Raw genomic sequence first — 144,179 nt, 5'->3', positions numbered from 1 at the left:
GAGAGTGGCTAGGAGTTCTTGTTTAGGCATTGGATAAGTCCTAAATTGGATTGGGTTTGTACAAATGAGTTTGTATAAATCAAAGTCTTCTAGTGGATCCTTCCGAGGTGGAAGAAGGGTGACGTAGGAGATTGAGCTCCGAACATCCATAAACAAATTCGTGTCTATTTGTTTATTGCATTTACTTTATTATTGCCACTGTTTTAAGATAAATTGTTGAAGCATTTTATGTGTTCTTCATTCACCAAAATATAGCATGCAAAGTGTTTGATAAAATGCTTCAACCAAACTATTTTATTATTTCAACTTGCATGATTTCAAATGATTTATAAAATGTTTATTCGGTTTCTACGAAGGATTATTTCGAGTGTATTTTGCTTGGTTTGAAAACCAAACTCGATATAATTCATCGGTGCTCGGTTTATTTTTGAAAATTTCAAGAACGAGCTATTGTAGCTCTTAAATATTTTTAAGTGTGTTTTCACCCCCCCTCTACACACCTATTTTGATCCTAACAATATTTATAAACTTACATGAGTTATTGATAATGTCTTATTCTAAACTGTTAATGTAGATATAAAATAATGATGACCATAAATGATAAAAATATTGAAACTCGGGGGTTATATTGTTCGAAAATATTGCAAATTTTTTTATTAGTTGCAATGTTAAATATTATATTGATTTCATAACTAAACATGTAATAGTTTTTTTTTCAAATAGTATATATATTATCAATTATTATAAAATATATTTTATTTAAAGAACGACAACACTTCAATAAAAGGATGATAATGGACCAGGTCTAAACTTAGCCTTGTATCAAACCTGCCCCAGAGAGACGAATTTAGACTCGCCCAAACGTGTTCACAAATAGGTCCGGCTGGGTCTTCGCGTTTGGCCAGACCCACTATATAAATTGCTATTAATAAAAATGATAAGACTATTGACTTTTTTCATAGAGAAAAAATAATGCATGATAAATAGAAAAAAAAATCGTCAAAGAGATAAATATTCAACATATAGTGTAAAAATTATTTATTAATAATTTAAACTAAGGTTTAGAATGCATTATATATGTTGTTATTATTATTATTGTTGTTATTATTATTATTATTATTATTATTACATAAATCAATACTTGTAAAAAAACAAGTAATATACACATTAAATTAGAACATTACAAAATAAATATTTTATTTAATTTGATTAACATATCTCACTTATTATCAAATACATAATAAATCATATCGTTTCAGAGCATACATACAAAAGAAAGAAAATAAAACAAATGCATGGTACCAAACATGTCATACTTGCTCAATATTAATCAATCAAATGATGGAAACTCGAGTTAATAATTGCATAAGAATCAATATCAATATTGTGCCAAAATAAAACTATATTAAATATTATATCTATAGGCTAACATGAGTTATTGATAATGTATTATTTTAAAATGTTAATATATATAGCTATAGAATAGCGATGACTGTAAGTGATGAACATTGAAACTGTAAAATTTTGGTAAAGTGGAAAGCAATCGGTCCTACAATTGATATCAGAGCTAAGGTCATAAGTTTGATTCACATTGATTACAAGGAGTGCAAAGAAGATTGTTGAATGCAATAATTGTACTTGCTGGGTAAAACAATCGAACCATGACGCTTGGCTGCTATGTGGTTTAAAAGATTTGAGTTGCACTATTACCGCTAGTTATAGCTTTTGATAAAGAAGCAAGCGATCGGTCATATATATTGTTACAAATTATTAATAAAATCTTCTTTATTTATAGGACAACATCACTTCAATATACTACAAGATTTTAGAGACACAAAATAAAAAATATATACATTTATTTTTAAAATGGATAAGACGGTTGAAATACAAGACAAAATGTTAACATTTTTAATCAAAATCATTCAAAATTCGAGCAAAAATTTAGCAATAAAAATTATTACAATAGTAGATTTCGAACAACTTAGCATGAAATTAAAAATAAAAAAAACGTCCAATAACACATTGATTATTAATGATATTGAATTACAAGTAATAGAAGATAATAACACGAGAATGGATATTGGAGACAATGAAATTATTTATACTCTTGCAAAGAATTATTTCAACATGATCCAACAAAAGAATAAAGATATAAAAATAAAAATAATTGATAGAGAAAAAATCACAATAATTACTATCGAATATGATGAGAAAATTAATTTTTTTAAGAATAAATAATTGATGGCAAACGAAAAAATCGTGAAAGAAGAAAAATTGTTATGTAAAGAAAGAAAAGACGCTGTAATTTAATTTAGAGTTTAGAATGCATTATCTTTATTATTATAATTTTCTCAAAATCAGTAGTGGTAAAATAATTTTTCAACACTATGTATTATTTATTATATATTTTTTTAAATTTTATTTATTAAATATTTCATGACATCAAATTATATATTTTCCTCAATGTCTAATTTATACAAAATTATAGTATTTGTTACAACCATTATTTGCAATAACGTCTATAAATTCAATTAGACTTGTAACATATAAAATATTTAAACAAATATTATTCGTACTCATTTTATAAAAAATGTTGTAAAGATCATATTACATTGAATTTAATATTTACTAAAATATCATGAAGATTATTAACTAATTGCATGTTTATCTCTTCTCATCTCAACTCATTTATTTAACAACATTTATCGATAATAAAAAGTTGTTTCCACGTGCAACGCACGTGAATTTTACTATTTTTAAAAAAATGTAAAAATAAAAGTTATGTCGGCCTCTATTTTGTATATAAAATTTAAATGTTTTGAGAATTGACAAGAGGATGATTGGTGGTGGAAGATGGAAAGGGAGAGAGCTTAAATAATTGAGCAGGTATCTTTGTGAGACGATCTTATGAATGTATATATGTACGTGATACCGATCGTTTTAATTTTTGTTTATAATGAAACTTTTTTAATAAAAAAAAAATTGTTCATAAACCAAGTCAAATTGAAGATTTTTCTCATAAAATAACTCATAAGATATCTTATAAGAATTTTTGTGAAAATGATTAAAGAAATGGAAATAGCGGGGAAGACTGTGAAAATTATTGAGAGAGAGAATTAATTAATTAATAAGATGTCTCATGTAAAACAAGATAAGGAGTACCCTCTAAAAATCCATGCTCATCAATACTTCTCACTTCGTTCATTTGATCAATATTTTCGAAGAAGATATTTTTTATTATTAATTAAAAACTTTGTGATTTGCTTTCCCCAAGTTGTTTTCATATACAAAAGACCCCATCTCAAACTTCTATTTTCACAAATTTTCATAATATCTTATATGATTCCAAGTTTCTTATAAGATTTATACATTTAAAATTTTACCATACATATGATTTTATGATATATATATTTCGAAAAGAATATATTTTCACAATATTATCGAGATTGTTGTCTCTTAAACTGGGAGAAGTCCACTTTAATTTGCATATCGGCTACCACCTTTAATTTGTGTGTGATCCTTCTTATTAATTATTAGGGGTGCATGTCAAAAACAAAAACCCGACACGCCAATCCGACACGAAAAATACCAGGTTTGGGTTTGTGATTTTTGGGTTCGGGTTGAAACGGGTCAGACCCGAATTCCAACCCGCGAAATTTTGTACACATTTGAAAAAAATCAGGAGTCAAGCATGAATTCTCAGCAGTCAGTGTGGATGTTGTAACACCCGGTATTTTTAAATACGTAAATCCGCCTGCATAATTAGGATATTTAATTATTTAAATTTATGATTTATGGGTTAAATAATTATGTGAATTATTTATGCATGATTTAAGTTATTTTTAAGCATTTAACCCATAATTAGTGATTTTTATGATTTTTAGTATTTTTATTATTTAATCGCGTAGACGGGACCGTGGACGGACGAGATGACAACTTTCTAGCCAAATTATTTTATGAGTCTTTTTAGAGCCTTAAAATATTATTTTGAGTTTTATTATCTCAAAATTTTAAGTATTTAATTTTATTTAATTTTAGGGGTCATTTTTATCCAAAATTAGTCAAAATATTGACTTTTTAGTATTTTTAAAATTCCCCTAAATTATTATTTCGAGATTTTATTTAGGTGATCAGATTTTTAAATGTTTATTTAAGAGTTAAGTTGTATTTTAATTATTTTAAAACCTTTTTATTTAATTATTTAACCTATATTCTAATTAACCTAAAATTTAAACCTATTCTACCCAAACCCCTTAGCCGATCTTCCCACCCCCATCAGCCGCCACTCTCACAGAAAGTCTTCATCATCTTCGACCTAGCAACCTTCAAGACTCCATAGCCTTTTTTTCGAAGGTTTCAAGCAAGCCAAGGCATCCCGTCGTCGCCCCGTCGTCCCGGAAACGTCCTACGCGTGTGCTAATCGTCTTCTACGGTATTAAGGCATGATTTTCTTCACTTTTCAAACCTATATCAGTGTATGTATGTGTGTGGGTGTGTATCATCAGAATCGATATTTTTGACAACAAGCTTTTCGATTTTTCCTCCAAAATTGCTCTCGGTTTTGACATTGGTGTTTGCATGCTCACGTTTTCATGTCCATGGCTAGGTGGGCTGCTGGTCCACGGTTAGAGGGGTACCTTGGGGTCCCTAGGATCAAAGGGTGGGGTCGGACATGGACTGGAAGGGGCTAGGTTCGGCCTGGTTCAGACTGAACCATGACTGCCCATGTTTCTGCACAGTTTAGGGTTTCGGAAGAGTTGCTTCGGCTTCCTTTGCTAGGCAGCATGGGGTTCGGGCTAGGGGGTGGTTCGAACCGGCAGGACCCTGGGAAGGTCCTGCCGGCGGGGCTCCGGCCACGGCGGCCGGAGCTGGGCTGCAGCAGGCCGGGAAGGCCTGCTGCTCAAGCTTCGGCGGCCGAGAGGAATAGGAAAGATAGGGTTTCGGGTTCTAGGGTTATGGTGGGTCCGGGTCGGGTCTAAAATAATATGGGTTAAGTTAAGTGGGTCCGGGTCCGGGTTATTTTAATTGGGCTCGGGTATTTTTTATTTTTAAGTTTTTAAGTTAATTAGGGATTAAATGGACTAATTAAATTCCCAAAAATTTAATTAGTACTATTTAATTTATTTGGGCTCCATTAAATTATTTTGGGTTAATTTAATTATTTTTGGGCTTTTATAAATTTTTATTTAGATTTTTAAGTTGGCCAGAAATTTTTATGGGCTTGGGAGCCCATAAAAGTTAATGGGCCAGTCTTTGGGTTTTTGGGCCCAATGGGCCAGTTTAAGTGTTATTGGGCTTAGTGTAATTTTAATGGGCTTAATTAATTTAATTGGGCTTAAGTATGTTAATGAGCCAGAATTAAGTTAATGGGCTTGAGTGTAAGGCCAGCAGTCCAGAACCATCCATGAGAAAATTGCATGTGTCCTGATTATATATTTAATTATTTTTATGCATTTAAGTTATTTTAATATTTATATGTTAGTAAGAAAATTAAATTAAATATATATGAAGGACACACAATTTATTTAAGTACATGCATTCATGAAATCAATTTTTATGCTATGATTTAATTTCTATGGTTGAGCAAATAAAATATTTTAGGTGGAAATTGAAGTATTGTGGTCATTTATGTATGGGCAGTTTCTGCCATTTATGTATGGGCAGTTTTCTGCCATTTATGTATGGGTGGTTCGCCACCAGCCTCGTACGATGGTTTCTTAGACTGATCAGTCGCACTATGGGTCACACTTACGGATAGGACCACTCGATGTTCAGAAAATAAATGCTCAACAACTTATGTATGTATGATATTATGTATGTTATGTATGTTTAATTATGTAATTTATGTTAAGTAATTTTTAAGCATGCTCATTCATGTATATGTACGTATTAGTATTAAATTGATTTAAATTATTTTAAACCCTTGTTAGTATGCATGTTGGGCCTCTAGGCTCACTACACTGATATGGTGCAGGTGAGTACGTAGAGGAACAGGTTACTCCTACCGGTGGTGAGGATGTATGAGCCGTGCTGCAGTAGCCCCGTGACCGTGACAGCTCCTGAGTCACCGTGCATGATGTTATGATACATTTTTAATATTTTTATGGGTTGAGATGTTTGAATATTTTATTAAGTATTTTTAGTGCATCACACAATTTTTATTTATTTTATTTATGCAGTATATTTTAAATTATAGGGTTGACTCAGATATTTATTTAATTTAAAGAATGCCTTTTATTTTAAGTATTTTATTTAGTGCATATATGTATGGGCATATATGTACATATATTTACTTAGTAGTATAAAAAAAAAAAATTTCCGCATATTTATTTATTAGAGAGTTAGGGTCGTTTCAGTTGGTATCAGAGCGCGGTTCTTGGAGGGGTCACTACTGCTTCGCGAGCTTAGAAATCCACGCTACCGGTCTGTAAGTTTTAAATGTTTATAGTATGATTTAAATTTCTAGAATTTAAGTTAGCCTTAATTTTAAACACTTAGTTATGCATGGCGATTTATGTAAATAAATATGTGGTGGTGCAGAATGCCTCCCAGACAGGTGAATCGACGTGGGAGACCTCCACATCCACCTCCACCGCCACCTCAGCAGCACCCCATGACAGCACTGGAGCAGGCCAGTGCCACGATGATGGCGGGAATCACTGCTTTGCTGGAGCAGCAAGCAGCCCGTCCCAGACTGTCCCACGAGGAGGACGTCGCAGAGAGGTTCCAGAAGAAGGGGCCTAAGGAGTTTTTGGGGACCACCGATCCGTTGGTGGCTGAGGGATGGATTCGCTCACTTGAGTCCATCTTCGACTATATGGGGATCACAGACGCCGACAGGGTGAGCTGTGCTACATACATGATGCGAGGCGATGCAGCCCTATGGTGGGAGGGTGCAGTTCGAGGAGTCCATTTACCTACCCTGACGTGGGTTGAGTTCAGGCGTATCTTCTACGCCAAATATTTCACTGAGGATGTGCGCAGTCGCATGATCCGAGAGTTCATGAGTCTCCGTCAGGGGGACAGGTCTGTGGTGGAGTATGTGAGCCAGTATGAGAGGGGCTGTCATTTTGTGCCCATGATTGCTGATAGTCCGCAGGAGAAGCTGCGACAGTTTGTTGAGGGCCTGAGGGCTGAGATTAGACATGACGTACGTATGGCAGACGTCTTTACCTATGAGTCTGCAGTCAGCAGGGCCTTGCGTTCCAAGGAGGGACGGAGGGAGATACAGAGAGAGCAGCAGGGTAAGAGGCAGTTTGTGCAGACAGGGTATCAGCGACCATCTTCGCAGCCACCTGCGAAGAAGCAGTCTACAGGGCCATCTAAGGGCCCGAATCAGCAGAGGCCTCAGGGGAAGCCACAGCAGCAGACTAGGGGCGGGGCCCTTACTCCAGGGAGATATCCAGTGTGTCCGAAGTGCCAGAAGATGCATTCCGGGCAGTGTCTATTGGGAGCAGGAGTCTGCTATCGCTGCAAGGAGCCAGGGCATCAGATTGCCAACTGCCCGCAGAGGCAGAATGTCAGTGGGCGTGTATATGTGATGCAGGCAGAGGAGGCAGACCCAGATACCTCCTTGATCACCGGTATACCTAACCCCTAGAACTTTTTCAATACTTTGCTTTTGTTTATGATGATTATATCTGAATGCCTGTTGCATGAGTTTAATTATCAGCATGCTAGAATAGGAATTTTGTTTCCTTGTGATTAGAATTAAGGAATTGTAGTGTTTTAACCTTGGGAGAATAGTGGTATGAATTGTTGGGAATCTTCTGCGTGCAGGGAGAATTCTAGTTGGAGGCAACTCCACGTTTGCGTTGCTAGATTCAGGAGCCACGCATTCGTTTATCTCCCGGGATTTTATCAGACGGATAGGCATTACACCAGAGGTTGTAGACAGTGGTTACGATGTTACCATGCCATCCGGACAGATTATCACTACCACTAGTGTCATCAGGGATCTGGAATTGGAATTGCAGGGACACTCCATTCGAGCAGATCTAGTGGTTCTTCCATTGACTGGGTTTGACTTGATTTTGGGTATGGACTGGCTATCAGTTAATGGAGCTTCGATTGATTTCCGACGTAGGACAGTATCAGTGAAGCCAGCAGGAGGTGAGATGTTTACTTTCTTTGCATCTCAGTCTAGCAGTATTCCTCAGATGATATCACTTGTCCGTGCGAGGAAACTGTTGCGCAGTGGATGTCAGGGTTTTCTGGCTAGTGTGGTCACTACCTCAGATGTTTCTAGCAGATCGTTATCAGATATAGAGGTGGTACGTGACTATCCAGATGTTTTTCCTGACGATGTTGCAGGAGTTCCACCAGTGAGGGAGGTGGAGTTCAGTATTGAGTTGTTGCCGGATACTGTGCCTATCTCTAAGGCACCGTATCGACTTGCTCCTACAGAGATGAGAGAGTTGAAGGAGCAGATTCAGGAGTTGTTGGAGAAGGGCTTTGTTCGTCCTAGCTTTTCTCCATGGGGAGCTCCAGTGTTGTTTGTGAAGAAGAAGAAGGACGGCAGCATGAGGTTGTGCATTGACTACCGAGAGCTCAACAGAGTCACAGTGAAGAATAAGTATCCACTACCGAGGATAGAGGATTTATTCGATCAGTTGCAGGGAGCTTCGGTATTCTCCAAGATCAATCTGCGATCTGGTTACCATCAGCTGAGAGTCAGAGATTCAGACGTGTCTAAGACTGCCTTTAGGACACGATATGGGCATTACGAGTTCTTAGTGATGCCCTTTGGTTTTACCAATGCTCCAGCAGTTTTTATGGATCTCATGCATCGTGTCTTCCAGCCGTATCTAGATCAGTTTGTCATTGTATTTATTGATGACATATTGATCTACTCGAGGAGCATTGAGGAGCATACACAGCATTTGCATACAGCCTTGCAGACTTTGAGGGAGCATCGACTGTTTGCAAAGTTCAGTAAGTGTGAGTTTTGGTTGGAGCAGGTGGCGTTTCTAGGCCACATTATTTCTAGGGATGGGATTGCAGTGGATCAGTCCAAGGTGCAGGCAGTGAGGGATTGGGGGATTCCAAAGAATGCTTCGGAGATTCGTAGCTTCTTGGGTTTAGCAGGATACTATAGGAAGTTCATCAAGGGTTTTTCCTCTATTGCAGTACCCTTGACTTCCTTGACCAAGAAGAACGCGAAGTATAGTTGGAGTCCAGATTGTCAGAGGAGTTTTGATCAGCTGAAGGATGCACTTACTTCAGCACCTGTGTTAGCTATGACAGTGCCACATGAGGAGTTAGTGGTGTACATCGACGCGTCCAAGCTTGGTTTGGGCGCAGTACTTATGCAGAGTGGCAGAGTTATCGCATATGCGTCGCGACAGTTGAAGATTCATGAGCAGAACTATTCGACGCATGATTTGGAGCTTGCAGCAGTGGTATTTGCGTTGAAAATCTGGAGGCACTATCTTTACGGCGAGAAGTGCAAGATTTTCACCGACCACAAGAGCCTCAAGTACTTCTTCACCCAGAAGGAGTTGAACATGAGGCAGCGCAGATGGCTTGAGCTTGTTAAGGACTATGACTGTGACATTAGCTACCATCCGGGTAAGGCTAATGTAGTGGCAGATGCTTTGAGTCGGAAGTCGTCAGTGGTATCATGTTTGACTGTACAGTTACCACTACAGACCGAGATTCAGAGATTTGGTTTGGAGTGCTATCCGAGTGGCCATGCACCGAGCTTGTCAGTGTTGACGGTGCAGCCAGTTCTGCGAGATCGGATTAGAGAGGGACAGTCCACTGATGAGGAGCTACAGCGATGGAGACAGAGAGATGAGGCCAGAGGTAGTCTCTTGTATTCAGTGGAGGATGGCATCGTTCAGTACCGTGGGAGGATGTGGGTACCGAACGTTGATCAGTTGAGAGCCGAGATTCTAGCAGAGGCTCATGCATCTCCGTACTCCATTCACCCTGGAAGTACGAAGATGTACCGAGACTTACAGTTATTGTATTGGTGGCCCGGGATGAAGAGTGACATCGGGAGAGTGGTGTCAGAGTGCTTGACTTGTCAGCAAGTCAAAGCAGAGCATCAGCATCCAGCAGGACTTCTTAGACCTCTCCCTATTCCGGAATGGAAGTGGGAGAATATTACGATGGACTTTGTGGTTGGCTTACCGAGGAGTACCAGAGGGTGTACAGCGATTTGGGTGATTGTGGATAGACTCACCAAGTCAGCTCATTTCTTGCCGGTAAGAACTACTTACACTTTGACACAGTATGCAGAGCTTTACGTCAGAGAGATTGTTAGACTGCATGGCATACCAGTGTCTATCGTGTCAGACAGAGATCCGAGGTTCACCACAGCGTTTTGGAAGAGTCTGCACACAGCTTTGGGGACTAGACTTTTGTTCAGTACAGCATTTCATCCCCAGACAGATGGGCAGTCCGAGAGAGTGATCCAGGTTCTCGAGGATCTTCTGAGAGCTTGTGTCATCGATTTTCGAGGATCTTGGGAGACTAGACTGCCATTAGTGGAGTTTACCTATAACAACAGCTTTCAGTCGTCTATAGGTATGGCTCCTTATGCAGCACTTTATGGGAGGAGATGCAGATCTCCGGTGCATTGGGATGAGGTTGGTGAGAGGATTTTTTTGGGTCCAGAGATTGTGCAGCAGACAGCTGATATAGTGACGCAGATTCGAGACAGGATGAGGACAGCGCAGAGTCGGCAGAAAAGTTATGCAGATGCCAGACGACGCGATTTGGAGTTCGCGGTAGGTGATCACGTATTCTTGAAGGTGTCACCTATGAAGGGAGTAGCGCGTTTTGGGCGGAGAGGCAAGCTTAATCCGAGATATATAGGGCCATTCGAGATCTTGGAGCGAGTTGGCACGTTGGCCTATCGTTTAGCTCTACCTCCAGGGCTAGCGGCAGTGCACAACGTTTTCCATGTATCCATGCTTCGGAGATATGTCTCCAATCCGTCGCATGTATTGGATTTCGAGCCCTTACAGTTGCCACCAGATCTAGTGTATGAGGAGAGACCAGTGCGGATCTTGGCTAGAGAGGAGCGGAGGCTTAGGACGCGGATCATACCGATGGTCAGAGTCCAGTGGCTGAATCACTCGGAGGAGGAAGCTACTTGGGAGACCGAGGAGGATATGAGGACTCGCTACCCGGAGATGTTCGGGTAAGTACTTTAATTTCGAGGACGAAATTCAATTTAAGGGGGGGAGAATTGTAACACCCGGTATTTTTAAATACGTAAATCCGCCTGCATAATTAGGATATTTAATTATTTAAATTTATGATTTATGGGTTAAATAATTATGTGAATTATTTATGCATGATTTAAGTTATTTTTAAGCATTTAACCCATAATTAGTGATTTTTATGATTTTTAGTATTTTTATTATTTAATCGCGTAGACGGGACCGTGGACGGACGAGATGACAACTTTCTAGCCAAATTATTTTATGAGTCTTTTTAGAGCCTTAAAATATTATTTTGAGTTTTATTATCTCAAAATTTTAAGTATTTAATTTTATTTAATTTTAGGGGTCATTTTTATCCAAAATTAGTCAAAATATTGACTTTTTAGTATTTTTAAAATTCCCCTAAATTATTATTTCGAGATTTTATTTAGGTGATCAGATTTTTAAATGTTTATTTAAGAGTTAAGTTGTATTTTAATTATTTTAAAACCTTTTTATTTAATTATTTAACCTATATTCTAATTAACCTAAAATTTAAACCTATTCTACCCAAACCCCTTAGCCGATCTTCCCACCCCCATCAGCCGCCACTCTCAAAGAAAGTCTTCATCATCTTCGACCTAGCAACCTTCAAGACTCCATAGCCTTTTTTTCGAAGGTTTCAAGCAAGCCAAGGCATCCCGTCGTCGCCCCGTCGTCCCGGAAACGTCCTACGCGTGTGCTAATCGTCTTCTACGGTATTAAGGCATGATTTTCTTCACTTTTCAAACCTATATCAGTGTATGTATGTGTGTGGGTGTGTATCATCAGAATCGATATTTTTGACAACAAGCTTTTCGATTTTTCCTCCAAAATTGCTCTCGGTTTTGACATTGGTGTTTGCATGCTCACGTTTTCATGTCCATGGCTAGGTGGGCTGCTGGTCCACGGTTAGAGGGGTACCTTGGGGTCCCTAGGATCGAAGGGTGGGGTCGGACATGGACTGGAAGGGGCTAGGTTCGGCCTGGTTCAGACTGAACCATGACTGCCCATGTTTCTGCACAGTTTAGGGTTTCGGAAGAGTTGCTTCGGCTTCCTTTGCTAGGCAGCATGGGGTTCGGGCTAGGGGGTGGTTCGAACCGGCAGGACCCTGGGAAGGTCCTGCCGGCGGGGCTCCGGCCACGGCGGCCGGAGCTGGGCTGCAGCAGGCCGGGAAGGCCTGCTGCTCAAGCTTCGGCGGCCGAGAGGAATAGGAAAGATAGGGTTTCGGGTTCTAGGGTTATGGTGGGTCCGGGTCGGGTCTAAAATAATATGGGTTAAGTTAAGTGGGTCCGGGTCCGGGTTATTTTAATTGGGCTCGGGTATTTTTTATTTTTAAGTTTTTAAGTTAATTAGGGATTAAATGGACTAATTAAATTCCCAAAAATTTAATTAGTACTATTTAATTTATTTGGGCTCCATTAAATTATTTTGGGTTAATTTAATTATTTTTGGGCTTTTATAAATTTTTATTTAGATTTTTAAGTTGGCCAGAAATTTTTATGGGCTTGGGAGCCCATAAAAGTTAATGGGCCAGTCTTTGGGTTTTTGGGCCCAATGGGCCAGTTTAAGTGTTATTGGGCTTAGTATAATTTTAATGGGCTTAATTAATTTAATTGGGCTTAAGTATGTTAATGAGCCAGAATTAAGTTAATGGGCTTGAGTGTAAGGCCAGCAGTCCAGAACCATCCATGAGAAAATTGCATGTGTCCTGATTATATATTTAATTATTTTTATGCATTTAAGTTATTTTAATATTTATATGTTAGTAAGAAAATTAAATTAAATATATATGAAGGACACACAATTTATTTAAGTACATGCATTCATGAAATCAATTTTTATGCTATGATTTAATTTCTATGGTTGAGCAAATAAAATATTTTAGGTGGAAATTGAAGTATTGTGGCCATTTATGTATGGGCAGTTTCTGCCATTTATGTATGGGCAGTTTTCTGCCATTTATGTATGGGTGGTTCGCCACCAGCCTCGTACGATGGTTTTTTAGACTGATCAGTCGCACTATGGGTCACACTTACGGATAGGACCACTCGATGTTCAGAAAATAAATGCTCAACAACTTATGTATGTATGATATTATGTATGTTATGTATGTTTAATTATGTAATTTATGTTAAGTAATTTTTAAGCATGCTCATTCATGTATATGTACGTATTAGTATTAAATTGATTTAAATTATTTTAAACCCTTGTTAGTATGCATGTTGGGCCTCTAGGCTCACTACACTGATATGGTGCAGGTGAGTACGTAGAGGAACAGGTTACTCCTACCGGTGGTGAGGATGCAGTCACCGTGCATGATGTTATGATACATTTTTAATATTTTTATGGGTTGAGATGTTTGAATATTTTATTAAGTATTTTTAGTGCATGCACACAATTTTTATTTATTTTATTTATGCAGTATATTTTAAATTATAGGGTTGACTCAGATATTTATTTAATTTAAAGAATGCCTTTTATTTTAAGTATTTTATTTAGTGCATATATGTATGGGCATATATGTACATATATTTATTTAGTAGTATAAAAAAAAAATTCCGCATATTTATTTATTAGAGAGTTAGGGTCGTTTCAGATGTAGCCTTAAATTTATTAATCATTTTGCATCAGAATGTTCCTTGCTTATGCATCTTTCAAGAACTTCAAAGTTTATCAGATGGATGTCAAAAGCGTTTTCTTAAATGGCAACCTTCAAGAGGAAGTCTTTGTTGAACAACCACATGGATTTGTCAACATCTATTCCCAGATCATGTTTACCATTTAAATAAAGCTTTATATGGACTGAAACAGCCTCCTAGAGCTTGGTATGACACATTAATCCAATTTTTTCTTGAACACGAATTAACCATATGCACAATTGATAAGACTCTATTTAATTTCACAAAAAGAGAGATCACACTCTACTTGTACAAATATATGTTGATGATATTATTTTTGGGTCAACTAACCCCAAACTGTGCACAAGATTTTCTAAGTTAATGCAGGAAAAATTCAAGATGAGCATGATGGGTGAATTAAATTTCTTTCTTGGATTGCAAGTTCGGCAAATGGAGAATGGGACATTTATCAGCCAAACTAAATACACCAAGGAACAAATCAAGAAATTTGGCATGGAAAATTGCACAGTTGCAACTACTCCCGTGGGTGCATCAATTAAGCTTGACAAAGACGAAGGGGTAAAAAATGATTGATATCGCCCGACTGTTTAATTCATCTCATCTTCCATGGCTAACTTTCACTTGATTGAATCATCATTTTGCATCGCCTCTTCATAGGTCTCTGGTTCACCTTTATCGGTCAGCAAAATATAGTGAAGTGTAGAGTATTTCTGAGGTGGTGTGATTGTTCTAAAAGATCTCCTGAGTTCAATTTGTGGAGATTACTAATTTACGAAAATTTTGATACACTTTTATAATGTGGAGATTACTAGTTTACATTATATATATATACAATGCATCACTTATTCAAATCTTGAACCAAATTCATCATCATTAATTTCTCTATCAATGGGATTTAAATGATATATAATTTATTAACCTCGGATTCCACGTACATTAATTTCTTCATTATCCAATTCATAATTCACAATCCGAAACACATGATATCAGCCCACTCTAGATCTATAAATTGATCCTTTTAATTAATTTTAAGATTGCAAACAAATCAAGAAACACTAATGTTTCATCCCCCAAAGATGATGAGATCAATCTCACCAATAGCACTACTCGTCGTCCTCCTCTCGACCAGCACATTTCTTCTGGCACGATCCTTGGAAAGCAAAAAAAGATGTATCTTCACGAACAAGTACGAGGTTTTCGTCATCAGCAGTCTCCCTCCCAACACTCCGTTGCTGTCCGCGAAATGCTGGTCCAAAGACGACGATCTTGGGACCCACACGATCGCTCCGGGTCAAAACTTCAACTTCCATTTCTGCGAGAGCGTCTGGGGCAGCTTATTCACATGTTTCCTGTCTTGGAAAGACAAGGGCAAAACATTCGACGTGTTCGATTCGCATTGGATGGGTTCGCCATGCGACAAGAGTGGCCAGTGTTTCTGGTTCGCACAGGAAGATGGTATCTATTTCTCGGACCAAAACCCTCCAAAGAAACTGGTGAAATGTTATGAATGGTGGTATCCTAAATGAGTACTTGGACGTTGGCGCGTTTCAGACAAAATTAATCTGTGAAATCGTTTGATATTAATCGAAACTTGTCTATTACTCTTATGTTTAATAGATTGTTTGTTTTTTTTAAGATTAATAGATTGTGTTTTTGAAAAAGAAAAAAAGAATTTGTTACGTAAGTTGGAAACATTGTGATAAATTTATAAAAATTTTACAATAATCTGACAAGCTCAATAGTTAGGGTCTTCATATTTAAATTAAATTTCACTTAAATGCATCATTTAAACGTATCAAGTTGTCGCTGACTATTTTTATAATGTGAAGTATTATATTATATTTCTTGTTAGTGAATAATATTAATTGGCATAATTATATATATCTCCCTTTGATATTTTTCATAATTAAAAAAATCCAATTAGAATTTTAAGCATTCCCTCAAATTTGTATTTTCCTAAATAATTTTTCAATTATTAAAAAAAAGGGTCACAATATGTAGGATGCTGCAGCTATATATATAGAGTATAGACTCATATATTGTTTTTTTTTTTTTTTTTGAAAGCAACCAATATATTAAATACTGTAATCCTTGGTTACAATTGTGGATATTTTTGTATATAAATTTGTATAAATGTCGAAACTTTATGATAAATTTATGTAATATTATATCAGAAGTAATTTGGCGGACGACGTTAAACATATTAATTTTTAATATATGAAAATTATACTTTATTTTTTCTAGCTGTTTATATATATATATATTACATTTTATGTTAATATGATGCAAACACGTTTAATTCATGGAAATTATATGCTTTAATTCGTTTTTCTAGTCAGCGTATCAATTAGCATTACTAATTCATCTAAACAAAATCTCTTCACAAAAAACACAAAATCTTATAATTAATTCAGTATTAAATTTGCATTTAAGGCACAAGATCCTTAAATTAATTCGGTTTGTTTCATACGTATCCGGTCAAGTTTAACACATAATTCAGTATCATCTTATGGTTAATAAGACATTATATATCCACTTTTTTTAGGGGATATATGTATTTCAATTGTGTATCCAAAAATAATACATATCTCAGCACATGAGTAATATCACTGTTAATAGTGTATGCTAACGTGAGAAAACATGAGCTATTAGATCGACCCTAGCTTCTTACGAAATCAACAATAATTAAATGAAATGAATTAATATACACATACAATATTTGACCAATATATATTCACCAAAGAGATTGATTCCCTATTGACAGCTAGAGTACTATATGTCACACAAATTTTTTGAATCATATGTACACCGGAACAATCTGGTTGATTTATTGCATTCCATAAAATTCATCAAATCTTGGCATCAAATAATCATTATATGGGATTTTCACTGATTTTTTTTTAGAAGTAACATTAATACTATAGGATCCCCACGTATATATAAATTTCATCATACAAACATAATAAAGTACTTACTATAATTTAAAATATATTTGAGTCACTATAAATTGAACTTTAGATAGAATCACACCAACGTCCCAAAAATTGAAAGATGAGAATTGTGCTTGTGATCAATATCCTCTCCCTCTGGGGCGTATTTCGTGTAGCACGATCGTGTACTTTAACGTCCCAGTACGACGTATCCATCATCAGCAACCTCCCTCCCAATACACCGGAGTTGTCCATGACATGCTGGTCTAAAGACGACAATCTGGGGAAGCATACGCTTGCTCCGGGACAGAATTACAGCTTCAGCTTCTGCGAGAGCGCGTGGGGAACGTCCAAGTTCACTTGCCATGTGTGGTGGATCAATGGAAAGGACAAGACATTCGATGTGTATGATTCCGACTGGGATAATGAGCCGTGCGATAAATCTGATCATTGTTATTGGTTCGTGCAAGCCGATGGTATCTATTTCGCCAACAGGAACCCTCCCAGGAGACTTGAGATAGTATATCCTTGGTGATAAATTATAATTACAAATTAAACATATATATAATTAGGTTATCAGCTTATGCATGTGAAATCATGTGTGTTTTTTTTTTTAATCGTGGCTATGATCAAATGATATTATATGTCAGTTTGCAATTTCGGCCTTTATATATATTGTCGAATTTTAGTTTAAATTTGTTATCTTTGTTTTTTTTTTTTTTTTTTTTTTGCAATTTTAATCATTTTTTTTTAAGTGTTGCTTATAGTGCCACACAAGCATTGTCTATAAAAAAAATTACTAAAATTGTTCAAAATCGAAACATACAGGACTAAAATTGAAATCTTAAAACATAGGAGGACCAAAATCACAAAATGATCAAATTATCGGACCAAAATTATAATTATTTTAAAAACTATATACATATACCGTTAAGGCATATATCTTAATACTTAACTAATTTTCGGTGATGTTTTTTTTAATAAAAAAAAAATTCCAATACTCCAACTCACATATGGATCTAATGCATGTAATTTTCTTCTTGAATTTGACTGTAAAAAAAGAGAAGTTTGAATTCGTTTTATTTATTCATATTTTTATTTTAGAGTGTAACGAGGTGTACTTAAATTTTGAGTGATGCTACAAGTACAACGAAATTTGTATACCAAAAAATCTTACAAAACAAAATATTCAATACAAGAATTTAATTTATCAAAATCTCGCGATTTATTAAATATAAAATCTCACTATAAAATAGCAAAATCTCACTATATTAGTGTTGTAAATATTGCCGTACACAATTTTCGTGTTACCTTTAGCATTATTATTGAATTTAATATTTCATGACTAAAGAAAATTTATCTTGCCGGATCATGTGTCATACATATTTGATTACGTAAATAAATATCATAACGAAATCAAAATTTGATCAACCAAATATAATATAATATAATATAATATACTATTTTATTTTATTTACGATATCATATATTATATTACCCAAGATAAATGGTCAGAGGTCAATAATGATGATTTAACCGCTCAAAGCCCACTCCCGAAATAATGAAACCCAAAACAGTAGAGCCCGTAAAATAGTGAAGCACATCCCATTATTATATTGTAACAATAATTTTTTAACAAATTTATGCCGTTTTCTTTTCTTTTCTTTTTTTTTTGAAGCGATTTATGCCGTTTTTTATTTTCCAATAGATTAGTATTATTATATAATTCATAAAAAAATTCATATTTAAACACACACACACACACACCACCCATATATTATACCTTAATTATAGAAGAGCTTGCTCAAAAAAAAAATTGTAGAAGATCCAATACTTTACTTGGATTGTCAGATAAAATCATATATAAATATTAAGACATATATAGCAAATAAAGTACCATTTTCTCATAGCTGAAGCAATCATTCAAAGCAAAAACAATATTACATACTAAATATATGATTTACTATATAAAAAAAAAAAATCATCTTATATATAACAATTTCTCTAAGGCCGGTGTGCTATCCAACTATACTTTTTTTCTAACTTTGCAGGAGGCTCCTTCGCCACATAGATACCATCTTCTTTCGCGACCCAATAGCACAAGTGACCTTCACATATAAGATCTTTATCTTTGGAGTCAAAAGCATTGAAAGATACATCTTTTTTACCATAGAAGAGATGACAGAAGAATAACGTGCCGGTGCCCCATCTTTCGCAGAAGTCGAAACTATAACTTCTGTTGTATGGAATGGTATGATTTCCCATATCATTGTTTCCAGATTGGCAACGAACATGCAAGGTTGGAGCGTTTACGTCTAGATTATTCGCGATGTAAACCGCGATTTTAGAGGTAAGAAAGCATGCAATGTTGTTGTCTAGGTTAAGAAGAAGAAGGAATATTGGTAAGATGTGTTTGATTTTTGGTGAATTCATGATGTTTTCTTGATTTATGTTAATGCTAGATTTCAGAGACTCTGAAGTTTATATATATATAAATTGATGTGATTTTTTGGAAATAATTTGCAAGGTTAGATTTATTTGTTTTATTTTGCATGAATATTTATATTCCACAAAATATTGATGTGATTTTGGAAATAATTAAAGAGGTTAAGTTGTAGTAATTAAAATGCAATTTATGTAAATCGATCGTGATAATTATAACATTAACATAAATGTTTGAACAGCTAATGGATTTCCATATAAAAGAAAATAATATATTAGATGAGATTTAAAATTGATTTTATATAAATTTGAATATTAAATTCATATTGACTAGATTATAATATATAGTATATATATGAGTTATGAGTAACAACATTTGTGTAATTTAGTGATTTTATCATTGAATAATTGAGTATTGATAATGATACCCCTCGAACGTTAAACATAAATCAAAATTATCATAATATAACCGGAATCTATATATATTGACAAAAATAATATTTAATAATCGAACCGGTTACTTCATATATCATTAAATGTCATGAAATCATGGTGAACATTTTTATTAAATGATAACCCTCGAACGTCAAACAGAAATCAAAATTATAATGGTAAGTTAGATCCTACTTGTACATAGACTGTCTTCACATACATTTAACGGTTGATATTTATCAATAAATTTGGGATCATTATTTTTTAATGTACCCCGCATGTATTGATAAATGATCATCCTTAGATCTATCATGAGTTTAGTGTCTGTAAAAGTAGGTTAAAATGATCTAATTATCATAATGTAACCGGAATCTATAAATTAATTAATAAACACTTAATTGTTGCCAAAATATGTGTGATGCTGCTATATAAAGTTATATATTAATTTTAAGTACTGGTTGTATTGCATGTGGATATTTTTGTATATAAATTTGTATAAATGATCGAATTTTATGAGTAATTTATGTAATTAATATTCTTTTTTTAAAGGAATGTATGTAATATTATATCATAACTTTATTGTCGGATCCAAGAAAATCATATATATTTTTGACAATTTATCTTCTTTGTTTTTTTTTTTTAGCAATTTTTGAAAATTTATGTTAATATGATGCGAACACGTTTTCAAGAAAATAATATGTTTTAATTCGTTTTTTTTCTAGTCAGCGCATCAATTAGCATCACTGATTCATCTAAACATATATCTCTCCCCAAAACAACAAAATCATTTAATTAATTCAGATTTCCATTTAAGGCACAAAATCCTTAAACTCGATTTGTTTAACACTTGATTAATTTAGCGAGTATCATCTTATGTTGATGAGATGTTATCCTTGAGATAGTACTTCAATTATGTATTCAAAAATCAAAAGTACTACTAAATATCTCAACAAATGAGTAATATCAGTGTTAATAGTACTGATAACGTGAGAAAACATGAGTTATTAGATCTACTCTTAATAAAGACGACTGTCAATAAAAAGGGGTCAAGCTAGCTAGCTAGAATCACTACACATATTAGCCAAATAAAGATGAGAATCATGTTATTAATTAGCATCATTAATACTTGTGATGATCCTGATCAGCTCCCTCTCGATCGGGCGTTTATCGTCTGGCGCGATCAGGTACGACGACGTTTTCATCGTGACCAACCTCCATCCCAATACTCCGATATTGGCGATGGAATATTGCTGGTCTAAAGACGACGATGTATATATGGAACCCTGTGGGGAAGCCAATGGAAATTAATTAGGACAAAACATTCCCTGCGTATGATTCCAGTTGGGATATAATTAATCTTTGCGATCAAACCAAGCAATGTTATTGGTTCGTCATGCCCCGTGGAATTTATTTCTCCGACAGGAGGCTCCCTTGACATTGCACAAATTGTATTCTTGTTAATTCGTGAAATAATAATAACTAATAAATGAAACACACACTAAAAAGAAATTGATTATCATGTTTGCATATGCATAATAATTATATTTGTAATCAAGAAGTAAGTTTTGAATCTTTGGAGAAAATAAAAAAAAAAAATGTATTAGACATGGAAATGTTGAAATAAATTAAGAAATATCACAATTTTATCTTCTTTTTTTTACAAAAAAATCAGCAATAAAATAGGAGATAAAAGTTGTGAATGAAAAATATGATTGCATTTAATTACTAGAAACTCTTAGTTTGCACATTTCATCGAGCAGTAAAGAACAGTTCGTTTGATCAATGATGAGACGAAAAAATATGTGACTGAAAAATAAAAAAATTATGTATTCAACTGATCTATATAAATCTGTAAGATAATCAAATGAATGCAAATTTTGGTGAAAAAACAAAATGATCAAGAAGCAACATTAACCCAAAAATTTGAAGATCTAATTTATCAAACTAAGACGTGAAGTAATGGAGAAGCCAAAGTGAGATTTATCTTCGTGGTTAGTAGTTGGAGATGAGGAGAGTAATATAAAAAACTTTTAAATATATAGACGTAAAAAGAGCATGAAGGGTGCTTAAGGAAGGATATTTGTTTTTGACATATCATAGAAGTTTTTATGATGTCTTCAACTATTATAAAATAGAATAGATCATAGAATAAGAATAGGTAGTAATGATAACAATATTGTCAATAATAATATATATATTGTTATAAGGGCCTTTCATATATATATATATATATATATATAAATATATATATAGGAGAGTGTTATTTATATTTCAAAAGGTGTTGATCACACTTCACCTTCTATAGGCAATTTATAATTAGACAAATTTGTCCTTAAACAAACTTTCCTTATATTTTAAATTTTTTATTTACATTTAAAAAAACTCAAATACAATTATGTATATCGACAACTAAAATTATATATTTTAAAAAAACTATCAAAATATTTTATCGTACCTAAATAAAATATATCAAAATATCAAAAAAAATATTTTAATCTAAAAATGCGATATTATACATAGTTTAGATCAAATTTTAATATGACACAAAATATTGGTATACCTTAAACTCATTAAAAAATATATATAAGATATAGGGATATAAAGCATTTTGATTTATCAAAAGCGTATTAAAATTTAAAACTTAGAAAAATACAAATTATGTTATAAATTGTAATTAAAAATAATATTATTGTATGTATATTATTTTTATAATATTTAATAAATTTATCAATTGACTATCAACGTTATATTTACAACATAATTAATTTATTATTTTAACTCTATCAATTTTATGTAAATAAATAATAAATATTATATTGTATTTTATATATACATATATTAATTTTTTTTAATGAAGAGTGTTATTCGAAAAATATTTCAACTATAAATTTTATCAAATTATAGTATTTTAAATTTTTATTAGCAATATATCATTTATAAGATATTACGATTGAATAACATTTTTTTTTTATTGTCGATTGAATAACATATTAAAAAATCAAAATCTAAGCAACATTACTTGTTTCAAACAATTGTAAATAAATAAAATAATACGTTCATTAAAATAAAAAAAATCCAATAAGTAGTTAAGTGAATCATACTTCTAACTTCTGTCTTGAGTTTTTATTTCGTTAAGGATAAAAATTACACGATAATTTTGAGTGGTTAATATTTTAGGCAACTTAGATTAGTGACTATTGATTAATTTACTAAAAATAAGAGCAATTAAATAAAGGGTAAATTGTCAACTAATGTACAAAAATAAAAATAAAAAATAGAGTCTATTTAACAAAAAAATGGAGTGTGAATAACATGTTCCGTCAATATATATAATATATAGGTTATCGTATGTTACAGTACTATATTATTATATATAGTAGAGATCCATTTATTAACTAATTTTTAATTAATTTGTGAAACTTAAGATAAAAATATGATTATATTCTAATTTAATTCACAACAAAACCAAAATCATAATGCAGATTAGTCATTTTATATGACATTACCATTTCTTAGTATTTATATTATTATTTTTTTTATTTACCAAAATGATATTAATTTTGTGACTTTTATTTAGTGTATTTTTATTTACGAAAATGTCACTCATCTGCAAAATTAATTTATTTGTTACGTTTTAGCGACTATTTATTTACAAAAAAAATAATATTTTTGTAATTTTTTAAATTTACGATTTTTATTTTTTTATTTTTTTTGTTTTTATAAAAAAAAACACTCACTTTACAAATACGAAACACATAGTTGCACGAAAATGTTACTATGTTAGTATTATATTACACAAGATAAATGGTCACAGGTCAATAATGAATCAATGATGCTCTAACCTCTGAAAAGCCCACTCCTTAAAATAATAAAACCCAAAAGTGTAGAGACCATAAAAGAGTGAAGCCCGTCCCATTATTATACTGTAATAACAAAAATAAAAAAAAAAATTGAAGGAACTGTAATAACAATTTTAAATATATATATATATATATATATATATATATATATATATGACGTTTTAAATTTTTAATAGATTAATAATCATCATATTATTATTATTATTATTATTATTATTATTATTATTATTATTATTATTATTATTATTATATAATTCATAAAAAATATATATTTAAACACACCCATATATTATACCTTAATTATAGAGGAGCCAATACTTTACTTGGATTGTCAGATAAAATCATACATAAATATTATATCATATATGATGCCACGAAATTAATAATTCGAAAGCAGCAAAAATTGTACATTAGTTCACACATGAAATCCTTTGCAAACAAAACATTATTTGGCCCACAAGTAAATATATTAATCCCTTTCCAATATTTTAAACATATAATTCAATTCTTCTCTTGTCCTATTCAAATTGGTATATAAAAATGTATTCTAAACTATATATATATACTTTATCCTTAAACACCAACTAGAAGTAGGGTCACCCATAAAAATTTTATATACATGTAAATCTTTATTTCAAATTTGAATTTCACTTGTTACATCGTCGTTGGAATATATTAAGCGATCGCTCTCGACATACGATTTTCGTAACGAAATAATATGTTATGCGCAATTAATCGAGCAATTTTTATGAAATGTTAAATTTATTTATATGAAATAAAAATGGTTTTAGAATATGAATGGGGCCGGGGCCGGGCCGCCGGGTTACAATATACTTATCCGTTATTTGATACCAAGCCTTTGGTATCTTTGTTTGTGAGCCCCAACATCGATACTTTCTTTCTTTGGGGGTTAAAGTAAAAGATTTACTTTTCCAAATTTCCCCCTTTTTCAAAACCTTTTTTTCATGGGTTTTTTTTTCATGGGTCTCGAGACAATGCAAACATATACACTGATACACACAGTATACATAGGGGAAAAAAATTGGTTCTCTATGTTTGTCTTCTTATAATTTTAGTCATCTATGTTTTCAAATTTCAGTTTTATTACGTTATCTTTGTCTTTTTGACAGTTTGAATAATTTTTTGATTTGGCACGAACATGAAACCTATGCAGTATTGATGTGGGGTTGATGTGATAGCGGATCATCAGCACTCTTAATAAAAAAAATGCTAAAATTATCAAAAATAAAAAATTATAAAACTAAAATTAAAATTTGATAATTATATAGATTATCAAAATCGCAAAATGAGATAATTACATGACCAAAAAATGCAGTTTTTCTTATATATATATACATACACGTACACATATATATATATATAATGATATATAACACGCACACACATAAAGAATTGCTTTTGAAATAAAATACACGTAGATATGCCACTTGAAGCTAAGGCCTAAATTCCTAAGCAACAATTTCGTTCTCTTTTTCGTGCAACTTGCTAAGGTTGGCTAAGGATAATATATACTAGTGTTATTCTTAGCACATGATGTGTATATATATAATTTTTACAACTTGGTTTATAGACTATTGCGTCAACTTGAATGTTGTCTGAAGTCCTCAAATTTACGTACTGTTCAGCTCACTTATTCGCAGTCATGACGTTAAGTCATGATGCAGGTTCTCTCGTTATATACTTGGAAGCAGAAGTCCACTGCAAACATCAAAGCACAATTCGAAGGGAACGGATCTATTTTATGAATACTTTAACTTATTATATGTTTCGAATCGCCGCAGATTATTCTCCCAGCAGAATAAGTGTTTCTGTCTTACTCTTGCATGCATTCTCGATTCATCCATAATACAAACTAGATTCTAATTTAATTTTTCACTCTGTTTGCTTTACTCTTGTTATCTGCCTTACCATTGTATATCGATTTTCTTTTGGCTAACATTGGTCATACATTGACAAGGGATATTTGGAAAGCACTTCTTTCGGCAAATTAATCCAGTATTCGTAAACAAATTTTGATTTGTATACATGTGATACATTCCTTGATAGCTAAAATTGTTGCAAAAGTTAAAATGTTTTTAAAAATATTGTCATTTTCTCGTTAATAACATTGTTCATGAATTACATGTTGTTTTTTAAATGTGTATGTGTTTCAGTGTTTGTATTTCTTTTTATATAGTTATGATTTTATATTTTGTTAAAAAAAATAGTTGCGAATTTTAGTAAATGAAGTTACTTTAAGAAAATTTCATGAATAGTCGTTTTCTCAGTCGATGCGACCTACTCTGGTATGGAACATGTGAGATTCTCCATCTCACAAGTCACAATAATATAATAATTATGTAAGAAAATATTTACAAAAGATATATTAATTTTTCTTTCCTTTCCTGAATTTCATAATTATATTTGCTGAACTTGGTTACAGTAGTCACAATATTCCTTAATAAAGTTTACTTATCGTCAAGTAGCATAATGTTTTGAGTTTGAAATTTTAATTTAACATCATTATGCTTATATATGGATATATATATATATAATTGAACACTAATATATTGTAGTTATACACTTTCTATTTTCTAGTAACCGTTTTGGTGTGTCAAATCATTAAAATTTGCTACATATATTACCCAAAATTTAATTCACACCTTATTAAGTTAATGAAATAAGAGAAATAATATTATTAGTATGTCTCATGTGAAACGAATCGACCAAATTCATATTTATAATAAAAAAATAATATTTTTAACACGAAAAATAATATTTTTCATGAGTCAGATCAAATAAAAAATGTGTTTTACAAAATTGGTTTATGAGACTATCTCACTAAAATTTTTGTATAATATTATCAATTCACTTGTATAAATTATCATCATTATTTTACACATCTTGTATATACCATGAATCATTAATGATAAGAAGATTAAACTCACTTTCATGCACTGATCATTATTAATTATTATTAATTAATTTATCAAGTCTAAATGGGACCCCCAACTTTATTAATAGCTTCTAATCATTAATCAACTACCGAACTATCAAAATTTCATCAATGAATTTGTATGTTATGGAGTATGTAAATAGCTAGGACTGTATATTAGTTAGCTAGTTGTCTGAATTCCACTGTTTTTTGGTATTAGTTATTTGTCCAATTTATATAAATAAATTCAGTAGGTATTTTTATTTTTATTTTTTGGCAAGAGCTGGGCAAAGAAGTCAGCAATCTACTCTAGCTTTTGAAAGCTATGGTTATCCGCACGATGTTTTTTCTTCATATTATTTTTTGCATGGATAAAAAACATGGCATGATAATTTTTCATATAAAAATGTGTGGCTGAAAAATATATGAGTTTTTTTTACTTCAAAAAACATATATGAGAATTTATTTGTTGAATTATTATATGGGTAAATTACTCAAAAATCACTAAATCTAAACTTAAAATTGTGTCCAGTACCCATGTCAGGAAACATTTGTTTCCACTCCCTCACCGAGACCATTTGCTTTTTTCAACTCCATGATCTAGTCAAAAGACACAAAAGCCCTTAACCACCATTGTGAATTGCACTTGAACTCCTCGTTTTTGTCTTCTTCTTACTTCTAATTTCTCACTCTTTCTTCTATAATTTTAAAGATTGATTCCACTTTCTTTTCCTTTTTTTTTTAACAAATTGATTCCTCTTTATTGAATCCAAAATAAGTAACAAAAAATAATCAAACTCATCGAACATACCATCGCAATTTATAATCCAATAGATGTTATGTACATAATTTAAAACGAATAATCGTGATTCGCATTTATGCTATACTTAAATTAAATTATTTTGTGTCTATAATGCTTTTGTTAGTGTCATTTACTCAAATCCAAGTTATGTATCGAATTTAAAATGAATAATAATAAATTTGTGTTAGTGTCGTTTAATTGATAGTTTAAAATTATGGTACACAGTTTTATGAATTTGGATAAAACGACAATGTTTATCAAAATTTAAACTTATATTTCGAGGTTATGTACCCAATATTAAATGAATAATACTGAATACACGTTAAATTGTTTTAAAATTAGCATATTTTATATCAATAATAATGTTGTTAGTATCGTTTAATTGGCAAGAGAGTTTGAAAAATAATCTTGGTCAACCAAATTTTTTGATTTATGACATTCTTTTAAAAAAAATTTGTAAAATAACCTTCGAATACAAAGAAAATGCAAAAAAAAATTAAGGAAAAAAATTGAGAATGTTATATTTTCAAATCATGGTCAAACGGATGTTATTTAGTGAAATAAATCCTTTTTTTTAATATCTTACTCATCAAATATACATATGAGTTTGGATCAAGATAAATACAGTATCCCTCAAAATATATATATATATATATATATATATATATATATATATATATATATTACCTATATAAAATGAATAATACTGAATCTATTTAATTCCAAAAGTAGCATATTTTCTATAAATAATTATGTTTTTGGTTTCTTTTAATTGGAATCATGATAAGAAATTAATTTTTTTTTTACCTCTTACTCATTAAATATACATGAGTTTGGATCAAGATAAATATTTTTTTTCTCCAAAACAGGGATTTTTAGAATTTGAAAATGATGAAGATGATAAAGATAAAGGTATTGTCCCTCAAAATTTATATACAAATTCCAAGTATATGTACCCTATTTAAAATAAACAATACTGAATTCGAATTAGATTATCCCAAACTTAACATATTTTGTATCAATATTAATGATGTTAGTTTCGTTTAATTGATAGATCAAAATTTTGATAAGAAATTAATTTTTTTTTTACCTATACCCATTAAATAATGTATGTATGTATGTATGTATAATCAAGCAATAGTAGATTTTATTAATAGGTAAAGATCATTACTATGTGCGAACATCTTAATAATAATTAAATAATTGGTGGTTTCTATTTCATGAAGTCATAATGTAAACATTTCATAGAGATTTTGTACTTGAAATAAGCTATTTTGTGCCAAAATTAAGTTGATATTGTTTTGTTTATAAAATATACAAATAATGGTAAAAAGTTATTTTTATAAATCTTAGAAATTAATTAGATAAAAAAGTTCGAAAAAAGAGCGTGTTGGTGATCTCTAGATGAAGTCATGTTATGCAAGTGTTCCATAGTCATTCATCGACTAATTACAAATAAGTATATCTCGTGTTTGATAATTACTCGTTGACTTCGATATGTACCCTATTTAAATTTTAATGTACCGAAACTACTAAATTATGTACCTTATTTTAACTTTAATGTACTTGATTTACTAATGTATGACCTTATGTTGGTACTAATTTACCAGATGATGTGCTCAATTGACTCCTATACGTACCCGGTTGCAAATTTAATGTGCCAGATTTAGTTGAATTTGTACCCTCAATTAACAAGTAGTGGAATATTATATTATACTTGTGAATTAGCATGAACAAAGCTTGTTAGACTAACTATGTTATTATTTGTCTATATCGTACATATATCCATAAACACCCCTATGGTTTTGATATTGGTGTTATCTAGATGAAGTCATGTTATGAAAACATTCCATAATCATTCATCCACTACTTAGAAAGAAGTTTATCTCATGTTTGATAATTTTAATCCGAGTGCTTGTGTGAACGTTCCATAAATAATTAAATAATATATGTTTTTGTGTGAAAATCTCGTTAATAAATTCAATATTTAAAATAACTAATCACATTCCGTTCGTTGAATACAACAATCTTCCCATCGAATACTCAAATTGGATCACAATGTGCTCTATTAACTTTTATATGTACCATATTTTGTACTCGGATGTACTTGGTTTTCTTACATATGTACCTTGTTTAACTATTCTATTATTTACTTATCAATTGACATTAGTGTAGTTTTTTGTGTAAATACTCAAATTGGATAAATAAGTGATATATTCACCTCGTTATGTACCTTATTTTAATATTATTATACTTTATTTACTTGGAAATGTACTATCTTGAAGTGAGTAATTAAATCTTTAGATTATACTACTTGACAATTGATATAAGTGAAACTTTTTTGAGTACTTATTATATGGTTTTAATATCTCAAAAATATGTCCATACGCACCACTAATGGTTAAGAATTGAAATATTGGTGATCTCTAGTTGAAGTAATTGCATATACACATTTCATAGACATTCATGAACCACTTACCAAGACGTTGATCACATGTTTGGTGATCTTAATATATGTTTTGTTTGAACATCTCATTAAAATAACTAATCATATTCACATTCGGTGGTTACAACAATCTACCCACCGAATGGTTGGAAATTGGGATATTGGTGATCTCTAGTTGAAGTCATAACAAATAAACATTTCATAGACATTCATGAACCACTTACCAAAAAGTTGATCACATGTTTGCTAATCTTGATATATGTTTTTATGTGAAAATCTCATTAATAATTCAATATTTAAAATAATTAATCACATTCACGTTCGGTGGATACAACAATCTTGCCACCATATACTCAAATTGGATAATAATGTGCTCTATTAACTCTTATATGTACCATATTTGTGCTTGGATGTACCTAGTTTACTTATATACATACCTTATTTAACTATTTTATTATTTACTTATCAATTGACATTAGTGTTGTTTTTTTGTGTAAATACTCAAATTGGAGAAATATATGTTATATTCACCTCGTTATGTACCTTATTTTAATACTATTGTACCTTATTTACTTGAAAATGTACCATCTTGAAGTGAATAATTAAATCTTTAGATTATACTTGACAATTGATATAAGTAAAACTTTTTTGAGTCATTATTATATGGTTTTAATATCTCAAACATATATCTATACGTATCACTAATGGTTGGGAATTGAGATATTGGTGTTCTCTAGTTGAAGTCATAACATATAAACATTTCATAAACATTCACGAACCACTTACCAAGAAGTTGATCACTTGTTTTCTAATTTTAATATATGTTCTTGTGTGAAAATCTCATTAATAATTTAATATTTAAAATAATTAATCATATTCACGTTTGGTGGATACAACAATATTGTCACCAATACTCAAATTGGATAACAATGTGCTCTATTAACTCCTATATGTACCATATTCGTACTTTGATGTACCTAGTTTACTTACATATGTACCTTGTTTAACTATTTTATTATTTACTTATCAATTGACATTAATATAGTTTTTTTGTGTAAATACTCAAATTGAAAAAATATGTGCTACATTCACCTCGTTATGTACCTTATTTTAATAATATTGTACCTTATTTACTTGGAAATGTACTTGATAGAATGGATATATTGATAGATTCTGTACAGTAAGAAAATCACAAAAAATATCAATTCCACCATGAAATTTACACATGATTTACTAAAGTATGTACCTTATGTTGGAACAAATTTACCGGATGATGTTCACGATTGACTTCTATACATATTTTATTTCAATTTTAGTATACCTAAAATACTCACTTATGTACTATATTTTAACTGTACAAATATATCTTATTTAGCTTTTTTATTATTTATTTATCAATTGACATTACTGTATCTTTTTGTGTAAATATTCAAATGTGTTAAAAAATATGCGGTAATTTATGATTCAGTCCCCAAACCTAAATCTAATTTGGTGATCAGTCCCTGTCAGAAAAAACTTTGTTTAAACTCCCTGGGCCCACATGTTTTGTTTTGGATGAAATTCGGTACGTAACATGAAAAATATGGTACAAGTACATGATAATTGAGTATCAACTGTTTCAAATATTGGTACTAATTTATGATTTTTGAGTACTCAAATATGTAAGCAAATATTGATATAATGACACTTTTTTTTTTAGATGACCATCGGTACAAAATATTAGAAATACGGTACTAATATATGAGATTTTGAGTATCAAATGTGTTAGATCTGGTATAAATATATGATTTTCGAGTACTAAAAAATATTAATATTAATAACACATTTATCTTATTTGGATGGAAATCGGTACAAAACATTTAAAATATAGTACTCATATGTGATATTTGAGTACCCAATGTGTTAGATCTGGTATAAATATATAATTTTTGAGTACTCAAACATATGTTGCAAGTTCACATTAATAAAGATGTTTAGATTTTATACTCAAAATCTTATTTTTTGTACTCGATCTTGAACAATCAGTGCTCAAATATCATGTATTTATACCATATTTTCAATGTTTTGTTTTATTAATTTTTATTTTTTTATTTTAAATGTATTATCATTAATTAATTATTTTCTAAAAAATATTATTACTTTATCATGTTATCATTATTTTATTAAATTCACTTCGTATTTCCAAATTTTTCATTAAACACGCATTCATAAACAAGTATTTAAATAATTTCAAGTACCAAAATATTGAACTAAAATGATAAGTTCAAACATGTTGTTTTTCGATTTATGACTATATATTATTGAACCAAAATTTAAATTTTTCGAGAATATTAATTGCACAATTTTTAATAAATAATAAAAAAATAACATGCTTATATAATTTTAAATCGAAAAAGTTAGCACAATCGCCCCTTCAGATGAGTGGTTGTTGCTCAAGCGCCCCTCATGCGACTGAACAAAGATTTTGATATTTTTTTTTGCACCAAATACCCATGTGAAATATTAAAAATTCATATTTGACTCATGTGAAAATAATTTTTAAATCTATTCAACCCATAATACAAAATTTTTAATAAAATCCAATTATAAATATTTAGAAAATATTTTTTGTTTCATTATTTTTTATTTTAAATGTATTATTATTAATTAATTATTTTCTAAAAAATATTATTATTTTATCATGTTATCATTATTTTATTAAATTCACTTCGTATTTTTAATGTTTTCATTAAACATGCATTCATAAACAAGTATTTAAATAAGTTCAAATACCAAAATATTAAACTAAACTGAGAAGTTCAAACATATTATTTTTTCGATTTAGGACTATATATTATTGAACCAAAATTTAAAATTTTCGAGAATATGCATTGCACAATTTGTAATAAATAATAAAAAATAACATTCTTATATAATTCTAAATCGAAAAAGTAACATTCATAAACTTATCATTTGGTTCAATATTTTGGTATTTTTAGATATTTAAATCCTTATTTATGAATCATATTAAATGGAGAAGTTGAAAATACGAATTGATTTGATAAAATAATGATAACGAGATAAAGTAATAATTTTTTTAAAAATATAAATTAATTAAAAATTAAAAATTAAAATAAATAAAATTAAAATTTTTTGATACTTATCATTCACTTATAATTTTGATTTAATATTTTGGTACTTTTAGGTATTTAAATCTCGTTTATGAATGCATTTTTAATGGATAAGTTGGAAACAAGAAGAAAGTTTAATAAAATAATGATAACAAGATAAATAATAATATTTTTTAGAAAACAATTATATAATCATAATAAATTTAAAATTAAAAATATAATTAATTAAACGAAAAATGTTTGCTAAATATTTTATAATTAGATTTTAATAAAATTTGTGTATTATGGGTTGAATAGATTTAAAAATTATTTCCACGGGGTCAAATATGCATTTTTAATATTTTACAGGGGTATTTGGTGCAAAAAAAAATATCAAAATATTTGTCCAGTCGCATGAGAGGCGTGTGCGCAACAATCACTGGGGCGAGTGTGCTAATTTTTTAAAAGGTTGGGTTGAAGATGCCTATTAAAATTACATAGGAAAGAAACGTGCATTTTCAATATTTTACAAGGGTGGTTGATGCAAATAACTCCATTTTTTATCATCAATTTTTCTTGCACATTTTGGATTCTCGGGGGAAAAAAAATATTTATGGGGAGAGGATGAGAGGGAAATATGCAGTAGTGTCGTTAGAAATGTGGAAGATTGACAATTATTATTTAATATATATTAAAGGTTATTTTAGGGTTTAAATAAAAAATAAGGATATTTTGGTAATTTTAAAACGAAAAAGGAGTTAAAACATATAAATGAGTTTGGTCAGGGGCTGCAGAATTAAATGGGCTGACATGGGGACTGATCCCAAACCCAAGATTGGGTTTGGGGATTTACTCTCAATTTACCGTTATTATATTTGAATGGATATTTATATATGTATATATATATATATATATATATATATATATATATATATAACCATCATTATTTGAAATATGATATATGTAAATGATATAAAGCTTTTTTGATAAAAGAGGTTCAAAAGAAGGTGAAATATAAATTTTACAAGTTGCACAAATTGTATATACAAGTACAATATAGGAAGGGAGGTGTTTTAATATGGATTTTGAATGCAATATCTTTTTCTTAAATCTTACTTGAGAGAGATTCATGTGACTATATTTTATGAAGTGTTGGGCTGAATTTATCTTACTCAATGCTCATAAATAATGTTCACTTTTTTCAATAGTACTTTTTAAAATCACTACTAGGTTGGCTGGAAATTGGAATTGTTTAAAAAAACATATAATATAATATATTTTAAATATATATATATATATCATGATCTACACTATATATGTATATTATAAAATATGTTGTGAAAAGTAAAAATTTATGGTAAAAACTAAAAACTCTAAAACTCAAAATATATATCAAACCAAACACTTATAAAATCTTCTCTCTAAACTTGTGTTGTTTCTTCACAAATGTTGAGGTCTATTTATAGATCCTCAATTGAGAAATGTCCAAAAATAAATATGTCATCCATTACATAATCAAAAATTAAAATATCATCACATCACCATCACAATAATTTTCAATCTAATTTTAATATATAATTTCCAATATTCCCCCTTGTGATGATGATCGTGATATTACGTGTTTGTATACTGCTTCGTTAAAAACCTTATTAGAAAAAACCCAGTGGGATAAAAACCATAGCAAGAAAAAATGAGTGCAGCCACGTAAACTCCCCCTCATGTTAATACGATTGATTCTTCACATACGCTGTAGATTTCGCATCCCAATATTATATATATGCTTTCTGAATATTGCAGTAGGAAGCGCCTTTGTGAAGAGATCTGATGAGTTCTCACTTGATTGAATGTAACAGATATCAATATCTTTATTCTTCTCAAGCTCTTGAGTGTAGGCAAAAAACTTTGGGGGGATATGTTTGGTTCTGTCACTTTTGATGTATCCTTCTTTCATTTGAGCAATACATGCAACATTATCTTCATACAGCGTCACGGGATTCTTGTTTACTGATAATCCACAAGAATTTTGGATATGTTGTGTCATTGATTTTAGTCAAACACATTCACGAATTGCTTCATGTAGCGCAATAATCTCGGCGTGATTTGATGAAGTTGTTACTAGTGTTTGTTTCTGTGAACGCCAAGAAATTGTTGTGCCTCCACGAGTAAATACATATCCGGTTTGGGAACGTGCCTTATGTGGATCAGATAAATATTCAGCATCAGCATAACCAATGATACTTTGATTGGTGTCTTTTGAGTACAAAAGTCCCAAATCTGTCGTTCCTCGTAGATAACGGAATATATGTTTAATTCCATTCCAGTGCCTCTTTGTTGGATATGAACTGAATCTTGCTAATAAATTTACAGCAAAAGATATATCAGGTCTAGTGCAATTTGCAAGATACATAAGGGCACCAATGACACTTAGATATGGTACTTCTGGACCAAGAATAACTTCATCATCTTCACATGGACGAAATAGATCCTTTTCTATGTTTAATGATCTTACAACCATTGGAGTACTTAATGGATTTGATTTATCCATATTAAAACGTTTAAGGATCTTTTCTGTATAATTTGCCTGGTGAACAAAAATTTCACATTCTTTTTGTTCAATTTGCAAACCCAAGCAATACTTGGTTTTTCCAAGATCCTTCATTTCGAATTCTTCTTTCAAGTACATCATAACTTTTTGAATTTCTTTATTCATTTCAATGATATTTAAATCATCAACATATACAACAATAATTACACATCCGGATGTTGTTTTCTTGATGAAAACACAAGGGCATATTGGATCATTTACATATCTATTTTTCATCAAGTGCTCACTTAGCCGATTATACCACATTCGACCGGATTGCTTCAAACCATATAATGATCTTTGCAATTTTACAGAATAAAATTCTCTGGATTTTGAAATTTGTGCTTCAGACATCTTAAATCCTTCAGGGATTTTCATGTATATATCTATCAAGTGATCCGTATAAGTAAGCTGTAACAACATCCATAAGACACATTTTTAAATGATTCTCGTCAGTTTGTGGTTCTGACAGAATATTTTCATCATCAGTTGTTTCTTATAGAACACCATTTTCTATTTTATGATCATCGTGTTTCTCTATGTCTTTTCTTTTTCGAGGATTTTTATCCTTGGAACCGACTGGCCTTCCACGCTTCAAGCGTTTTATGACATCATGAGTGTCTTCAATTTGTTTCTTTGGAATTTCAATTCGAGCAGGGGCATTTACAGCATGTATATATGATTTTGTTACCCCTTTTGTGTCTGCAAATGCATCTGAAATTTGATTTGCAATTCTTTGCAAGTGCACAATTTGTTGTACATCTTTCTCACATTGTTTGGTCCTTGGATCCAAATGTAACAATGATGGTACATACCATGTGATTTCCTTTTCGATGTGTTTTTTTTCTCCCCCTAACATTGGAAAGATTTCTTCATTAAAATGTTAATCAGCAAAGCATGCTGTAAACACATCGCCTGTCTGAGGCTCAAGATATCGAATGATTGATGGGCTATCATAACCGATATAAATACCGATTTTTCTTTGAGGACCCATTTTTGATCGTTGAGGTGGTGCAATAGGCACATACAAGGCACATACACCATACATCCAAAAATTCTCAGATGAGAAATATTTGGTTCTTTACCAAATGCAAGTTGCAATGGGGAGAATTTATGATATGCACTTGATCTTATGCGAATTAATGTCGCAGCATGTAAAATTGCATGTCCCCATATAGAAATAGGGAGTTTTGTTCTCATAATCATTGGTCTAGCAATCAGTTGTAGACGTTTAATCAATGATTCAGCTAATCCATTTTGTGTATGAACATGAGCAACAGGATGTTCAACAGTAATTCCCATTGACATACAATATTCATTGAAAGTTTGGGAAGTAAATTCTCCAGCATTATCAAGTCTTATTTTCTTGATTGTATAATCGAGAAATTGATTCCGCAATTTTATTATTTGAGCCATTAATCTTGCAAATGCCACATTTCGAGTTGACAATAAGCATACATGTGACCATCTGCTAGAGGCATCGATCAATACCATAAAATATCGAAATGGTCCACATGGTGGATGAATAGGCCCACAAATATCACCCTGAATACGTTCAAGAAATATGAGTGATTCTATTTGGATTTTAGCTGATGATGGTCTTATAATAAGTTTTCCAAGAGAACATGTTTTACATTGAAACTTATTATTCTGAAAGATTTTCTGGTCTTTCAATGGATGACCATGTGTATTTTCAATAATTTTTCGCATCATTATTGAACCAGAATGTCTCAATTGATCATGCCAATTGGTTAATATTGAAGAATTATTAACCACCATATTTGATTCGATTGACCTTATATGTGTATAATGCAATCCAGTAGGGAGCATTGATAATTTTTCAACCACATATTTCTTTCCTGATTTATATGTGGCAAGACACATATATTTATGATTTCCATCAGTTATCGTCTCAGTATCATATCCATGAGAATATATGTCATTAAAACTCAACAAATTTCTTTTCGGTTGTGGTGAATATAAAACATCATTTATCCGAAATTTTGTACCATTTGGTAACAAAAATTGTGCTTTACCACAACCTTCAATCAAGTCTACAGGACCTGATATGGTATTCACCATTGTTTTTGTTGGTTTTATTTCCATAAAATATTTTTCATCTCGCAGAATAGTGTGCATTGTACCACTATCCGGTATGCAAATTTCCATGATATTATTTTCATGTTTGCTCATAGAATTTTCCATATCAAACTTCACAAAAATGCAATAAAGAAAAAATTAAGTACAATACAAATGCAAAATATAACATGCTTTATAATACAAGAATTCATGAAAAATACAAATCTAGTCCCACCAATCTTTTAATCAATGTCTTCGAAATCATTCAAAAAATCTGCAGCATTGAAACTAGTTGAACCAATTAAATGGTCACTATTTTCAATAAAATTGGTCTCTTTTCATTTCCCCTTTGTCGATTCTTTATAGAGCTTACATAGGTACTCAGGGGTTCGACAAATATGTGACCAATGTCCTGGAGTGTCACATCTATAACAAACACTCTCAGATCTTTTTGAGTGATTTTCATTTTCACTCGTATTTTCATGCTGCCTTTTTGGTGGGTGGTTCGTGACGTTCTTTTGAGATGAGTTATTGAAATAACTATCTCGATTATTTTCATATCCACGGCCACGACCACGACCGCGATAATTTTTACGTCCACGCCCACTTCCTCGACCTCGTCAACGACCAAAATATTGTCTATGCCTTTGATTTTGATTTTCATTTTTAATTACGACATTTGCTTCTGGAAATGCAGTTGAACCAGTGGGTCGGGATTGATGATTTCTTACTAACAATTCGTTATTTTTTTCCGCCACAAGAAGACATGCGATGAGTTCAAAATATCTCGAAAATCGACGCACTCTATACTGTTGTTGTAGAGTTATATTTGATGCGTGAAATGTGGAAAATGTTTTTTCAAGCATTTCTATCTCAGTAACAACATGCCCACAAAATTTCAATTGCGAGACTATTCGATACATCGCAGAATTGTAATCACTGATTTTTTAAAGTCTTGGAATCTCAACGTATTTCATTCATCACGGGCGGTCGGGAGTATAACTTCCCTTATATGCTCAAATCTTTCTTTCAGCCCTTTCCATAAAATCATTGGGTCTTTTTCTGTGAGATACTCACATTTCAATCCTTCATCAAGATGTCTACGTAAGAAAATCATAGACTTTGCCTTTTCTTGTGAGGATGATATATTATTTTCTTTGATGGTATCACTTAGACCCAATGACTCAAGATGCATCTCTACATCGAGAGTCCATGGCATATAATTCTTTCCAGTGATATCGAGCGCAACAAATTCAATCTTTGCCAAATTTGACATGGTGGTACTAGAAAAATAACAATGCATTTTATTAGTTAATTTCTAATAGTACGACAATACAAAATAATGGAATAACGAAGATTACAAGTGCGTGTACAAATAGAAAAAAAGTATGTGGTGGAAAATCGCTGGTGAGTACAAGACTCGTGAGCATGATGATCATAGTCGTTATGAAAAATAGCCTTATAAATGCCATCATCTTCATCTTCGAAAAATCGAGGAGAAATTATTTTGAGAGAAAAAGTGAATTTGGTGTGATTGAAAATGAGTTTTAGTGAACATATTTATAGGGCAAAAACTAGTCGTTTGTTACCGTTGGGGGTAAGAAAAAAATCGAGTATGCGTTGAATAAAAATTTGTGATAATCATGTGATGCATATAATGATAATCATAATTAAATATACGCAATAAAATATATATCATATCACGTTATTATAAGGTCAGTGTCCTAGACAACCTCTTATATAATAACATGAAATTATATATTGATATAGTTAGTATATATACATAATACATATATCATATCACGTTATTATAAGGTCAGTGTCATAGACAACCTCTTATATAATAACATGAAATTATACAAATATAATTAGACAATAAAATTATATAAGCAGTAATGTATAATCATATCACGTTATTATAAGGTCGGTGTCATAGACAGCCTCTTATATAATAACATGAAATTATACAAATATAATTAGACAATAAAATTATATAAGCAGTAATGTATAATCATATCACGTTATTATAAGGTCGGTGTCATAGACAGCCTCTTATATAATAACATGAAATTATACAAATATAATTACACAATAAAATTATATAAGCAGTAATGTATAATCATATCACGTTATTATTTAAAAACCTTAGAAGCTTTTATACTTGTCGTATCCCTTACTGGGAGTGTGGGATGTCGTCTTAACATCCTCCCAGGATTTATAACATGTTTTTTTTTAAAAAAAACTTATTTTTTTTTATCATGTCTGATAATAACATGATATTATATATTAAATATATACACAATAAATAAATAAACAATAGAATAAATATACTTACTTGTTAAATATTTTTATCTTCTCTTTGTGTTTTGGAGCGTCGAAAATTATAGAGAACCTTCGAGCGATCGTGCTGATAACGTGTTGTGAAAAGTAAAAATTTATGGTAAAAACTAAAAACTCTAAAACTCAAAAAGCAAACACTTGTATGAGACTGTTCTACGGGTCATGTTTGTGCAACGGATCCGGGTCGGATTAACCCATGTTTTAAACCCGTGAGATTCAAGTCTTATTATTTACTCTATTTTCTCCCAATTTTTCGTGTCGGCTTTCTTGATTTTGAGATTCCGCATTCGCCTACTTTCAATCGACAAGATCGCTGCTATTTTCCCATCTCAGCTTCTCAATCGCATGTTTTTGATACGATGTCACTGCAATCTCTACTCTGAATTCGCAGTCGCACCGAGGAAATTTTGATCGATCACTTGGCAGCCGAAAGGAGATCGAATCTATTTTGCTTTCGTGTTGGGGATTTTGATCCGACCATCCTTCATCAAGCCATGAGTTAGTTGTCGTCTGTCGAGTGGTGATAGTTTCTGCTACTTTTTCCGTGCAATCATATGGATTTTTACTAATTTGCCTTTAAATTGTTTCCCACTAGGATGATCTTGAAGACTTGAACTGCATTATGATTTTCATATGAATAGTCAAGTTTAACAATTAACATTACTGTAGCCAATCGTATGCCCTTTCTCTTGACAACTAATGAGTTTCTTTTGGGTTTTCTTTTGCTTTGTTAGTCTTTGATTGTTTGATTCATTCAAAGAAGTGTGCGAGAATGGGCTATGCATTTGTTCTTCTTGATGAAACATCTAAGAAAATATTGGTTTGCTAACCTTTAGCTTACGACCTGTTTTGATACTCCTTAGAGATTCTTCTCCTATTCTGTTTGTGGCCTTCACTTCTATATGCTACATTTAGTGGCTGGATTTTACTTATTGTTTTAAAATATTTCATGAGACTGCACATGTTTTTATTTTCCTTTTGTTTCTGTTGTATGCTTCTATTATTTGTATTTCTCGGATTGTGTTTGTGTGGTTATGTAGATTCTCATTTGTTTTGGTGCCACATCACAGCGTGTGTTTTTCTATTTTACTTTTTTGCACCAGATCCTCCTATTTTGATTGAAAATCCAAGCAGTTAACTGCAGGTACCACCAGTCCTTGCTTTTCAGAAATTCTGCCGTTTATGTTCAAAATGAAAGTGATTTTTATCCTTCTTGTTTCCTTTCCTGGTTGATTTGGTTGGAAATGATCTTTTTTCAGATTGATTGCACAAAGAAAATTTTGGTTGATTTGTTTTTATGTCATTAGAAAGGGCTAGATCATCTCAGCGGCTGTCATACTTTTTCTAGTTTTCTTGTTGGATAATTAAATTCGGATATGGAGAATGAAGCTGAAACTCATAATCAAGAAGGTAATTTTTTTTCATTTTAACAAACTATTTAACTTTTTTAAATACAAATGTTTTTGTTTATATTGAAAATGTGTTACTTTCATTTGTTGCAAAGAATTGAATTATGTTTCCAGAGCATCATTTTATTTTAGTTTACACAAACATTGCACAAAAAACATTACCTTTTAAATTATATTTTAATGCTATTTTTTTAATTATTTTGTCATTGTAGGTCAAAATTTAAATTCTATTGTCGTTGTTTCTAGCGATGAAAATGAGACAGATATAAATAAAGGTAAGGTTGACATAACTTATGTGAGACCTCGATTCTAATCGGCTAATAACGAATAATTAAACGTCATTAATCTAGAGCCAAAAGAAAAAGAAGGAAGAATTTTTTTTTTAAAACGGATGAATAGGCTTTATTTGAGATAATCAGAGATTTTTGAAAATTGCAAAATAGTCCCTGATAAAAAACGAATCGGCCCTCAACTTCTAAAATCTCTTATTATCTCAAATAAAGTCCATTAAGAAAATTTTGGGGCGTTACAACTTACGAAGTGTATTATGTTTATCAAAAAAAATAAAATAGATTTTCATTTTAGTTGTTTCTTGTAATAATATTTGACACTTGTTTGAATTTAATGTAAATGAAGATGTTGATCCGGCAGCTAGTAGTGAACAAAATATGATTCCAGCCAGTGAAGGTAACATTTCTCAAATTAATGAGAAATATTTGGTTTTGGTTAAAACGTATTAGTTTTTATTAATGCTAGATATATGTTTTGAAATTATTACAGATGACAATACATATTCTGTTGATATAACTGGTTCTCTGATTGGTTTGACGAGAAAAACAATTGATGAAATGTATCAATTGTATTCTAACCATGCAAGGGCCATTGGTTTTAGTGTTCGTAAATCAACCACGAGGTACTGTAACAATCAAAAAGTTGTAATAGAGAAATATTTTCTCTGCTCTTGTTCTGGAACGAAGAAAATAGAAGATTCAAATCCAGATAACTTAAGTGGTGGATCAGTGGGAAAGATAGGAAAAAGATCTTGTCTGACACGAACAGGATGTAAAGCTTTATTGAGAGTTAAATTGAATGACGAATGCCTTTATGAAGTTGTGTCCCATGTGATGATACATAATCATGCATTCACTAGGATAGAATGGAGTCATCATCATCGATCAGAAAGGAGAATTTCAAATATGAAGGGTAAAGCTATTGAAGAAATGATATCTTCTGGGATGAGAGCTACTGATTCTTATCGTTATATGGTACATGAAGCTGGTGGAGAGGAAAACGTTGGTAATACTTTGATGGATCACATGAATTTTGTGAACCGTTGGAAAATGAATGCAATAGAAGGAGGGGATGCACAGAAAGTAATTGAAATATTACAACAAGAAGATGCTAAAGATAATGACTTTTTTTTCAGAGTCAAATTAGATGATGATGGGAGATTGTGTAATGTATTTTGGAGGGACTCGATGATGAAAGAGGATTATGACATATTTGGTGATGTAATGGTTTTTGACACAACTTATCGCACTAATAAGTACAATTTGATTTGTGCTCCTTTCGTGGGTATCAATCATCATTGGAAAAATGTGATGTTTGGTTGTGCATTTTTATCTGACGAGAAGGTCGAATCATTTCAATGGCTCTTTGAAGTTTTTAAGAAATCGATGGGAGGGAAATGTCCTGTCAGTTTGTTCACCGACCAAGATCAAGAAATTTCAAATGCAATAGAAAAGGTCAATAAATTTTGAAATATATTTGTTGAATTTTTATTTTGATGTAGGTTTTTTATGTGAATTACTCATGTGAATATAACAAGTATTTCTTATTTTGATGTAGGTTTTTCCGGAAACAAGACATAGGCTATGTCTTTGGCACCTTCATCAAAATGCTGTAAGTAGGTTTGCAAAGTTGAGAAGTCAAAATTATTTTAAAGATGCATTTAAGAAATGCTTGTCAGGTTGTGTTGATGAAAATGAATTTGAAAGCTGTTGGAGTTCTATGATTTCAGACTACAAACTAGAGAATCATCCTTGGTTTAATCGTTTGTATGGATTAAAGGAAAAATGGTGCACTGCATTGAGCAAGGATTTATTCTCTGCTGGAATTCTGTCTTCCCAAAGAAGTGAAAGCACTAACCATGCCATTGGATTCAGTGCAAAGAAAAACACAAGCTTGACTGAATTTTTTGGAATTTTCAAGGAAATGTTAAAGAATTGGAGGAACAAAGAACAAAAAGATGAATTCCAATGTTCAAGATCAATACCTGAATCTGCCTTACCATTGACTGGGATGTTGAAGCATGCTTCTGAGGTATACACATTGACACTTTTTAGAGATTTTGAGGCTGAATTTTTAAAATCAATCTCTAGTTCTTCTACTCTTATTCTAGTTGAAGACAGAATGATGGTTTATAATGTTTCATCACACGATAATGACGGGCTATCTCATCGTGTCATATTTGATTGTTTGAGTAATCTAATCACGTGCTCTTGCAAGAAATTTAAAGAGTGTGGCTTCTTGTGCTATCATTGCTTAAGGGTCCATCATATAAATTCGATAGTTTCCATACCAGAGTCTAATATTAAGAAAAGATGGACAAAGTTTGCTAAATCAGAAATTTGGGACAAGTTCAATAGTACAGTTGGGAGGTCAGAGAAGTTTAGGGATTGCATCCCTTGGCGTCATGAAATGGCACGCAAGTATTATAATTTGGTGTTGCAATGTCAAGAAAATAAGGAGGCTCGGATGATTGTTGAAGAAGGATACAACAGAGATTCTGTAGCTATTAATGCTCTGATGAGTTCATTGACTATTACAGAGCAGTCAGATACTTCCATTCATTCAAATTCTTCTCATATTGTTCAAGATCCTACTCATTCTGTTACAAAAGGAAGAAGTCAAAGGATAAAAGGACACTTTCAGAAAAGCAAGAAGAAGAAAATTGATGCATCAAATTCAATTCAAGCAAAGGAATTTGGTTCCAAGACTCCAAATATTCATTTATTATAGTGAGATTTTTTTTGGTCACATACTTTCATAGATACTATTAAAGTTTACATGAATGAAGTTTACGAAGTTTAATTTTTACTAACATTTTTTTTTGTCACGTACTTTAGAAAAACAATTGTGTCTAGCTAAAAAGGGTTTTATTTATAAATGTTGATCTAAAAAAAATTATTTATAACTATTTCCTGAACCATATTGATTTATTTTTTGAAAAGTGAATTGTTTTTAGGTAGTGTTTGCAAACCTCTAAAAATTAGTGATTATGAATTTTTTTTTAAAATTATTTATAACTATTTCCTGAACCATATTGATTTATTTTTTGAAAAGTGAATTTTTTTTATTAACAATTTGTCAAAAAAAATCCATAATTTTGAATAAAGTCTATACAATAGTGTGTATTGATTTTACCTTAATAAATCATAATTAAGAGCACTTAACAATTTAAGAACCGGGACCAAATTATAATGCAACATATAATATTTAATAAAATCAATACATGAATGTGTAAAATCCCCCTTTGTGGATGGGAAGATGCACCATATAATTTTAAATAAAAGCAATACAATAATGTGAAAAATCCCCCCTTTGTGGATGGGAAGATGTCACTGCAAAAGCAAGAGACATTGCTGCAAATTAACATAATATATTTAACACCACACCATTTATTATCTAACTAAGCCATGAAAGAAAAACACTTGATGAAACTTTATTTGAATTAAAATAAAAGTAATTGAGTACTAAAATTCTTCAAACCCAAACAACTAAGCTAACTAACTTGCGAATGGATATTAAATTCGACATAAATCTAAACTGCTGCAAATGAAATATGTTCCACAATGAAGGAGCTTAATCAAAATAGTTATAAAAACAAACTAGTTCATTTCTTTTGTTTCTTTCTCCTCATATTTTCTGCTCCATCTCTCTTCAAATCTGAAACCTTGGCTTGAAGTTCAGGCTTTTTTAGTAGAAATCAAACAACAAATTTCCAAGCCACCATTTTTTGCCGATTCTTTTCTTGTCTTTAACTGAATAAACAACAAGAAGTAACATTAGTTCCTGTTAGCTCACATGCAGTGTATCTGCTATGATTAAAAGCATCATAGCATATTTTTTAAAATTAAAAACAAAAGGTTTTCCACCATAATCAATATTCACTAAAGCAAGAAATCTACTCATCACACAAAATTATAACTACATCAAACAAATACTTGGTCGTGTCGTGTATCCCAAATCGGTTTCACAACAAAAACTAGAGTGACTAATAAGCTTAAAACACTCTCCCAACTAAAAAGGCAGGATTTTTTGTACTTGAATCAGAAGAGAACACCATCGCTCCATGAGTCATATGTCTCATGTTAACATTACATGCTGAACAGAGTGCATATGCTGAACACTGAGCTGAGTAAAAAACCATCTAGAACGGCTAATGGGCGTGAGGATTCAACCAGAAGTCTACTCTGTGGGTTTAATACAGACTCTAGTCCTTACAGTTCTATTCCACTTCCCTACATATACGGTGGCATAAAAAGATTTCATTAAAACATTACACCGAACAGTTTATCGTCCCCACATACATTCTCCAAGTTCGGCTTCTAAACCATGCAAGAAATTGTAAAAAAAAAAAAAAAAAAAAAACCCATGTCAAATGGGCACGCAGGAGCGAATCCTTGTACATTAATCTACCGACACTTGGCAGAACAAGTGCGTACTTTTAAAATAATAACTAATATTTATCACATAAAATCTAATACCTATTACATAAAAACTAATACTTATCACATAAACTCTAATCCTTTTCACATAAAAACACATTCCACAAATAATTTTTTCAAAAAAAGATTTTATTTATTACAAATTAGCAAACAAAGGAACTAATACTTTTAATATGATAACTAATACGTATCACATAAAAACTATTACTTATCATATAAAAACTAATACGGTTAACAGAAAAAACCATTCCACAAATAACTTTTTTCAAAAAAATATTTTACTTAACAGAAAGACTTTTTAACAGAAAAAACTAATACTTTTTATCGAAAGAGTAACACTTTTTACAGAAAAAGTAATACAAACACTTTTTAACAGTTTGATCAAATCCAACTGGTATGTCCCGATAGGTGTGATATTCAATCAATTCTAGTCTTTGAACTACACACACATAAGAAATTTGTAGAACCACGAGAGAAGGTTAAAAAAAATATAAAAATTTATAGGGGTTCACAAACTTTTCTCCACAACCCACAAAGTAGTATGCCACCAACATATTTGGGCACTAGCAATAGCAAATTATCTTAATCTTAAACAATAAATTCATGGTGAACAATAGATAGGCAGGAGAAACAAAAATATGACAACAAAGCCATCAGGATTTGTCAATCACTAGAAAAAGTACAGTTGCATCCAAGAAGCACTAAAAATTATGGGGAAAGGAGAAAGAACATAGGGCTTACGATCATGGCCACCGCGAACTAGTTCATTTCTTTTGTTTCTTCATCCTCCTATTTTCTGCTCCATCTCTCTTCAAATCTGAAATCTTGGCTTGTAGTTCAGGCTTTTTTTTGTAGAAATCAAACACTTTGCTCAGCACCTCCAGCCTCAAATTATTGACCTTGCTAAGCACAATGGTTGCACAGATTTCAGCTCTAATTACTCGTCTTACAACAGCCTAGAGTCAATAAAACAAAAAAAAAATTAATTATAACTCAGGATTTATAAAGAGAAATTTATTTTACAATCTCATTCAAAATTTCATACCTTTGACAAATCTGGAGATGAGTATACTATACCCTCAAAATACTTCATATGATGCATCAAGTACACACCCCCATCAACATCTCTCTTTCTTGTTTGCCAACTTAAAGCAACATTTTCAAACTCATACATCAAAACCTCATCAGCTTTCACATGCTTTTTTTCTTTCAAAAACTTGGACATTTGATTATGCTACAAATTGAAAACATACAAGACAATGAAAACGTAAAAGAGATATTTTAGATTTATTAAAATTATATTAGATACTTTACCACTATTTGGGCAGCATGAAAGAAAGAATTTTCACCATCCTTATACTTCCTGTTATTCAAATATTGAATTTTTCCTTGGTCCAAGTTTATAACAACAGCAGCAAAGTGATCATCTAAATGGAGTGGCACAAAAATCTATGTTTCCAAAAAATAAGATAACTTCCAATTAGTGAAACATTATTATTTAATTACAATAAATTTCAAATAAAATTTAATTTTTTTTACCATGTCCACAAAGCTCAAATCACCACCATGTTCACTCAACCATGAACTCCAAATATTTCTCATAGCAGCTTCATTGGTTTGCAAATCAGAATCATCATGAAGCAGCTTATGTAAATAATTCTATTGGAAAGCAAAAAATATACTATAAGATTAACAATAACATATTAAAATCAAGAATCAAATTACAAATATTAAAAACTTACAGAATGTGCGAGGTTGAAACAAAAACGCATATGCTGCGTGTTTTTTGTTTTTTCTTCTTGATTGATTAAGAGACACCATGCATCAATGATAGAAACATATATGTTTGAAAAACTCAATGAAATGATGTCCTTCCTTTGAATAGGACACATAAGATGATGGTGAAACAAAATCTCCCTAATTGTAGCAGAAAGAAGAAAATCAAATCATCAAAAGAGAGACAAACTAAATTCAGATATAAAAATATAATATGAATTATGGTTCATAAACACTTACTCTTGATTCAAAGCTTCATCAACAAAGAAACAGTAATCGATGATCTCTTTGTGTTTTTGATCCATATCAAAGACAATGTCCTTGTTTGCCTTCATGAAGTCCGACACATATCTCATTTCTTCATCAAGCCGCCAATATTCATTTGATAAAATAGCTTCACTTACTTCTTGGTCAGACAAGACATCATTAGACCTCTCTTCATTATTTTCTGCAAGGACATTTCTTTGTTCCGGTGTCAAAAGATCAAAAGAAGGAAACTCTTCAGCCAACTTTTTCATAGCCAAAAAATTATCAACCACATCATCTATATACTTCTGAATTTTTGGCTCACAAAAGAATTTCTGACTCTCCGATAAATCAGGAGAAGCTGCAGCACGTTTCTCTTCCATTTTTTTCTTCATTTTCAACAACCTCTTCATGTGATGATTGGACACTACAGAGATATCCCTCTTAAACAACAAGAGTGTTTCATGTACATCCTAAAAATTATGAGATAAATTAAAGAAATATAATGATTAGTGACTTTACACATCGTAAAAATAAATACTATTGAAGAATATGGACAAAGTAACTTACATCTTCTGTCATCTTCTGTATATCTGAATCAGTAGGTTCTCTATCAGGCAACTTATATCTGATATACCTTGAAGTTTCATGCACTGCATCAAAACTTAATTCATTCTTCTCTACACTTTGATTTTCTTCTTCTTCATATTTTTCTCCCACCATTGTCCTATCATTCAAACCAGTTGGATAGATCCCGACAACCCATTCCCCTTGTCCATAATCCCCAGCTTCTCTCTCTTCTCTAATTCTTGTTCGGATCCTCTCACTTGTCCAATGTTGAATCAAAGGTGGCATACATGGTTCAGCAATGCCATGCCACTTCAGCCTATGGAAGTATATAATTTGCAACAACAAGACACACCCACTAACATTCTTCACCTTTAAATTCGAATTATATTTTTTCACAGCTTTACAAAGCTTGTTTAGGACATAACTACACCAATCATACTTTGATATCTTATCAACTTCAACTAACGATTTTAAGGTACTAAGATCAATCAAACGATTTGAAGTTGGAGTTAAAAATGATGACAAACTATAAATAACAAATAGTATTTTGAAATCATTTCCTCCATCTATCAACTTTGTGAGAAAAAGGTCCTTCAAAGAACTCAATGTTGAATTGTAGTCAATATCATAATCATTTTTCAGTTTTTCCAGCAAACAAAGAGTAGTTTCATCACATACCAACTTTAACTCATTCCCATCATTTCTTGGCAGTAGAAACACATCCCTAACATCGTCTGAAGTTATGAAAAAGCTTTTGTTGTTGTTAACTGTAAACATTTGACTTGCTCCATTGAAGTTTTTCACCAACCATCTCAACATCGTATTTGGTAAAGATGTAACACGCAGATGGAGCAAGCCACCAAAACCAATGCTTCTAACTGCCTGCTTTTGTTGTTCATTCAATTGTTCCACAAGTCTACACAGACCTTGTGGTCTACATTGGGTAACGAACCCTCTAACTTCACTACAAAAAATAAAATATATATTTATATATGAAATAACGCCAAAATTAAATTTAATTGCATGTTACATTAACATCAAAAAAAAAAAATTAAGACATTGACAAGATAATACAAAAGATAATACCATTGACAAGAAAAGCAATACTTTTTTTTTGTCAAATTAGCACACTTTAGAAAAAAAGAATTTTTAATAGAAAAAACTAATACAAAAGATCACAAAAGTAACACTTTTCACAGAAAAAATAATACGAAATTATATAAGAAAAGACTAAGCACGTAATACATTTTGTCACATTAGCATACATTAGAACTAATACTTTCCCCTACACAACTAATACTTTTCATTGAAAATGTAATACTTTTCATGGGAAAAGTAATACCTTTTAAAACAATAACAAAGGAACTAATACTTTTAAAATAACAAAAGAACTGATACTTTTAAAATAATAACTAATACTTATCACATAAACTCTAATCCTTTTCACATAAAAACACATTCCACAAATACTTTTTCAAAAAAAGATTTTATTTATTACAAATTAGCAAACAAAGGAACTAATACTTTTAATATGATAACTAATACGTATCACATAAAATCTAATAGTTATCACATAAAAACTAATATTGTTAACAGAAAAACCCATTCCACTAATAGCAAATAAAGGAACAAATACTTTTAAAATGATAACTAATACTTATCACAAAAAAATTAATACTTATCACATAAAAACTAATATATTTTTACATAAAAACTCATTCCACAAATAACTTTTTTCAAAAAAATATTTTACTTAACAGAAAGACTTTTTAACAGTAAAAACTAATACTTTTTATCGAAAGAGTAACACTTTTTACAGAAAAAGTAATACAAACATATATAAAAAAATAAATGCACATATTATCATCAGCATAATTCTATTCATTGAATCAAAGTTCAACAAACTAACCATATTTCCTTGTTAGTTTGTTTTTCTGCTTCAACATTTTTAATAATATTAGCAAGTTGTTTTCCTTTATCTTTATCTTTCTCCTTTTCCTTCATCTTTATTTTTCCTCCCTTATTTTTCTTTTCAGGAGGCTTCCCAGAAGTTCCCTCATTCTCCTCCAGGGAAATAGTCCTCTTTTTTCGAACCGTCTCTTTCTCCTTCATACTTGTATCCGCCTATAAATTTTCAATCATTTTTAACACTAAACAACCATATATTTCATTTTTAACAGTAAAACAACCATGTTATTAAAATCTGTAATTAAGATGGAAACTTGTAGAATTGGCCCACATTATTATCTAAACCATATTAGTTTGTAGTTAATGATTCTCACATTCTTGAAAGGGTTAAAACTTAAATGAGATAGATGCTAAAGTAGATTTTTGAAACAATAAGACAGATAGATTTTTTTAACCAAAATCTATAGGACCCCATGAAATTGACAAAACAGAAGCTTCGTGTTTCTAAGCTTTATTTACAAACTGTGTCCCCAAATACGTAAGAATAAACAAATTCAGAAGATAAACTTGTTCACCTGTCAAATGATAAAAACCAGAACACAAAAGTTTATAAATGTATTCCAGATTCCAGAAAGCAAATTACTCAATGAAAGATTAAAGAACAGAAAACCAACGAAACTAAGAACATGGTGGATTGGTATTTCGTTCATGACTTCCTTCGAAATTAATCAATTTTTTTACGATTCGAATACAAAGAACACAAACCAGCGAAACCGAAATCAAGAGAACTCTGAACTTTCACCTTATTTTGCATGAAAAATTTGTGGAAACGTAGTAACAGCTACGATATATAACTCAAAACTCTGAAATCGAATTTGAAACTAACCGGAGAAGAAGCTACCAATATCAGTCGCGACAACACTTCGATCGCACGGAAATGCCTCAAATCAGTAGATCTTTGGCTCAAAACGAAGACTCTTTTGTGTGGAACAAAACCTATAAACAGATTTGTTGGATTCGTCGGATAATGGAATATCGAAGAACCCTAGTAAACCAAACTTTGTTGAGTTTAAGCCCAATTAAAGAATCCGCCCAATAACAAGGATCCGATTGTTAGCTTGGGTATTTGAATTTAAAAATTGGGTTGACCCGTCTCCTGTGAGACAGTCTCGCAGGAGAGTTACTCAACTCAAAATATATATCAAACCAAACACTTATAAAATCTTCTCTCTAAACTTGTGTTATTTCTTCACAAATGTTGAGGTCTATTTATAGATCCTCAATTGAGAAATGTTCAAAAATAAATATGTCATCCATTACATAATCAAAAATTAAAATATCATCACATCACCATCACAATAATTTTCAATCTAATTTTAATATATACTTTCCAATAAAATTATCATTTTTATAGATTTTTTTATTAAAAAATACGTATATATCTTTTTTAAGAAGTGGGAACCCGCAATCGCTAATCTAATAAAGTGCTGATTTAAAGAAGAATCGAACTTCTACTCACTACTCTATCAACCAAGAGATTGTATATCTTGACCTAGCAAGGTAGGAATCTGTTACAAAAGAAAAGGTGCAGCCAGAAACAGAACAAATTCACACCAAATACCCACAAAACACACACACACCGCTCCCCCCATGTCCCCACAAAAGCCATCCCTCCAAATCTGAACAGAGTCCCTCCCTTTTTTCCATCTTGCCAAAAACCCACAACTTTTAAGAAAAACAAAACCACACGCACAATCCCAAATTAACGCGATGATTATTCTATATAATAGACAATTTTCTTGTAATGGTTAGGTATCGAAAATCCCCCCATTCAATAGCCAAGAAAGAAATCTCTTCCTTTCTTTAGTGTATCATTTACAGAAACAGAAAATAACAATTTCAAACAATAGCACATCTTATACTCTTCTCCCCCCATTGTCTTTCTTTCTTTCCCTTCTTTTCTTCAAAGAATGCTTCCCCAATTTTGCATTCTTTTGCTCTGCCTCTTCATTTGCATTTCTTCTTCTTCTGCTGCTGCTGCTGTTGCTTCTGGTTTCTTGAATCTCACAATCCCACATCAACACCCAAACCCTGAGGCTGTGGTTCAGCAAGTGCAGAGGTAAAAAAAAAGATTTTGTGTTCCTATATTTATACACACACTGGGGGTGTTGTTTTATATTGCATTTTGCAACAAGAGCGATCACCAAGATTCTGTCTTGTTTTTTTCTGACCATTTTGGGGATTTTGTTGTGTTGGGTATCTCTATGTTTGGGTAGAAAAGTTGGGATATCTCAAGAAAATTGTGTAGGGGTTACAATTTTCAAGACAATGCTGGCATATATGTATGTGTTTGTTTGGTTATTTGGGAAGTTTATGATATGGGGCATCCAATTTCTTTGTTTTTTGGAGTGGGGTGGGGTGGGATTGGGTATTTTTTGAGCTTTTAATGCGGGTTTTAATGTATCGTTCGTTTATGTCACTTCATCTAAGCGATGGTAGATGACAAGTCTCATGTTGAATAGCTGTTCTTTGGTTAAAAACTTCCCCTACAATGGGTTTTTTTTTCATTAGTGTACACTGAGTTTTGAACATTGTTTCTTGATTTCTTGGTATTCAATAGCATTTCAAGAAATTGAATAGAACTATAGCAGTGAACTGACAAATTTTTTGCTTTTAAAATGTGTGAAAAAAATGCACTGGATTCCATTTCTGTGTGTTTTCTTTTTTCCTTTTTTTGCATTATTCTGTTTCCATTGTCATTTTATGATTTTATCCACTTCTTGTAGAAAATATATGAAAATTTCATGTAGGGTCCATTTTGTGATGCCTCTAATTTAATTTCCCTCACATGACATTTGTTAGCGATTATTGGATGAAAGTTGGAGAGCTGCATACTAAATCAAAATAATTGAATTTCATTTTCTTATTATATACTCAATTTTCTTCAATGGGACCCAACCCCCATCAAATAATAAAGAATCCTCCTTTTTTCGGATTTTCTGAAGTTTCTTTCTTGTGTCTTCATTTTTTCAAGTCTATGTTTTTTGCCATGTGATTGATTGGTGGGAAAAAAGCAAGGCCTGGCCAATACAACAAGTCGCAAAATTTTGTGCTAAAACTTATGAAGCACAAAGGTGTACGTGGATGTAAGAATTTATCCATGAGAGTGATCAATGTAATGAATTTGGAATATATATATATAATTTTTTTAAAATTAGTGTATAAATGAATCATGGGACATGCAGTTGATTTTTTACTGAATTCTTGTGACGTTTGTATAGGAAACTCAATGACTCGATATCAAGAAGGCAAATGTTGCTAACAAACCAACCCCAATGCCTGACCGGAAACCCTATCGACGACTGTTGGCGGTGCGACTCCGAGTGGGAAGCCGACCGCCAACGGTTAGCCGACTGCGCCATCGGATTCGGGCAAGCGGCACGAGGAGGGAAAGGCGGCCGCTATTATGTGGTAACCGACTCCTCCGACCATGACACGGTGAACCCCGTCCCCGGGACCCTCCGTCACGCTGTCATCCAAGACGAGCCCCTATGGATCATCTTCCAATCCAGCATGCTCATCAAGCTCAAGCACGAGCTCATTGTCAATAGCTACAAAACCATCGACGGCCGCGGCGCCAACGTCCACGTGACCGGCAACGGATGCATCACGTTGCAATACATAAGCAACGTGATCATCCACAACATACACGTCTACAACTGCCAACCCTCGGGAAACACCGACATACGGTCCAGCCCGACGCATGTAGGTCACCGTGGTCGGTCCGATGGAGATGGGATATCCATTTTCTCGTCAAGAAACATATGGATAGACCACTGTGCCCTGTCACATTGCACCGACGGGCTGATCGACGTTATCATGGCGTCCACCGCCATCACCATCTCTAACAACTACTTCTCACACCACGACGAGGTTATGTTGTTGGGACACGACGATAGGTACTTGCTGGACTCTGGAATGCAGGCACGACGAATTAATGTGTTTTTCTTATTGTTTGTGTCGCGCTGTTTTAGCGATATGCTTCGAGTAACAAAGTTTATATTCTGATCGCGATCGCCTTGACCATGGTTAATTAGGTGACGATCGCGTTCAACCATTTCGGAGAGGGGCTGGTGCAAAGGATGCCAAGGTGTAGGAGAGGGTACATACATGTTGTCAACAATGATTTTACACAATGGCAAATGTATGCAATTGGCGGCAGCGCTAATCCAACTATTAATAGTCAAGGCAATAGGTATACTGCTCCGCCTGACCCTAATGCCAAGGAGGTCAGTTTTGCTCTTTTATTTATTTTTGTAACAAGAAGTTTATAATTATGATACATATAGAAAATCAGTCGAAATTTGATACACTTGACGACCATTTATTAGTGTTAGTCTATGAGAAGTTGGCTTAGGTTCTTTGGTGTCAAATTATCTTTTTTTCTTGGAATTTATTGCCAAGTTTCCCCATAAAGCAGCAGCTTTCTTGACTTTTGCGCCCCTCCCCCAAAGCCTACTCTTTCATGGTAACCATGAAATTAATAAATTATTACTTTTTTGGGTTGATAATATTTTCAAAGTTAGTGTTGTATATGCCGTACTGACTCGGGAAGTAACATGTTTAGCCAAATTGAATTCTTGGGATTGGGATGTCCTTGTATTTTATATCAGCATATAAATTAAATGGATCTTTTTCATTTCTTTTGTGAAAAAGGTATTTCTCGGTAGCCACCACATGTGTTGCATATGTCAAACATTCACAAATTAGACCGAAATAATAAAATAATTACTTGATTGATTGATTGATTAACATATTATACATAGGTGACGAAACGTGTGGAAACGGATGAGAATGTATGGAGTGAATGGAATTGGAGAACAGAAGGGGACATATTGGTGAATGGGGCATTTTTCGTGCCCTCCGGTGCCGGCCGGAGCGTCCAGTACGCGAAGGCATCTAGCGTCGAGCCTCGGTCCGCCTACTTCGTCAACCAACTCACTGTTGATGCAGGTGTTCTTGGCGGCCCCAGGTACATATAAAATCATTTCAACTCCAATTTGCACACAACACACACACACACTAGATTGCAATAGCATTTTAGATAGTAAAAATATTTTTGTTGGGTCACGATAAATGTGGTCCCTTTACTTGTAAAGTCGGTTATATGGGCCCACTATACGATCATGCTTATCTGTTGGGCCCATCGGACTTAATACCCAAATTTGAAAAGAAGCTTTACCCCCCACATCTATATGATACGATGGCCAAGGTTGAGGCCCGGACCAGTTTGCGGATAGTTTTTCTAACTTATATCTTTGTAATCTAGATCAAGATTATACTTAGTACTCTAAAAAAAACTCATGATGACTTCTTTTAGGTTGCAAACATTCCCTATATAGCTTTGCTTATTTGATGTATATATATATAGAGAGAGATCAACTACAAAATATTTTTAGAATGACTGTTCAAATATAAGCAGGCTAACATGGGTTTACACATGAAATATGTGACTTTCTACCCATTTGTCGTGTGCGTGGACGTTTTGAAAGCGGTGGAAGATGTTTTCTAGTGGTTTCAGCATGTGGGGGAGGGTTTACCCCTTAATTTGCATTCGCAAAAAAACAAAGACATTCGCATCATTCAAATTTTGAGCCAAGAAATTGAAATTTAACACCATCATGAGTCCTAGGGCTGGCATACCGTATCGAAATAGCGAAATTTTGGCATACCGTAACGAAATTTTTTTGATATACAGACATTTTTTTGGTATACCGGATTTTTTTTGGTATCTATACGGTATCAATATGAATTTTTTTCGTATCAAAGTTTCGAAATTTTACTATTGATATCGGTATGAATTTTTTTCATACCAATATTTGTAGTAAGATATATCGAAAAACCACCCTAATTATGACAATGCAGGGACAACAGCGTTAGCATGTCATACGGCGGAGGGGCCACAACCGGTGTAGGCGGTGACGATAGCGGATCCGCCGGAGACGGTGACTTCTTGGGAATGATATTCGGGAGTGGCACAACACCAACACATTCTTCTCCAACCACCACGACGTTTTTGTCACTTCTAATTATTTTGATTACTATATGCATAGCCACCCACCCTCATTATTACTCTATCTTGTCGCTATTATTATAGGTATTTAAGAACAATCGACAAGATTTAAAGATAGACAGGGAATGATAATTTTTCTTTCAAGATTTAATCAATGGGCAAAGGCCCCACTTATCTTCTATTCCAATCACAAGTATGTGGTTTTTCAACGTATTCGCGTGCGCTTGTGATAGTTGTTTATATGCTTCATGTTCGTTCCCTAAAATTTCCAGTCGATAACTCATCGCCATCGGACAATAAGATGACTATGAGCACCAAATGTCAACAAAATTTGTCCAAGTTGAAGTCCACCCATTGTCTAAAACTCTTAAATTCCGTGTTAACGATGATTTTACTGAATGACTTTAAATATGACTCAGGTTGTACAATAAACCGATGAATTCTAAGATTCATTTGCCAGAACAATAATTAAAGCATAGAACACAAAACTTACGATAAGAAGTACATTAGAACAGTCATCAGCTGAAGCCTATGCAGAATAGCATTATGTCATAACCAGCAAACATAAGGATAAGGTGATCTACCATCAATAGAGTTATGATAGGCAAGCATTTCAAGTTCAACAAGAATTCAACATCCATGAAAATTTATGGGCCTATCAAATTTTCAAAATACCAAAATAAACAGTTTGTAAAGTAAGCAGAAGTTAGCTTACTAACGGTGGATGCAATACATCCACAATCTCCAGAGCTCGACCGTCTTTATCTGCAGCAAATAGAATTATTTCAAACATTGGAAGTATAATACTATGGATCTAGATATAGGTAACAGCAAATTATATATCCACTCACACACGCATATCTTCAGGTCATAGCATTGCAAGGGCATGGCATATTTAAAATTTTCAAGGATAAGGAGTTTGTAAGTATTCAAACTAGGTGTCAGAAGCCCCACAACATTGTGAAGAGGGTGAGAATGGTACTGCACAAGTTCAAAACATCATGCAACCTTTAAGGTGAGAGCTAGTTTTGGAAAATGTCATTAACAATTCAAACAATATTGACCATTTTCCTCAAATAAGCTCGAATCGATTTTGAGATACGCTCAAGTTGCCAGCCCGCCAAAATGTTTGAGAGCAGGAGGCTTAGAGTTATTTAGTAATCCGTAATATTAAGAAACTGCCCAGTGTACTAAGGTGCACTAATTCCAGTTGGGCTGGGCTGCATGATCTTTCATCTCTTAACATGCCAGTATGTTTTGTATGTATTTTTTCTCACACACGAATACCACCATGCTAAATATATCAATGATCACAAAAGAAACCTCATTGGTCATGATATTCAAACGTACGGAAGATGACACGTTACAGCCTAGGTCCTTGAAAAGTAAAAAAGAAAGAAACATGGGATCTGTGGTTACCTCAGGGCATTATGCCCACCCTCCTTTGCTACTTCCTTCGCCCCAAGAGCTAGCTGCAGCTTTGCCCCAAGTATCAGATGGCCCTAACTCCATAGCAGGTTCTTTAGTCTGCCCTCCGTCACCAGCTTCTTGCCGATTCCAGTTACCAAATGAGCTAGCAGTCTCTGGGGCTGTTTCCCTGGAGCCAGCTACTGCTTTACCCCATGAATCTGATGGTTCTTTGTCCTTGGTAGATTCTTTGGTCTTATTTTCATTACTAGGTTCTGTTTTGCTCCATCTCGAGTGCTCATTTTGCGAGGCAGTTTCCCAAGAAGTTGATACAGGTTTGCCCGATGAGCCAGATTGTCCTTCACCTTTATTAGATTCCTTCGATTGCCAAGTATCCATTTCAGAGTTACCAGATGGTTTATTCCATTCGGTTGATGGATTCCAATTAGTTCCCTCATTGTTTTCCTTACCACCCCGGTTCCAACTGCCTCCGCCGCCGCTACTTTTCCATCCCTCGGAATCATTGTTTGAACCTTTATTCCAGCTGTAGGGCTTTTCCTCACCCAAATCATCTCCAGAGTTTTTCCAATCACCCCGTCCTCTGCCTCTAAAACCACCACGACCACGAAATCCTCCATCTCCGTCAGATCTCCCTCTACTTCCAAAGCCTCCCCTGTCAGAACCCCATCTGCTTTCAAACCCACCACGATCTGAATCACCTCTGCCTCCAAAACCACCACGATCTGAATCACCTCTGCCTCCAAAACCACCACGATCTGAATCACCTCTGCCTCCAAAACCACCACGATATGAACCACCTCTGCCTCCAAAACCACCACGATCCGAATCACCTCTGCCTCCAAAACCACCACGATCTGAATCACCTCTACCTCCAAAACCACCACGACCTGGTCCAGCTCTACCACGGAAGCCACCACGATCACCTCTTCCTCCCCGACCTCTCCAATTTCCACCTCTTCCCCTGTCGCCTGTCTCATCTAGATTATTGCTCCCATCAGTACCATTTCCCGAGTTCCAATTGCTTTTGCCACTCCAAGACGAGCCCTGGTTACCACCAGTATCATGTGTCTCGCCTTTCAGCCAATTACTTTGGCCCCATCCAGTAGATGAACCTCCATCAACATTCTTCTCACTCTTCCATGAACCAACTTGCCCATCTTTTGCTTTGTCTTGAGAGACCGAACTCCAATCAGATGACTGACCCTCAAAGCAAGTGTTTCCAGTGGTCCACGAAGACCTATTATTTTCATTTGGTTTCTTTTCTTTGTTCCAACTATCTACATTTCCAGTCGATGCTTTTCTCCAATCAGATGAGCCAGAATTGTTGGAAACATTTGGCATGTTCCAACCACTGGGCTCATCATCCTCATTACGTTTTGAGCTACCCCATTCATTTCCTCCACCAGCATCTTTATTACCGTCTGATCCTTGTTTCCACCCTGATTCCTTGTCCTTGCCATCATTTGATTTACCCCAACAATCATCTTTCTTACCCCACGAAGATGTACTATCCTGCTTCCATGATGTCCCAACATCAACACCAACAGGCTTGTCTTTGCTACAACCGTCAGCGTTCCCTTTTTCAGTAGTAATTCCACCCACCACTTTAGTATCCCAGTTTTTAGTTTGACTGTCACTTAATTTTGCACTACCCTGATTACCCCATCCCCCAGAAGAACTACCAATATTCGCATTGTTTCCAGTAGCAGACTTATCATTCCATTTTTCTGAAGAATTCATCTGAGATTGCTCCTGGTTTTTTGTAGAAGGACCTTCCAGTTCTGACTCTCTGCCTTTACCCCAAGTGGTCCCACTCTTTCCCCAGCTTTCCACACCATCTTTTTTAGTATCACCCTGGTTTCCCCATTTACTTTCAGCCACAACCGCAGAGTCCGGCAATGCAAAATTATCTTTCTTCCAGGCACTTACTTCTGGTTTATTAAGTTCTCGACTTGTATGACCCCAACCCCCACTCTGTTTATCTGATGAAACATCAGACGGTCCCCAAGCTACCTTACCTCCACCGTCATCACCAGCAGTGCTCCACTTCTCAGCAGCTTTGCCCCAAGATTCATTTTTCTCTGCATTGTGAGAGTTATCATGATGTGGTTCTGCTGGTTCAACAGACTTGCCCCAGCTATCAGAAGTACCACCTCCAACAGTAGTAGATGAAGTAGCTTGCTTCCATCCACTGCCGGTTCCCCAACCATCAACCGAACCAGTATCAGGATCTGTTTTCTCACCAACTTCGACTGCACCCCATGATGAATTTTGATTTGAAGTTGCTTTGATTTGCCAACCAGAATCTTCTGCAAGACATTTAGTGCAAGAGAAGTCAAAGGAAACGATAATCAGAGGCTCTTACAAGAAGCATGGATGCATTTTCCACCAGGATTGTAACCAGATTACCCTCAGTTAAAACCAACTCTTGAAGAAGGAAAGTCAAAACAGCTACTTAAAGAAAGTTCAACCAAATAAATTAAGGCTGAAATTAACTATCCAGTGCAGCCTCTCAAGACTAATAAAAGTGTCAAGTAGCCACCAGTCTCGGCAATCGAAGTTGATGGAACAAGTTATTCCAGATTAAATGTTGTTTTTCGTTTTTGTTTTTTTTATTGCAGTTTTTGTCATCTATTGCAATTTAATAAAGCAGGAGGATGGCATAGTAACTATCTTTGGTAAATGTAATTAAACTTAACCCCAACTGAATAAAGAAAAAATCAGATGAAATGTGCAATTTAGTAATTCTATTTATTCTAATATTATTTTCCACAGGTTTTGCCACGTCGGTGCTTCAAATTTTGAAAATAACGCCCATCTTCATGTTTATTTAACTGTTTGAGGGTTAATTTTTTTCTTTTTTAAAATCAATTAACAATTTTAACACATATGTCACACATTGCATGTCCAAGATGCTGGTTTTTATAAAATTAGAATTGAATTATCCTTTTGAAAAAGGAAATTACTGTAAGAGCTCCAGAACCACAGGGATGGTATGAGATTACCAAATGAAAATAAAACTGGTGTATCTACTACACAAAATTTTCTGTAAAAGGAACGGATGGCGTGTTCTAGCATAAACTACCTCTACTCAGAAGTATAAATTGATCTGAATTTTAGGATATGAAGATGCACCACACATACCTTTCATGGCATCACCAGCTAAAGGAACAACAGAACCAGATTCATTTGAAACCTGCAAATAATTCTAAGTTCATCAAAATTACTCGTGCAAGAGAACAATCATATGCACTGCCATAACAAGACAGAAAACCATAAAGTCAAACTAACCGAGAAGTTTGATGTTGGCAAAGACGACCAAGAAGACCTGCAAATGTAAGCACAACCATTTTGTATGTCAGCAAGGGAACCAGTTACCAACAATAACCAAAAATGCAAATGTGGAGCCAGTTATTCTCTTGGTCATTTTCAACAAACATAACAAGTCCCTGTAGGTATTACATCTTCCATTTCATTAGCTAAACGGGGAACTTCTAACAATTCAATAAATGTTGACAAAAGCATACATCCACAATTAATCAATCTGCAGTTTCGATCATTTAAGAAAGGACCACTCACTAATTAGTCTCAAGTCTAAAGACCACTTATCCAAAACACATTTGAGAGAGACAGGTGCAAATTCTCAACGCCGTGATGATACGAAAATTCCAGAAAACTAATGTTCAACACAAAATGACCATCAGTTAAGAGTTCAACCTTTCAGTTGATCCACCTGCATTCCAATTGTTACCTTCTGTTGGTAATGTTGCCCCATCCATCCAGGCTTCAAACATCATACATTTTGTCCATGGAACAAGTATGAATGATTAGACATGAAGGTAGATGTAAATAAAGTGATTTAAACCATAAAAAGCCCATTACCACTTGCGCCATCTTGTGTTTCAAGGAAATCAAAAGGTTTTACGGCCCCTGAGTCCTCCCTGTAGAGCACAAAAGTTCTTCAAAGACCATGGAAAACTAAACCAAAATTGAGAATAACATCAACTATGTTCAATTCGGTAGCAGAATGCTGCCATACCCCTGGGAGATGGCTGGATTTCTTCCGCGAACCTCAGATAAATGCTCACATTTCACTGCAACATTACAAGAGGTGTTTTAATAAATAGAAAGACTAAAGGATCGATGTTTTTCATCATACCCGTTAAAATCTTTTTTTGCGAATCCAGCTTCACGGTGACATCGGAACGACGGACAGCCATTACTCGACAAAGATAACCCTTTAAAGGGCCAACGCGGATTCTTAATGATTGACCAACAGAGAACATTCCATTTTCCTGCCGTTTAACTGCATTGAAAAAACAAATTTGACAGCTTAAAAGAAGCTGTAGCTTTAAATGAGTCCAACGAGAGATTTTGAAATCTAAACATACAGTTGGATTTATCATCCTTCTCTTGCCAAGATTTGTTAGGAGATAAAGGAGATTTTGGTGATGATGGTAAATCCATAAAACTAGACGACCCAGGCTCACTACCCTGAAACCAAGTTAAACTTTGACTGTGAGGGAGAACAGTATTCCGTCAAAACAAGAAAAGCAGTTAAAATTTTTGGTTTTGTCCATTCAATACAGACGAACCTTTGCATTTGATGCAATGCCAGAAGAATTGACTTTCTCACATAGCTGCCCTTTAATGCAGATATAACCATCATTCTCCTGTTGACATTCATCACACAAAAACAGTATCCCTTTGTATATCTTTTTAACAATCCCTTGCTTATCCTGCAAAGTCAATTTAATAAGCACTTGCGCATATTAGCCTTTCAAAACTCAAAGAAAATATAAAACATTGAACTTTCTAATTAGAAATTTAATGCCAGACCTTTAATGGACCATCTAAAACCCGAACACAGTCGTTAATTGATACGGTATTTGAGTGGTGATCTAACACAGTGAATAATTTCTTATCAAACGATGCACTTTTCAGATCACTTTGTTTAACATTGACCACCGATGGTCCATCTGAGCCTTCTTTAAGGACCTGAAGTAAAAGAAAAGGTATAAAAGCAGGGTGGATTGAGATATATAAACAGTTCAATCAGCTATAGTTTATGGAGTGTAAAATGTTTATACCTTGACAATATCACCCTTCTCTGAGCCAATAACAACACCAAAATCCCTCCGCCTGGCACAAAGGTCAGGATCGCATCATAAAAAAAAATTGACAAAAAGGTAATGATATAAATAAGTCCCAAAACACGATAACAACAAGAGACGCACCCAAAAAACACCAGATCGTGCATAAAACTTGTTCCGACATCAAAGCTAGACGAACCCTTTGGTTTTCCTCCCCCTTTGTCTAGCTTAACATCTTCGACTTGCTGCTTCTTTTTTTCACCAAAAAGTTGAGAAAGCCACAGTACATCGGTAGATTCATCCTTCTTTGAACTCTCAAATTTCAAGAGCTCGTCTTTAGTAGGAACTACACCCCAATAGTTTAATGAGTCGATAGGTATTTTTTTGTATAAATACCCATCTTTCAGCATCATCCCATCAAGAAAATCAAACATCTCATTAGTATCACGGTCCCGGCGAGATTGGATAAGAGGGCGGAACTCCCTGCATTAGTAGCATGTTAAAGACTAAAAAACACGGTGCAATACAATAGTGAACACAAAATTACTCTAGTTCGCTGGAGCTGATCAGTCTTTGTGCCGGAATGGCAGTCCTCTTAGCAGCAATGCCTCCACCCTACACATGAACAGACGACGTATAATGAAAAATATCTTTATTAGCATCATAAAAAAATTGATTCATAATTTCATAAGTGAACAACTTTGTGTGCTTGTACTCGATCTCTTGGTCTAGTATTACTATTACAGAGGAAAATGAATACTAGGAAATGAGTGAATTCAATTACTAGTCACCACCAACCAGAGACAGAAAAAGTGGTCAATACATTATCAGCACATGAAATTGTAATGGAGCAGCCAGTTGAAACGGAGGTGCAATGTCATATCTAACGGGTAAAAAATTCGTATCCATTCCCCACGTTTGACTCAAATATACCTTTGATTTATTTATATAAAATTAATTAAAATCATTATTTTAACAAAATTAAATCTTATTCTTGCAATCTCAAGTTTTTGTCAGTTTATATGGGCACAAAACTGCATTATTATTATTATAATTAAATTAAAAGTATATGGATCATCAAAGGTACAAAAAAAAGAATAATAGAGAAATTTTGAAAAGAATTAAGCTGTGTTGCATGGATACGGGTACGGGTATCGTATCGGATACGATACGGTGACACGGAAAATTTTGAAAATATAAGACACGATACCGCTAGGATACGGCGATTATTATTTATTAAAAACTATAAAAATAATTTATACATATATATATATATATATATATCTATAACTTCAGTATTAAAATTTAAAAATCCTAGAGTAGAAAACCATATTTATCGATGATGAAAGAACTGAGAGCAGGAAAGAAAGAAAGAATGATAAGTTAGGGCTTTTTTAGGCCCAATTCATTTAATTTATTTATCAATTAGTCCTCAGAAATTTATTGTTTTTCAATTTAACCCTTGAAACTTTTAATTTTTTTGCAATTGAGCCCAAACGTATCCTGAAACGTGTCCCAGCCGTGTCCTAGCCATAGTTGTTAAGGACGCAAGGCACACTAAGGCGCAAAGGGTCCTGGAGCCTGAGGGATGACGTCGAAGCAGTTTGTAAGGATGGGATGAATGCGATATTGCTTTCAAACAAGGGGAATGAATAACAATTTTACCCCATATCTGACATAGCATAACCAAGGTAGATAGATCATGTAACAGAGTAGGGGCATACAAAAATCAAGTAATGGCTCACTTATTTCAACCAAATAAAAGTAAGGGCACAAAATATAGCTTTAGTCCAGCCATCAAAACCAACTCCTGGAGGAAAGGTTGAAAAGGAGAAAAGAAAATTGGCTACAAATTTGGAAAAGTTTAATCTTCACAAAAATCTTGGAAACAGTTGAGAGGGGCTAATTTAGTTTTTAATGTAGGCTAATCTGAAGAACTAACAATTTTCAAATTGAAAATTATGTAAGATTCATCATCTTAAAAGTGTTAATTTCTTCCAAAAAAAATAAAACAAAAACTGTGAAGTCGTGTACACATTAAAAAAATGTAGAACAAATCAACTTACAAATTTTCCAGCCATTGCTTTCAAATCTATCCTTGGGATCAGCTTTGCCGTCACCTTTTTCCGAGAATTATTCACAGCTACGACCTAGATTAGTCATTTAAACATTACACAAGGTTTTCCAACAAATGAAAACAAGGATTACCAATAGCATGTCGAAAAGATATACGCCAAGATAAGGAACCAAGAGCATTTATCCATTTCAGTACAGGGACAAATACGTACCATAGCAAGATCGCCTTTGTATTTCCCACTCTTTACACGGGCCCACATGCCCTTGGAAATTCCACAAGACTTGCTCCTCACAGACAACAGCTGAGACATCTCATTGTTCGGAAGAGGTGCTGATTTAGTTGAATATACGGTGCAAAGCCCTTTGCATGCCTATACTTTCATAAACAAATGGATCAGCATTTATTCAATCCCAACCGTGAGCCAACAAAAATAAGTTTGAGCAAAAAGAGTAGGAAGAGCACCTCATAGATATCAGATTGCTTATCGGCTTCTATAAATATGAAGCCCTTTATATGATCAGGTGCAAATGCAGAAATTATCTGCAGCTGAGTTCCCAAACATTTCAAATCCACATATTTCTGCATAAGACAGAATGCAGAATACCTCTCGCGGCCAACCTATCAGAAATTTGTTTGCAATAATTTTAAAGGAAAAGAAAAAAGTGGCACGTAATAATTTTCAAATGTTGAATTAGCATGTCCCACAAGTTTACAAACTCTACCATGCATTTGACTTTCCAGATTGTTGGATCCTTGGCAGATGCCATATGCATGTTTCCCTCAAACAATCTCTTGCGATCATAAGTGTCTTCTGCGTAAGTAACAAAACCAGCTCCTGGTTTATATCGCCCCTCCATCATTCTTTCGAACTCTTCCTCGCTCATCACCTCCTCTTTGGGAATGAAAGAACTGGGAGTAGCTTTCCCGGATTCATTCTTGTCATTAAGCTCCCAAGGAAATTCATCTTCAAGAAAATCTGTTCCAGATTGAAACAAAACATTAAGTATTTGAATAGGAAAAAAAACGTCAGATATTGCAATTTTATTTCAGATATATGCATCCAAGCCTTTAAATTATGACCATACAGGGAACCAACCCAGCCATTAGCTTCCTCAGAAATGCGAGTGAGTTTACAAAATATGGTTTAGTTTATAGATTTGGACTTCCAGACATGATATTTTGGAAAAGAAACTCAAAGGACAAAAGTTGGAGGCAGCAAAATGCAAGCATGCCTGGTAAATTGGTGAGGACTACTCAAGCAGTATATTGAAAGCCACCAAAGATTCATGCGTACTTCCTAAAAATTAAATAAATGCAAAGCTAAAACTAATTGAAAAAAGAGATCTCTCGGAAGATAGTCAAACAAACGCATGTACAAAAAATTTTCGTCACAACTTCAAGGATGGACAATTGAAAAATGCAAACACAAACCTGATTCGTCGAAAACAAAAATCCCACAGCACTGGGAAAAGAGTAAAGCGCGTTCAAGCACATAGGCATGTACCCAAAAGGAAGGCCGTGGTCCGCGTGGGAGAATAACGCGAAAATGCAAAAACCACACTTCACTCATCAAAAATCTTAATCCCCACAGCAATTTCAAGTACAGGAAAAAAAATATCGGATAGAATTATGAATACCGTGAAACCCTCATGCGCAATTTCGCACACCAAGAAAAAAATAATCCAATTAATCACACAAGAAAACGATTCTAAACTCAGAAACAATACAAACAAAAACCCCCCCAAAAAAACCCTAAACTAACTGCTTATTCTGAAGGCTAAAATAAAACCCACGGAAAAAAAAAAAGGAGACCGCAGGCATAAGCCATAACCACAGGAAACAGGATTGTACAAATCTTAGTTTTTTCAGCAAAGAATTACACGAACCAAACATGTCGTCATCGTCGTCATCGCTGAAATCACTATCCTTGTCGACCTCGTATGCCGCATCTTCGAAGAACTGCAACGCTCCGCTTCGGTTCTTCCTTTTCCGTCCAGTTTTATCATCGTCTGCTCCATCGCTCCATTTCCTCTTCCCCTTCCCACCACTGTCGCTCACTTTCTCCTTGCCTTTGGCTGACACCATTGCAATTTCTCAAAATTTCTTCGATTTTCTGGGGATTCTCCGCTACCAACAGATGCAATGCAGCAGCATTTCGCACAATCGTTGGAGAAAAATGGCGTGGAGAGTGAGAATCGTACTCTTTACGAGGTCTGTTGTCAAGTAACCATACAGCATACGGCTACAGGGTAGGGTGAAATTTATCTCCCAAAAAAAATTAAATAAATAAAATTGGTTTATGATCAAATTAACTAATTAATTATTTCGATCCATGGATTTACAAATACTTTCACGGAAAACTATATTTTTGGTTTTCGTAATTTTGTCGTTTCACAATTTTAGTTTATAATATTGTTCAAATTGTATTTTTTATTTTTCAATTTTGTTGTTTTACCATTTTGATTTTTTCATGGTCAAATTTCAATTTCAGTTTTAACTCTCTATTTTTTAGCATTTTTACTCATTTTTTATTGGAACGGTTTACGTAACAATATACAGATTAACGACACATCATCAATATATTGGTTCTATGTCAGCGTCAAGCCAAAAAAAAATATATGTTCAAAATTATCCAAAAAACAAAGACAACAAACTAAATTTTGAATTTGATAATGTAAAATACCAAAATCACAAGTACGCATATATACTTGACCAAAAAAATAATGTTTTCATATTTTTATTTTTTTGGTTAAATCCACTTAACATTGTATTTCAAATCTCGTTTTTAGCCATTTCAGATCATTTCGTCTAATATCTTACTATTTAATAAAGTAAAAGTGGTTTATAGTAACTACATTTGGTATTTTAATGTAAAGATCCTAAAATACCCCTAATTATACTAATCTTACTATCTAATAAAGGAAAAGTGGTTCATAGTAACTACATTTGGTATTTTAACGTGAAGATCCTAAAATACCGCTAATTATACTAATTAAAATTTTAAAAAAAATAATACAAGAATAGTAAGAAAATAATATTTTATTCCCACTTTTTCAACTCTCACTTTCTGAACCTATCTCTCACGTTCATCTCTATTATTTTAAAAACATAAAACATTTCGTGTCCTTTTATCTTTTTTTCACTCAATTTTTCTTTTAATTATTGTATATTATGTAGTTTTCACACACAATGTGTGTGTGTTTTTGCTAGCATCAATAAAATCCAAACATAAATGTTAATTTTCGGGATATATGTTGTAAAGGTATCGTTTGGTATCTTATATTATTAATCTACGTATAACTTATCTTATCCAATATCGTGTTATTCTCGTTATATTATTTATCCATCTACTAATTATTTATTTAAATCAATCAAATCATTCATTATTTATCTTACATCAATCAAATCATTGAATTTAAATTACTATATTACCTCTTATAAATAATATTATTCATATTTTATTTATTGTTAAAATACAAAATGATAATTTATCATGTTTATATAAAATTTAATCAATCTAATCAAATAAACTATAATATATCAATCAAATCAAATATTATATTAACTATCATTATTTATTTATTTATTTATTAAATTATATTATTTATATGTATATTATTTATGTCACCCTTTATATTTATTTTTATGGGGTTGTAGAATTTGTGAGTTTGCGCCGCGCCCTGTAGAAACCTAGCTTAGTATATTTATCGCTCTTAATTAGTAAAGGATCCCAACAAATTGATTAAACAAAGACCAGTTATCCCAATTTAGTGGGTTAGTAGTTTGGGTATAACCTTTTCAATAATATTTAATATAATTAATTATCAAATTGCAATAAATTTATATATCAATTCAACATGATTCATAAACAGATATTTGATCCGAGAAATTTATCATCATAACTAAAATTGCAAAATATATCTAAAAATATTATTTTCTATAGTAAAGTTTAAAAATGTAAGTTTCGACAGATGTATAACGTTTTCACCAAAATCAATGTTATTATAGAATTACTGGATCATTAATGGGATGCATTTCGTTAACAAACTAGGCTTGACCTTGTCACAAAAAACTCATATGTAATTGAGTTCAAACTTACATCACATGAGAAACTCTCTCATCCAACAAAAAGAAAAAGAACATGGAGAAGAGAAAAAAAATGTTCATTTTTTTTCAGCATAATAATTTATTCAATAACGTCTCTTATGAAAGTATGAGACACTCTTATATATATATATATATACTAGTAAAAAATGCACACATTTTGTGTGTGTAGAAGATAAATGTTTTTTTAAAGCAAATCATGGAGTTAGTGGGAAGTTTTTAGTGAAATATTGGATAGAAAAGGGTAATTTTGGAATAAATAAATTTGGTATCCTTAAGATAGTTACTATAATAGACACATCTTTTATATAATAGTATATATATATATATATATATATATATATATATATCCATGAGATGGACGCTCTTAGGGGTGGGCAATCGGTTCGGGTAGTTCGGGTCCCGACCCGACCCGAAACCGATCGGGTGCAAAATTCGGGTAGATCGGGTTTTTAATCGGGTTCGGGTATTAACCAAACCCGATTAAAACTTAATCGGTTCGGTTTCGGGTAATAAAATACTATCCGAAATACCCGATCGGGTACCCGACTATCCAATTACTATTTTTTTAAAAAAAATATATATATATATATAAGTTATATGGGCTTTGGAATAGGAATAAGCTCATTAATTTCAATAAATTTGATTGATATTAACCTTCAATTGGAGAACCCGGTCATATTGTAAATTTGGATCAAATGATATTTAAATTTTTTTTTTGAAATTGATTTTTTTAAATCTTAATCAAATTATTTTTCATAATTTTTGTTTTTATTTATTATTCATTCTTCCATGGGAAAATCTTGTCGTAATTGGAAACCTATGATTCAAATGATTTTTTCATGCTCATTTTTTTTGTTTTTGAAATTGACACTAATAAAAAAAGAGCAAGAAAATTAAAATTATTTTTCTTCATTAGGCACAAGGCTAAAACCGAACCCGACCCGAACCCGATTTAATCGGGTATCCGGCTAGTCGAGTACCCGAGGTTGTCGGTTCGGTTTCGGGTAGTGCAAAACACAACCCGACTAATCGGGTACCCGATCCGAACTACCCGAAACCCGAATTACCCGACCCGTGCCCACCCTAGACGCTCTGATTCATAATTCAATGAAAACAATACTTAGTAATATTTTTTTATGAATCGGATCGAGTCGAAAACTCGTCTCACGAAATTAAAATATATTTCTGAAAAATTAAGCAATTTACTTTCACATGCCGATAAAAAACATCGCTAAAGAATAATTTTTAAAAAGAATATTCCCAAATACTATAAAGTAATGTTTGGAAGAACTTATTTTAAGTGATTCCAAGCTTTTAGGCTTTAGCCAATTAAATGTTTGAAAATTGTACCTAGAAGTTAAGAAACACTTAAAATAAATTATTGCAAACCTAAATGCAGTCATAGACAACATCATGCAACTACAAAGCATAACAAAGAGAACGAACTATAAAACTAAATGTGGCTTTGTTTTCATATCCCGAATTTACTTCACAAAACCAAAATAGATTGGGCCAGCACTTGATTCAAAATATCAACTAAAGTCGATTAGCCAATAACATTTTAACCATCACAACTCTTGCATCATCAGGAAGGCTGAAAAAGAGCTCCATGTCCGGAGTTTTGTTCACCAGAAGTCTCGCGACAATTATCTTCTCTCGCGTGGACAGTTCTGGAATCTTACCGAGTTCACCATAAACTTGTTTCCGCGCTTTTGATACCTCATACTCGTGTCCTAATCGTTTAATAATTTCACCAAAACTGACATTGACTGATTCAGAGAGATCAGCAATGGCCCTCAATGGATCATCGTAACAATGGTCTGAAAGCTTCCTCTTCCTTGGCATTTGCTTCTTTTCTGTCTCACTCTCTTGAGGACGACACACAGATACCTCATTTTCATCATCGAGCCCCTCATTGATGCAACAGTCGAATTCTAGTGCCACTTCTTTCTCCTTTTTCCCTGAATCTGTATTTATTTTTTGATCAGAATCAGAAAGATCTTCGGTATTTTCTATTATGATGGGATCATTGCCGTATATTTGACACCAGTCATTGTAATATGGCCAAGTCTTGTACCTCATTGTACGAGCACTGCTGTCTATCTGAAATGATGTTCAATGAAAAGCATAAGCAATGGAAACAACACATTTTACGGGTATCAAGGAAAAACCAATTGGCAATAACAAGCTGTAAAATAATGGAACACGAAAGAGATGAAAGCCAAGTAGCCAACTATTCAAAGATGAGCCAAGGTATTATCATTCTACGGAAGTATGTACGCTCTAAAACGATTAAGTCTGAATAAAAGGCATGCCACATACTGAATGCCTGAATCATTTCAAACCTATCCACTGCTGGTCTGTACGTACAGCTCTAAGCTCTAAGCTCTAAACGGAAGTAACATTGTCAATTAAATGAATTTATTCATATGATGACTAGAGAAACTAACCAAAGGGTGGTACTAGCTTCATCTCCTCTGTACTATATGGATTCATTAATATCATTGGTAGGAGTTTTATGTATCTAATGAAAGAAAAATAATGATCGCTAAATGTCAAAGAAAGCTGAGCACACTTTCAGAATATATATATATATATATGGATTCATTAATATCATTGGTAGGAGTTTTATGTATCTAATGAAAGAAAAATAATGATCGCTAAATGTCAAAGAAAGCCGAGCACACTTTCAGAAAATATATATATATATTGGAAAACTAAGAAGGGGAAAAAGCTAACAGAAAAATAAAGAAAAATATAATCACTGCAGGCATAAACAGAAAAATAAAGAATAATATAATCACTGCAAGCATAAACCAAAATCCCCAATTTTCAAGAGAGAATTCAAATCCAATTTCAAACAAACCTTCAAATATAAATCCCACACATCATCTTGAGCCTTAATCATATTCTCTTCTGCATTCCAATCAATTCCCCTTTGTGCCAAAATGCTTGTCAACATTTTATGACTTTTCTTCCAAACATGTAGCTTGGAATTTATGTGAGGCAAGGCCCTAATGTCAGTACCAGGAAAAGCTTTGACTATTGCCCTTTCAAGTACATGCAAATAACCTCCTCTAAAGCCGTTTTCCTTTTTCCACCCTTTGGTGATGATATCTTTAAGAGCACATATCAACACTTCCTCTTCTTTTACTGACCAAATTCGCCTGCATCCTTCCGATTTTGTTCCATCCCCTTGATTTTGTCTACTTGGTGCAGCCTCCATTTCTGAAATAGCAATACAGAAAACTATAATGACGGGAAGTAGGGAAATGAAACTTGAAACAGTTTTCTTAGCATCAAAGTAGCACTTCTGGTATGTGAGGAAAACCGAAACTTTTCTTTCAGCATCAGCCACCATTTGTCAGATGTTAACCATAACAAACATACTTGAACCGTCTAATTCATTCTAAGAATACAAAAGAAATCATAGGATATGTTTGCAAATGGAGATTTTGTAACAGATATTTTCAAGCACCCATAGGCCCACTAGTGCTAAAGGCTGGTTCTCAGCTTCCCCTTCTAATTTTCATGAGACAATTAAGAGGTTAACATTCGACCATCCTACTCTGTCCTAGTCAGAAGTCAAATATAATAGTCATTCACACATAATAGATACCAAAACCTTGTAGCCTTAGGAACAAAACTTGGACTACAGATTGAACAACTCTGAAGGCTACACCACATCGAGCGTGAAATTTGAACCGGGGATCGAGGAACCTTGGGCATATAAATCTCTCAGCGCACGCCCACTATTTCTGTTTGAAATGAATTATCACTTATGCAAGCGATCTCAGCTCACTTAACCATAGTTACTGGATTTTGTACCCACAATCTTGACACCACTCTCATTCATATAGCCCAACTTAAATTTTTTGTATACATCTATATAAAGATTAATGTAGCCAAGAATCCAAGTCCATCCAATTCTTTTGTTTTAGTTAACCAACCAAACTTGACCCAAATTCGATGCCCTTTTCCGCTCTACATACATAATACCTATCGATACTTTCCAAACAAGCATAAACTCACTGAAAACGTAATAAGAAGCACACTTCCAATTGAAGCCAGGAATTGATGAAAAACAGAAAGAAAACCCAAATATGTTCCACTGCAGAGCAAATTAGAGAGATTCTGGAAAACTACTATGGAAGAAACGATTCGGGTCTATGCTAAAACAAATAATAAAAAATATAAACCAACAATTACCGATTTCGATTGAAATTCCACCCCGAAACTGGCACTGGCCTACAACTGTGGGAGTATGATGACTTCGTTACAAAATCATTCGTCTCTGGGATTCAGACATCAGTCCCCGGCTCCAAAATTTTTAATTTTTAATTTTTAATTTACTATATTATTTTTGTTATATGTAAAACACGATAAACATGGATAGAGATTCTTGAGATTGTAGCCCAAAATTAATAAATATCAACTGAATCAAATTACGAGTATAATTATATTTTTAGGCGTGGAAATGTATACATTTTTTTGGGACTGAATCATAACTAATTTTTTGATCGAGGACTGAAAATCATTTCGCCCTTTTCCGACTAGCTTCACAATTTTTTGAAAATATAATTTTTATTCTTTTTACATATATATTTTACATTTTTTATTTCCAATTTAGTTATTCACTGTAAAATTGTAGTATATCTTAATCTCCAAAAATAATATACATATTGTTTTTTTATGTAGAAGATACATCTTGTTAATATGAATAATATTACATATCAAATTCTTAAGCACTCCTCAATTTTACACTCTCGTATGCATGATATTCAAATTTCTCTCATTTTGGTGTAAGATAAATTCATTTGTGTTTTTATTCGCGTAAAAACTTCTCAAGTGTTGCTCATTATCCGTGTGATCTTTTAACACCAGTAATCACTTATCCCCCTCTTCATCATTTGGTGTCACGCATAATCTCTCGCTTGAATTTGAAGAAAATGCTAAAAACGAAACTCCATTTAGTTTAAGAGTTGAAATTATGTTGATGTACAAACTATTGATAAATTATCAAATTGGTATACGAACTATAAAAAGTGTTTTAGGCCCTGTTTGGATTTGACAGACATTTTTTAAAAAAAGCACTTTTTTAAGCTATAATTTTTGGCTTTTGAAAAAGCTCTAATTTTGACTTTAAAAAGTGCTTATTTAAGCACTTTTTTGGTCAACCAAACACTTTATTAAATGAAAAGCACTTAAAAAAGTGCTTTTTTGGCCTAGCTTTTGAAACCAAATAGGGCCTTAATCGGTATGTGGGTAAATTGGAAAGTGAATACTTTTTACTTAAATTATTTTTAAGTTATACTACATTAAATTATGAGAACAATATTGTATCTCATGCATCCGAAAATAAGTGTTCATCATAAAAGTTATATATTATAAATAAAAAAGACATCTCTTTGTCAAATTGCCATTGTCTCAATTTACATGTACGTCGGATTGCCAAAAGTTTATGTATTAGAAATTTATGATCAATTTCATGGTTCTTTTTATTATTATATTTTTAATTAAATATAAATTAAACTATTTATTTATAAGCTATCATTTTATTATAATCTATTACTATTTATTATGTAAGAACACTCTATCATGGTCTCTTGGTATGATCTAAAAAACAAAAAATTAAAATAAATTAAAAAAAGTGGGAAGAAAAACGTGGGAAGATGCTTTTTTAAATAAAACTATTTATTATGTAGGAACACCATATCATGGTCTCTTGGTATGGTTTAAAAAAAACAAAAAATTAAAATAAAAAAAGTGGGAAGAAAAACGTGGGAAGATGCTTTTTTAAATAAAAAAACAATTATTTGAATTATAAAAAAAAATAATTAAAAACAATAGAAAAAATAATTACAAAAGTCGGAAGATGCGTGTATACGTGGGGTATTTAATTTATTTTCAGTTTCTAAAATAATTAAAAACGTGGGAAGTTATTTAAATTATTATTTTCAAATAATAATAATTGTTGTGCGGATTATTTGAATTATTTTCAGTTCGTATGATATTCCAAATAATAACCTAATTTCAATCTGTTGGAATTATTTGAATTATTATTTTTCCAATGATTTAATTAAAGTTTCCAAAACGTGGGAACATGCTGTACACTAAAACTACCCACTCAACATAAGTTAAAACTACTTTTCTCCCACATTGCACCAATTAAATATTCACATGCTCACACCACTCAATTTTCACAGCAGCAAGGGAAATTTCATACACTTTCATATTTTCAGAGCAGCAAGCAGCAATGTCGCATCGCATGAATGAAAGGCGTCAAATGCATACAACACGACAACGTCAGAGAAGACATACCATGACTGAAGAACGACGACAAAATTACCTTAATCGTCGTCGATCAAACTACCAAAGAAGACGAATGGATCAGACGCTATCTCAAACTGAGCAACAATTAAATGGTATGAACCCAACTTCAAAACAAATTCTGAAAATATGCTTATTTAATTCTCTCATTCTCGTGTCATAAAATGGGTAGGGGATGGTCATGTGGAGTTTTGAGACTTTATATTTTCTACAACCATATACCGTCATTTGCTTATGAATTTTTGGTAATATTCGAACAACACAATTCAAATTTCATGTACTTTGATGTTGGTGCATGGTAGTCATACGTTGTATTCATAAGCATGATTATTCCCATGGTATATTGTACGTCCAACAGATCAACAGCTTCAATGGAGACTATCTGATCGTAATCGACGACCGTTGATGAATGATGAACGAAAAAATAATTATTTAGCTCACCGTCAACAATACCTTATCAAAATTTAACGTCAAATTTCGAGAACAAAATTACATATTTTATTTACTCAATAATGTATTAATATTTGATTACTCCTGAATACGACTAATAATCTATAAATAAATATAGAAACAAGGTAAATAAGTTACTCAAACAATGAAAGTCTTCGAAAATGCTACATACTTAATACTTTCTTTATTAATTATTTTATTTAATTTAAATTTTAAAACATATATAAATAAAATTATTGTCATATTATTTAGTTAACATTTAACGAATTACTAAAAAATTAAATTACTTCCAAAGCTTTTTTTATAATTTTATAAATAACTCAACGTTCAATCGTTGTTAAAATATATATAACTAATATCATGGTAATTAATACGTTTCTCAAACTTACTTTCTTCTAAAAATTCAGAATGTTATTTATTATTTATATTTAATTTTATTTTCACAATGAATATAACTAAACTTATTATATAATCATTTAATTTAAATTTACTAAAATACTTAAAAAATTAATAACATGGTATTTTTATTCTTTAAATTACGTTCTCAAAAATATCCAAAATAATTTTAATGAAATTAATCACATTAATTGGCAGTAGGATGTATTTGATTAAAAATCATATGTATCCACACTCTTTTACGTAAGTGCATGCACACATGTTTTTTCTGATTAAAAAACATATGAATGGATCCACACTCTCCTTTATGTAAGAACACACATGTTTTTCCCCAAAAAAAACCATTTAATCATTAAGATTTTTAGATATCTGATCTTATATTAGTATTTTCGTATTTACGCATAAAATAATAGTGGCCATGGTATTTAAATTACTTCATAAAAAAAATACTAATAAGATCTTAAGTACATTAACTCAATGTAATTTCATGTAATAGGAAATATTGGTTATGATAAATTACATAAGAATTACATGAAACTTATAACTGAAAGGGGATATTTCATATTTTATTCACTCAATAAAATAATAATATTTCATTACTATTGAATTCGACTAATCTATACATAAATATTAAAACTAGGTAAATACGTTACTCAAACTTACATTTTTCGAAAATTCTAAGTACTTTCTTTATTAATTACTACCGAATAATGGACCATAAACTGTGAGATATTGTTATTGTTCTTTTTATTATAACACAACAATTTTACACAATCTAATTTTTTTAAATAAAAAAATTGTATCATGTAAATTTTCTTCATATGCAGATGGCCGCGTAGGGAAATCCACGATCTTTGAAGATGATGTAACGGTTGCTACTCAAGATGAAAAAGCTACTAACTTAGAAGATCGAAAAACTGGATGGCAAAGAGTATATTTTGTCATTAATATAATAGTGTTATTTATATTTTAATCTAATTTTACATGTGAATAATGAAATTGAAAGGCTAGAAGCCTGCAACTAATTTCTATGGGATGGAAAACTACTATAGGAATAAACGCTATTGACTTTGATCGATGGATTTTAAGATTTGTGCGGAAACAAAAGAGACATATGTAAGGCATGCCATGTATTTTTCTAATTTTGATGAAAAATTATATCTAATTTATTTTTTTTATCAAAATATAGTGCGAAAAGAATTGCTTGGATTGAAGGATGGGATTTGATAGAGGTATGATAATAAATGTTTTTTGTTTTAATTTTATATGCTCATGTAAATATCTCTTATAATATGGTTATTAATCATTATTTCACAATTGTATAGAAGGGAATATCGGCAAGAAGGAATGTGGAAGAAAGTACATTATTCAGGTACAAAAATCTATTCCTATATAGGATTAATAATTAGAACAATAAAATATCATCTTTTATAATAATTACATCGTGTATTTTACATTGACTATCTAACATTTTTTCTTACGCTCACAGAAAAAATAAAAGAAGTGTCAACGACCTTCATATAAAAGTGGTACCAAATAACAAATATTTTAACTATTTCCATATATTTAGTATTATAATTTTTATGTATTTTTCTAATTCGTTGTATGTTGTGTTTTTAGTATGACAACTATAAATCGAAACAAAGAGCACAATAAACACATAAATTTGGTCGATCAATAGGTGTGGAGATTTTCATCGATCGTTGTGGAATTCTTAGTGAAAGTAGTAATATTTTTTAACTTAAATTTGGTACTTTTAATGTATTAGATTAGATTTTTTTTTGTTTCCCTGATATATTTGTTGGTATAACATTAATGTTTAGGTAGTATTTGTAGCATATATATCTTATTATTACAAATCATCATTTTCTTACGTATTTCTTTTTGCAATTCATTATGTATTTGATTTGGCTTATTGCTATGTTGACTGGTCGATTTTTTTCATATATATGATATATGACAAGTGTTTATTAATTATATCAATTCAAAAACCTAGGTTTTATATGTAGACCAAACTATTTTACGTGAACTTTTCTTTAAATCAAGAATAATATAACCGAGGCCTGTAAAATTACAGTTTCCTTAAAACAGATTCGTCCCCTCCCGGATGTGCTCGGAGGATCACGATGAACGTCTGTTTCCCAAGATACAACGGTAGAACCCTGTAGTCACCCGACACTAAGGTACTACTTTGGCGAACTAAATATATACCTTCACGGTATCACGTATAAACTGAAAATCACGAGATGATAAACGAGTTGTGAGGGACACAAGAGCTGAAGCACGTAGTAGATGAAAGTCTACAAACGCACTAAATAAGCATGTATGAACACAAGAACATCACGAACAGGGGCACACATCAGTTGGAGCTCAGGACATGAAAGAAGAGCTCTGTATGCGAGGATGAAGAGGTTCTGTCTGCGAAGATGAAGAGGCTCGTAAGTGAGATGTAATGGAATTATCCTCAGTAGAAGCCAAGACCGAGAGTTTATAGCAACAACTCCATCATGCAAGCATTTTGCATGCAATTTTAAAGTGAAAGGTCACAAAGCAGCCACACAAGACAGATGAAGAATTAATGTTGATGGCCACCGAATTAATGTTGAGGGCAATTGGTGGCCATGGCACAACCTTCCATAATAAACAAATAAAACCGAGCACATGGGGGACACAATTAATAAATTTCATTCACAAATATCTAGATTAAGATTAGTCCAACAATCCCCCACATAAATGGAAATTGAAAGATAAACGAAGATATACGTGATAAAGTTCAACAGTTGAATCCTACATAGGATAGGTAGGTGTTACCCTTTGAACCTTCCCTTGTGAAAACATAGTAATTCACTGGTTAACAGTAGACGCGATGTCTTTGAACTGCACAACCATTTTAGTAAATTAAGATATACTTCACACAAGACTCTCTCTGATACAATTTAGTTCTCATGATCGTGTTCGTTTTGGCCATGAACACTTGTCTGGTACTGTGAAAGGGTCTAGAATTGTGTCTTGCAATTCCTTCGAAGCGGCCCCACTTCTCTCTCACATAGGTGATTCTATGTTTACTCCATCAGAATCATTAAAAGCCATATGCTTATCCTCTACACTCACTGTTTACAATACACTGGGGATAACTATAGTGACCCGCAATTAATCAAGGTAATTAAGAAAATTAATTACTAAATTTTGCCTAAAATTATCCGAAGTGGATCGGAAGCTCCGAAGCACGGATCGGAAGCCCCGATCGGGATCGGACGTTCCGTTGGAGGATCGAAGGTTTCGTTCTGGCTAGGGCTGGCGTCATCACCGACTTCAGCAAGATGACGTCACTGCTTATGCACGTGAGGTGACATCGGACATTCCGATGTCACGATCGGACGCTCCGTTCGCGATCGGACGTTCTGATCGCCGTCTATAAATAAGGGGTCCGAGCCCTCATTCTGTGCACCGATTTTCCCTCCTTTCCTCTGGTTTTCGAACCTTCTTACTTAGATCTACGGAGTTCTAGGCATCCTATTGGAAATCCGAAAGTTGCCTAGCGATCCCGGCGTCGTAGCGGAGGTGTGCCTAAGTTTTGAGGCGATTCTACACCAGCGGGCTGACGACGGACGAAGGTATAATTTGGCCTCCTAAAAATATTTAGGAGTATGAAATAACTTAGTTAAGGCTTTTAGAGCGTTTATAGTAATGCATGGACTTTTTCATGTGTAGACGCAGTAGAGCAGACTTGTAGGCTTTGGACCTAGATGGGTGTGCTAGGAGTTGACCTGCAGTGTTAGAGGTACGTAAGTACTGACCGAGATAGTCGGCATGATATTTATACATATGTGTGTGATGCATGATGTATGTGCTGTATTGGCTATGTTTTACTGTTTTTAGCACATGCATATGTTTTTACGGAGACTGCATCGGGATGATGTGAGTCATGACAGTTTCCATCAGTCGAGGCGATTCTTCCTGAGGATTCGTGTCTTGGGAATATACGAGTACCACGCGGAGTCGCTCTCTTGCCCGGTACTGTGTATTCCAGGCGCCATGAGTAAAGTGATTTAACCCTGATTTTTAAAGTCATGTGCATGCTCATATTTGTATTTATATCATTGCTTCCGTATTGAGCGTAGTCGCTTACGCCCTTTATGTTTCGTGTTTTGGGACACCTTGTGGCGGGTCAGGTCTGAGGCTGGACGGTCCCGGTGATTCCCAGCAGGGTTGAGGTTGCTACCGTGCAGAGGTAGTTTGTTAGGGATTCTGATACCCTAATTTCGATTTGGTTGTATAAAGAATTATACACTGTTTCTATCGTCGGTTGTATTCTTCCGATTGGATTTGTTGTACTTTGGAATTATCCGCTATTTAACGCTTTAATTATTGTTGCTTGCGCTAATCACTCTGATTAGGTAGTGGATCCAGGTAGGGTCGCTACATTCATTGGTATCAGAGCGCATTGCAACTGGGAATTAGTAAAGCGAATTTTAAGAGTTGTCTGTTGTTATTGACAGATGACAGATGATGATTACGAGAGTCAGGCTAGCGGTGGTCGTTGGGGTGATCCACCAAGGAGACATCACCGTAGACATCATCATGAGGATCATAGGCGTTTTAGTATGAGCCGTTTTCTTCAGATGGCTCCTAAGCCATTGGTGGGTGGCGAGGCTCCTGCAGTTGCTGAGGACTGGTTGGAGCATATGGAGAGTTGTTTTCGGGAGTATCAGTGTACTGAAGCCCAGAAGATGGAGACTTTAGCTTTTGTTCTAGAGGGAAATGCGAAGAGGTGGTGGAGAGCTACTTCTACTCCGTTTATTGCCGCCAGGGGTACCGCTACTTGGGCTGAGTTTAAGTCTTCCTTTGAGAAGCATTACTTTCCTCTAGCTTTGCGTCAGACGAAGGCGAGCGAGTTGCTGAGTTTGCGACAGGGTACTATGACCATTGATGAGTACCAACAGAAATTCTTTGAGCTTCTTTCTTTCAGTCCCCATATTGCGAGTAGCTCAGAGACGATGCACGATCTATTTCTTCAGGGCCTTAACCCTGACATTCATCAGTTGGTTGCCGTGGGCAGAGAGAGGAACTTCGAGAATTTGGTGAACAATTGTCACCAGGCAGAGGACAGTCTGCAGAGGAACAGGACTTTTGGATCTTCTGCATCCAGACCATCTAGCTCTTTGGGTCCAAGGGCCCAGTCTTTTAAGAGACAGGGTGGTACTTCTTCTTCTTCCGGATCTGGCGGTGTTCATCGTTTTGGTGATTCACGACGTTGTCATCAGTGCAAACGGAAGCATCACCCAGGACCGTGTCCTCATATCACTGGTGTTTGTTTTCAGTGCGGACAGGAGGGTCACATGAAAAGAGATTGTCCCACTTTGGTCGGTACAGTGAGTGGTTCGGGGAGTGTTGGTGGTTCTCAGACCACTATCTATCAGCCACCGCAGTATCAGCAGCAGCCTTCGCAGCAGCCGCATCAGCAGTCGCAGCCATCGCAGCGACATCATTCTCAGTCTTCTTCGAGAGGACAGTCATCGCACCCGCATGCTCAGGGGCAGGTGTTTGCGCTGAACCAGGAGCAGGCTCAGGCATACAGTGAGAACATGATTGCAGGTACTTTTAGTTTGTGCGGTTTTCCTACTTATCTTTTGATCGATACCGATGCTTCGCATTCATTCATATCAGCTCGGTTTGTTAAGAGGCATAGATTACCTTTTGTTTCCTTAGACATCTTGTTAGCGGTTTCGACTCCGATGGGTCAGGAAGTCTTAGCTAAGAGTCTTGTTTTGGGTTGTATTTTGGGATTTGAGGGACATCTGTTGAGCGCTAACCTGATGGTTTTAGCGATGGATGACTTTGATGGTATCATCGGGATTGATCTTCTGAGTTCGTATCGAGCGGTAGTGGATTGCTACCAGAGATTTGTCCAGTTTCGCCCCGAGGCTGAGGATGCTTGGTATTTCTATGGTGAGGGAGCGCGACCCCCGATGCCAGTGGTTTCTGCTCTGAAAGCCCGGCGTGTTTTAGAGTCTGGCGGGAAAGGCTACCTGATCTATGCGATTGATGCATCCTTAGAGGGTCCGGACATGGAGGAGATACCAGTAGTCAGTGAGTTCCCGGATGTGTTTCCCGACGAGATTCCAGGGTTACCACCTGTGCGAGAGATCGAGTTTGGCATTGACTTATTGCCAGGGACAGCGCCGATTTCCCGATCACCGTATCGATTAGCTCCATCTGAGATGCGAGAGTTGCAGCAGCAGTTGCAGGATCTTCTTGATAAGGGCTACATTCGACCCAGTGTTTCACCTTGGGGAGCCCCGGTTCTATTCGTCAAGAAGAAGGATGGTTCGATGCGTTTGTGCATTGACTATCGTCAGTTGAACAAAGTGACAGTAAAGAACAAGTATCCTCTCTCACGGATTGACGATCTGTTTGATCAATTGCAGGGTACTACTGTCTATTCCAAGATCGACTTGCGTTTTGGGTATCATCAGTTGCGAGTTAGAGACGAGGATGTTTCGAAGACAGCATTTCGTACTCGATATGGGCACTATGAGTTCTTAGTGATGCCATTTGGTCTGACGAATGCTCCAGCTGTTTTCATGGATTTGATGAACAGTGTTTTCCGAGAGCTCTTGGATAAGTTCGTTGTAGTGTTCATCGATGACATCCTTGTGTATTCTCGTAGCATGGATGAGCATGTCTTTCATATTCGTACTGTTTTACAGACCTTGCGAGAGCATCAGTTGTATGCTAAGCTCAACAAGTGTGACTTCTGGATTGACCGAGTTGTGTTCCTTGGTCATGTCATTTCTAGAGATGGAGTATCAGTGGATCCTAGCAAGACAGAGGCTATTCTTAATTGGTCGCGCCCGATGACAGCATCTGAGATTCGTAGTTTCTTGGGTTTGGCCGGATACTACCGTCGATTCGTGGAGAATTTCTCTCAGACATCCAGGCCTTTGACACAGTTGACGCGAAAGGATGTTTCTTTTGAGTGGTCTTCCGCGTGCGAAGACAGTTTTCGTGAGTTGAGACGTCGATTGACGACTGCTCCAGTACTATCCTTGCCGACTGGATCTGGTGGTTTCGTAGTCCACACCGATGCTTCTCTTCAGGGTTTGGGGTGTGTGTTGACTCAAAATGGGCATGTGATTGCCTATGCCTCCAGGCAACTAAAGACTCACGAGGAAAATTATCCCGTACATGATCTATAGCTTGCAGCCATTGTCTTTGCTCTGAAGATATGACGTCATTATTTGTACGGTGAACGATTCCAGATTTTTACTGATCATAAGAGTTTGAAGTACCTGTTCACTCAGGCAGATTTGAACATGCGACAGCGCCGTTGGATGGACTTGCTGAAGGACTATGATTGCGAAATCAATTACCATCCAGGATCTTCTAATCTGGTTGCTGATGCGCTTAGTCGCAAGATTTATTTGAGTTCCCTTCGTACCAGTGCAGTGTCACGAATGGTCGAAGAGTGTTGTTTCTTGGGTTTCACTTTCCGTCATAAGAAGGAACAACAGGGAGTTCATGTTGCGTCTGTGCTTGCCGAGCCAGCCTTGTATAGACGTATTCGTGAGGCACAGGGTGTTGATCCCAAGATTCAGAGATTTGTCTGATTCACTGAGGGTGAGAATTCAGCTGGTTTCCATTTTCAGGCGGATGGTTTGTTGTGTCTTTCTGGCCGTGTGGTTGTGCCTGACGATTCCACACTTAGAGACGAGATCTTATCGCAAGCTCATCATAGTAGGTTCTCAGTACATCCTGGCAGCATGAATATGTACAAGGATCTACGTACTCGATTTTGGTGGAAAGGAATGAAGCGCAGCGTTTATCAGTTCGTGTCCCGATGCCTTGTGTGTCAGCAGGTCAAGGCAGAGTATCGTCGACCCGGAGGTCTACTTCACAATCTCGATATTCCTGAGTGGAAGTGGGAGCATGTGACGATGGACTTTGTCACACACTTGCATATGTCTTCCAGGAATTGCGACGCGATTTGGGTTGTTGTTGACCGATTGTCGAAATCCGCGTATTTCTTACCATATAACCGGGATTTCACCTTCGACAGGATGGCACGGCTGTATGTGCAAGAGATTGTCCGTTTGCATGGTATTCCACTAAGTATTGTGAGCGACAGAGATCCTCGTTTCACCTCAAGATTTTGGGGGAGCTTTCAGCATGCTCTTGATACCACTTTGAGTTTGAGCACATCGTATCATCCAGAGACTGATGGACAATCGGAGAGGACTATCCGTACTCTCGAGGACATGCTTCGAGCTACCGTAATGGATTTTGGCCCAGCATGGCATGATCATTTGCCATTGGTGGAGTTCGCTTATAACAATAGCTACCATAGCAACATTGGCATGGCACCATTTGAGGCTCTTTATGGACGTCGTTGTCGTACACCTTTGTTTTGGGACGAGGTTGGTGAGCGGCAGGTGGAGGGTCCTCAGATGATTCAGTAGATGACTGATGCAGTAGAATTGATCCGACGCAGGATTAAGGCATCCCAGGATCGACAAGCTAGCTACGCGAACACTCACCGTAGGCCACTTCATTTTGAAGAAGGAGAGTATGTATTCTTGCGTGTATCACCTTTCCGGAAGGTGATAAGGTTTGGTCTCAAGGGTAAGTTGTCACCAAGATTTATTGGTCCTTTCGAGATTCTCGAGAAAGTTGGAGACGTGGCTTATCGTCTAGCCTTGCCACCGAATCTTTCGAAGATTCATGATGTGTTTCACGTGTCTTTGTTGAGACAGTACGTGGCGGATCAGTCCCACATCTTGCGTCCGACTGAGGTGCAACTAGACCACGATTTGTCATATGTGGAGAAACCTCTCAGGATTCTCGACAGGAAGGACAAGGTGCTTCGTAACAAGCACATACCGTTGGCGATGGTACAGTGGCAACGCAGAGGTACAGAGGAAGCTACTTGGGAGTTGGAGAGTCGGATGTTAGCCGAGCACCCCGAGTTGTTTTAAGATTTTGTACTCTGTTGTATCGAATGTATATTGTTCAGTTGTAATAAGAGCATTGATTTTGCGTACTATGTTTTCCTTAAGATGTGATTTCGAGGACGAAATTTTTTAAGTGGGGGAGAATGTAGTGACCCGCAATTAATCAAGGTAATTAAGGAAATTAATTACTAAATTTTGCCTAAAATTATCCGAAGTGGATCGTAAGCTCCGACGCACGGATCGGACGTTCCGTTGGAGGATCGGAGGTTCCGTTCTGGCTAGGGCTGGCGTCATCACCAACGTCAGCAAGATGACGTCACTGCTTACGCACGTGAGGTGACATCGGACGTTCCGATGTCATGATCGGACGCTCCGTTCGCGATCGGACGTTCCAATCGCCGTCTATAAATAAGGGGTCCGAGCCCTCATTCTGTGCACCGATTTCCCCTTCTTTCCTCTGGTTTTTGAACCTTCTTACTTAGATCTACGGAGTTCTAGGCATCCTATTGGGAATCCGAAAGTTGCCTAGCGATCCCGGCGTCGTAGCGGAGGTGTGCCTAAGTTTTGAGGCGATTCTACACCAGTGGGCTGACGACGAACGAAGGTATAATTTGGCCTCCTAAACATATTTAGGAGTATGAAATAACTTAGTTAAGGCTTTTAGAGCGTTTATAGTAATGCATGGACTTTTTCAAGTGTAGACGCAGTAGAGCAGACTTGTAGGCTTTGGACCTAGACGGGTGTGTTAGGAGTTGACCTGCAGTGTTAGAGGTACGTAAGTACTGACCGAGATAGCCGGCATGATATTTATACATATGTGTGTGATGCATGATGTATGTGCTGTATTGGCTATGTTTTACTGTTTTTAGCACATGCATATGTTTTTACGAAAACTGCATCGGGATGATGTGAGTCATGATAGTTTCCATCAGTCGAGGCGATTCTTCCTGAGGATTCGTGTCTTGGGAATATACGAGTACCACGCGGAGTCGCTCTCTTGCCCGGTACTGTGTATTCCAGGCGCCATGAGTAAAGTGATTCAACCCTGATTTTTAAAGTCATGTGCATGCTCATATTTGTATTTATATCATTGCTTCCGTATTGAGCGTAGTCGCTCACGCCCTTTATGTTTCGTGTTTTGGGACACCTTGTGGCGGGTCAGGTCTGAGGCTGGATGGTCCCGGTGATTCCCAGCAGGGTTGAGGTTGCTACCGTGCAGAGGTAGTTTGTTAGGGATTCTGATACCCTAATTTCGATTTGGTTGTATAAAGAATTATACACTGTTTCTATCGTCGGTTGTATTCTGCCGATTGGATTTGTTGTACTTTGGAATTATCCGCTATTTAATGCTTTAATTATTGTTGCTTGCGCTAATCACTCTGATTAGGTAGTGGATCCAGGTAGGGTCGCTACAATAACCCCCATAGTGATCTACCAAACCAGTGTTATTAGGTTGTCCCATTGAACCTAGTTATTGGGATCTCCAGTCAGCTTAGGTTGGGTTTTCCTTCGCACCAATTTATTCTTTATGCTTCAGTCTCATTCCTTTTGATGATTTTGCAACTAACTCTCTGTTTAACCCTTTGGTTAACGGATCCGCTATATTATCCTTTGATTTTACATAATCAATAAAGATAACTCCAGTTGAGAGTAGTTGTCTAATGGTATTGTGCCTATGACGTATATGTCTAGACTTACCATTATACATATTGCTTTGTGCTCTTCCGATTGCAGATTGACTATCACAATGAATGCAAATAGCCGGTATAGGTTTTACCCATCCTGGAACATCTTCTAAGAATAGACGCAACCATTCAGCCTCTTCAACACACTTATCAAGTGCTATAAACTCAGATTCCATCATGGATCTGGCTATTACAGTTTGTTTAGAATATTTCCATGCAATTTCTGCACCTCCTAAAGTGAATACAAATCCACTTGTAGATTTTGAATCTTTCATATCAGATATCCAGTTTGCATCACTGTATCCTTCAATAACAGCGGGATATCTAGTATAGTGCAGCCCATGGTCACGAGTGTATCTTAAATACCTTAGCAATCTGATAATTGCTTTCAGTGGTCAGCTCCTGGATTACTCGTGAATCTGCTCAATTTGCTTACAACATATGCTATGTTTGGTCGTGTACAACTCATTAAGTACATCAGACTTCCAATGACTCGAGAGTATTCTAATTGGAAAATACTCTCACCCCGATTTTTTGATAGATGTTGACTTGTATCTATCGGGGTTTTAGCCAATGCAGTGTCATCCTTACTGAATTTTTCAAGTATTTTGTGCACATAATGTGACTGACTTAGAACTATCCCTTCTGATGTTCTATGTATTTTATTTCCAAGGATGACTTCGGCTAATCCCAAATCTTTCATGTCGAATTTTGAGTTCAACAATTTCTTAGTGGATTGAATCATCTTATCATTACTCCCGATGATAAGCATGTCATCTACGTAGAGACATAAAATGACATATCCATTTTTAGTGTCCTTAACGTATACACATTTATCACATTCATTTATTTTAAATCCACTTCCTAGCATGACTTTATCAAATTTTTCATGTCATTGTTTTGGTGCTTGCTTTAAGCCATACAAAGACTTCACCAATTTACAAACCTTATTTTCTTGCCCACGTGCAGAAAATCCCTCAGGTTGTTCCATGTAAATTTATTCTTCTAAATCTTCATTTAGAAAAGCAGTCTTTACATTCATTTGGTGTACTTCAAGATTCCGCAAAGCGGCAATTGCAAGTATCACCCTGATTGAAGTTATTCTCGTTACTGAAGAATAAGTGTCAAAGTAATCAAGCCCTTCACGTTGACGGTAACCCTTGATTACCAATCTGGCTTTATACTTATCTATTGTTCCATCTGATTTCATCTTCCTTTTGAAAATCCATTTTGAACCTAGAGGTTTACTTCCTGGAGGAAGGTCCACTAGTTTCCATGTATGATTTTGCAAAATAGATTCTATTTCAGAATTTATAGTCTCTTTCCATTGAGGTCCTTCAGATGAATTCACAGCTTCATTGAAGCTTTGAGGTTCACTTTCCATCATGAAAGTGATGAAATCCGGACCAAAGGATTTCTCAATTCTAGCTCTCTTGCTTCGTCTAGGTTCAACCTCGTGATTAACCTCTTGTTCCATTGTCTCGTGAGATTTTTTGGATGAACCTGGTTCTTCATTAGATTTGTAAGGGAACACATTTTCAACAAAATGAAGCATTTCTTGATTCCATTATTGTATTCTTATGAATGTCAAGTATTTGAGATTCATATACAATAAATCGATAAGCGCTACTGTTGTGAGCATATCCAATGAAAATACAATCAACAGTTTTAGGTCCAATCTTGACCTTTTTCGGAGTAGGTACAACTACTTTAGCAAGACACCCCCACACTCGCAAATATTGATATGAAGGTGTTCTTCCTTTCCATAACTCTTATGGACTTTTATCTTGCTTCTTTCGGGGTACCTTATTTAAATGGTAATTAGCTGTTAGAACAGCTTCCCACCACATGTTCTGTGATAAACCAGAACTCAATAACAGTGCATTCATAATTTCTTTCAAAGTGCGATTTTTCCTCTCTGCAACACCATTTTGCTGAGGAGAATAAGGTGCAGTTCTTTCGTGTTTAATACCATGTTGAGAACAAAACTCAGCAAAAGGTGATTCATACGCACCTCCACGATCGCTTCTTAGCACCTTAATTTTCTTATCAAGTTGGTTTTCAACTTCACTTTTATAGTGGACAAATTTTTCAATAGTTTCATCTTTACTTTTAAGAAGATACACATAACAATATTTTGTGCTATCATCAATAAAAGTAATGAACTATTTATTTTCACCACGTGTTTGCACTCCTTTTAAATCACATATATCAGTATGAATTAAATCAAGGGGTCCATTATTTCTTTCAATGGATTTAAAAGATGATCTTGTTAGTTTTGCCTCAACACAAATTTCACATTTGTGGTTTTTATCAATATGAAATGTGGGTATGTTTTTCAAGTTAATTAATGTACGAATTGTATCATAATTAACATGTCCTAGTCTACCATGCCACAAATTGGAAGACTCGAGCAAATAAATAGAAGCATTCACTTTATTTATTTTCGGCTTAATAGCCATTACATTGAGCTTAAACAAGCCATTACAAACATAATCCTTTCCAACAAACATTCCACATTTGGACAAAACAACCTTATCTGACTCAAAAACAATACGAAAACCATGCTTATTCAAAAGCGAACCAGACACCAAATTCATTCGAATTTATGGCACATATAATACATTGTTAAGAGTCAGCTCTTTCCCGGATGTCATTTTCAAGATCACTTTCCATTGTCCTTTGATATCAGAGGTAGCAGAACTGCCCATAAACAATTTTTCACCATTCTCTGATTCATCAAGAGTAGCAAACATGTCCTTGTCGTAACAAACATGACAGGTGACACCAGTGTCAATCCACCATTCTCTTGGATTTGATCCAACCATATTTACTTCAAAAATGACAGCACAGAGGTCCATGTTTGAAACCTCTTTAGATATGTCCTCCAAGAGATTTGTCTCACGGTTTCTTTTCGGTTTCTTGCATTCAGCAGACTTGTGGCCCGGACCGCCACAAATATAGCACTTACAAAGAAACTTTTTTTTGAACGTGTCTTTCTTTGGGCCCAACTTGGAGCCTCCACCAGCAAATCTCTTTGCCTTTGAATTTTTCTTCTGCTCAACAATATGAGCTTTAGCAGCACTTGGAGAATACAATCATTTTTCAGAACTCTTGTTATCTTCCTCGATACGAAGTCGAACAATGAGCTCTTCAATATTCATCTCCTTTCGTTTGTGTTTCAGATAATTCTTGAAATCATTCCAAGCCGGAGGCAACTTCTCAATTATAGCTGCCACTTGGAAAGTTTCACTAAGCACCATGCCCTCCTCGTGTATCTCATGCAAGAGCACTTGTAGTTCTTGAACTTGGCTGATCACTGGTTTAGAGTCAATCATCTTGTAGTCTAACAATTTACCGACAATAAACTTTTTAGCCCCAGCATCTTTGGTTTTATATTTTCGATCCAAAGACTCCCATAACTCTCGGGCCGTCTTTTTCTCACTATACACGTTGTACAGTGAATCAGCCAAACCATTCATTATATAATTTCTACACAACAACACTAGTAGTCTGCATGTCTCCCTCAACAGATTTGGGAGCATCCTCAGAGAGGAACCTTGCTAAATTCAAGGTGGTCAAGTAAAACAACATCTTTTGTTGCCACATTTTGAAATTCAAGCCCTTGAATTTCTCCGGCCTATCAGCATGGCTTAAAGTCATCGTAGCGGCAGCACCGGGAAGAGTTACCTTTGGAATATTCGAGTGAGTCGAAAAAGCGTCCATATATGAACTTGATTCACGTAACCGAATCACACGAAGAAAATTTGTTTTAAGTTTGTAGACCAAACTATTTTACGTGAACTTTTCTTTAAATCAAGAATAATATAACCAAGGCCTGTAAAATTACAGTTTCCTTAAAATAGATTCGTCTCCTCCCGGATGTGCTCGGAGGATCACGATGGACGTCTGTTTCCCAGGATACAACGGTAGAATCCTGTAGTCACCTGGCACCAAGGTACTACTTTGGCGAACTGAATATATACCTTCACGGTATCACGTATAAACTGAAAATCACGAGACGATAAACGAGTTGTGAGGGACACAGGAGCTGAAGTACGTAGTAGATGAAAGTCTACAAACACACTAAATAAGCATGTATGAACACAAGAACATCACGAACAGGGGCACACATCAGTTGGAGCTCAGGACATGAAAGAAGAGCTCTGTATGCGAGGATGAAGAGGTTCTGTCTGCGAAGATGAAGAGGCTCGTAAGTGAGAGGTAATGAAATTATCCTCAGTAGAAGCCAAGACCGAGAGTTTATAGCAACAACTCAAACATGCAAGCATTTTGCATGCAATTTGAAAGTGAAAGGTCACAAAGCAGCCAGACAAGACAGATGAAGAATTAATGTTGATGGCCACCGAATTAATGTTTAGGGCAATTGGTGGCCATGGCACAATCTTCCATAATAATCAAATAAAACCGAGCACATGGGGGACACAATTAATAAATTCCATTCACAAATATCTAGATTAAGATTAGTCCAACATTATAATCACCATATTGAATAGGATGTCATATATGAAACAAATGTACAAAATATAAAAAAAAAACTAACATATAGAAATATAATATATATCTTTGTTTATTATGGGATAATGCACCTAGTCAAATTAAATTTCGTGTTTCTGATTACATTGTTATTTAAATTAAATTATGATTGATAATTTGTGGTTGTTGGGATTATTATTTTCACTCTACATTTGTTTATATTATGATTGTTAATTTGTGGTTGTTGAGATTATTATTTTCACTCTACATTTGTTTCTATACATTCAATTTTTTGAATTTCTATATTGATGATGATATTGATATCTATACAATTATTGTGATAAAAAAATTTGGTTGTACACCAACTTTAATATTTAATATGAGTACATACCACACGCAATATATTTATTTATAAAAACATCATCGTATCATATTAAAATTATATTAAAATTTAATTATTTCACACACGCAACGAGTGTGCCTCGGTCGCTAGTATATATAAAGAGAAACGCATCATTTTATTATATATTTATAAATACCTTATGTATATATATATTATTTTTTTAGCATATAATTTACTTGTTTTTTTTAATAATTTACTTGTTATATACATATATAATATTACTTAATATTTATAACATTTATATAAATTATACAATTAGTATGGTATAATTATTATAATATAAATTTAAAATAGATATAATGAAACGTAATAGATTTTTTATATAAGATGTTGAAAATTGAAACATTATATATTTTTATTGAATACATGTAATATAGATTTTTTGTTGAAATAATGAAATATTTGATAGAGTTTTTTACAACTTTAATTGTGCAAAACCTTTTTTTTAATTCATTCTTTTATCCTTTAAATATGTATTTAATTTTTTAAAAAAATAAAAGGTTCGGCCCGAACTGTAGGACCGAGCGTTTGCCGCTTTACAAACCTATAACTGGTGGTAATAGTGCAACTCAAATATTTTAAACCGCACAGCAGTCCAAGCGTCATGGTTCGATCGCTCTATCGAGCAAGGACAATTCTTGAATGTGACTTGAGAGAAAAATCTTGAATTCTTCTACTTCTTTGCTTCAGTCTTCTTTGTTGTGTTTTCTTCTTGGTCATCTGCCCCCTATTTATAGCTGAAGGATGCAGATTTCTACCATTTTTATTTGATGAGGTGTCGCAATTTGATTGACTCCTCCTGATTTATTTGGTGATTATCTTCCATTAATCACAAGATTTGATTTTAAATACTAAAAAAATTAATATTTTCTTCTATTTGATGCAAGATTTGATCTCAAATACTAAAAATATTAGCATTCTCTTTCAATTTGTGCAAGATGCAATATTGATTTAAAAATTTTGATTTGATAACAAAATATATTAAAATATCAATTAATTAATTAATTATTTTTTAGGAATTTAATATTCCCAAAAATAGCTAATTGTTTTATTGATATTTAATTATTTCGTACTTGCCATATTTGAAGGTTGACAAATTTAATTCTCTACACTTGGTTCTTGCGAATCGTGACAAGGTCTAGTTTATTTGCTTGTGTGCATGTATTTTTTTAATGATGTGATAAATCATAGTCACTATCTTTCAACACTCAATGAGTAAAACTCTGGGTCAACACACTAGCATGCAATTACGTTAACCAAATATTAGATAAACCGCATTAAAATAAGTTATGTGCGATATGATCGTAAAAAAAATGTTGACATGAGAAATCTGTTATGGGTCCATCCCACATTTGTGTGTGATGATGAGTTTTCAAGCATATATATATATTCCAATGTCATCCATATATGCAAATTATATGCACGTTTTGAGGGGTCTGAGAGGGAAGATAGTAGTCCCCATATACTCAAGAAAAACAGAACGAGTGAAAATATAACTTGAGAGAAAGATGTTATGTTATTTCTTCTGTGAACATTCTTTTGATTTTTGTGGAATTTTAGTAGCTAGTTCGTGACAATATATATGGGTATCAAGATTAGCGGATCATAATCATTTGATTGATTTATTTGACCTGTTATATTGCACAAAAAGAGGATAAAATGTAATTAATGTGTTGTGTTATTTCACGAGTCTAGATTTAGGGCCCGTTTTGTTACAGAAGCCATGAGGGAAAAAAAAAATTTGGTGTAAATAAAGCACTTTTCAAAAAAATTGTTGTGTTCGGTTACAAAAATTATTTTTTAAAAAACACTTAAATAAGTATTTTTTTTAAAAGTTATATTTATGGCTTTTGGGCTTTTACTTAGCTACATTTTTTTTAAAAAATAAAAGCACTTATTAACATTAAAATGACTTCTGATTTTCTTTAAATTTTTTTTATAAAAACACCTTAAAAAGATGAATTTATTTAAGTGTGTTTTAAATTACAACTTACAACGTTTATATCCAAATTGGATTATTGACTTTTCCCAACTAATTCGATCTCATAGTTATCTATCCAATACTCACTTAATCCACAAACTCGGATATTTGTACGGACAAATGCTCGGGTCTATGTTAGGTCCACTTTAAATAGTTATATATATTTATCCCTACAAAAAAAAAAAAACCATATTTGCCAATAAAAATATTTATTTATTGTCTCGCTAAATCACACACAAAACCTTATCCAATTAACTTGATAAAAAATTGATTGTAACAAAAATAGGTGTGTATTTGATGTAAAGATTTAATAATTTTTTAAAAATAACAGATTTTTGTTGAGTTCATAAATTTTTATTAACTTATATATAATTGTACGGATTTGTAAAAGATTTTGATAAACTCTTCTGGATTTACGTTTGAAAGATTTTTACAGCATTCATAAACTTTTTCACACACATGTTTCAATGAAATTTATGATTTAAAAATAAACTAGTTATACCTAAAAATAAAAAATAAGTACATTAAAATATATTTAATTAATATCATTTAATAAAATTTTCATATGTTTATTTGTGTTAGTGACAAAATTTTAATATCAGAAGTTATAAAATAAATATAAGCAAGTTATTTTTATCAGTTATATAACAAAATATCAATTGTTCTTTTTTCTAAAAAAAATCTGTAAAAAAATTTGTTATAATATTTTTTTCTCACTTTTTTAACTCACATGTTCAACTATTTAAAATTTTAAAATATTGTAATTTTTTGTTTATATTTTATTATAATTAGTTGTATAAATTGCGTGTTAAAAAAATCATTTTCAAAATTTCAACTGTCAAAAGTTTTAATTTAAAAAATTGAAATTTATAGCTTTTTGAAATTGATTTTGATTTCAAATTGTAAACAGTTTTATAAAAAATTTACAAGAGAAGGGGAGAAAGAAATGAAATTAGAAATCTGTCAAAAATTTTAGGTTCAAATAAAGATAATTCTTGAGATTTATTATTGTATCTTATGCTTTAAAATTTGTACTTAATGATTTTCATGGAGCCTGTAAAATTCTATTGAAATTTTATGTCAATGTTTTGATAACTGAACCGGTAAAACCTTTAAAAAATAGTTCAATCGATCAAACCGAAATATTGCTATATTATATAAAATAATAATATAATATCATAATTGATATATTTTAAAATTTTAAAAACCTTATATATATATATATATATATATATATATATATATATATACTATTATATAAATGATGAACACCTTATAATAACTACTTTGAGGATACACAAATTACTTATTTCAAAATTAACCTTTCTATCAACTACCCAATAAATTACTTCCACTCCTCCATGTTTTACTTTAAATATATATATATAAATATTTAAAAAAAAATTACACATACAAATGCATTTTTCGCTAGTAATAATAATATATACTAGCCGCGCTGCACACGCGGTGCGTGTGTAACGTTATATATAAATATTATGTTATGTGTATATAATATAAATTTATTTTTTTCAAGTCTTTGATTAATTTTTTTTTTTTTTTGCAATTTTATAATTTTGTGGGATTTTTTTTAAAAAAAAAAAAATTAAATGAGAGCATACCAAGAGACCACTAAAATGCTCTTCTATAATATATAGTATAGATACTTATCAAAGTTTAAAATCTAAATAATATCAAAATATGAAATATAATTATTTAAATATTATAAACAAAAAATATTCAAAACAAACTCAAATATTACTAAAACACTATTTTAAAAAGTTTAAAATCAAATAATGATGTATATGTAACCAAAAAGAAAATTTTTAATATAGCAAATACATTTTTTAATGAGAAATAAAAAATAATTACACTTTTTTTAAAAATGCTTTTTTTTAAAAAAAATATATGAATCGATCGAACCAGTTTTGAATCGGTTCACCGGTTCAAGGCCGGTCCAACCGATTTTTGGCAGGGTTTAACCGATTTCAAGCGGGTTAACCAAAAAAACGATTTTCAAGATTATTTTGGATCGGAATCCCGACGGTCAAACCGACCGGTTTTAAAAACATTGATTTGCATACTTATATATGGACTTTTAATCTTTTATAGAATTTTTAAATGTCAAGATTAGATACCAGATGATTTTTTAAAAACTCCACGAAAATTTATTTTGGATACCTGTAAATTTTCAGGTACAAAACTCTATAAAAGTAATCATTTCTACTACTTTTAATGATAATAATAATAATAATAATAATAATAATAATAATAAATCCATATTGGCCAATAAAAATAATTATTTCTAGTCTCGCTAAATCACACACAAAACCTTATCCAATTAATTAACTTGACTTGATAAAAAAAAAAGTCGTCGATTGTAAACAAAAAGTCATTTCGAGTGACCACGTGAAAAATGGAGAAATAGCCTTCGTCCACGCCACTTGGAAAGAGATGCCACAAGGGAATCCGCTAAGCTTCACAGAGATGCGCCCAAAACCAATACAAAGACAGCCCAGAAAGAGACTATAGAATCTGGGAATTTTCAAAAAATGAAAACAATATACGACCAAAACCCAAGAAAAAGACCCCACCTTTTTTCCTGCCCCACTTCCCCACTCTCTGTACGCTCTATAAATAGCCCCTCTTCCCATTGTAAACCTTTCTTTCTTCTCCTATTTTTTCAGTTGCATCCACTACACAAAAGGTACTCTTTTTTTTTTTGGGTTCTCTCTTTATGAGTTTTAGTTTGTTTATGGTTTTTGTATTTTTTTTCCCTATGGGTTTTTTTAATGGTGATGTGTGTTTCCCTTGTTTTCTTTATGGTTTTAGTAATAAAATAATACTGCTGTCGTTCCCAAAAAAAAAAAAATGAATTTATTTGCCTAAGTTTTCGAAAAATACAAAATTCTGCTCAGTATTTGTATTACTGGTCCTGCCTGGGCAAAGGGACGTTGTGATCATGTAAATTGTTGGAAAAACAGAAATGGGGCTCTTGTGGGTTTTTGATTTGGGACAATATTTGTATCATGTTCTTGAATTTCATTTGGTTCAATCAAGGTTTTGTGATGCCACAGACTGCAGTTTTTGGCAACATTTTTGTGAAGTCAATGTTTATTAAGCCATTCGAATTTTCGCACCCTTGATCATAAATCATGGCTCAGCCATTGACTTGTGTTGAGTTTATGAGGTCTCCGGAGTATATACGACAGTTAATAGGGAGTGTGCTTTAAGGCTTATCTTTTTCCACCACATGATTCTGTGTATGGGGAATTCCATACATGAAATGCTATAGTCGGCTCATGCATAATTTGTCATGTAAGTGATCAAGGGTCGAAGTGGGATGGTTATTGTTTCGAGATGTGATGGAAATCGACACAAAAATTTCACACTTCAATGAAGAGAGGCCTAAGGGAAACTGTACTCGTGCGAATGAGCCAAATACGCCAGTCGACAATGGTGCAAACACTTCTGCATTCGTCAATCAAGGTGAGTCTTTGGATACACCTTTTATCCATTAGAAATGTAGTAAACAACCGAATATGAAGTGATCTGAACTGAACAATCAAGATATGGAGATTTTAAGTTGTTAGATTTAAATCTTCTCTGATGTTCAAGGTGACCTGTCCATAGTAGAACTGATTTAATTCTGTAAAAAATTGCGATTTGTTTATTTTGTCAAACACCAGCTATCTCCTGGTCGAGCCTGTCTGCATACATGCATGTTGCCTACTGAGGCCTCTATTGTTACATTGTATGGGATATAGTTATGGCACTTCTCACAGCTAGAGGGAATGACATTTTGAATACTTGTGCTCGTTGGCATCTTTCGTCGTTTTGATTGCTGATAGATGTATGATATGAGCAATAATGTTATGTAGGCGCGATTAAGTGGGACGAAGGCAGAAAAAAGTGGGTTGGAGACCAATCCCAGAAACCTGTAAAGGCACCAAAAGATCCAATTTTAAGGTACATGTGAAAACTTGTGGTGATTCTATACTAAGTTCAGTTCGATTTCCTTTTTTTTTTTTTGGTTGAAATAGAATTCAGGACTTCTTGGTCGCGAGTATATAACAGGTTTTTATTGTTCAAGAATTATGATTCCAATATCATGCATCATACCAAAACAAAAGATCAAATAAATGAGTTAAAGGCTGTATAGTTCTCCTTCAGGGTGTACAACCAGTATATCAACGGTCGAGCTGAATCATCGATTTTCAGTTTTTTTGTTTTTTATACGAGTTTACAGCTTCAAAACTGGCTGGACTTTGGAGTCTGCTAAACGATCTTCGATTGCACGTTGATTCTTTCTCCATTGTTTCTTGCTCTTGCAGCTGGACCCTGACCTATGAGGATCTACTCTCGACCAACGACCCTTTCTCCGAGCCAATCCCTTTACCTGTAAGTCATCTTCATCCGAATAGCACCGGGTAATATTTTACAGCAAAAGTGCCACTTGATCATCTTTATCTCAGATGGTGCATGCAGTATAGATAATCAATCACGAAAATACAATTTTATATCCTACGTTCCTTGAATCGACGATTAGTTCAACTGTTGAGTAAGCATTCGTCGAAAATACGATTGTCCCGTGCTGTTCTGGGAACATGGCAGTGCATGAAATAGAGTGTGTTGATGGACCTTGCAGGAGATGGTAGATTTTCTGGTCGATATTTGGCAAGATGAGGGCCTTTTTGATTTATAAGGCAAAAGACAACTATGTATTCATACACACTCAGCATTTGTATAAGCCTTTTTTTACTGTTGCTGTGACATTATTTTACAGTACAACAGTAACTTGTAATCCAATATATAATCTAGATTTTACTAGCTCAAGTAGTTTTATTTCTCATATTTTGTATACATATGAAATAGTTTTGTTTCTAATATGTGGTCAAATTATAATCGAAATTTATATGTAATCGAAGAACGCATGGATGTATGAGTTGTGCATTGCTTGAATTCTTGAAGTAAAATGCTCAATTGAAGCAGTGAAAATGAATTTGGATTGTATCAAAGTGGAAGAAAAATCGCAAAGTGACAAATACTCACTTTCAATTTTATGATTTTTTCGAAATAAAATCAAATTGGTTCAATCGAAGTTTGATCGGTCATTTCAATTTAATAGAAGTTGTATACAACCCCATTTTCATTAAATTTATTTTGTTATTTTTATTATCGCCATTAATTTTATTAATATCATCATTTTACTATTTATTATAACAATAATATTATTAATTTATTTCAAAATATTCGTATTATTAATATCATCATTCTCTTTTTATTCTTTTCTAAGAAGCATAATTCAATTTATTTATTTAATATGTGAATAAATAAATAAAAGTTTTTTTTGGGGAAAAAAATTGTGCTTCAAAATTTCTTACATCTCTGCAACAACAGTGAAAGAACAACTACCGCGTTCCTGCGATCCTTCCACCAAAATCAAACGCGCTCAAATTCACCACACACGATCAGCTCAAGAAGAATCAAATTTTTGTAAGTGCTTCAAATATCTTACATCTTGTTTAATCGGCAATCTTTTTCTTTAATTGGTTGAGTGCTCTGCGGGTTTTTGGATGAATTTTCGTTGTAAAGAAAGAACTAGGGTTTTTAATTTTCTGATTGCTTGTGGGTTTTGTAAGTAAGATCTAATTGGTGGTGAAATGAGTGGTGGCAGGAGATGGGACGATTATTAGCTGAATTTGACGGAGTGAAATTTATGTTTTAAGTTTATTATCGATTGTCTTGTTTTTGTTTAGGAGATGAACACCACTGCCCTGGATTTGTTTCTTTCTATTTTTTTTATGTGATAGTAACTATAAACGGCGTAGTATGATTGTATTATTCGATAAATTTGTCTTCTTCAGTTCTTCGCCTCTGTAGAAAAGCAGTTCACTTTCATAAGTTTCATTTCATCCTCATCCATTGACCAGGCCATCGTTCTCTGTTGTTTGTTACCCGAACCGTAACTTTCAAATCTTAAACGGGAAATCTACGCCAACCGACAAGAATCGATACATGTGAGAGGTAAATCCCTGTTTTCATTTCTTTAAGTTATGATTTTGCGGTGGATTTAAACCTCTCGTTGTTTATGTACAAGCTTCTGTCAAACTTCTTAAGTCACCCAAACAAGCTGTTGTTCTCAGTCACCACTATAATTTGATTGGATGTTTATAAACCAAGCTTTCTGGCAATGCAACTTCATTTGCTGGCAGAAAATTGAAGATAAAATTTTGGAATAAAAGATAGTATGTGACAGCTTTCAGCAAAGCATTTGCTAAAAAAACATTTGCTTATGTTTAAACTTCTGAGCCTAGTCGAACTATCAATATAATTGTGAGAAAAATGACGGATGAGTTTACTGAGGTTTTGACAAAAAAACGGAAAACCCTTTTCAAGCAAAAAAATTGGTTACTTCCGTTCCGATTTTAAATCAGTACGGTTTGAATATCTTTGATTTTGTAAGTTTTTTGAGATTTAGAATTATTAGTAGATATATATCAATTAAAGCTCTTTTTTGTAAATCTTGACTCAGTATTGATTCCGAGAACGAGTTAAAGATCGTGTTTTTTTGTTAATTGGTTTGCAATGAAATTTGATGGGTATACTAGGTTCAATAGGCGGAGGAGTTTGAGAATTATTCAAGATCGTTTCTTTTTATTTTTTGTCAGGTCTGGAGCTTTAATTTTGGAGACGTTCTATTGGAAAAATGTTGGATATTTTGTTAATTATTGTTTTTCCCGGATGAATTAGCGGCATGATAATCTTTTTCTTTTTTTTTTTTTGCATGAATTTTCGGTGGGAAAAATAGTTTGTCGTAGGTGTCAAACCCTATTTTATTCCATGGACAAGCTTATTGCATTGAACCCCGAATGTTTTGTTCAGTGTTGAGAACCCAATGGAAAGCTTGGAAGTGGATAAACTGTAGCTCAAGCTACTCGATGATCCAGCACCGAACATTTTAGGCGATTCACGGAAAAAATGTCCGCAAAGGGACATCACAGCGACGACGACGACGAAACCTTCTATTACCGATATTCCTCCACGGCCACAGCACCACAACCATCCTCCACTGGGACCAAACCCTCACGTGGTGCCTCCGGCAGTGGTGGGCTTGCTCCATCTAAATCCACAGTTTATGTCAGCAACGTTGACTACAACCTCACAAATTCCGATCTTTTTACAATTTTCTCCACTTTTGGTAAAGTGGCCAAAGTCACGGTCCTCAAGGACCGTGCCACACGCCAGAGCCGAGGTGTGGCATTCATCCTGTTTGTGATTCGTGACGATGCCTTAAAAGCAGCGAAAGGTATGGATAAAAAGATACTGAACGGGAGAACTTTGCACGCCTCCATTGCAGCAGATAATGGGCGTGCCACGGAGTTTATTAGAAAGAAAGTATACAAGGATAAGAGCAGGTGTTATGAGTGTGGAGAAGAGGGGCATTTGTCATATGAGTGCCCGAAGAATTTCTTGGGGCCGAGGGAACGCCCTTTGGTGAAGAAAGCGCGAAGGGGTGGCGGAGAAGAAAGTAGAGGCAAAAACCATGAGCATACGTTCAGGAAAACAGTAGCAGAAGAGGAGGAAGAAGAGGAGGATGGTGGGTTATTCGAAATGGAGAATTGGGCGTCGGCTGTTGATGACGGAGGCGCGGAGGAGAGATTATTGATGGGTGGAGAGAAGAGAGAGGTGACAAGGGAGAAAAATGAGAAGAAGAAAGGGTATTTTAGTGATGAGAGTGATGATGAGGATTGAATATTTGGGCACAAATGGGGAATTTATATATCTTTTGCCAGATATTGGTGTGTTTCGGAGGTATTTTCCGGGAGCTTTGTTCTATGTTTATGCTTTCTGGAGTTCGAAGTCTTGTTAGCTTAATGCATCCATGGAATTATGGGGGGAAGAGAGATATTGGTATTTGAAATCTAACATCTTTTAGTCTCTCGATTTTATAATTTTTGCTCTCTAGAAAATATTATGCTTGCTATTCTGTGTGATTATTTTCCCGCAAAATTTTCGTTAAATAATATCTTTATCTTAAGATTGAATGATTTCAAAATGTACTTTGTCCAAATTAAATAAATACAATTACATTAATTAAGTCTTGTGTTTTCTCGAATCAAGTGCGATTACCATAATGCTTAATTTAATTCATCAAATTAATAAATTGAAAATCCATTAAATGTTTTTTTTAATTAATATATAAAAGATTTGATAGAACCACCATTTTTATTGGTGAAAATCAATTTAAAAAATCCTAAAAAAACGATTAGAAAAGTCGACATATTGATAGATGAGCCGGGGACGAGTTCATATGAGATGTTCTCATGAATCTATCTATAAAATTTGTTTTATATCCGAGTTTTTTTTTATAATAAAATTAATTCGTGAAACAATATAAATTGTTTGTGCTGACCCAACTAGAGAAGATAGTACGTGTGGATCCTCACGTGTCCATGGAGAGGAACTTTTAAAAGACTTTTGGTTTTAAAATTGATTAAAAATCTGCATATTAAAAAATAAAAATCACTCAATATAAATAAAAAAAAATGTGATCCAAAATTTTAAAACCATCCTGTGTCACTGTCAACCCAACCCCACCGAAGAGCTTACCCAGGGAACAAATGGGGACAAAACGAAATCCCTTTTTCCAGTTATTACATCCCATTTTATAACTTGCTAGACCGCGAAATCGAACCTAATTCAGCTCAACAAGGTTTGAATTTCTTTGATTTTTTCAGTTTTTTAATCCTTTTTTGTTATTTGGTTTTAGAATTGTTAGTGGATATATAACAATTAGAGAACTTTTATGTGAATCTTGACTGGTTGCTGATTGCGAGAACGAGTTAAAGATCGTGTTTTTGTTAATGGGTTCGCGATGAATTTTGATGGGTAAACTTGGTTAAATAGGCGGAGGAGCTTGAGAAATATTCGAGATTGTTTCTTTTTCTTTATTGTCAGGTCTGGAGCTTTAATTTTGGAGGAAGATGTTGGATTCTTTTTTTTAATTATCGTTTTTCCTGGATGAATTTGTGCTATAATGATCTTTTTCTTCTTTTTGCGATTGAATTTGCTGCGGAGAAAATAGGGTTTTGTAGGATTTTTTTAATATATTATTTTTCATTGAATAAAAGATCTTGAGCTATTTTATGAGCTTCCAGTTTGACGCCTATGACAACCTGGTGATGAATGTATTTCTTTTATCGAAATTTTGTGCTGCTTTATGCTAGAGTTTCATGCATTTTCCTTGTGAAAAACAAGTGACAAAAATATTCCAAGTTTCATGTATTAAGTCTCCAGATGCGAGGGAAGCCATCAACTAATTTTGTTTTGTGAAATTAGATATTTAGCAATGGCTATGGGCTTCTCTCTGAATTGGTTTTGCAGGTTTTTCAAATTCTGTTGCGATAAGCTCGCCCATCGGATGTATGATCTATGTTCAAGTAAGATTGATTCCAAACCTTTGCTATTTCTTCAAGTGAAGTGTATTTTGTTTTGTTTCGATAAACTTTCATATGGATTTCACGATCCGCCAATCCCAGTTTTTTTTTGAGTTGTGGCTTTTTATGTGATATTCTTACCTGGCTTTATATGTTTAGATAATTTAAATCCATGTATTCGAGATTTAAGCACAAAGTTTTCACCATCTTTTTTAACTCCAGTGATGAGTATCCAATATCATCCACAAATATGCAAGAATTCTCTGCAGTCGATGGTTTTTTGGAAGTAACTGAAGACGTGGCAGACATGATAAAATACGTGGCGAATGAACCCTCGGTTGGGCTTTTTTATGTTCAGAAGCATATCCAAAATGCGACGCCCAACCTTGTTAATCTCAAGAATAATGTTGTTGAAAAATCTCACGAGACGGTATTGCATACAGAAGATTCAGACGACTCTATAGCCATGATGAAATCAATGAAAGAATGTGGCGTCCCCATTGCAGAAGAAATGATTGGGGAAATTAAAAAATCTCTTTCCATCATGTCCAAAAAACAACCAAGAAAAGGATTACTATCTGGCTCCGGATCGGGTTATATTGGAAGAACTAGCTCGTGGTCACCTGCCACCTTTGGACGTAACGCCATGTTTCCTAGTCTAGATAGTGAAAAGAATGGAGGCTATTTCTCTGGTGTTTTCAAGTCTGCAAAACAAAAGGTCACTAACTTAAAGTGGCCTCAAGTTGAGTCTAAGGAATCAAGGAAATCCGAGGATGGGAATCTTCGGCTAAATCCTAGCCCCACATCCCCAAATTCAAAAGAAAGTCATTTAACTATGCCAGAGGCCGAGGGTGAAGATTTATTGTCAAGTCAAGATGGCAAACAATTTCAAGAAGAATCACGACTTAGTACAAGCTTGTCCGACCAAGCTTTACTCTCATTATACGAGAACTACGATGAGTTCAAAGCTGATAGAGAAGCTAAATTGGAAGAATGGCTTGGAGGGGCGGCAGGCAACGAGGAGCATCATAAAGAGAACTAAGGATCAAAAGTTCAAAGAAGAAAATCTTTTGGTAAGTGGATTTGTCAGGCTTGCTGATGTTTGAACCTGTATCATAAGAAAGAAAGGATGAACGGAAACTAAGTTTGCCTTGAGTCATGATGTATCATAGCTGTGCAAAGTTTGGTGAAAACACATGTTTTTGAAGATTTCTTGTTGTTCCACGGCATCGACTGGTAAATGAATAAAAACATTAAGTTTATGTGCATCGCAATGCATTCTAATTAGCAGTACTTATCATGCGGTAATCTTAAATTATATGGATGGTATGTGTACGCATAACAGTTCTGGTATCATCGACGGGCTTCGGATGTAGTTCGTATGCTACCAAGTAATGGTCTTATTGTGTTCCATTCTTTTGTCTATCTGTCTGGCACAACGAGTTGGAGATGGCACAGAAAAGATTGTATGGAGTTTGAAATATAGAACTTGAGTTTCGACATCATTCTATCTTTAATCAGATGAGATTTCTGCACTGTTGCTCGCCGGTTTTTTCGACGATCCTTTGCTTAAGCTTTGACCTTTACAGGCTCTCATTAATAAACTCAGCAACAGATGAAATCTTGAAAAAAGTTAAGTTCAACAGATGAAATCTTGAAAAAAGTTAAGTTCATTCTAAAAAATATGCATTAAATAGTTTATCTAACTCTGGTTTTGTTTTTTAGTTTGTAAATAATTTGCCGTGATCTGAAGTTCAACAGAAATGATATCTTTTCCGTGTTTGATCCCAATTTTTGTCTATTTTATCGCAAAAAAATATTTTTAAAGTTGCAATGTCTAATGCATTTGTTTATGTTGATGCAAAATGGAAATAAACACTGATCCATTCCCTTGGGCAAAGACACCACAGAAATTCAGTATCAAGTATCAATTCATATCTGCAAATTTGACAGAGCAAATTTGGGACTACAGAATCTGAAATAAAGCATAAAAGTTCTTTGTAAACGGGCTAAAGATTAATTTATATATATTTTATTACTAGAATATTTTAAGGTTATGTATGCATTGATAGGACGATTACAGCAGTTAGGCACAAGCCGCACAATAATGCTTTAACATCTATATTTCAAGCCCCCAAAAACCACACACTCAATGCTCCAATAGAAAAGAATGAAAGAAAAAAAAAAAAAGAAAGTCGAGCCACCAAGGAGTGTTGGTAAAAAGGGTGCTAGAAGATGGGGAAGAACACGATCCAAATATATCTGATAATGCATAATTGACTCTTCTCAAAGGCCAATTTTGAGCTGAGGAATCCCACTACCGTTGCATAAGTAGCCTTCTAGAGGATACTAAGATCACATGCACAGTCTCCTCAGTTCTCAACAGAGCTATATTTATGAGACAAGTCCTTCTGCGACCCTATAGAAAATAATCGCGCTTAGAGTCTAGGAGAAGTCGGTATGTGCAGAGAATAGTGTAAAAATGCAGCAGGGCCTTGTAGCACACTGTTTTGAAAAAACAGAGAGAATTCCACAGCTTTGATGCATGAAAAAGTAACAAATAAAGTTCCTCATGCCGATGACATAACATAAAAAAGTTACCTTGAAATATGGCCTTGATATTCTCGATTTCCATTCCTAAAATTTCCCAGTAACTTGCCAAGTCCCAGGGCTTGAGCCAGTTGGAGGCAAAAGTTCATTCATGATGTCTTCAAAAATATTTTCTTGAATAGATATGCCATCCATGCTATCTGAAATATTGCCCACATAATCTTGAGACTCGAAGCTACCAAAATGTGGATTTGAAGGTATCAGGCTGCTACTTCCGCTTGAATTAGTCCCAACCACTGAACATGGAGGCACAGCAGAGCCATCACTGTAACTTAAATTTTGAGCCAATAATTCAGTACTAACATTTAAAAGTGGAGAAGACAGGTTGTTGTCAATACATAAACTTGACGTCAAACAATGCTGACTGCCATTACTCTGAGGGTTTGAACCATTTGAGTTGCCATCAAACATCGAAACGCAATTTGCATTCAGACAATCCAGGTGGTTATTAACGCTTAATACTGACCCAACATTAGAACCAACGTCTGTTCCTGACCCATTATTGTCACCTAAATGTCCAAGGGCAGAGCCATTTGAATCACTGGCAAAATCAGAAGCATTATTTGTGATGGGACGAGCCAGATCAATGTTGCTGCTACTTGCTCCTACCTGTATGTCTAAACATGGACTGGTCAAGCCATCACTATTGCCCAATGTTTTAGACTCCTCATTAATACCATTTCTGGCTATTTTAGGACCAACATTTGCCCTTGGAATAGAAAATCTGTTGCTGCCAATAATTTTTGCTTTTCTGCATAGATATGAGGATATGCATGAGAATTCAAAGCTGTATTTTGAAAATAAATGAAGATTCCAGCTCGTACCTGATTTGATTTTGTTTCACAGCAGCCACTTTTGACTTCAACATACCTTTCACAGAATGCAGATTATGTTAGCTTCATAATAACGACATATCCAAAAAGGGAAAGAAGATACCAAGGTAAGCATCAAAATGAGCATCTTTATATGCGATAATTTTTTTTGCATTCAACGATGTTGTATTGACAGCTAATCATGTGTCTGTTTAAATTTCATATATTGAAAAACATTAGCAGTTCTATCATGTATCTGAGCACGACATTTATCTAGAAGGTTAGTCCTTTTTTATATAACAGGAAAAGAGAGCCTTTTCCCGCAACTTCATCTAAAGCATTTAAAACAGTCAACAATCATGCCATAAAAAGAGATATTCGTTGTTTTTACTTCTACTGATTCTACAATAAAGGACAAATATTACTTTCATTTTCATACTCTTGAACTTACCACGTGTTGAACATCATAATGCAGGAATGCTTATCAGATCAGATCAATCCGGATCCAGCGCAATTAGGATCCGGTCAGAATCTGGTAGAATCCGGAACCTGTTAAACCGGTTCGAGATTGAACTCAATCCGACATCAATTTGAATCAGATTGGGTTGCCTAGAATGGATTTGGGACCACTTTAATTCGGTTAGATTGAATCCAATTCAATAATATATTATTATTATTATTATTATTATTATTATTATTTTGCTTCATAAATAACTTCTTTATATATACGGTGGTTGAAAAAGAATAAAATATTGATTCCAACTATGTTTTAATCTCGTTCAATTCGATTTCAATTTTGGATTGTATTATATTCCTAATCCAATAAAGGTATCCTATAAGATTGGTTCGGTTACATTATCCTATAACTCAGAACCGGTCCAATCCTGTTCGGTAATATCCCTATCCCTATAATAAAGCCTTTTTACGACGTCAATAAGAATACCACCAACACTGGACCTAGTAAAAAACAACACTTTAACTCGATAGAAATATTTATAGGTTTGTGCTCGGGCTGTACATGCAAGAGATTTATAGTTCAAGCAACCAAACTAGCAACGATCCCAACCAGCTGCTATGTTTCTTGCTACACCTTCATGAATAAAATTTCTAAAACAATATACAAGATTCAAAACCTAGACTAATAAATGTCTTAAACAAATTATTTAATCTCTACATATAAATACAATAAAAAAAATGCATTTGCAATTTTGCATTCAGGGCAAGAGTGTTAGCAACAGATGTTTTAGAACATCGGTTCATGGAACACTACAATTTCCTCATGGGCATGTATGTGTTACTCCTGCTTCGAAACGTTTTTGGTATCCAAATCAAAGGATAATAATGACAGTAAATTCACATTAAATATAGTATTTCAATATTTCAAATGCAAGTAAACTACAAAAAACCTCAAGTGGTGACAATTAAGGAAATATCTGCAGGGAAAAACATTCAGTCTACACATCATGAACCACCTTCCACGAAATTTCAAGTACATATACCCCTAGTTTATCATCACTGGTCACCACTTCTGCCATTAGACCGGTTCACTAAATTGGACAGTGGAAGTTTTGGTTGGAACCAGTTGTGACATCTCTACATTTTCAATTTTCCAACCATTCTCGGTTGCTCGCAAACTTACCTTAAGAAACTTGGTTACAACAGGATCTAACAAAATATCATCACCTCCTCATAGTTTTTCCCTTTTTTACTAGCTATGCTCAGTAAACCAAATAGACTACAGTTGCTTCCATCTCGACTCCGTGATGTTCCTTGTATATAATGTTCCCCCGACGATCTTATATACAAGTACGACAAGCTCTTACAGCTGAGACCGTCACCTTAGTGCCTAATACGCCTCAGACAAAAAAGTTCATACATATGCCTTCTCATTTACTGACGCATAAACAACTACATTAATTGTGCTAATCAAGCATAGATAGAAAGTTAGTGTCTTAATAACAATATTTCGCAAGAACTAGAGAGACAATTTAAGGACAAAACAAGCCTAACAACGCATTGACAAGCGTACAAAAAGTTAGCCAACTTTTACCAACCAGATGGAGTCTTGCGGCGGCTTCTCTCAGACTTGATAGAAGCAATAATTGAATCAGCAGACGGCCCCAAACCCTTTCTTCCTACCAGCTTCACTCCAAGCTTTTCCGTGAGGTAGTTCGTTCTATTCTCATCACCCCCTCTCACCTCTCTCAGATCAAGGGCTTGTTGCTTGGATAATAGGGTATAAATGTGAAACTCCTGCCTCTGATTAAAATGAGACTGAAGCTGCTCAAAAAGCAACGTGTTCGAATGCTGTAGATCTGGCTTCTTTCTCTGATTGCCAAAAGTCACCCTTAAAATGGCATTTGAATCAAAATCTTTTCTACCAAAAATTATAGAAAAGCTGCCAAATTCAATATCAGGTTCTCTGAATAGATCTGCAAGAATAGAAGCACAACTATGTGCATTCCTTGTTGGATTCTTCTCAACTTTTAACCTTGAAGTTCTGACTCTAGCATAATGAGCCATGTTGGCAGCTTCTCTAAACCCACTGAGCAAAGCACCATGCATGGTAGCTGGATAGCGCCTGGTGGTAGCTTCCCCAGCAAAGAAAACTCTCCCATCTCCCACACTTTCAGCTAAGATATCATAATCATCGCCTGAGGCCCCAATAGCGACATTGGAGTAAGAACCTAAGCAGAACGGGTCGCTACCCCATCTAGTACAAACAGTTTGGATAGGTTCTGGAACTTCAATACCTTGTGGTTCATATATACCTGCATTACCAAGGCTCCCCACATGTTAGAAAAGCTCAAGTACTGGCAGTGATGATGGACATTCTTGACAAATCACTCTTGGTTTAATCAATACGACCAATTCAACCAAAAAATGTCATTGCTTCTAATATCACAACAAATTTAAAAGAATATACCATAATTTATCATCTTCATACAAATAATGCCTAAATTGGAAACAAGAATTTAGATGGTGCAATGCAAGTTAGTGGCCAAACACCATAACCTGATTGAGTAAACATATCAAATAATTACTCTACCGCATTAAATGATATTCACCCCATTGTTTCATCTCTCACCGAATTGTACCACGACAGGGACAAGTAAACGTTCGTCTATTTCTCCCCCATGGATTTACTGCCTGTGTACATTTAATGTCAAATTAGTCTATACACCGTTCAATAAACATAAACCTTGAATCTTTTTATCATGATTATTACCATGTGATGGTCAAATCTTAAATCTTTTCCCCAACTACGAAGCCTCCACTGTCATAAATTGCTCGTTGTAAAGAATTTTCTTGTTAACATCTCAGCCAAGTTCATGAAAAATTATTTTGGTAGCATGTTCTAATAACAACATTGTGAATTCGCCCACTTCCATCAGTTAATACTACAGATAAGGATAAAGTGTTAAATATATGATTTACATATTCAAACATATCTTAGATTAGAGAATGGGATTTCACTGAGAAATTAACGTATTATTTTCAAACTCATCTTTGATTGTATTTTTTTAATTGCAAGGGTGACATAGAAGAACAGTGAAACTAAAACACATCACACAAAAATATGATATCTCTACAGATCAGATGAGGACAGCTTATGAGCAATTAAATGTGTGCAAAGAACTGTAAATCACCATTTTTATCATGTAAATATAAGCTCATAAATTTTAGTCATTACCTATTTTGCTAATAGCACAAGACAAAACAAATACAATCATGTAGACAAATACAAATTTTTATTTCTGCTATTAATTTTGTTCACGCAGAGGTAAAGCACGGGCAACACATACTTCTAATTTATAATGTAAAATGGAGTCAAAATGACAATAGGAGCACACTAAAAAAGGGGGGGTTTTAGTCATGCAAGTAATCTATGTATGCTAGTTTTTCTTAAGGCTCAAATCACGATAATTATCATACTAGGAGTAAAGAAAACCAACACATAAGAACCTTTAAGAATCAGAAGCACACTTGTCACAGCATCAGTAGGCTCCATGGTCTCAAACTTATGTGCAGCTTCCCCTGCTACTAGAGCAATCAAGATTGGACCACCCGCTACAGTTGCGTAGCTGTAAAAGAGAAAGAATTCACCCCGAAGACTAGGATCATCCGAGAGATGTCCAAATGTATCGAGGTCGATTCCCCAAAAGGCATGTGAAAAGAGCATTGCGACTTTATTTAACAAGCCAAATCCCAACCTTTTTATTCCTTCAAGCTTTCTCTGAGGTAACTCGGGGATAAACTTTATGGAACCAGATTTCAAAACTCCTAGCGGAACTGTGCAAAGAGCCATATCACCATCATAAACCTGCCCACCAGCCGCAACCTGAACCCCATCACTAGTATAACGGATGGCTTGGACTGTTTTCTCATAAAGAATTGGGACATTCTCTGCCAATGCCTGGACCAGTCTCCCATTTCCACCAGGCAGAAAGCAGTGATCCCCTCCCATATCAAATGGATCGTCCTGATCCCAAAATGCAAGCGAAAGCTTTGAAAGCAATCCAGCATTTGCATATTCCAAGTTTGCAAGATGCCAATGAAATAATTTCATCTCTTCTCCATTAATAGAGTCACCGGGGGCCTCCCAGAAGGTCTCCAGTGCCGCTCCTAGCGAAACATCCTGTGACACATCCCCCATCAACTGCCTAAATTTACTTACCTTATCCAGAAGTTGGTTAAAAGAAGTTTCCACTTTTCGATCCAAATCAGGGTCAACAGGTCTTCCGTCTACACTGTAAATAGGACACTTGTCCCTCACCTTATGAAGTGTATATGACAATTGCCGCGCCAAAATCCCAAGAGGATTCCCCAATGTACCCGTCAACACACTACCTCCCAAATCGGCAACAGCTGTCCTACTCCCAACCTCCAGTTTTTTTGTGTACACTCTACCTCCAGCACGCTTCCTTCCTTCCAAAACTGTCACCTTAAACCCAAAAGTCATCAACTGCCTCGCAGCAGCCAACCCCGCAAGGCCTGCTCCAATCACTATCACATGTGGCTTACTCGGCTCCGCTAAAATCCTTTCCTTTATCCCTTGTGCAACCCCAAAGTTTATATACCCTTGTAAAACCAAATAGTTATAAGCAGAATCCAGCAAAACCCCACAATGCTTAGGAATAATATCCAGAAACATTTCCTTGGTGATCCAAGTTGACACATTCTCACGCCACCTCGTAATTATATGATTCCGGATCAAGATATAATTTACCTGCTCGATTCCACCAACCACAGAAACCACCCCAGCATCTATTTCTTCATCAGTGAGTGAATCTGCAGGGAAACCCGACGTCAGAGCTACCAAGGCCTCGGACATAGCCTCCTTATTAATCACAATTATCTCCTCCGACACGTCATTGACAACTTTCTTGCCTACAACATCACCATAGTTTAAACCATGTCCATGTTTTTTAACAGCTAAAGAATTCGAAATTTCCGTCTGGGCTTTACTGAATTCGCCTGAACTCGAAGCTAGTGACCCAACTAGAGCTCGGGTTTCGTTGGTGTAACTACCATTAGACAAAAAATTTAAATCTTTTACCTGGTTCGGATAAGACTGAGGTCGACGCGGCCTGCCACACCTCCTCCTCTTCGGAATTGGCGCCGATATAATTCTATTCTGGTGCAACGAATTGCCATTAGAATCATCGTTTTGGCCCAAACCCGGGTTTTGAACAAAACTGGGACTTGGGGTGGCGGTAGGGCTCGAAGTGGGCAGATGAATGGTGAACTGGAGAGGATTCTTGGGTTGATTCGTGATGCGAGGATGAGGCGTTTCACTCGATGAGGGTTCCATTACCGCGATCAGATCATATCATTAACAAGAAATTCATCGGAACAATTCTTCTTTGCCTTAGATTGGACAGTGAATTGAAAAACGAAGCATCGATTCTTGCCCCTGCCAACGATTATTCGCCGGAGTTCCCCGGTTTCGACTCTCGATCGATAGTGGTTTATGTTTAATATTATTATATTATTATTATTTTTTTTTTTTGAAGGCATATTATTATTAGGGTGAATTATAGATAACTCTCTATTAGCATGTGTGTCATAAAAATCAAGTATAAATATTTGTATTAACTTTCTAATTGAAAATTTTACGCATTTGCCCTCACCATTTATTACACACGGGTTTCCCTTCCTTATCTTCTTCTTCACTCCATCTTCTTTGATATGCAAAAATCCCGATCGGAAAAATCGAATATCAAAATAATAGTCTCGCCTGGTATACGATCACCTCTACTCATTTTCCCTTCTCGTCTCTTCCATTTAACTTCTATTGTTTTCTTCATTAAGGAAATCGCACAACCCAAAAAAGTATTATTTTTTGCGTTGGTTTTCTTCGATTTGTCACACGATTTTTGTTGTAAGTTTTTCTTCTTACAACTAATTTTTGTTTGATTTTCGAAGGATTATTTTGATTTGCCTCTGATTAATTTTGTTTTTTTTTTTGCTGCAGGTTTTTGTTTGTTTTTTCACTGCTTTTTGTTCGAATTTTGAAGGGTTTTGTTCAATATAACTCTTGTATTTTGCTGCATATTGTGTTCGGTTGGTAGTTGGTTTTAAGAATATTTGTAGTTGATCTACGTGTTTTTGTTGTTATCTCTTTTTCTTTCGATGCACTCATCTCTCATGCTCGAAACATGGCTTAATTTATTGGGTTTTTTTTCCGAAAGAACTTAGGTTCCAACTTCGTCGGTGAAGGGCTAATGGAGAAAAGCTCGCCGGAGTTGGGATTTTCTTAAAACCCAATTCTCATGTGGTGCTGGATTGGGATGGCTCTGTAGTATGGATCTTATTACAATCACACATAATTTTCATCCTTTCCCGTGAAGTTATCAGTGTAAGAATTTGTGGCAATAATTTCTTGGCTTGTCGGAGTGGCTGAAACGCTTGTTCTACAAAGTGGGTAGTTGGCGTTGTTTTAAATCCAAACGTCTATACAATCAATGTGGAAGAAATGGATTCTAATCAGTTGCTCTTCTTCCTGAAATTCGATCAAACAAATGGCGCATTCGCTGGAGTTTCGGCCGGCTGGCGCTTTCCCATTTCCTTTGTTGAACTTGAAACTAGTATTATTTTGATCACAGCCTCGTTTAGACCACGATTCTCGGGCACCGGAGAGCGAGACAATGAGGTGGTTTTTGGCTATGCGTCTTCCAGAGAATGAAAACCGGATTAAAAGATCAATTTGGTGATAGTATTTTATACCTATTTCAGATTATGTTGTAAGTAGTAACTGAAATTATAAGTAATATTGTGCCATTAATTAAGTTTATAATATTTTATTATTGAAATATACAAATAATGGTAAAAAATTAGTTTTTCTAAGTATTATACATTAATTAGATAAAAGAGTTAAAAAAAAATGAACACGTTATTCTCCGAATATTATATGTCTGGTTCCCTGCATTTTATACATAATTAAGTATTACTTATATCTAATTCAGATAATTTTGTACCTTAAATAAGTAATTTTCTGCCAATAATTAAGGTAGTATTTTGTTCTTGAAATATACAAATAACAGTAAAAAAGATAGTTTTCTAAGTTTTATGCATTAATTAAATAAAAAAGTTCAAAAGAAGGGAACATTATTCTATGAAAATTATATGTCTGGTTCCTTGTATTTTGTACCTAATTAAATATTATTTATAACAAATTCATATTATTTTGTACCTTAAATAAGTAATTTTGTGCCAGTAATTAAGGGGTTAGTATTCTCTTATTGAAAAATATAAATAAACATAAGAAGTTAGTTTTTTTTTAAATCTTATGCATTAATTAGAGAAGAGTTCAAAAGAAGTGCACCTTGTTCTTTGAATACTATATTCTCGGTTTCTTGCGTTTTGTACATTATTAATTATCATTTATACCGAATTCATATTATTTTGTACCTGAAATAAACAATTTTGTGCTAGTAATTAAGTTGATATTCTTTTGTTCTTTAAAGATACAAATAATAGTAAAAAGTTAATTTTTCTAATTCTTATGCATTAATTTTGTTTTTTTACATCATAACAAAAAAAACATAACAAGCTACAAAAGCCCATAACAAAACTCAAAACACCGGTGAGCAAGAAGAAGCCTACAGTAAATCCAAAGAAGTGCACTTTGTTCTCCGAATATTATATGCTCGGATCTCTGCATTTTGTACCAAATTAATTATTATTTATACCAAATTCAAATTATTTTGTACCTGAAATAAACAATTTTGTACTAGTAATTAATATGATAATATTTTGTTCCTTAAAGATACAAATAATGGTAAGAAGTTATTTTTTTAAATCGTATACTTTAATTAGATAAAAAGAGCTAGAGTCTTATGCATTAATCATATAAAAGAGTTCAAAAGAAATGAGCGTTGTTCTCCGAAGACTATATGCCTCGGTTTCTTGTGTTTATACCTAATTAATTGTTATTTATACTGAATCCATATTATTTTGTACCTGAAATAGGTAATTTTGTGCCATAAATTAAGGTGATAGGATTTTGTTATTGAAAGATACAAACAATAGTAAGAAGTTAGTTTTTCCAAGTTTGGTGGATACAACAATCTTTTCACCGAATACTCAAATTCGATAACAATGTGTCATATTTACTCTTATATGCATCATATTTTTCCTTGGATGTACCTGGTTTAATTACATATGTATCTTATTTAACTATTTTATTATTTACTTATCAATTGACATTAGTGTAATTTTTTGTGTGTAAATACTCAAATTGGAGAAATATGTATTATATTCACCTCGTTATGTACTCTATTTTAATACTATTGTACTTTATTTACTTGGATCTGTATAATCTTGAAGTGAGTAATTAAATCTTTAGATTATACTTGATAATTGATATAAGTAAAACTTTTTTGAGTAGTTATTATATGATTTTAGTATATCAAACACACACACACACACACACACACACACACATATATATATATATATATATATATATCCCAATTACCAACTATTAGTGGTGCGTGTATATATACTTGTGTGAACATCTCATTAAAATAACTAATCACATTTATGTTCGGTGGATACAAAAATCTTCCCACCGAATACTCAATTTCAATAACAATGAGCTTTATTAACTCCCATATGTACCATATTTTTACTTGGATATACCTGGTTTACTTACTTATGTACTTTATTTAACTATTTTATTATTTACTTATCAATTGACATTAGTGAAGATTTTTTTGTGTAAATACTCAAATTGGAAAAACATGTGCTATATTCACCTCGTTATGTACTTTATTTTAATATTATTGTACCTTATTTACTTGGATCTGTACCATCTTGAAGTGAGTAATTAAATCGTTAGATTATACTTGATAACTGATATAAGTGAAACTTTTTTGAGTAGATTTTATATGATTTTAGTATATCAAACATATATCTATACGCACCACTAATGGTTGGTGATTGGGATATTGGTGATCTATAGTTAAATTCATATCAATGAGCTCAAATTAGATAACAATGAGCTCTATTAACTCTTATATGTACCATATTTTTATTTGGATGTACCTAATTTACTTACATATGTACTTTGTTTAACTATTTTATTATTTACTTATCAATTGACATTAATGTAGAATTTTTATCTAAACACTCAAATTGGATAAATATATGTTATATTCACCTCGTTATGTACCTTGTTTTAATACTAATATACCTTATTTACATTTTTTTGTGTCTTCTTGAAGTGAGTAATTAAATCTTTAGATTATACTTGACAATTGATATAAGTGAAACTTTTTTGATTAGTTATTATATAGTTTTAGTATCTCAAACTTATATCTATACGCACCACTAATGGTTGGAAATTGAGATATTGGTGATTTCTAGTTGAAGTCATATCATATAAACATTCCATAGACACTCATGAACCACTTAACAAAAAGTTGATCACATGTTTTCTAATTTTAATATATTTTCTTGCGTGAACAACTCATTAATAATTTAATATTTAAAATAATTAATCACATTAACGTTCGGTGGATACAACAATCTTCCCGCCGAATACTCAAATTCAATAGCAATGTCTTATATTAACTTCTATATGTATCATATTTTTACTTGAATGTACCTGATTTAATTACATATGTACCTTGTTTAACTATTTTATTATTTACTTATCAATTGACATTAGTGTAGTTTTTTTGTGTAAATACTCAAATCGGAAAAATATGTTCTATATTCACCTCATTATGTACCTTATTTTAATACTATTGTACCTTATTTATTTGGATTTATATCATCTTGAAGTGTCTATATGCACCACTAATGATTTGAGAATTTGGATATAGGTGATCTCTAGTTGAAGTCGTAGCATATAAACATTTCATAGACATCATGAACCACTTACCAAGAAGTTGATCACATGTTTGCTAATATTAATATATGTTCTTGTGCATGTGAACATCTCATTAATAATTAAAAATTTAAAATAACTAATCATATTCACGTTAGGTGAAGACCACAATATTCTCATCGAATACTCAAATTTGATAACAATATGCTCTATTAAATCTTCTCTATATTATATTTGTATTTGGATGTACCTAATTTACTTATATATGTACCTTGTTTAACTTTTTTATTATTAACTTATCAATTGATATCAACGTAGTTTTTTGTATAAATACTTAAATGAGAGAAATATGTGATATATTCACCTCATTATTTACCTTATTTTAATACTGTTGTACCTTATTTACTTGGATCAGTACTTGATTTCAGCGTGCAAAGCAACCCATGAGCATACCCACGTCTGTGTGGGTTGCCTCATAGGTTTGGCGGAAAATTCCTTAAAACTTATATGTGATGCACACACATTTCCATGTCTGCGTGGGTTGAGCAAAAAATTCGCGGTACTCATATTTGTTTAAATGTGTACTTTATTGTCTCCAATATGTACCTTGTTTTAACATATTTGTACCTGATATACTTAAATGTGAGAAATATATGATATATTCACCTCGTTATGTACCTTATTTTGATATTTTTGTACCTTATTTACTTGAATTTGTACTTGATTTCAGCGTGCAGGGCAACCCATGCACATCCTCACGTCCGTGTGGGTTGGGCAGAATATTCTTTGAAACTCATATGAGAGCCACACCCATACACATGTCTACGTGGGTTGGATAAAAAATTCTCACCACTCATATTTGATACATATGTACTTTATTCTTCCCAATATGTACCTTATTTTAACATGTTTGTACTAGATGTACTTAAGTGTAGTACTTGATTTCTAGTAATTGATTATTTATTTCTCAATTTGTCATGAGTATATTTCGTGTGGATGACTAATCATATTTGATACAAATGTACTCTAATGTCCACGATATGTACCATATTGTAACATTTATATATTTGATGTACTTAAATATATACGTGATTTCAAATGTTTAATTATTTACTTGTCAATCAACGCTAATATATATCTCATGTGAGTGATTACTTATCCTCATCAAATGGATACATTGATAGAATCAGTACAGAATAAATCACAGAAATATCAATTTCACAATGAAATTTACACAATAATTTAAGTAATCACATAAACCTCCATTTTCAACAAATCCAAGAAAAAAGCGCTCCAAAAATTCCATCACTGCGCAAACATGATGGCCTAGTTGTTGTTCTTGGATCCTGAGATTATGGCTTTTTGAATAATATTATATATCCCTTTTATTAACCAAAATCACAAAACCCACAAAACACGATCTAATTTTCCTCCCAATATTGCTTCCAATAATATGTGGCAGCTTAGTTTTGTTTCTCTGCAATACCTGCTCATCCATGGCGGCCCGCCCCCTCTTTTTTTTCTTCTCTTCTTTTTTTCCCATTCTTCTCTTTTTTGTTGTCTTAGGCGATCAATCCACAGGGTACGTGATTGTGAATGCCTTCTTTATTGGGAAGGGAAGCTTCCATGCATATGCGGAGGGGTTGAGTAATTGGGATTCGATGGATGAAACTCTATGTCGATGGTCTGATGTACGTAACCTGCAACTTCAAGAATGGAGTTGTGGAGATAAACGTGAGGTACATTGAAAGAGACAATCCATTTAACATTTAATATATATTAAAGGTTATTTTAGGGTTTAAATTAAAAAAATAAGGACATATTGGTAATTTCGAATCAAAAAGTGAGTTGAAACATACAAATATGATATGTCAGGGACTGGAGAATTACAAGAACTGACATAGGGACTGGCCCCAAACTAAAGTTTGGGTTTAGGGATTTAATCCCAATTTACCGTTATTATTATTATTATTATTATTATTATTATTATTATTATTATATATTGAGTTTTTTTAATATTGGATGCATAAAGAATAATAATTAAAGACCTTGATTTGATAATATTATTACAAGTTTTTTTTTTTGAAAAAAAAAAGATGTTTGAAATAGTACTTTTTAATAAATAATAGCAATGTTTGATTAATTGATTGGATTTGAATTTAAATTTGAATTAGAATTAGAACTATATATTATAAATTATGATATTGAAGAAAAATCAAATACATTGATTGTCTTCCATTATTTCTCTTTATTTTCATGAAAATAATAAAAAAATAACAAATTAAAAGAATTAAGATCACTATACCTTTTTATTTTACTTTATATGAAAATTATTTATATTTTGTATTTTATATCCATGCATGTATTTCATGCCAACATAATTATTATACTAGTACCCGTACGCATACGTTGCGTGTCTTTTATTGTCTATTTTTAAAAAAAATTAACTAATAATAATAATAATAATAATAAAAAATAGTGAAATAAAAAAATGGAATTTTTTGTAAATAAATATTCATAAAAGGCAAAAAATATAATAAAAATGACATTTTCGTAATTACATAATCATCTAAGGTAGCGTTTGGTACATTGAATGAAAGTGAGATGATCCACAAATTTTTACTCATCTCATGTTTCTTTCATTTTTTGCTAACACAATATCATCTCATGGTCCGGTATGACATTATATATGGTTTTAATGAAAAATTTCTTTCAACTAATGGTATTAGTGGAGAATGAGTAGAAATTGAAAAGGACAATTAAGAGATTCTATAATGATAAACACGATAATCCTACAAAATTAAAAACATACAAAACAACATATTGTTCATATCTATGTATTGCTTATCCATATTTCATCATGTTTTTATCACATTTCTATTCATCTCTTATACATTCCATTCATGAAACCAAACGGTATCCAAGGGTCAAATCATGATAGAGATCATACCAAGAGACCACTATACCTTTTTATTTTACTTTATATGAAAATTATTTATATTTTGTATTTTATATCTATGCATGTATTGCATGCCAAAATAGTTATTATACTAGTATCCGGACGCACGCGTTACGTGTCTTTTATTTTCTATTTTTGCAATTAAAAATAAAAAATAAAAATAAATAGTGAAATATAAAAATAGAATTTTTTGTAAATAAATATTCATAAAAGTAAAAAAAAATATAATAAAAATGACATTTTCGTAATTATATAATCATCAAAGGGTAAAATCATTAGAGTACCATACCAAGAGACCACTAAGATACTCTTGCTTTATATTTAGTATAGATATTAATATATATATATATATATATATATATATATATATATATATATATAATTGCGAACATGTGCTTAATTTAATTGATTGATATAAGATAATAAATTATGATTTCCTATATGGTCATCATGAATTAGATTATTAAAACTAGAAGTATAAATGAATCGAGCCGGTTCGTGATTTTTTCGAGTTGGTTCGACTTTTATTCGTATTCAAACTTATCGATCTCGAGGCGAATCTGAACAGGTTCGAATTTTTTTTCGAGCCGATCTCGAGTCAATAGCATTTGTTCGATAGTTCGCGAATAATTTGCAAGTCTTAATATTTTATTAATATAATACGATAATATAATAAATATATGTATATTTCGAACGTTTTTTGAACATTTCAAGCTTTTCAACAAAGTTTTCTTATATATATACTTATATTTTAAGCCTCCACCCCCTGTACCGACTATTTGGTCGGGTGGTGTGGCTTGGTCTTCAATTTTTTTTTAATTCTTTTCTTTTCATGTTAATTTGCTTTGTTTTCTTTGACGTGTGGCCAAAATAAAAAATTGTAACACGGTTCCTAAATATTTTTTATAATTAGGATATTAATCATATTATAATAAAAATTTGTAACATGGTCCCTCAATATTTTTTATAATTATGATATTACTTATATTATAATAAAAATAAATTTATTTTAAAAAAATATTGTATAAGCGTTAGTCTAAAAATAAAGAAAATTATCATGTTTAAATAATTATTTCAACGATGCGCATGCAAATAAACACTAGTCTACACACACACATACACGTATATATATTATAAACATCCATAATTGTGTGTGTTGTCGAGCCAATAAAAAAAATTGTTAATTATTTAATTTATCAATAATTATTTAATTTATTATAATAAAGTGGACTCGTTGTTATCACGGAGGAGATTAAAATCACTCGAGATCATAACTTACAGATCGAAAATATCAGCTCAAATGATCTAATAGCACGGGAAACAATCACACACCCAGATGAACGACATTAGCTACGTTGGAAACATTGCGACAGATATTAGAGGTTAATTGAATCTTCCTACAACATTTTATCTTTAAGCCATGTTATGCGAGCTACGAATGGAGTTGCTTATCCATTAACTTGGTTTGTTATTATCCTTCCTTTTTGATTGTGTGGACGCATGTGGATTTTTTGTGTGATTAATCGATCTTATGACATCAGATATTGCTTTTTAAAAATAAAATTATCAGTTTTACCATAAAATAATAGTAATAATAATGAAAGTGGAGAAATCAAATATGCATATCCTTGTAAGCTCAATAGTTTTCATAATAAAAACATTAGTTAACACGTAAGGGTGTATTCAATGAAGAGAATTAATGACTTTTGTGGATTTTAAAAGTCTAGTGATATTCAATCATGACTTTTATATATTCTATAAAAATTTAGTGGTATTCAAAATAGTTTTTTTTTAGAGTTTTTAAAGTCAAGTGGTATTCAACCTTGACTTTTAAAAACTCTACAAAAGTCTTGTGTTATTCAAAATGTCAATATTTTATGATTTATATCAATAATGGTAATATTTAATGATAATAATATATGATTCAAAAAATTATAACATTATTTAATTAAAATATTTAAATAGTCGGATAACAGACACGATAAAAAATAAAAATTGACAAATAAATTTATATGATATAATTAATAAAATAATCTACAAGTTATCATATGTTTTTTTTAAAAAAAGTAACTTTACACAACCCCAAATTTTTTAGTTTTTAATTTTGTTACATTAATATTTGTATATACATTTAAAATAAATGAAATTAATTTTCATTAATAAATAAAAAAAATATTTCAAATAAAGTTATTATTTATGTCAAATAACTATTACTTCAAAGAAAAAACGAAAATAATATGATATATTAAAGATACAAATTCATGTAATTATATGAAAACTTTACGAATCTCTATAAAAATACTGCGAAAAATTTACAAAGAATCCATGAAAATATATTTATAAATCCGTGAAATTCTATAAAATCAATAAAAATCTATCAACTTCTCACTAAAAATCATTAAAACTATGTATTGAATATACCCTCAAAATTATTAATTTTTTGGTTCTAAATTTTTTTTTCTTCCTTTACAAAAAAAAAAAAAGAAGGAAAGAAAACAGGACCTGTACACCCGCACACACACAATTAGTCCCCTATGAACCCTAACTCCCATACATAAATCGCAAATTCCCATCCATCCGTAATTCTGTAATCCATTTTCTTCGGGGTGGTGAAGTCGGGGGAGCCTGTTTAGCTCGGATTTTCGGTAAGTGTCGAGATTTCTTATGTATATACGTGTTGTTATTTTATAGCTGATTTAATGTTAGTCGATTTTTTTCAGAAAGAAAAATTCTTAAGATTACCGCGGTGTGGAAAGCTGATGAATCATAAGTGAAAGATTACTCTTTGATTCCGGAATCGCTGTTTATCTGATTCATTAATTCACCGTGAATATGTTCGAGAGTTTTTAACGAATTTAATTTGGCGAATTTCACTTTGTGTGTCTTAAAATCCAACTGGGTTTGATTATTTAACAGATATGTGGAGCATTTTTTCAATGATATTTTATTTCCATGGTTTATCATGAGCTACTTTAGTCCGAATTTGATACGGGTGTGTTTGAAATCGATTTTATATATTTAATGGCGAGGGAACTGATTTAGCTACTGGAGCTTGTTTTTTACTCATCAAGAAGACTTAAGGATGTTGTGAGCTGTTTTAGGTTATTATTCCCCTCAATTTTCGTGACACGTGGGCTTGTATAGTTTCATCCGTTATTATCATCGCAGGCGACAAAATCCGCTGCGTGATTTTGGTCACTAGCTGGATCGAGCTTTAATTCCTTTTACTTGGTCGCTCTCGGGAAATTAATCTCAATTTCTATATCAGGGTGTCCAAATTGGAATGGCTTCTGCAGAGGCATCCCCCGGTATGCATGGCCCCAGATACGCGCCTGACGATCCTACCCTACCTCAACCTTGGAAAGGATTGATAGATGGAAGTACAGGCGTCTTATATTACTGGAATCCTGAAACTAATGTCACTCAATATGAAAAGCCGACAGCTTTACCACCACCGTTGCCACCAGGCCCACCACCTGCAGCTACTACCCCCAAGCTAAATCCTATACCATCAACAAGAACAGTGCAATCAGATGGTTTTCAGAACCAGAAGCATACTCCGGCCCTGACGCCACAAGGGCAACATATCAGCTCATCATCCCAGCAACACATTCCGCTAACACCACAGGTTTCTCAACATCAAGTGCCACCACCTGGTCAGGTGCAGGGGTCACACTTGGGACCTGGGATACAGCAGCAGAGTTATTTAGCACCTGAACAAATTAGGACGCAAATGCTGGAGCAACCTGGTCAGCAAGTGCCATCTCCGTTGGGGCAAATGCCTGTACAGCCAGGTCAGCTAGGAATTTCGCAACCAACGCCGCATATTCCCGCTCAGCCAGGTAGCCAAGCATCTTATCAACAGATGCAGCAGATGCCTCATGGTCCACAAGGTCAAATGTATTCAAACTCTCAGATTGGTAACCCACATGGTTTCCAATTTAATCCTCACCAAGCATCATATGCAGCTCATCAACAGAACACGCCTCCACAGGGTCCACAAAGTTTGCAGCCGTCTCAGCATTTAATTTCGGGGTCGCAGTTACCTCACCAACAAGACCAAGGGACAGGACTTGCTCCGAGAGATGACTCTAACTTTCTTCATGGAAAGCACTCTGGTTTTTCAGCTGCCCACCAGCATATGATGCAAGGGAAACAGTTTCCCCATCCCCGAGAACAGAAAAATGGAATTCCTCATATGGATGATGTAGAGTATCAGCAAGGGAAGAAAGCTGGGTTTTCACCTGCGCAGGTTCAGCAAACAGCGACTCCATCTATGCAAAACTTGTCTGCAGTAGCAAGTTCCAATCAAGCATCACATATGAGCACTACACCAAACCAAACTACCCTGTATGGTGGCTTATCCATCAACATGCAACAAACCAATCCTTCACTTCAGGTGCATCAACCTGGGACAGACTTAGCACATTCACAGCATGGTTCTAGATTTCCAAATCAGATGGATCCCGGAATGATGCATAGCCAGCAGCAGAATCTGCCTCCTGTAGCATCAAAGATGGCTTACGAAGAAAACCATCCTGGAAGAACTGGAAACGATTTTAACTATAGCACTAACAAGGGCGCCCCTGCAATGCATCAGCTGCCCAAGCTTGCACCCTTACCCATGGCAAGAAATCAACAGGTAAATTCTTTGTCCAGATACATGGGAAAACAAGACATCCTGAAATGAATGTTTGACATGGGCACATGCTCACATGTTAAATGACAGTTCGTGAAAACTATTTACTGAGTAATGTTCTCGCTAGTTGCATATTCCATATGCTTCACATCGCAATAAATTTCTGTGTTGGACGTTTGATAAGACTAGTTATTTCATGTACCAGGAAATGAGGATGGGCGAATTTCCTCAAAATGCCACACCTATTGTCCCAGGAAGATTGAATGGTCCTGGTCCCTCTGGAGGCCCCGCATTGCATGGTGTCTATGGTCATGCTTCTGGAGCCCCTCCTTTCCCAAACAATGCTTTTCTGAGACCACCTTCAGCGATGATGGGACCTTCAGATCCTATTAATTTGTCAGCAACAGAAATTTATCGTCAGAAGCATGAAGTAACAGCTACGGTTTGTCTTTTTATCTTATCTTGGTTTTTAATGTCTAAGATCCTAGAGAAAACACCAGTTATACTTATATTAGTGTAGCCAAATGAATAATGTGATAGATTGCTATTTGCTGGATTTAACTTTGAACCTTGTAGAAGGGATAAAGAGGCATAAGGTAGTTTGATTGTTGCTTATCTTTCTTGCTACCAAAAGGACAACATTATTGTGTTTTGAGGCAGAAATTTGGACTTGATAATGTCTGCCACACAAATTGTCTGTAGAGATTTTACAGTTGAAAGATTTTAAAAAGTTGATGGATGTGAGTATGACTACTATATATCAGCAGAGAGTACTTTAATTTCTGACACACAGCAATAGTTTTTCCTGACCGAAACTACCTAGAGGAAAGTTTTTGTGGCCAAAAGGACCATTATTTGGAGAGAGATTAATAATAATTGTTGCTCACATGAATTATTATAGTTTCTTGAAAACATGATTGAGATAATTGGGTCATGAGAAGTTAAAATCTCAGTGTGTTGTTGAGAGGAAATCCTTTTGAAATTACCAATAAGTGTAGTCAGTTTCATACCATATTTTACTCCTAATTTTACTTTTTGTTGCATTGATGCAAGATGTCTCCTACATTGGCCAAAATGAGTTCTGTTGTGCCCTTTTTCTGCTTTATTTTTTAGGAAGAACAGTAAGTAATTTTTCAGACTGTACGGATGAAAACGTGCGTGCATTTTTCTTGTCCAAGATGTGAAATATGCTGTTATGTGGCCCCTAATTTTCTCACAATGCTCCTGCTTTACAATTATTTAACTGAGCTAATATGTCATGCAGCTTTAAGGAAATCTTAATTTAGAAAGGCATGACAAGTCCAATAAGCTACTTCATAATTTCAATTTTCTTACATTTATGCATAACTTAGGAAATGGGCAAGATTCACAATTGCTCTCAAAATGGAATAAATCTTATGTACCTCATGATTGTCTTTGCAGTTGGATTGTTTTGGCTGCTGCATTAATTATTTTTTCCAATACTCTCTGCACGAATGGATGTTCAGTCATATCAAAACTGTGTGACTGATGCTTGGTTTAAATTGTTCAGGGTGAAGACGTTCCAGCTCCATTCATGACTTTTGAAGCCACTGGATTTCCACCAGAGATACTGCAGGAGGTAAGTGTTTGAAGTTTTGAACCTAATTGGCTTAATTAATATTTCTAAGCGTACACATTACGCAGAGGTGATGTTCCTTATGCCCTGCTTAATGTTTCATTTACAAAATTCTTGATTTTCGCTCATCAATTTTAACTTGTCGCAGGTGCGATATCTGCTCCAGAGGGGGAGCACATGTCGTACGCTGCACTGCGATGCGCATTTCTGTGAACAACTATTCTGAGTGTTTTGAGGGTGCTAATCGACTGTTGGAGCTTTCATTGGGCACTGCTTCTTGAGGGGTGGTTGGTGCCCGGTATCCAATTCACAATAAATATGTGACTGGGATTTCTAGCTTATTGGCTCCGTTTCTTCCCTTTTAATTGCTCCTTTTTGTTGCCACGAGTTGCTTCAGTAAGCAACCGCAAACCCCTTGAGCAATTATATTTTTATTTGATTTTATTTCCTTCTCCAACATTAGACTAGCGTAGGTTCAGCTTCAAGATCGCTTTGTCACTGCTTGGAACTTCCTTCGAAATGGTCTTCTGAAGTTCATTTTTTACTTTTTGTTTGCAGATGCATTTTGCCGGTTTCTCTGCTCCCACCCCCATTCAGGCACAAACATGGCCTATTGCTTTACAGAACAGGGACATAGTTGCCATTGCGAAGACAGGGTCTGGCAAAACACTTGGTTATCTTATTCCTGCATTTGTTCACCTGAGACGACGACAGAATAATCCTCAGAATGGTCCAACTGTGTTGGTTTTGTCTCCGACCAGGGAGCTTGCCACTCAAATTCAGGATGAAGTACTCAAGTTTGGTCGATCATCTAGGGTTTCATGCACGGTGACTTTCAAACCTTTTTTTTATCGTCAAATGGACTGATCAGTTATTGCTTTAGTTATAGATGAGGAATTCAAGTTGTTGCTTTGTTTCAGTGCTTGTATGGTGGTGCTCCAAAGGGCCTTCAATTAAAAGAACTAGAACGAGGGGTCGATATTGTCGTGGCAACTCCGGGTCGGCTGAATGACATCCTTGAAATGAAGAGGATTGACTTTAGACAGATCTCTTTTCTTGTTCTTGACGAGGCTGATAGAATGCTTGATATGGGTTTTGAGCCGCAGATTCGTAAAATCGTCAACGAGTTACCTCCAAGAAGGCAAACTCTTATGTACACTGCAACCTGGCCTAAGGAAGTTAGAAAAATAGCAAGCGATTTGTTAGTTAATCCCGTGCAGGTCAACATTGGCAGTGTTGACGAGCTTACTGCGAATAAGGCTATCACACAGGTATTTATGTAAAATTGTAAATGTCATCCCGAGGAAAATTTGAATTGTAAATAATCTTATTGTACATGTTTAAAAAATAAACATTGGCGTAAAATGAAGTGGCTTAATGGCCAGGAGTGTGACTAGTATTGCTATTCCTTTAAATATTTGTATTATCCATTAACGAAAAATTACTTTGCTTCAATAGCATGTGGAATTAGTCCCAGAAATGGAGAAGCAAAGACGCTTGGAGCAAATTCTTAGATCCCAGGAACGTGGTTCTAAATGCATAATATTTTGTTCCACAAAAAAGTTGTGTGACCAGCTGGCACGTAGTATTGGACGTAACTTTGGAGCAGCTGTAATTCACGGAGACAAATCTCAGGGTGAGAGAGACTGGGTTCTTAATCAATTCCGAACTGGGAAGTCCCCAGTTCTGGTCGCCACTGATGTTGCTGCTCGGGGGCTTGACATAAGAGACATAAGGTCTGGAACTTTCTTTATAAACTTTTTGTCTGTAGTTTGTTTCACTTTTCCTCCCTTCGACACTTCCTGGTATCTGTTTTTGATATCTTAATTTTCATGCTCTCTACGCCTTTTGAAACTATCATGTCACAGGGTTGTGATCAATTATGACTTTCCGACTGGAATTGAGGACTATGTCCATCGAATTGGAAGAACTGGGAGAGCTGGCGCTACAGGTATTTCGTACACATTTTTCTCTGAGCAAGACTGGAAACATGCTCCGGATCTCGTTAAAGTGTTGGAGGGGGCCAACCAGCATGTGCCTCCTGAGGTGAGAGACATAGCTTTACGTGGCGGGCCTGGTTTTGGTAAGGATCGAGGTTCCATGAACCGTTATGATTCAGCTGCTGGTGGTGGGCGTTGGGATTCTGGCGGTCGTGGTGGCATGAGAGATGGCTTTGGTGGTCGTGGTGGAATGCGAGATGGTGGCTTTGGTGGTCGTGGAGGCATGAGGGATGGTGGCTTTGGTGGCAGAGGTGGAATGAGGGATGACAGCTTTGGTGGACGTGGAGGGATGAGAGATGGTGGCTTCAATGGACGAGGAGGGACGAGAGATGGAAATTTTGGTGGTCGTGGTGGTGGTGGAAGGGACGGTGGTCCTTCCGGTGCTCGGTTGGGATGGGATAGGGGTGGACGTGGCGGCACACATGATCGATTCAACAATTTAGATGCAAGAGGACGAGGCCGTGGGCGAGGGCGATTCGATAGTCGAAGAGATGGCCCTGATAGAAGTAGGGGTCGGAGTTTCAGCCGGAGCCCTGATAGAGTTCGGACATGGGGTTCCAGTCGAAGCCGAAGCTCTAGCAGAGGCAGGAGTTATAGCAGGAGCCGGAGCCGAAGTCGAAGTTGGTCTCGGAGCCGTAGTCCAAGGAGCAGTCGCAGCTGGAGCCGCAGCCCTAGACGTAGCCGCAGCCGCAGTCCTAGACGTAGCCGCAGCCGTAGCCCTGATAGATATGAGAGAAGGCCGCCACGCAAAACTAAATTTGATCAGGTAAATGTTTCACCACCAAAAACTGAAGCAGCGGCCCCTGAACCTGGTACCGGAGGCAATGCATTTACTGGAATTGAGCCAGCAGACCAGGTTCCTTTGGTAGCAGCTGGAGATCTTGGCAACCTTGTTGCTGAAGCTGACCCTTCAAACAATCCTCCGGTCGAACCCTAGGGTTGCAGATATGGATCTCCATGATACCAAATGGTTTGATGCGATTAGGAAGACGATTGACATGCGGTGATGCAGAAGCAAACAGGTTTACTACCTGGTGCTACTGTTCTATATATATATACCTATGGGGGACAAATGCCGGAGTGCTATCCAGCGATCTGCCTTTTATCCTTTACATTTTCTTAGGTATTATATTACATCCCCCCTCCTGTGTTTCACTTTCATTGCTTTCGTTACTATTGAGTTTGGCACATTCTCTGATGGGACTGCAAACAAAATTAATATCTGGAACTTTCGGTGTTATCAACACTGCAGATTTTGTTTGAATCGAATTGAGATTTATAAATGTGGTTTATACTTTATACCTTATTCTATTCTGAAATTCTTTGAAAGATTTTGTTCATGAGGGGCTGCATTCAGTTTTTATCTTACATCATTCAGTTTCTGTCATGGTTTTTTTTAAGTCCACCTCTTGTTAAGTATTAAATTTTTGGGAATTGGGAGTCTGGGACCAATTCAAGGGATCTCAGATGCAAATATTCAGTTCGTTCGGAACACCATAGGTGTAACCGTGTAAGCGACTTTCATCTTGTTTCAATTAGCATCGATAATCTGACTCGCATCGTCATTAGTGATCGAGGCAATTGAACTGCCCACGAGTCACGACTGGAGATGACTATTAGAAGTTCATACATTGTAAAATCAAACGCCAATATCACGTTTTCATCAATTTAAGATATAGAATCTGGAATTCAGATAACATTTTATCTTCGATTTCGATTGAGGGTATGCATGTACGTGTTTTATTTTTTCTGAAAAACACATTAGGTTTACATAGATACAGGGAGACTTGGCAATCTGAAGCAAACAAATTGAATTCCGGTGAATGCAAGCTCATGAAGATGGCCGTGGCAGTCTCTTGGCAATTTCCTGTCCATTAAAACAACAAAAAACAAAAAGATATCAGTCTGATATAATAAAAAGCTATTTCACATGAAAACCGAGTGAAGTTCCACAAGCTCGTATTTTATGACTAAAGAAGCATGGAGCTGGGGAAAAAAACAAAAAAAACAAAATAAAAAATACGTCACATTGCCGCAAAGAAAATAGACAGCATGAACATTTTGACCATTACGAAAAAAAACCAAAAAAAAATAAATAATAAACTTAACATTGCCGCAATGAAAATAGACAACAAGAACATTTTGACCATTACATGACGGCATAATCTGGCAATGGATGCGAAAGATTGCTTAAAAAGTGAGTGTTAAAAGGGGAAAAAAAGGTAAAAACATTACCTCAAATAGCTGGTTTATATTGTCAGCAGTCTTGGCAGAGGTCTCTATAAAGAACATTCCGTTCTTTTCAGCATAGTCGTTTCCATCCTTCGAAACATGCGAGAAAGCTACAGTTTGAGAAAATGCCAACAGGACAAGGGAAATCTGATACAGAATTTATGTGCTTACCTGAACTGGCACTTCTCTTTTTTCAAGAAGATCAGCTTTATTACCTACGAGAGCCATGACTATGTCTGGGCTTCCATGCTTTTGCAACTCCTATAATTTCAATGATTATCAAATGCTAATACAGGAAAATGGCAGATTGTTCTGCAGAGTAAAATCTATACGGTGTTGTGAGTGTAGAATAAATACTAGAAATGGGCATTGACATAGCAACCAGGTTGAGTGAACAATACAGCTTCAGATGCTAAGAACACATAATTGGTTCCTATTTAGGTTAAAAATTGTACAGAACCTACAGAAGACGCTGCAACCACACTATAAAGCTGAAATCAACAACTCGGTGCATAGTCTGAGTTAGCTTATCTGTCTTTTTTGCAAATTTGAGGATGCACAATGTGGATCTCTTGGACGTACCTTGACCCAGTACTGTGCCTTGGTGAATGATTCGGGACTAGTGATATCATACACCACTACGGCAACAGCAGCACCTCGGTAATACAGAGGCGCCAGTGCGGCATACCTGCATAGCGGCAATTGTTTGTCAAATCATGTGCACAAATTTCGTCGATACAAGGCTGGGAGAAGGGATTAGGCTAGGTGCTTGATTGGTAAAAAGAAACCTTTCTTGACCAGCAGTGTCCCATATTTCAAATTTCACTGTAGTTGAATCTTGCAAGGCAATTGTCTGAGACAAGAAAGATGCCCCAACAGTGACCTGTCAAAGATATACAGTTTGGATTGATCCATCTAACAATCATATAATCCAACTTCTAAAATATGCCATTATCCAATAGTAACAAATTTAATGAGCACTACTATATGGCATTCACATCAACCCATGTCCATAATATAATACGTTATCCTTTACCTTGGACGTAGGATCAAACTGACCACGAACAAACCGGAGAACAATGCAGCTTTTCCCAACCCCAGAATCACCTAAGAGCACCAGCTGTGGAGATAATGGAAACTAATAAGGGCACAAAAGCAGATGCTTTTTAGTGCTTTCAACATTTTATCCAACTCATTTCAGAAAACCCTCAAAATGAAAAAGAAAAGCCATTTCTTTGGCTCATCTAAACACGAAAGGGTGTGAATTCAGCGGTAATCAACAACCATAATCAGGGGAAAACAGAGGTGATGAGGAAATAATGACAGCACATGACTTTTATCTCAACAGAAATGATGCTGTAAGTATACAGGCCTGTCATGTTTAAAAGTTAAAACTGCAATTCACACAGCTCAGTAGATGAAACCTGATTCAATATATAGCGGAAGCAGATTGATTAAATCAAAGCCCAGTATAATTTGATTTTAGTAATTTTCTTTTTTTCCCTAAAATACTATTCTGGTCCATGCTTTAATTTCTTTTACCGCTTGACTATGCAAATTTACTTAATGGCATCTTGTAGATGTCACATTCTCTTCTATTTCATCATTAAAACCATGCACACTATAAAATGCTTTAACAATATAATGAAGACTCGACTCCCTAATCCTCCTGTACGGAAATCTCACTGCTCTCAAAGTGAAGATTCCAAACTACATCCAGGTTAACATCACCTGCCAAAAAAATTTCAAGATGAAGTTGTTCTGTCAGCCAGATGATTCATAGACTGTAAGAATCTCTCATTAAAAGCCACAAAACATCTTCCCAGAATCTTCATATATACCCCTTCCCTACTTTCCAGCTAATTTCATCCTTGAGTGAGTCAGCAAAGTCCTTAGTTGCTTTACAATGATACAGGAGAGTTACTACTTGGAAATGCCCAGAATCAATAACCCCCAAAAAAGACTCCCATTTCCTACTATAGTACTATCACCGTGTGCTACGGTGAACTCTTTCTGTGAAAACTCCACAACCACCTACAAAGTAAGGGCTGATGGTAGCCACTAATTTTCGATACCATGCCTTGCTAGAAGATTAAAACTTTCCTCTGAATTCTGATTGACCAGATTCTTTGATTGAGACTCGTTCCAATTGCCCCAAATAAAATTTCTGCTATTTTCTCAATTTTAGTAATCGCACCTGTAGTAATTTTTTACCTTGAGCTTGAAAGTTAATACACACAAGAAACACAACTAGTCAACAACTCAATTGCCTAGAACATTAGCAACCAAATATCAATCCAAAGCTTCCTTTGACATTTGATGAGAGAAAGACCATGCCCTGACACTATTTACCCAATTAAGTGTCTGAAATGTTTATCTAATCCAGACGAGGATTGAGGAATGAACAAAGCGGCAAAATTCTAAATGTTAAAAGACATTTCTAGCATAACCGAGCTAGCTCTCATGGATCAGGTCAGTAGCAGTCGCACCCTGAGCAAGCAGGGTTCAAGTAAAATGCATTCCTCGAGGATTGTTGGAACACTAAAACTAAGCGGCTGGCCCAAAGGATGAAGTGTCAATTGTAACAAGCAGCAGCAGTTGGTAATGCTAAAAACATTGTTACCGAATCAGCCCATTCAGTAAAACATGTGCAACAACAAAAACCATCCAGAGAAGCCAAACTAAACTTTAGGCTGATATCCAGTTTTCGAATAAAATATCTCAAGTCGGAAGCAGCTAAAACTAATTTAAAAACTCCACAACATACAGCAATCAGTTAACATCTCGAGTAGACTCGTACTACTAAAGGAAAAATGCTTGAAAGCCCACATATATACCCAATAGAGTTCTCTATATGATACTTTCGGCAGACCATAACACAATAAATGTATACTCATGAGTCATGATGACTTTCAGCCTTCACCTGATTTAAAATGATAAGCTTCTGATATTTAGTTAATTTGGGACAAATTTGGCAAGACTGTGGAGAGGACCAAAGTGGGATGGTTTGAACTTCAAACTATACAATATTTGAAAAGGGGAAGTGGAAAATGAAATGAGGAAAGCCCCCATATATTGGTAGGCATCCCCTTCGCCCTTAAATAATCAGCCATTACTGTCTGTCAAGTGATTGTCTAATTAGCAAACCTCATTCAAACACGATATTCTCGAGATCAACCTTTTCAGCAAATTCGACACCGACAATCAACAAGCAAGCACAAAATTTACCTTAACTTTAAGGTTATTCACATCATTCGATCCTCCATTTTCTGCATTTAGACCTCCCAACCTTCCAGCATTTTTATCTGGACAAAACGGCAGTCATGGCCCTCCATCGGATTCAATATTGTTTTTGACAAAACTTACAAAAGTCAATGATAAAAACCGAAACTCGTAGGAGCAAGGAACAAGGCAGGAATTATCGTAGTCAATGATAAACGCCAACAGATTCAGAACTATATTGAGGAATTCTATAATTTTTAAATTTCAGGCAAATATTAACGATAAAATCTTCGGAAAATAAATTTTAATAATCGAGGTTGGGAAAATGATCTAAACCCTAAATTAATGCTGACATTCACCTGGAACGGATGACGAGCAACCCATGGAGCCGGAATATTTCGGGAATGAAACCGTATATGCGTGAAAGAAATTTATCCAACTTCAGTGATTAGGGTTTGGATCGAAGAAATGGAATTGGGCGAAATATTCAATCAGCCTTGGGATTCTGAGTATTGTTGAACAGTGGAAGAAGAGAAGAGAACTTTGAATAATAAAATATATTTTATTTTTATTTTTTTAGGGAAAAAAATATTTCATTTAAAATAACGCGAGTGTGTAAAACGTGACAAATGACAATATATATTTTATATATATTGAAGAGATAATATATATACATATTTATTTTATCAAATTTTTTTAAAAATATATATATGTTCGTCACTTTCAATATTTTCAAATTTCAATTGCACGAACTTACAATTTATAACGATATATAAAATATATTAAATTATTATAAGCTATTTAAAATAAGTTTCGTGAACATGATATCTGAAAGGAATATTTTATTCTTTAAAATCATCCTAATATAAAAAAATTTTATTTAATATCTTTTGCCTTTCTTGGACATGAACTAATCTTTATTTTCTATTGCGATATTGATAAGCTGATTAGAATATTTATCATATCATATCTAATATTTATCTTTCTTTATTTGTGTAGATTTGATATGATCAAATAAAAGGAATCCTATGCCTACAAGAAAACAAATTAAAGAAGGATTCTTAGTCTATTTATTTTGAGATAGGCGTACACAAGAGAGAGAGATTAATAGAGAGAAAAACGTGAGAACCTAAGTACGTACATTGTGTGAAAGCTGAAGATCTCTCTGAAGCTTAGTTGAAGTTGTGACAACTTGAAGCCGTGTAGAACACTTGAAGATTGAAGATCAAGAAGAGTGCTGCTCGTGTGATTTTGGCTTCAACATTATTTTTCTCCTTACTGTGGAGATCAAGAAGAGTGCTGCTCGTGTGATTTTGGCTTCAACATTGTTTTTCTCCTTACTATGTTTTCGTTATTCTATTTCATATAGAATGCTTTTAGGAGAACGTTTACTATTTATTTTCTCACTTGGTTTGAGAAATTGAATTTTACAATAATCACTAGTGTTAGGGTTTGTAAAACTCTTTGGAAGTTTTCTAGTGAAGTTTTGCCCTGGGACGCTGCAAGAGTATTTTATACTCTTGCTTAATTCATTTGAGTCTATTTATTTGGTTGCTTGTTTATTTTATTTACGCTTTAATTATATTCCGCTGCAAATTACTCAAGGTGTTATTGTAGGTGTTGTCAACACCTTGTGACAACACTTCAAACTGTTTATGTGCAACTCATTTTCCCTTACAAATGGCATCAGAGCCATATTCTTGATACACTAAGAACTGATCTTGGTTTGTTTATTTTATTACAGGGAATAAGACGGACTCATCATCTGTTGCGAACTCGTTCCTGAAACCTCCGGTCCTTGATGACACGAATTACGCACTATGGAAAAATAGGATGCGATATACTATTAAAGCAATGGATGTTCGTGCTTGGCAAAGTATTCTGACTGGTTGGACTCCAAAGACGCTAGATGAAGATGAAGACTATATCATCAAGCAAGAAGAAACTTGGACTGCCGAAAAAACACAAAGTTCAAGCTACAATGCTAAAGCACTCAATGCAATTTTTGCAACTGTGGATATGAGGATGTATGGAATCATAACTGACTGCACTATTGCTAAGGATGCATGAGATTCTCTTCAAGAACACTGTGAAGGAACTGATAGCGTGAGAAGAACAAGATTGAGATTGTTAAACGCAAGATTTGAGAATATCGGGATGAATGAGAATGAAACTATTGCTGATTATAATAAAAAACTTAGGGAGATAGCTACAGAGGCGCATGCTCTTGGAGGACCTATTGCGAGTGAAACTATGGTGAACAAGGTTCTTCGATCTTTGCCTAAAAGATTTAATGGGAAGATTTGGGCACTTGAAGAAATAAAAGACACTTCAAAGATGAAGATGACTGAACTGATTAGCATTCTTCAAGTTTTTGAGATGAATAATACAGAACAAGAGAAGTATAAAGGAAAATCAATAGCCCTTCAAGCTCTGAAACCCTCATACGAGGAGTATGTCCAATTTCATCAAGAAGTCCATCAATATGATTTAGAAGATGATTCGATCTCTCTCATGACTAGGAAATTCAATGATTATCTGAAGAAGATAAAAGAGTCAAGAAAGACGGATCAAAAACTCAAGGCTTCAATGTTCTTTAACAAGCCTTTAAGGATTACTGGACCAGAACAATCACCAAGGAAACCTGTTGATACTCCTAAGCCTCGACTGATGATGGAAGGGAAGAAGAAGTTTGTCTCAAAAAAGTTGGATACTGTTCAATGTCATGCTTGTCAAGGTTTTGGACACTATGCAAATGAGTGTGCCAACACGCTTAGGAAAGATATGAACATATCTTTGAGTGATGAAGAGTCTGAAGAAGAAGAACAGGAAGATGAAGAAAGTCATACTGCCTTGTCGGCCCTACTGAAAATCAAGAAAAAGTTTCAAGTCAATCCTTTAGGTGTTGCCACAGGTGTTGCCACACCTGGCCGCAACATCTTCCAAAGATCAGTGTGTTTGAATTCCTCCATTCCTGATAACATGTGTGATAATGATACGGGTGAAGAGATAATGTCCATGGAAGAAGCTCGGATGATGTTTGAAGAACTTCATACTGATTGGGTTGAAGGGAATAAAATGAATACTATTCTTTCAAAGAAAAATTCTGATCTAAAGGCTGATGTGTCAAGACTGGAAGACATTGTAGTGACCCTGCATGGAATCACCTACTAACTGACAGCTAATAGCATGCATTAAAGTTAATACAACAAAATACTTAACAGAGTAAATCGTGCGGAAACATAATCCATAAATTACATACCAGCTTAGTAAAATATATCCAGGCTAATACTGTAGTGATACAACCATATCGAAAAACTTAAAAGTAAATATTATACAGCTATATCGAATCCTACTGTATAATAAACTCCTCAAGGCTCCTGCTCCCTAGTCCTGCCTTTCACTACCAGCTTCGTCCATCCTGCGACCTACCCCGTGGAATAGGGTGTCCAAGATAACAACTAGGACGTGAGCGCTAACACCCAGTACATAAACATGAGTAAACATATGTATATAATGCATGCAACATGATGATATGAGTGCTGCCACCGCACGGATCAACCTCTGGGTGCAACCACACTCGTCTAGTACACCAGAGTAGTCAGACATACATGTCCCCGCCATCGCGGTACTCTCAGTGACAGACTATCGAGTATAGAGCTGAGCAGCTCTATAATCAGGTATAACAAGGTATAGGCTCAACGTGTATATGCACATGACATATGAATATGGAAACCGGTAAATCATATATCATGCCATATAATAATGCCAAATAAATGCAACATATAAACATGTATACTCGCTGTCAATCTCAGTCAATATGTATGTACCTCTAGGCTAGTTCAAATATAGTAGATCCTAGGTTCCAAGCCTATATTCAAAAGTTCACCGTATCACTACATAAGTTCTATAAGCCTTAACTAAGCTAATAAGTACTCCCAAAACTTAAATAGATTTCCGGACCATACCTTCGTCCGTAGATAGCCCTTTGGAGTCGCTAGTCCCGGATGACTATAACCACACCTTGGTTATTCCAGAACCTCGATTATAACCGATAGGGTCCTCAAGTGTATAAATCATACTATATAACTGGAGAAGGAAACTCGAAAATTTGTAATTCAAATTGAAATTGAATGAGTCCTATTTATAGGAAAATTTTTGGTCGAGTTCGGGCCCTCCGAACTGGGGTTCAGATCGTCCGATCCAACTTACTGCTGCATGCGAGACACGTCAAGTTCGGACCGTCCGATCACCACTTCGGGTCGTCCGAAGTGTCCTAAATTCGACACTTGTCAAAAACCATGGCTGAGTAATCCTGCCTACTTGGCACAGGTGAAGTTCGGGCCGTCCGATCCTACTTCGGATCGTCCGAACTTGCCTTGACTCCGAATTCAACAAGCTCACCTTTGGAGCCCCCGATGTGCTGAGTTCGGGCCGTCCGAAGTCCTCTTCGGACCGTCCGAACTGGCTCAGAAAATGAAAATCCAATTCTTGATTCTGAAGTCCGATTAAACCCCGGATTTGGTTAATCACCAACCTTAAATCATGTTTAACATATTATTATCTTAAAATGGAATCTGGGTTACTACATTCTCCCCACCTTTAGATATTTCGTTCGCGAAATAAAATCTAAAGACAAATCAAGATAACAATATGAAACATCAAACCATGTTTTATTACAACAACTGTAATTACATCTTTACATGGTAATCAAAAGTACAAAGCAAACAACTCAGGATATTCATCCCGCATATAGCTCTCGGTTTCCCAAGTTGCTTCTTCAATACCTCGGCGCTGCCACTGTACCATCACAAGTGGTATAGTCTTGTTCCGAAAAATTTTCTCCTTCCTGTCTAGGATACGGAGTGGTCGCTCAACAAAAGACAGATTTGGTTCTAGCTGAATATCAGTATGCTGGATAATATGAGATTCATCAGCTATGTACTGTCGAAGTAACGACACATGAAAAACATTATGTATACTGGAAAGAGATGGCGATAACGCCAAACGATATGCAACATCTCCAATCTTCTCCAGTATTTGGAAAGGCCCAATAAAACGAGGTGATAACTTGCCTTTCACACCGAATCTCATCACCTTCCTGAAAGGTGATACTCGTAGGAACACATATTCACCAGGCTCAAACTGCAATGGCCTGCGATGAATATTAGCATAACTGGCTTGTCTATCTTGAACAGCTTTGATCCTCCACTTGATAAAATCTACCTTGCATACAATCTGCTGCACCAATTCAGGACCCTCGACTTGTCGTTCCCCGACTTCATCCCAGAATAACGGAGTACGACACCGTCGACCATACAATGCCTCAAAAGGTGTCATATCAATACTACGATGATAACTGTTATTGTAGACAAATTCGATCAAAGGTAACTGATCCTGCCAAGATAAGCTAAAATCCATGACAGAAGAACGTAGCATATCCTCCAGCGTACGAATAGTTCGCTCTGACTGCCCGTCAGTCTCCGGATGATATGCAGTGCTCAAACTCAGAGTGGTACCCAACGCCTGCTGAAAACTACCCCAGAAACGTGAGGTAAATCGTGGATCTCTATCACTAACTATGCTCACTGAAATCCCATGTAATCGCACTATTTCCTGAATATATAAGCGTGCCATGTGATCATAAGAATACTCCCGGTTGTAAGGAATAAAGTGTACTGATTTCATCAAACGGTCAACAACGACCCAGATAGCGTCACACTGACGTGAAGTCATAGGCAAGTGGGTGACAAAATCCATAGTCACATGCTCCCACTTCCATTCGGGAATCTCAAGATTCTGCAGTAATCCACATGGTCGTCGGTGTTCAGCCTTGACCTGTTGACAAACCAAACATCTCGAAACAAATTAATACACACTCCGCTTCATTCCTTTACACCAGAATCTAGTTCGCAAGTCCTTATACATTTTCATGCTTCCAGGATGAAATGATAATCGACTCCTGTGAGCTTGAGAAAAAATATCGTTCCTGAGCTCCGAACATCAGGTACAACCACTCGATTTGATAAGCACAAATGCACAATAAACCATCTGCCTGAAAATGGAATCCAGATGTATTACCCCCATTGGCTAAATGTGCCAAACGCTGAGTCTTAACATCAGATATCTGAGCATCTCTGATCCGAGAATACAATGCTGGCTCAGATAATATAGTATACAAATGAATTCCATTTCTTCCTTTCTTGTGCTTGAGTGTAAAACTCAATGAACAATACTCTTGAACCAAATGAGATATTTCACTAGTCTGAAGTGAAGAAAGTCTCACCTGCCGACTCAAGGCATCAGCAGTAAGATTAGCAGAACCTGGATGATATTTGATTTCACAATCACAATCCTTCAAAAGATCCATCCAGCGTCTCTGTCGCATATTCAACTCCGCCTGAGTGAATAAGTACTTCAAACTCTTGTGATCCGTGAATATCTCAAATTTCTTGCCATAAAGATAATGCCTCCAAATCTTGAGTGCAAATACAATGGCGGCTAACTCGAGATCATGTACTGGATAATTATTCTCATACATCTTCAACTGTCGAGAAGCATAGGCAATAACATGTCCATGCTGTGTAAGAACACATCCTAACCCCTGACCAGAGGCATCAGTATAGACAACATAACCTCCTGATCCAAAAGGTAGAGCTAGCACAGGTGCAGTAGTAAGACGTCTACGCAGCTTGTGAAATGACTCCTCACAATCCGAGGACCATATGAAGACAACATATTTCCGTGTAAGCTGTGTCAAAGGCCTGGCCAAATGTGCAAAATTCTCGATGAACCGACGGTAATAACCCGCTAGACCCAAAAAACTTCGAATCTCAGCAACCGTCGTCGGACGAGACCAGTTCATCACTGCCTCTATCTGTAAGAGTGGGTGCCCAGTGAGCCAACTGTGTGGCTATGGGCTTTGATGACTCTTTGTATAAACAATCTTTTGTTTAATATTATTTACACTTTTATGGCAATGACTTTATATTACTTCATATTGTTATATTGTGATATACTATTGTTGTTTTGATAAAGACCTTGAATATACTATAGTGTATGTAAGATGTGGTAGAACATGGAGATGTCTATCATGAAATACATCTTATAGTCACTGTATATTCTAAAAACCATTCCTAGTCGATTGAGCCGTCCGATAATAAGGATAAGGATCGCTCGAGTTTGAGACTAGCATTTGCGATGCGGAGTACCACGTTTCATTGGTAGGGAACATGGAGATGTTCGAAGCATGCAAATGGATATTCATAGGATGAATAATCGAACTACCCTATCCGGACTTTCCAAGTGGTTATCACTTATCGAGTGGATAAAGTCCGCGGTTTTGGTTGTACACCATTAGTCCTTACGACTTGAAACATCATGGAGACTCTATATGCTAGTGCTGTGCTTTGACTCGTTTACCGACTCTATGGGGGTCATCAGGTGTCGAGATTGGGTACAGTTACGACACATATAGGAGTCAATGCATTGTTGTCAAGGATTCACCACATACTTGCGAGTGTGGATATCCTATGCGATCTGAGGAGATATTAGTGTGACAAATCTCTGGCCAGAGTACTTGATGTGATTTAAGAAATGGTTTCTTAGTAGCACATGCGATGTCACTAATTTGATCTTCAAGATGCATTGCATAGTTATCGAATCTTGAGCGACTCTCGATATACCAATGGTTGTTGATTCGATCGGGATATATGGATGAAGGGACCGTACTGTACGCTAACCAAAATCTACTGGTTCTTGTAGGCACTATCAGTGATACCTAGGGAATCATGGGGCGATGTTGCTAGGCGCTTTACCATGATTCGTTGGGCAAGTCGGAAAGTGTTGTTCCGAGTCACAAGGAGTTGTGAGCCCACGGCTAGCTGTATCCCTGAACCATTGAGGGTCACACAGTGTAATGGAGTTTTAATCCCCGTTGAGATAGTTAAATTTAAAGAGTTAAATTTAATGAACTAAGGAGTTGGACTTCTTAAATAAGAGTAAGGGAGTAGGATTTCCTAAAATGACATAGGGATGGACATTTTAGGAAACCACTGAATTCGGATTCAGGAAAATTTATTTTGACTTTAAAATGTGCAGAAATGGTTTCTGTGCGCATTGGTAAAATCGGTTTATCAATCGGAGTCACGATGAATTTTATATTAATTTCTGAACGAGCGGGCTTTGCTTGTCGGGCCTCAACTTATGACTAATGGGCCCTAAGGTGTTAGTGGCCTGCATTATAAATAAGTTATTGCAGTACAGAAATTAGACACAACATGTCATAATTTGAGAGACTGGATTTTTCGAAAAAAAACCCTAGCCTCCCTCTCATAATTCGGCCGCCCCCTCCCTTCTCTGCGTGAGAAATTCCGGTCTGTGATTTTGAATTGCAGTCTGGAATAGCGAATCAAATTCATTTATTCTCTTCGTAGAAAACTTCTGATAGATTTTCTAGTGCAATCTATCAGAGGGATTAAACCTCTATTCGTGGACCTGATTGAAGAACAGCTTGTTCATCAGTTCCAGGGAGATACAAGAAGCGCAGAGAAATCTGTGTGGTGTCCAATAATCTCGCTTCGAGATTGAAGGTAAAATTTAATAATTGTTATTTGAATTTTACACACACACTATAATTTAATCGTTGAACGGTTGATACCCACACCATGGAATTGTTCCATGACAAAAAATTTTTAAACTTCCGCTGCACCGGGTATCAATCGTGATTGATCTGAGAGCCAGTTTTTTCCAACAGTGGTATCAAAGCCAGGTTGCTCAGATCAAACGATTGAATTAATCAATTGTACAAAATTTTTGAGTCTCGATTTTTGAAACAAAATAAATATTTTTAAATAAAATTTTTTTTTCGGGGCAAAACCCGGGCAGCGATTGGATCGCTGCCCGGAGGGGGCGGCGATGGTCGCTGCCCCCGGGGGAGGTGCACGGCGCCGCCCAGGGCGGCGACGGTCGCCGCCCAAAGGGGGCGCACGGCGCCGCCCAGGGCAGCGCTGTGCTGGGCGTTGCGCAGGGCAGCGCTCGGCGCTGCCCAGGGGCGGCGCTCGGCGCCGCCCAGCGGCGGCACCAGGCGCCGCCAGGGCAGCGAGAGTCGCTGCCCTAAGGGGGCAGCCGGGCTGCCCCCGACCCGCGCCCCGGGTGCGGGCCGGCCCGGGAGTGTCCCGGACGGCCCGCGGGAAAAATTAAATTATTATTTAAAATTAATTTTAATGTGATAAAATTTTATTTTTGGTCCGGTCAAAAATTGTTTTTGATTGGTTCACGAGATTTCGGATCGAATTGTTCGAGTCCGTAAATTTTAAAATTGATTTTGGATAAATTTGAATTTTTGGAAAATTTTAATGTTTTATCCGTAAATTGAATTTTGAAATCAATTATTTTGGTACAATTGATGATAAGATATGATCTTATGATATATTGAGTAAAATATGATTTTATTTGTAAAATTGGATTTTATAGATAAAATATGATTTTATTTGATATAGAGATAAAATATGATTTTATATGTGAAATGAGATTTTATATATAAAATATGATTTTATCTTGTTTAAATTTGAATTTCCACTGCATGTTATCCAATAAATTAATTTTGAATTAAATGTTATTGGATAAGGATGATCGATTGCCATGACTAATTTTGTAGGTGTATGTTAGGAATTTACATTTTGTTTTTATTGTTGTTGGTTTTATTAATGGGCCTGGTTTATGGCCCGATATGAATGTCATATGTAATAAAAGTGGGCTTGGTTTATAGCCCGTTCCCACCCCTAAAAATGTATCCCCTACTTGTCATTGTTATTTATTGTAAATACATTAGATTTAGTGGGAGATCAAGATTTGAAGATGGTGGGCCCAGCAGACAATAAAGACTGAAGAAATGTAAATTGGAAGCACATGTAATAGGATTGCATTGCATACTGCATATTACCTAGGATTGGACTAAGACCCGTGATTGGCAACCACGGGTCAATTAGAAATGGAATCGATCATCCTATATAATATTTGATATTATGATTGTATGCATGTTTAGACATAATTGCGTGAATCCGGCAAGCATGCAATAAATTAAATATGATGAGACAAATATTTTTATAATTAAAAATCCCTCATTTTAAATATGATTTAAAATTTATATCAAGATAAATAAAGGAAATTTAAATTTGTTTAAATGTTCCTACCTTCCATCAACGGTCAATGTATGTGATGCTACCCGCGGATACGGTCCGGCTCATATTATTGGGGGGGCCCGTCCGTCGGAAAGCTGTACATTGGATCGACAAATGTTGTAAGTTGGGTGGAACTCCCATGGGATCGGCTCATATTATTGGGGGATCCACATGGCGACCGTCCATCACAACTTAATATTGATGGGTCATCTTGACATGTCACTTTAAACGGCGTCATATTATTGGGCCCTTATTGGACATGAGG

At 34.4% G+C, this 144,179-nt stretch overlaps 12 protein-coding genes across 24 annotated transcripts; 7 read left to right on the top strand and 5 right to left on the bottom strand.

Annotated features, from left to right (window-relative positions):
• The first annotated feature begins 16,888 nt into the window (after nt 1–16,888).
• LOC140878029 (S-protein homolog 29-like) lies at nt 16,889–17,302 on the top strand. The gene has a single exon (XM_073281630.1). The coding sequence runs from the start codon at nt 16,889–16,891 to the stop codon at nt 17,300–17,302; it is 414 nt and encodes a 137-aa protein (XP_073137731.1).
• A 25,079-nt stretch (nt 17,303–42,381) lies between these two features.
• On the top strand, nt 42,382–44,206 carry LOC140878027 (protein FAR1-RELATED SEQUENCE 5-like). Its single transcript, XM_073281629.1, has 2 exons — nt 42,382–42,930; nt 43,034–44,206. The coding sequence occupies exons 1-2, from the start codon at nt 42,382–42,384 to the stop codon at nt 44,204–44,206; spliced, it is 1,722 nt and encodes a 573-aa protein (XP_073137730.1).
• Nucleotides 44,207–52,050: 7,844 nt separating this feature from the next.
• LOC140879579 (probable pectate lyase 5) lies at nt 52,051–56,684 on the top strand. Its single transcript, XM_073283342.1, has 5 exons — nt 52,051–52,534; nt 53,697–54,399; nt 54,513–54,704; nt 55,242–55,447; nt 56,341–56,684. Exons 1-5 carry the CDS (start codon nt 52,386–52,388, stop codon nt 56,570–56,572), a joined length of 1,482 nt encoding a protein of 493 aa, XP_073139443.1. The 5' UTR covers nt 52,051–52,385; the 3' UTR covers nt 56,573–56,684.
• A 293-nt stretch (nt 56,685–56,977) lies between these two features.
• Nucleotides 56,978–67,325, bottom strand: LOC140879722 (uncharacterized). The gene is made up of 19 exons (XM_073283579.1): nt 66,973–67,325; nt 65,809–66,062; nt 65,549–65,704; nt 65,298–65,456; nt 65,076–65,159; nt 63,557–63,624; nt 63,154–63,492; nt 63,007–63,058; nt 62,756–62,914; nt 62,512–62,655; nt 62,308–62,410; nt 62,076–62,222; nt 61,956–62,010; nt 61,799–61,857; nt 61,634–61,700; nt 61,208–61,244; nt 61,061–61,112; nt 57,908–60,225; nt 56,978–57,253 (listed from the first exon to the last, which is right to left on the bottom strand). The coding sequence occupies exons 1-18, from the start codon at nt 67,169–67,171 to the stop codon at nt 57,917–57,919; spliced, it is 4,443 nt and encodes a 1,480-aa protein (XP_073139680.1). The 5' UTR covers nt 67,172–67,325; the 3' UTR covers nt 56,978–57,253; nt 57,908–57,916.
• A 3,232-nt stretch (nt 67,326–70,557) lies between these two features.
• Nucleotides 70,558–73,623, bottom strand: LOC140884771 (uncharacterized). The gene is made up of 3 exons (XM_073291617.1): nt 73,403–73,623; nt 72,060–72,421; nt 70,558–71,296 (listed from the first exon to the last, which is right to left on the bottom strand). Exons 2-3 carry the CDS (start codon nt 72,417–72,419, stop codon nt 70,730–70,732), a joined length of 927 nt encoding a protein of 308 aa, XP_073147718.1. The 5' UTR covers nt 72,420–72,421; nt 73,403–73,623; the 3' UTR covers nt 70,558–70,729.
• Nucleotides 73,624–88,777: 15,154 nt separating this feature from the next.
• On the bottom strand, nt 88,778–90,487 carry LOC140878025 (uncharacterized). Its single transcript, XM_073281627.1, has 4 exons — nt 90,149–90,487; nt 89,731–90,061; nt 89,395–89,544; nt 88,778–89,109 (listed from the first exon to the last, which is right to left on the bottom strand). Exons 1-4 carry the CDS (start codon nt 90,485–90,487, stop codon nt 88,778–88,780), a joined length of 1,152 nt encoding a protein of 383 aa, XP_073137728.1.
• Nucleotides 90,488–96,450: 5,963 nt separating this feature from the next.
• On the top strand, nt 96,451–98,763 carry LOC140883879 (uncharacterized). 3 transcript variants are annotated; one of them, XM_073290494.1, is made up of 5 exons: nt 96,451–96,590; nt 97,207–97,372; nt 97,765–97,852; nt 98,218–98,284; nt 98,532–98,753. In XM_073290494.1, exons 2-5 carry the CDS (start codon nt 97,249–97,251, stop codon nt 98,586–98,588), a joined length of 336 nt encoding a protein of 111 aa, XP_073146595.1. In that variant the 5' UTR covers nt 96,451–96,590; nt 97,207–97,248; the 3' UTR covers nt 98,589–98,753. The 3 variants fall into 3 exon arrangements, with proteins under 3 accessions (XP_073146595.1, XP_073146596.1, XP_073146594.1); XM_073290495.1 differs by lacking the exon at nt 96,451–96,590 and having other exon boundaries at nt 96,611–97,372; nt 98,359–98,763; XM_073290493.1 differs by lacking the exon at nt 96,451–96,590 and having other exon boundaries at nt 96,614–97,372; nt 98,532–98,751.
• Nucleotides 98,764–99,251: 488 nt separating this feature from the next.
• On the top strand, nt 99,252–101,929 carry LOC140880145 (U11/U12 small nuclear ribonucleoprotein 31 kDa protein). 6 transcript variants are annotated; one of them, XM_073284313.1, is made up of 3 exons: nt 99,252–99,379; nt 99,817–99,910; nt 100,769–101,929. In XM_073284313.1, exon 3 carries the CDS (start codon nt 100,865–100,867, stop codon nt 101,636–101,638), a length of 774 nt encoding a protein of 257 aa, XP_073140414.1. In that variant the 5' UTR covers nt 99,252–99,379; nt 99,817–99,910; nt 100,769–100,864; the 3' UTR covers nt 101,639–101,929. The 6 variants fall into 6 exon arrangements, with proteins under 6 accessions (XP_073140414.1, XP_073140412.1, XP_073140410.1 ...); XM_073284311.1 differs by having other exon boundaries at nt 100,695–101,929; XM_073284309.1 differs by having other exon boundaries at nt 100,555–101,929.
• Nucleotides 101,930–102,466: 537 nt separating this feature from the next.
• LOC140880144 (uncharacterized) lies at nt 102,467–104,591 on the top strand. 2 transcript variants are annotated; one of them, XM_073284307.1, is made up of 3 exons: nt 102,467–102,599; nt 103,271–103,326; nt 103,546–104,591. In XM_073284307.1, the coding sequence occupies exons 2-3, from the start codon at nt 103,319–103,321 to the stop codon at nt 104,363–104,365; spliced, it is 828 nt and encodes a 275-aa protein (XP_073140408.1). In that variant the 5' UTR covers nt 102,467–102,599; nt 103,271–103,318; the 3' UTR covers nt 104,366–104,591. The 2 variants fall into 2 exon arrangements, with proteins under 2 accessions (XP_073140408.1, XP_073140409.1); XM_073284308.1 differs by having other exon boundaries at nt 102,558–102,844.
• A 742-nt stretch (nt 104,592–105,333) lies between these two features.
• On the bottom strand, nt 105,334–112,735 carry LOC140880143 (protein FLOWERING LOCUS D). Of its 3 annotated transcripts, XM_073284305.1 has the most exons (6): nt 112,306–112,417; nt 110,712–112,136; nt 108,800–109,516; nt 106,758–106,803; nt 105,925–106,684; nt 105,334–105,742 (listed from the first exon to the last, which is right to left on the bottom strand). In XM_073284305.1, exons 2-5 carry the CDS (start codon nt 112,078–112,080, stop codon nt 105,961–105,963), a joined length of 2,856 nt encoding a protein of 951 aa, XP_073140406.1. In that variant the 5' UTR covers nt 112,081–112,136; nt 112,306–112,417; the 3' UTR covers nt 105,334–105,742; nt 105,925–105,960. The 3 variants fall into 3 exon arrangements, with proteins under 3 accessions (XP_073140406.1, XP_073140404.1, XP_073140405.1); XM_073284303.1 differs by having other exon boundaries at nt 110,712–112,735; XM_073284304.1 differs by having other exon boundaries at nt 110,733–112,735.
• Nucleotides 112,736–122,554: 9,819 nt separating this feature from the next.
• LOC140879534 (ATP-dependent RNA helicase-like protein DB10) lies at nt 122,555–129,578 on the top strand. 3 transcript variants are annotated; one of them, XM_073283285.1, is made up of 8 exons: nt 122,555–122,688; nt 123,312–124,685; nt 124,888–125,124; nt 126,214–126,282; nt 126,838–127,107; nt 127,200–127,550; nt 127,738–128,015; nt 128,148–129,578. In XM_073283285.1, exons 2-8 carry the CDS (start codon nt 123,327–123,329, stop codon nt 129,214–129,216), a joined length of 3,633 nt encoding a protein of 1,210 aa, XP_073139386.1. In that variant the 5' UTR covers nt 122,555–122,688; nt 123,312–123,326; the 3' UTR covers nt 129,217–129,578. The 3 variants fall into 3 exon arrangements, with proteins under 3 accessions (XP_073139386.1, XP_073139387.1, XP_073139388.1); XM_073283286.1 differs by having other exon boundaries at nt 122,583–122,688; nt 123,212–124,685; XM_073283287.1 differs by lacking the exons at nt 122,555–122,688; nt 123,312–124,685; nt 124,888–125,124; nt 126,214–126,282 and adding an exon at nt 126,520–126,675.
• Nucleotides 129,579–129,918: 340 nt separating this feature from the next.
• On the bottom strand, nt 129,919–134,265 carry LOC140880894 (ras-related protein RABF1). Its single transcript, XM_073285750.1, has 8 exons — nt 134,093–134,265; nt 133,740–133,816; nt 131,548–131,631; nt 131,300–131,394; nt 131,094–131,199; nt 130,683–130,772; nt 130,515–130,601; nt 129,919–130,146 (listed from the first exon to the last, which is right to left on the bottom strand). The coding sequence occupies exons 1-8, from the start codon at nt 134,115–134,117 to the stop codon at nt 130,111–130,113; spliced, it is 600 nt and encodes a 199-aa protein (XP_073141851.1). The 5' UTR covers nt 134,118–134,265; the 3' UTR covers nt 129,919–130,110.
• Nucleotides 134,266–144,179: the final 9,914 nt, after the last annotated feature.

Source organism: Henckelia pumila, chromosome 2, assembly GCF_033568475.1.
Source record: "Henckelia pumila isolate YLH828 chromosome 2, ASM3356847v2, whole genome shotgun sequence".
Taxonomy (NCBI): Eukaryota; Viridiplantae; Streptophyta; class Magnoliopsida; order Lamiales; family Gesneriaceae; genus Henckelia; species Henckelia pumila.
The sequence above is the reverse complement of the archived record's forward strand: the minus strand, read 5'-3'. Positions and strand labels throughout refer to the sequence as shown.

Coding starts and splice junctions, on each gene's coding strand:
- LOC140878029 (XM_073281630.1), top strand. CDS start 16,889: ATGAGAATTGTGCTTGTGATCAATATCCTCTCCCTCTGGGGCGTATTT.
- LOC140878027 (XM_073281629.1), top strand. CDS start 42,382: ATGAAGGGTAAAGCTATTGAAGAAATGATATCTTCTGGGATGAGAGCT. Junction 42,931..43,033: donor TTTCAAATGCAATAGAAAAG/GTCAATAAATTT, acceptor ATTTTGATGTAG/GTTTTTCCGGAAACAAGACA.
- LOC140879579 (XM_073283342.1), top strand. CDS start 52,386: ATGCTTCCCCAATTTTGCATTCTTTTGCTCTGCCTCTTCATTTGCATT. Junction 52,535..53,696: donor GTGGTTCAGCAAGTGCAGAG/GTAAAAAAAAAG, acceptor ACGTTTGTATAG/GAAACTCAATGACTCGATAT. Junction 55,448..56,340: donor GGTGTTCTTGGCGGCCCCAG/GTACATATAAAA, acceptor ATGACAATGCAG/GGACAACAGCGTTAGCATGT.
- LOC140879722 (XM_073283579.1), bottom strand. CDS start 67,171: ATGGTGTCAGCCAAAGGCAAGGAGAAAGTGAGCGACAGTGGTGGGAAG. Junction 63,625..65,075: donor AAGCAATGGCTGGAAAATTT/GTAAGTTGATTT, acceptor GTTCATGTGTAG/GGTGGAGGCATTGCTGCTAA. Junction 60,226..61,060: donor AGCTGGTGATGCCATGAAAG/GTATGTGTGGTG, acceptor AATGTCTTGCAG/AAGATTCTGGTTGGCAAATC.
- LOC140884771 (XM_073291617.1), bottom strand. CDS start 72,419: ATGGAGGCTGCACCAAGTAGACAAAATCAAGGGGATGGAACAAAATCG. Junction 71,297..72,059: donor TGTGGGATTTATATTTGAAG/GTTTGTTTGAAA, acceptor ACATCATTTCAG/ATAGACAGCAGTGCTCGTAC.
- LOC140878025 (XM_073281627.1), bottom strand. CDS start 90,487: ATGAATGGTTTGGCTGATTCACTGTACAACGTGTATAGTGAGAAAAAG. Junction 90,062..90,148: donor TGAATATTGAAGAGCTCATT/GTTCGACTTCGT, acceptor ATTGTTGAGCAG/AAGAAAAATTCAAAGGCAAA. Junction 89,545..89,730: donor TCTTGATGAATCAGAGAATG/GTGAAAAATTGT, acceptor TTTTTGAGTCAG/ATAAGGTTGTTTTGTCCAAA.
- LOC140883879 (XM_073290494.1), top strand. CDS start 97,249: ATGGAAATCGACACAAAAATTTCACACTTCAATGAAGAGAGGCCTAAG. Junction 97,373..97,764: donor TTCTGCATTCGTCAATCAAG/GTGAGTCTTTGG, acceptor AATGTTATGTAG/GCGCGATTAAGTGGGACGAA. Junction 97,853..98,217: donor CCAAAAGATCCAATTTTAAG/GTACATGTGAAA, acceptor TTGCTCTTGCAG/CTGGACCCTGACCTATGAGG.
- LOC140880145 (XM_073284313.1), top strand. CDS start 100,865: ATGTCCGCAAAGGGACATCACAGCGACGACGACGACGAAACCTTCTAT.
- LOC140880143 (XM_073284303.1), bottom strand. CDS start 112,560: ATGGAACCCTCATCGAGTGAAACGCCTCATCCTCGCATCACGAATCAA. Junction 109,517..110,711: donor TGTGCTTCTGATTCTTAAAG/GTTCTTATGTGT, acceptor TTGGTAATGCAG/GTATATATGAACCACAAGGT. Junction 106,804..108,799: donor CCGCCGCAAGACTCCATCTG/GTTGGTAAAAGT, acceptor ATTCTGTGAAAG/GTATGTTGAAGTCAAAAGTG.
- LOC140879534 (XM_073283285.1), top strand. CDS start 123,327: ATGGCTTCTGCAGAGGCATCCCCCGGTATGCATGGCCCCAGATACGCG. Junction 126,283..126,837: donor CACCAGAGATACTGCAGGAG/GTAAGTGTTTGA, acceptor TTTTGTTTGCAG/ATGCATTTTGCCGGTTTCTC. Junction 127,108..127,199: donor CATCTAGGGTTTCATGCACG/GTGACTTTCAAA, acceptor GCTTTGTTTCAG/TGCTTGTATGGTGGTGCTCC.
- LOC140880894 (XM_073285750.1), bottom strand. CDS start 134,117: ATGGGTTGCTCGTCATCCGTTCCAG. Junction 130,602..130,682: donor AAAGAGAAGTGCCAGTTCAG/GTAAGCACATAA, acceptor CATGTTTCGAAG/GATGGAAACGACTATGCTGA. Junction 130,147..130,514: donor ATATAAACCAGCTATTTGAG/GTAATGTTTTTA, acceptor TTTAATGGACAG/GAAATTGCCAAGAGACTGCC.